The sequence below is a fragment of the Melopsittacus undulatus genome, chromosome 1 (assembly GCF_012275295.1).
Source record: "Melopsittacus undulatus isolate bMelUnd1 chromosome 1, bMelUnd1.mat.Z, whole genome shotgun sequence".
NCBI lineage: Eukaryota > Metazoa > Chordata > Aves > Psittaciformes > Psittaculidae > Melopsittacus > Melopsittacus undulatus.
Genome location: NC_047527.1, coordinates 150,001,547 through 150,143,070, shown reverse-complemented (window position 1 = coordinate 150,143,070; position 141,524 = coordinate 150,001,547). Strand labels below are relative to the sequence as shown.

The window sequence follows — 141,524 nt, the reverse complement described above, 5'->3', positions numbered from 1 at the left end:
AGGGAGGACAGAGCTTTGGGAGGCTCGGTGTTTGGGGGTTGTGTGTGGGTGACGGCAGCACTAGGATGGGGCTGTGCTGGGTACTGGGTCTTGCTCACCGGCGGTAGAGGAAAATCCCAGCGGCAGTGGCCAGAGGCCGGTTGGATACAAAGACAACAGGGTAGACACTCTGGCAATCCTCATCCGTCAGCGCCTCCTCCATGTTCCTGTGCAGAAGGAGGGGTGGGAGGTCCCCAAAAGCCTCTCGGGTGTCCCCTCATCCCCTGCAAAACCCCATCCCCATGCTCACTCCAGCATCAGTGTCAACAGCTTCACCACCTCCACGGCCACGCTGAGCTCCTTGTCGAGCACCATGGACACCATGCGTGTCTGGTGAAGGACACATCGGTGTCACCCTACAGCGGGTGGGGGAGACACCCAAGGGACCCTCCCCATGGAGACCCCCTCACCTTGAAGCGCCTGGTGAAGAGTTCCATGTGTGCAGCCGTGTCCCGGTGGCCGTAGAGCCCCTGCAATGCCTTCACGCACTGCAGGCGCACCTCCCACTGCTGCAGGGGCAGCTGTCAATGGGGGCCCCATCCCTGCAGCCCCCCATGCCCCCCATGGGTACCCACCTTGTCATACAGCGTCCACCCAATGTACTTGAGGTAGCTGTCGGTGAGGAAGGAAGCCGCGTAGGTCTTCATCCACGTCCCCAACTCCTCCATGCAGATGGCTCGGATGTCTGGCCACCACATCCCTGCAAGCACGCAGGGGGTCTCCTGCTGCTCACCCCCAAATCTCCCCCCACCCATGGGACCCCCCCAGTTCCACTCCAGAGCCACCAACCTGTAGCGATGCACAAAGACGCCCTTGAAGATGGCGTTCATCAAGTTCTCGATCTCCTCTTGCTGCTCTCTGAGCTGCAGTGGGGACGTGCTGCGGTTCAACCGGGGCCATGGCACCATCACCGTGCCGGCAGCACCACCACTCACCTCCTGGCGCTTCACCATCAATGCCTCCAGCCTCTCGGTGCCGCGGCGGCCGGGCCCCTTGCTCTGCTCGGCCTCGTACTGCCGCAGGTTGTTCTCCTGCTGCACGCTCACACCCAATGCCACCTTCACCAGCGCCGACATCACCTTCATGGCTACAACCGCAACGCTTGTGGGTACCGGGACCCTTCCATGGGTGCCCGAGGGGAGCACCCGTGGGTGCTGTTACCTGCCAGGGTGCTGGTGTGACGGAAAGCCCGTACTTGGGAATCGGTGAGGCTGATGAGGAAGCTGATGAGGGAACCCATCAGGAATTCATCATAGATGATGCTGTACTGGCACTGCTGCACCACTGCTGTCAGCAACTCGCAAAACCCGGCCCGGGAAACGGCGCCAGGGTCGGGTGTTGAGTAAAGGGGATACTCGATGAATCCTACGGGAGATACGGATGGGGTGAGCTGGATCCCCCCCCTCTCCATCACCCACTCCTGTGCCAATCCAGCACCTCCTTGAACTGCTCCGTCAGTCTGCTGGATGATGTCGAGTTCTGCAGGTCCCTGAACATGTTCGGTGTCACCACACCTGTGGGGCAGTGGGAAAGGGGTGAAATGGGGGTCCTGACAGCAGCACTGAGGGGACCCCTCCACCCTGGGACCCCGACCTTGGCAACCGCAGGAAGCAGACAATAAAGTTGATGAGCTCCAAGAACCCTGTCTCACGGTCTTGCTTGTAGGTCTCCAACCAGTCGTCCACCACTGTCTGTGGGCACAAAAAACAGGTTGGGAGCCCCCCAAACCCCCCATTCTCACCCCAAATCCTCCCCCATGAGGTCCTGCATCCCCAGAGAGTGCTTGCACCAGTTTACCTGTATGGCGAATTTTGGCTGATTTAATGCTTCAAATAGGGTGTTTGGCTCCGGGTTGACCTGTGGATGTGCTGCTGGCATCCACCGTTTGGCTCCATCACCCGGGGACGCTTCCTGACCTGGGGGCAGCCCCATTGCACAGGGGTTGGGGATGCCGTGGGGCAGCACCCACGTGTGGAATGGGGAGAAGGGGGGGTCAGGACATACATGGCTGTGGTTCGGCCCCTGCTGTGGTCCCCGTTTGCCGTGTGGCTGCAGTGTGGCCTCAAAGTCGCTGCCAGAGTCATCACCGCTGGTGGGATCCCTATGGGGATGGGGGGGGGGTGTGAAGGGGTCGCTGTGGGTGCCCCCCACCCACCCTAAACCCCCCCCCCGTCACTCACGAGGCGTCAGAGGGGGGCGATGATGCCCCCACAGACCCCGGTGTGAGCCGGATCCAGATCCCTGGATGCGGGATGAGCGCCATGGAACCATGGTGACAGGCAAGGCCTTGGGGGGAGAGGGGGGCACAATGGGTGGCAGGCAATGGGGGACCCTCATCCCTGACACCCCATGGCCTACAGGGTCCCCCTGGCACCCAGAACCACCCCTAAAGCCCAGCTTGGGAACACCAAAGAGCCCAAAATGGCTCTTGGTGGGGCATGGGAGGAAGGTGACAACCCCCATGGGGTAAAATGATGGGAACAGGCCCCACAAATCCCCCCAATTCACTGTGTGGGGAGATCAGGCCTGCCCCAAACACCACAGGGGCACACCTGAGGTGAGGAACCCCACTTAGGTCACACCGTAGGGGCTTAAGACCCACCCAAACCCTCCCAAGGCCACTTCAGGGGGTCAGGTCCCCCAGCTCCCCTCGGGTCACTGTGCGTTGGGCTCAGGCCTCCCCATGTCCCCCCGGCTCCCTCGGGGGGTCAGCCCACCACCCATAGCCCCCATGGGCACATCTGGGGGTCAGGCCTCCCCAACCCGGGTTCGTTCCGGCCCCCCAGCCCCCGTCCTGCCTCGCCTCCCGCCGCCGGGTGACCGACGTCCGGCCCAGCACACCCCGCGGCCACCCCTATGGCCTCCCAGTGACCCCCGGCTTCCTGCCCCGTGCCTCCCAGTACCGCCCAGTGCGCAGCCGGACACCGAGGCCCCTCCGGACAGCAGGACCCCTAAGCCCTCCCACGGCCCTCTTCGGTGGGGCTGAGAGAGCGGCTCCGATCCCGCGGTGGATGCGAAGGGTGCACCGGGACCCGGGGGGGCCATGACCGAGGGCACAGGGTCCTGCCGGCATTCAGGGGGGTGGAGGGCGGTGTGGATATGAGGGGATGGGGGGACGCAGCCGTGCTCCCCCCACCCCGAGGGGGATGCGGCTGGTTGGGGGGACAGGGGGCCCTAATAAAGGTGCCCTCATCCCCTGCTGTAGCCCGCAGACTATGGGGGGTCTGCGACACCATAGCTTCACCCTGCAGCACACCTGACCCCTGCCCCCCAGAACACCCTGGGGGTGCCCCACGGACGCCTCGGGTGGGATGAAGGTCCCCATCCCATCGCTATGAGGGTGGCGGGATCCCTACTTGCACCCTGTACCCGCTCGCACTGTTCCCCCCCCAGCCTGGGGCAGGAATGGAGCAGCCCCAGCGAAGAGTCGAGCTCCTCACGGGCATCGAATGATGCCGCTGGGACATCCCAAACTGCTGGGGGGGGGGGGGGGGGGGAAGGGGCGGGGCCTATGGGATTGGGGGCGGGGCTGGGGATGGCGCCTTATATCTATAAAAGGAAGGGGAGGGAGGGGCCTGATTGGTCCAGGGATCGACCACCCGCTCAAGTCCCGCCTAGCCGGAAGCTGCGCATGCGCCACTGGCGGTGTGGAGGCGCTGCATAGGTGGTAGCGGCTGCCTGCCCCTTACAACGGCATCAAGATGGCGGCGCCCAGAGGGAAGGGAGGCAGCTGAGGGAGAGGGCTGCAGCGCACAGGTAACCCGTCCCGTCAGGCCAAAGGTTCTGCTAAGGATGCTGCCTGCAGCCGCTCATCTTCATCACCCTCTGGTGCTTCCCCTGCTGTGCTGCTGCTGGCTCCGCCAGCGGCCCTGTATCCCGCAGCATTCCCGTCGAGTCTCCCGCTGTGACTGCTCTTTCCCCCGCCGGCTCCCAGTCCCACAGAGCCTTTGTTAATAAACGGCAGGGAAGAGGGGAGGAATGTAGGGAGATATGTGATTTGTCTTGTAGGTCAGGTTTGAGGCGTAGGGGAACGAAAGGAACTTGGCTGGCTGTGTTAGAGTGAAGGGAATGTGCTGGTCCTTACCAGACAATTTTCAGTATCTTAATTCAATAAAGGCCTCCTCTTCTGTGTGCTTATTGTATCTTGCCAAAGCAGGGGCTCGCCTTTCTCTTTGTCAGTTCAGCTCCTTTCTCCCTTCTTTGTACACCTGCTGAGTTTGCATGATCCCAGACTGGTTTGTGTTGGAAGGGACCTTAAAGCTTAGCCAGTTCCAATCCCCTGCCACGGGCAGGGACACCTCACACCAGACCAGGTTGCTCCAAGCCCCTGTGTCCAAACCTGGCCTTGAACACTGCCAGGGATGGGGCAGCCACAGCTTCTCTGGGCACCCTGTGCCAGCGCCTCAGTACCCTCACAGGGAAGAGCTTCTGCCTTAGATCTAATTTAAATCTGTGCTCTTCCAGTGTAAAGCCATTCCCTCTTGTCCGTGTCGATACTTGCTCTTAGTTTTGGCTTGTAACTTGGTGCTTTGAAGACCCCTTGAAGTGCTGGCTGGGATGCCTTCAGCTGTGGTGGGAAGGTGGACTCTTGTCCATCAGAATGACATTTAAGTGGAAAAAAATGTTTTGAAAGTGCCTGTTTGGTATCTAAAGAGAGGAAATGTGCAATTCCATAGGTACGTAATGAGAGGGGAATGAGGGCTTCTGTATGCATATGTGGTGGATTTAAGGAAGTATAACTCTCACTAGCTTACTGGGAACCTAATTTAGGTGCTGTAGCAGTTATTTCTACTGATAATGTTGCTATCATATGGGAAATACATAAATGAAACCATTTATTGTATGGAGCTTCTCTACACAGAAATTTTGCTGATGTAACTCTGCAAGAAAAATGATGAGCTGCCTGAAATAGAAGGCTTGGTACAACAGTGAAGTGTGCAGACCAAAAATGGAAAAGACCCCCCAGCCATAGAGGATAGAAAACACTGATACAAAAAGAAACTATTAATTTGTTTTGTGTTTTGCTTTTTGTTTGTTTTTTTTTTAAGGAATTAGGGGTGAAGATGAGGAAGAGATCTCAGAGTAGGAGTTGGGATTTGTTTAATGCTGTATTTCCTAATGTAGTAAGTAAAATCAGCAAGTATCTTACTGAGACAGATCCTGAACATGTGCACTATTTGATCTTTCTCACATTGAGTAGTTTTATTTCAGAAGACTCACTCTAAAGCATTTGAGGAGTTCTTTTAGCTGTTTTTTTGGTTTAGTTGAAAGAGGAAGCCTTAGCAAAAGCCAGTGTAGAATATCTAGTTGAAATCTACTAATTACAGTTATCCTCCCGTCTCTTTTCAGTGATGACAAATACAATAGTTTTTCAGTATAATTTCATACAACTTCCCCTTCTCCCTGTTTGATTCTGAATTTTTACTACCATCAGTCATCTTCTGTTCAGGCAGCTCAGCACCTTCAACTTAACTGATCCCACTCTTAGGGGAGATTGAATGCAAGGTTAGTCTCGTATTAGGGAAGACATCTAATGGAACGGTTTAGTTCCATTCAAGGGGCACTGTAATTCTCTTGGCTAAAAGAATAAATGCTTTTATTATTCAAACATACAGTGATAAAATGCACATACCATAAAAAGCAGCCAAGCAATCTAAATCAAGCTAAAGTGTTTCACAGCTACCAAATTTCTTGTAACTGTGATAACCACTGAATTCCTGTTATATATTGTAGACTGAAATGTGTATTTTTGTCTTTTTCAGAAGTCATAACCTTAAGAATGCAGCCGCTTTGTCAGACATTTGGTGCTTGTTCCTCGTGTTTGAAGAGACAACTAAACGGCTTCATGGGATTAATTAAATGGCAGAGAAGACTATTTCCTGCTTGTGTCAGAGCTATTTACAGTGAGACGGGGAAATGGGAAAAAAAACTATGGGTTGGAGACAAGGAAAGAGTTGAAAATTGGTGGCTCCCAAGAATAAAGGATCAGTTCTGCAGAATTTCAGAAACTGATGTAAGCATTATGGGATATTTGGAAATTACATGTTTGGTGTTTTTTGTTTTCTCAGAGTGAAGTTAATTGAAACTTATTTATTACAGTCAGTTTCTGATGCTAAGATGTAGGTTATGTTTCAGGGGAAAATACTTTCATGTAATAGATTATTTATAAACAGTTGACTTAAATAGGTGGAGAAATAATAACTAAAAAAGCTTGGGGAAAACCATGATGATAAGCAAAGTATGAAGCTGTAAATTAGAAAGTGTTCAAATAATTCTTCCTTCATTAAGTATACCACATTTAGGAATTATTTAGAGTATTAAATGGAACACCTATATTTTTAACTTCTATAAACAGTTTTCTCAAGATGCTGTTCCTGATGGCTATGCCAACTCTATTACACTGCACCCTGACATTCATTAAAATCCATGTTAAGAGAAGATGATTTTTTAAGGATATTTTGTGTTTTATAGTATTTTAGGAATAGTAAGTGACTTGCAGGAAAGAAGAGCTTTCCCATGCAATAAAAGATCTTGAAAACAATGGTAATCCTGGTCTCTGACTCTTCTTGCCTTTGCAATTGCACTCACTCACATAGGTATTACAGCATTTTTGTGCCTCCCTTCATCTTTGTTTATTCTTTCTTGAGGTATGCTCCCTCTCCAACAAAAACCCAACGTGTCGAAGTGTCAGAGACAGAAAAGGGGTTTGCTTTTTCTGCAGAGGAAAACAGATGAAAATAGTGTGTCCACATAAGGAGTAGTGGGGGAAAGCATTAAGTTAGGCTTCTGTCTGTAATATCTGACAATATGCAAATGCATAGGTATCATATATCGTACATCTGACAAGTTTAAATTGCATTTTAATTATACTTTTATCCTTGCAGTTGAAGTAGATTTAATAACATCTTGAGTTAAGAGGCAGGCAGATAGTGTATAGTGCTGCAGTGAAGTTTTCTCATTATTTCTGATTTTGCTAGAATTGGAGAAAAGCGATAAAGAAGAAACATTTGATACATATAAATAGACTTTTCAAAATACTAAAACCTGCTTTTTTCCTCATTATTAACATAAGAAAAATACTGTAGGAACTTTTCAAGCATATATTTGATGATAAATTCAATGTAATCCAGGAATAACTTATGTGAGAGACATAATATTTGATTTCTGGTGTAACTCAAACCAAAACTAAATGAAATTTTTTACTTTTTCACTATGTAAGACAGTGCTTGTAATACTTTGGAGCTGAGCATATGTAGTGGTTCTGAATGATTTCACTTCTGTGGATGTCATGATTTACTCAGTGAGTTACTGTAGTTCAGCTGATGAAAAGCAACTGGCCGGGAGCAAGCTCCATGTTTGTTGTAAATACAAAGTAAAAACACTTATTTAAACTATATTTAAGAATATAATCTGTCATGTTTTCCTATTTTGGTGGGACAGACTAAGAAGCACATAGATAACCAATTACAGATGCTACAGTAGGGAATGGTGATTTTTTTTAAGCTGCAGTTCTGTTAATCTTTTTGTTGAGTAAAAATGATTAAAAACATAATTTTCAAGTGCCATATGGATATGAGGTGACAAGCAAAGTCTGTGTGAAACATCTCCATCTCCCATCCCTAAAGAACTTGATCTGTTGAAGGGTTCAGCAGACACCTTGTTTCTATTCACAGTACCTTGTAGTTTATAATGTGCACTTGTATTTAGTTAAGTGAAAGCAAATTCATGTGCTTACAACTTTGTAAACTTTCTTTGTAGAATCAAGACCAAAATTTTATGTGCTTTCTATGTTCCCGTATCCTTCTGGAAGCTTCACATGGGCCACGTTCGTGTCTTACACCATCAGTGATGCAATAGCTCGATTCCAGAAAATGAGAGGGATGCAGGTAAGAAAAGATCATTTTGTAGGACTTGGGTGGGTTTTTGACGTTTCAGTTTCATAATTGGTCAGGAAATTGGTATTTTCAAAATCCATGAATGTGAAGGTTTAGTTGGAATTTGTGCTACAGATGCATCAATAATGACCTGTGGAGCTTTGAATACTGACATTTCAGATTTTTTAAGAGCGGGTGGTGTTCATAACTCACTATTGCTAACGCTTTGTTTAGGAGCTATCTCTGATGATTAGAACTGATGCTGTATCAGCTATCTGAGTCTATTCATCTTCAGCACAGTGTTGAGACTGAAGATCCTGCTGCTGTCTGGGTGGGACCATGGTGGGGGAAATGTGTAGCTGGCAAGAGAAAACTGAGGCACCACAGAAGGCAACTTCTTTCACCTCTTCTGATCCTGAGAGCTGGTTGATGTCCTTTGCCAGACTCAGGGATGTCCTGCACCTCTATGCCAGCTGGAAGGGAAACCTTTTGTCATGATTGCTAGAAGTCAAATCATAGAATTGTAGAATCACAAAATGGTTTGGGATGGAAGGGATGTTAAAGCTCATCCAGTTCCACCTGCCATGAGCAGGGACGCCTTCCACTAGACCAGGTTGCTCCAAGCCTTGTCCAAGCTCCATCCAACCTGACCTGAACACTGCCAGGGATGGGGCAGCCACAGGTTCTCGTAGGCAACCAGTGTCTCAACACCCTCATAGAGAAGAATTTCTTCCTAACATCTGATCTAAATCTTCTTTTTTCAGTTTAAAAGGTTGTGGCAAAGAAGAATAAAAATAATTCAAACCAGTGACAAAAGGAGCTCTTGTGCTTCTGAAATGGACAGGATTTTCACATGGAGGTGGCCTTAGAGATTAGTACTGCCGGCCTTGCTTGGTTAGCGCTTGCTTGCTTACATGCAACCAAAGAACAAGTGGTTTATGTAAATACATTTTTAAGGGTTAAAAAATCTTATTCTAGCAACCTGTAAAATGTTACTCAGTCACCTTTTGCTGTTGTTAAACTTGGGTAACTTTTAAAGGTGAGTACTAAGGTTATAGCACATTTGTAGGTGTAAGAAATGCAATAGTTTTTTATCACGTATCAAATATATATGTATTTAAAAACAGCATCTTAAGTACTGGCCTTTCTTTGCCAATTAAACAGGTTTTTTTGAATACTTACTGAATTGCTAGATTATTTTTCTATATAATATGCACTTACATAGGAAAGAGGGTATATCTCTCTCAGCACCATTTATTTGGCTGCATACCACTGCTCATTCTTTGGAGGCCTGTATGATTGTGTATTTCCTTTTTGCTGACAGGTGATAAATCCAATGGGATGGGATGCCTTCGGTTTACCAGCAGAAAATGCTGCAGTTGAACATGGGCTTCACCCTGCAAGCTGGACACAAAGGTAGTTTATAATGAATTTTAGTAATACAACATTTCCACTGAATACCTATACTATGGCCCCCATAAACCAACAAAACCAGTGTAGGAGTAGAAGAAATCCAGTACAGAAAGAAGCAGGATTGTTTACCAGTGTTTTATGGGACTTTGCGAGAGAATACATTTTGAGAAATGAATGTATCATGATGATTTTTAAGGTTATCATCTCAATGTATTTTAAATTGTAAAAACGTAGAATACTGAAAGAGTAACGTTTCCCAACACCCAAATCAGCAAGTAAGAAATAAATCAGAGTTTCATTATGGTAAGGTAAATCTTAGTATGGAATACGTAGTTGAAAATTGAGCTATGTGGTTAGATTTATTAGCAGTTTCAGTACCATGCAAAAGTGAAAAAGGATAGTTTGCATTTGAGACTGAGTTTTGGAAAACGATAAGCAGGATTCAGTGTTATGTTCCCCTAATATTGATTTTAAATTAATAGTTTCTATAAATTACTCAGAAACCAATCTTAAGGGAAGCCCTTTGTTGTGCTCTGGATGCAGTAATGGTAGTGCTTCTGGTTCCCACATCAAGATACTTGATACTTTTCCAACTAAAATAGGACGGCAACTGACTTAATTTAGGGAGAAACACATATGTGCATCATACACTAGGGACTTTGAGAAGTATTATTTGAGTAGTCTGGCAGTTCCTTGAGTGTGACTTCTAGTAAGAAATAGTGTTGTTTAGAGGTTAATCAGTGCTTTTGATTTCTCAGAACTTTTATAAGCACCTGATGATAAATATAACCATAGCAGAAGTATTTTAACTTAATTTTGTATTATTATTTTGCAGTAATATCCAACACATGAGAGAGCAGTTTGATGCGCTGGGTCTGTCTTTTTACATGGGAAAGGGTAAGATTTTCTTTTCTAAGGGATTCTGCTTTATTTTATTGTGTGATGGAACATTGAAAAGCGTTCAGTTTCACTATTTTACATATGACAATATAGAAGCCTTTGAAAGTGACAGTTTAAGTTGTTAAGCTGTAAATAGGTCTTATCTCAAGCTTTTTTACAGCTTCGGACACACTGGTATCTATCAGGAGCCTGTGTTCTTCAGAGCTATCTGCTATCCTTCTGTATGTACTGCCTCAACTGTAGGTCTGCTTGCTCTCTGCAGCCTGCTCCCAGCTGCTGTCTGCTTTTCACTGCTGAGCAGCAGAGGCAACCTGGCTAAGGTGTCTTCTTTCTAGTTTTAGAATCATAGAATAGTTTGGGTTGGAAAGGACCTTCAAAGGTCCAACCCCCCCAAACAGATTTGCTATATCCTAGGCAAGGCAGCTGTGATTATTTCCATTCATCTTCTGTTCTTATATCTGTATCCACGTTGATTTTGTAGAAGTTTTAGATTCCATGTTAACAGGTAAACTTCTCTTTGCACATCAAAACCCACACAAAGCCCATGTTCTCTGATTTTGTGTGCAGGTGAGTATCAGTCGTTCTAAACATTAAATAGTTGCTGTATATAAATACATACCCAAACAAATACTTATGTGTTCTCTGTGTAGAGGTTGTGCACTCCTGAATTAACTGTATAAGTTAAAGTGCTGTAATAAAATAATAAGAATAAGTTCGCAGGGAATTTTATTTTACTTCATTTTTACAGGAAGTGACTACTTGTTTACCAGAGTACTACAAATGGACACAATATCTCTTTCTTAAGCTTTTTGAAGCTGGGATGGTGTATCAAAAAGAGGTAGGTACAAACTTTGACCATACTTTACAGGTACACTAATTCAAATCACTCATCGTCAGTGGCTTGCTTCTGTATCATCCATTCACAGTCATTAATTGAATTGTCTACTGGTTTTAAATCTCTGCAAAATAGGATGAATTTTATATATAACTGAATTATATATGTAGCTAAATTTTATATGTAACTAACATGAATGGGTGTTGTAGCAAGTCAAATCAGAAGTATTTATTGTTGGTGATTTATATGGAAGTGTGGGATCCAAATATAGCTCTGTTAGTTTATTTCATGGCTTCAACACAGATTTTACTAGATCTTAACTTCCCTCCCGTGAAAGCCTATAGGATAATGTGATCATTAGGGGTCTCTTCAGCAGTTAGGTTGTTTACCTGTATAACATTAGTGTGATACAGTCTCCAAAATTGATAGGATTGGATAGGATAACTGGAGACTATGTGCCTAACTACCCAATTCCTGGAACCTATTTGTGATTTCTAAAATATTATGGAACTGTTAGAAGTTCCAGACCATCACAGCTGTTTATTTGTTAGCTGTACATGAAGAAATTATTTACCTTGTAATATTTTCTAAGTAACATATCAGGCTATCTGAAAAGGGAAGGATGCAGTTAACTTCTTAAGGAGGAGATGAAACAAAGACATTAAATGATCATTCCAGAGAACTCTCTGCACAGCCAAGGCAATGCAGTTCCAAAATACCTGAACACCTGTGCCTAAATTAAGCTGAAATTTAGTGAATGTTTCCAACTTAAATGGAAACTAAAATTTCTTAAATATGCCTTGACATTTAATTTGTATTCTGTAGAAACCAGGAAACCTGATAAGATATAATCAGGAATGTACTGTAATTATTCCCTGAACCCAGCAAATGAAGCTGATGGTGAAAGGTGGCATTTGGAATAGAAGGGTGTTACTGAGCTACTTCTGTTTTCATAGGCAGGGTGGATTGAGAGATTGTAAGTAGGCAGAGTAAGTGGATTCAGTATTTAATGTCCTAACATGCTGGAGAGCCAATTTTGTAATGTCTTGTAGCATTACTGAAGAAGCTGTGTTTTCTGAAATTGTAGAAAATAATCAAGAAAATAGTAATAGTGGAATATATTGATTGCTTGTAATTTCCCAATGAATTTTCAGAAGCCTTTTATAAAAGGTAGGGTGAGATATTACTGATAGGTCACAGATAAAAGGGAGGCAAAGTGTAAGAAGTTTAAATGGATGTTACGAAAGTGTAGAAACATTCAGTGGCCCAAGGACTGTTTCTGGATAATTCTTTGGTATCTAAGTTTGAAATAGCTGCTGAAAATACTATTTCTTCCTGCAACATTTCTTTAGGCCTTGGTAATTGGGATCCAGTGGATCAGACTGTTCTAGCTAATGAGCAGGTGGATGACAACCGGTTGTCTCATGGCCTTGTTCAGGAGCAAAAGTGGAACAGAAATACCTCAAACAGGGTTCATCAAAACTACAGCTTATGCAAAGGTATGAGAATACAGTTTGGGGACCTTATGCTATAACTTAAAAGAGAGGTGACTTTTCATCCAAAAGTATTCACCAAGCTGAATGTGGTCTTCAATATATGTATATGTTGTGTAATATGTAGTTAAATAATAATATAGAATCATAGGATAGTTTGTGTTGGAAAGGACCTTAAGATCATCAGGCAGTTGTAGGGAGTGATAAGGTCCTCCCTGAGCCTTCTCCTCTCCAGACCTAAACCCCCAAAGTCCCTCAGCCTCTCCTCACAGGACTTGTTCTCTAAGCCCTTCTGAATACCTCTTGAACTTGCGTCAGCAGCACTATAAGAATACCTCATCCTATGGTTTTTCCAGGACCTTATCATTTTTGCTGTTAGTTACAATTAAAACCCACAGTCTTAATTTGTATGCTTACAAAAGCTGAATGGCCTCATTCTTTCTTTTATTGTGTCAGGCTATGTTTGATGCTTTGTCCGACCTCCCTGAGTGGTATGGTATAAAGAAATGCAAGCAAATTGGATAGGTGATTGTGTGGGATGCTTTCTTGACTTCTTGCTAAAGGTGAGTCAAATTTCAGTGATGCTGTCTTGGTTGGGCTAATCACAGCCCCTGAAACGTGTGATGGAAATGGATTTTCAGGTCTAGAATGCTCTGAAATGTACTAAAAGAGATTAATCTACATTCATGCCCAGACCAACACAGATTCCTGAAGAACATCAGTTGTGGGTTTAAGAGATACTCCCTGCTATCCTCCTTTAGGAAGGGGTGTGTTCAGGTGCAACATTAGATGCAAATTGGCTGTGTGTATTTATGTGAACTAATAATGAAAAGCCAGGACATTTAGGGGAGCAGTGCCAAGAGCAGTATCAAATGGCATTGCACCAGATCAGCTGGGTTCTAGCTGAGCTTTCACTCTTCTGCACAGCACCTTCCTGTGTCAGATCCAGACTGACCTCAGGCAAGTCACTTTACTTATATTTGTCCATTATTTCATTTACTACATCATTAAAATAATGAAAACCAGTCAGGTAGTGATGGACCTACAGAGAAGTCTAGATAGAAAGAAAGGAGAGGAAGGAAAAGAAACTTTTAAAAAATTATAATTATCTACAGAAGGACTTCAGATTTTCCCATTTTTCTCAAGAGATGCTAAAGACTTCTTGAATATGATCATGACAGAAGAGATTTTCAGAGACCCTGATGGAATTTCAGCCCTTGTGCTTCAAAGCTTTATTATGCTTATTTTACTCTGCTCTATCATTTTCGAAGTAACTCCTTATTTTAAAACACTGAATTTTGGGGAACTTCAAATTGAGACAGCTTAAATGTTCTTAATACCTCTGAATTGCACACTGCTGGGTGTGTTTTTGTATTTAAGTTGGTTTAACAATTGTTTCCAAAAAGGTGTATAAATGTGTTGTAGAAGAATCTCGAAGACCACAAGAAGCTCCACAGTTAGTTGACATAAAGTATAAAGCCTGTTGATAGTAATTTGCCAGGAGGTAATTCTTAAGCAGTCTTGTAAGTTTATTGCTTATATTTTGTGTCCAGTTGTTTTAATGTTGTGCCACCTTTTATTATTCTTGAATGTAAGTTGCCAGCATTGACTTCATCAGAGAAGTGTAGTGGAAAGCCTGATAACTGGGAACATCTGAAATCCTCTTTAGATTTCAGAGGTAACGTAAGTTCTCTTGGAAACAAGGCATGCATATTTAAAAGTGAATAGGATTTCAGGTTACTTAACTAAGGATTGACTCTAGCTCAGTAGCACAATGTAATATTACATATGATTTTAGAAAGAAAAAATATAGATGTATTTGGATAAATTGAGGCAAGGCTGCAAAGGAACTTTCTCAAGGGTTGATCCTGGAAATTCCTATAGTGGGAATGCATCTGGCTTTGATACTGAGGACTGTCTCTTCTCGTAGAGTGATGTAGATTTTGTAACTGCATTAAAAGGAAGGGGAATCTAAAACCACTGCATTTCCAATGGGAAATTTTCTGCTCTTTTTCAGGTGATGGCAAAGTAACAGAAGAGAAGCTAGCAGCTTACACCTATACACCTGAGGCTACTTTATGGAGCCTCTCATTTATATATCTTACCAACTCACAGACTATTTGCATGGGAATAGCAGTCTCAAGGAAGTCTTCCAGAGGAGTTCATCCCAGGGAAAGGTGATATTTTTCTCCATACTGCATTTTGTTGTAGAACAGCAGTTTTTTTTAAGCAAAAGGGAGAATGCTTTTTGCACTGATTTGAACATAAGCAATTTTCTCTAGAATATGGGTATCTCAAACACCTAAAATTTGAAAGAGTAGTAATCAGAAATAAATATAACATTTATGCTAAGAAGAGTGATGGGATACAGTAGCCCATGTTCTCTACAAAGCTGTTACTATGCTTGAGCGCTTTTATGCATTGCAATACAAGCCTAAGCGTCCTTAGCTCAGCTATGAAGATAAGTGAAAAGAAGCTCTTAGCAGTCTGTATGCTGATTATTTTAATTATCATCAACTTAAAGGCACAGAAAAGGTCAGAAACAAATCAAAATCTGGAGGCTGACTCCTCAAAACTTGGAGTATTCAGATTTTGATTTTCTTCTTGCTGGGCCACCCTAGCTATGCATGGTAAATCAATTCCAGTTTACCCATGGTCTCATCCTTGATTCTTCCTCTTGTCTCTCCCCTTCCCTGGGACATATTCTCATATCTTATATGAATATTCTGTTTGGAAATCAATAGGTTAGTTGAGTTTATTACACTGGTCAGTATTTTCCATGCTTTGTAGTTCTTTCATAACAAGATGGGTGCTCCCTTCGGTTTCATCTGAATAACTGGATTTATCTTTTGCATAATTTTGTAATAATGCATTTTAGTAATATGACTCGGGCTTACTAGAGCAAATTCATGCAGCTTTGCAGCAGGCCTGCATTTGGGCCAAGGGACTCAATCTTTGCATTATAATCCAGATCTTCCTCTGTTTTATTCAGGTATTGTTATAAGCATGATTTTTTTAGAAATGTGATTAGCCTTTTCATTTTCTTTCTTTTCGAAACAAAAAAGTCATTTCAGTTTCATATGTGTTTAATATAAGCTGAGCTCTAACAGTAGCTCATGTTCTTAGCATATCATCTGTTGTATTTTACTTACCACGATCATTCAATTTGTTTTCAGACTCACTCACTTCAGTGGACAGCTGTGAATTTGCTCACCATCAAGAGATTCCTGTGGTCATCTCAGCAAAACCCCAATTTTGAGAATTATCTTGATACTAAAATAGGTTATGTGACAATCTGTAAGTGGAGTAGCAGGTTTTCAGTTGCTGTGTTGGAGTACAGGATACTGTAAATTTTGGGCATGGCAGCTCTATTCTGGACTTTGGAACTCGTTCTTCATTCATGTTCTTCATTAATGAAGAAGGAAGGGAAAAAGTAATTATGTGGAATCTTCTCCAGGGGAGAAGAGTTTACAGGATGGTAAATTTTAATGGAAATATCATAAAATTTAGTACACTTAATGAGCTAAATTTGAGGATCTGCATATCTTAAGAAGATTGATTACCTGCGGGTGTGCATGATTTGGCCATCTCTCACTGTCCTAAATCAAAAGAGAGCTGCATGGTTGTTCATGTAAGTATTTTGCAAGCAACCCAGAATTTTAGCTCAATTGTTTCTTATGCTGACACAAATTCTGTGCATCCTTATTGAGTTTTTCTGACAGTAAATGTACAAAATTCCCCAGTTAGACTTTGATAAATATTGTGTTGAGGTCAGTAGAATAATTTAGAATAATAATTCTGTTCAGGTAGTTATGGACAATTCTGTTGGATCTTTATTTCTAAAAGGAAGAAGTCATTATAGATGACTTCCCCTAATGAAGTGGGACGTGTTGTTTTCCCATTGTAGAGCAAATTGTGAAGTCACTATTGCAGGCTGCAGGGCTCTCTGACAAATGAAGATAGATAAATACATTATTTGTAACAGGACCTTGAAATGACAAGAGCCATTTCGATTATAGTTAAGGAGTTTCACAGGGGAATTTGCCTGGTTTTCCTTAGTTTTCTGCTGTCGTGGTTTAAACCACAAAGTCTGCTTCTAAGCTTCATTTCAGTGCATGAACAAAGATGATTGTTAAACGGTTTTGAATGAAGTGGTTTGTGTGTAATAATTCTAATGGGCTCAGCAAGATTTGACAGGTTTTCACATATGTTTTCACTGGCTTAATGTTGGCATTAGCTTGTTGGAATAAGTATCTGTGCCTTTAAACGGTGGCAGAATTGTGGGGGATTGTTCAAAGTATTTCCCTAAAAGGAAGAAATATGCAGAGGATTTATCTCTGTGGAAAAATAACCATCTGTTAGTAGATCAATGTTGTTTTAGATTAAACATCATAATAAAAGTAAGAAATTTCTTAGCTCACCTGAAAGACAGCCCTCTACAAAGTAGAAACTGTGTATGAGGTCCCAAATAATAAGATGCAAAGGGAAAGATAGCATCAGGGCCTTAAGGACTGTCTTTGTATAACTGACTAGACAGCAGTAAGATGTGCTCTCAATTGTTAGTTCCTAAATAGAAAAATTAACATATTTGAGTTGTTTTCTTGAGTTTATAAACAAATCCTGTCGTCACAGTAGTTAAAAGGGATAGCAAGTTTAGAGACCGTTGTGTTGTGGTACCTCTTAATATAAGAAAATCAGAAGTTAAATTTCCTGTTGAAAACAAGAGGACCATTTCAGCTGGTATGTTTCTTGTAGTAGCAAATAGAATTCAAATTGTATTATTTAAATACATAATGTTATGTAATGTAACTATTGGAAAATGTTATTATTTCTTCAGATTTTGTAGCTATTTTTAGGTTTTTTTGAGCATCAGATTTTCAGCCTTTTGAGTAGTCCATTAATGAACATTTGGATTACAGAGAAACTGAGAAAATGTGTTTGTAATATATGCTTTAATTTCATGCCTTAAAGAACATGAAAACATTTTTATGTTCTTAGACTTTCAAATCTCTGGGCAAACATAAGTCATTATAGAGCGTCATTGAAATCAAATGTTCTGTCATCAAACTGATGATTGATATCCATGTTAGTCAGTCCCAGAAGTGATTTATTTTTCCTCCCCTCCTAGGAATTCCTAGTACTAGTGTGGAAGATGCTGCAGTGCTAAGAATCTGGGGCATTTCTTTTACTGAAGTCATTGAGACATTGCCAGAGGTGGAGAAAGTCATCAATTTGCAGAGGTGGGTATACAAGTATGGAGTTCTTTCCAGCTTGGGCAAACTGAATCTGTTTTCTCAAGTGTGCCAAAACTTGTATTTAATAATAAGGGATTTTTTTTTGTGGTAAGAATCAAGCCAGGGTTATGTACCAAATTTCTAGGAATAATTTAAGGATGAATATGTTTGCCCTTTGTAGCAATGGAGTTCTTCCTTTTGTACAAGAGACGAATGTCGGTATTGGACTGACTTTCATAATGGAAACTGAATGATTAAAACCCATGTTAAAAGTGATTCTTACTTCATTGTTCAATGGGTTTTAAGTTAAACATGTTAGCCCTGTTTCCGTGCATTCACTGAAATGTGGTGTAAGCTTTATGCTAACATATCTGCTTGAAATTACATAAATCTTTTAATCAAGATAATATGGTGGTTATTGCTCTTGAAAAAATGCATTGATAGCACCCACACAAAGATCCATATTCTCTTACATGACAGGGTCTAAGGTTAAGATGTATGCGAAAGCAAGAATATGAAAACCTAAAATGAACACAGGAGAAAGGCAGCTGCTTTACCATTTGCATTTCCTCAGTCTATGCCCTATGCTGGTGATACTCTGGAAGTTTCAGCCACAGAACAGTTGATTACAGGTATCAGCAGTAAATGCACAATATCTGCCAGTAAGGGCTGAAGGGGTCTACGGACCCCCAGCCTTGTTCTGTTCAGACCATCAAGAAACATTATCTCCTGAGCAAATGGGTTTAAATGAGCAGCTGGTATGGTGAATAGTCTCTTTAGTTGGAAGGGGGGGAAATTATCTGAGGCTCATGAAGTTTGACTCTCAGAAACTGCATCTGTGGCCTTGTTCTTGCATGTTCACTGACACTGCTTCTCTGTGGTTTTCATCAGATCACAGGCATGACTCGGCAGGAGGCTCTAAAAGCTATTACCCAGCAGGCCAAAAGAAAAGCATAGGTGGAGACCTAACGAAGTGACAAATTAAGAGACTGGTTAATATCTCGACAGCGGTACTGGGGAAAACCTATTCCTATCATTCACTGCCCCACATGTCGGTTACTGTCCCTGTACCTTATGAAGACTTAACTGTGGTGTTGCCCAATGTCACAACTTCACAGGAAAGGGAGCCTCACCTTTAGAAACAGCTCCAGAATGGGTGAATGTTCCTGCCCAAGGTAAGTTAGTGCTGCATGGAATGACGAGTGGGAGAGATCGCTTTGTACCTGCCTGTTCTTGTACTCACCACTCTGAGACAGGATACCACTCCAGAATGATCTTTGTCTGACCAGCATAGGGTCCTTTTCTATAACAGACACCACTGCTATTTCTTAATAATCCAAGCTGACGCAAAGCTCACTGTTCTTAAGAAAACAGTTGAAAGCAGAATTATTTTCTCCCCTGCCTTCTATTTCTGAACAGTATTTCTCATTTCTTTTACTACAATAATTTACATTATGTCACCAACAGAGTTCATATAAAACTTCATTATAAAAACCATATAAACTACCATCATGTTCATTTTTTAGCAGTAGTCAACAATGAAGTATTTCCTCTTTATATGTTTCTTTTATCATGATTCGCATTCACTGTATAGATGACATGTAATCAGATTGGAGGAGATAATAAATTACATGCATCTTGTCAGTGCGGTAATCTTTGTTTGTAGTCCAGCTGTTTAAGAAATAAAATGGTCTTAAGTTGGGAGAGATCACTTGTCTAATCTTGAAGGCTCCTTAGATACTATGTACACTGGATTTTGCGTACAGGTTCTGCAGAAAGAACTGGTAGAAGTTTCTTGTCCAGAGAAGGTTTTCATCAGCCAGTGCAATGCAGTGCTGCTGCTTTTTAATATTAAAGCCTGCATTCCAGCTGTTTGCATGTCTAAAAGAGTATCTTTTGGATAATGTGCAGGTGGTTGTGCTCTACTTACTTTTGCTAAGTGTTCGGAATAGGAGAGTGATGTGCAGGTAACTGTTTGTAGGGGAGTTGTGCTGTACCTTCTCACAAAGACCTTTGACAAGGATGTGTAGTGACAAGAGGAAGGCTTTAAAACTGACAGAGGGCGTGATTGAGATGAGATCTCAGGAAGAAGTTCTCCCTGTGAGGGTGCTGAGGCGCTAGCACAGGTGCCTAGAGAAGCTGTGGCTGCCCCATCCCTGGCAGGTCAAGGCCAGGTTGGACACAGGGGCTTGGAGCAACCTGGTGTAGTGGAAGGTATCCTGCTGATGGGCAGGGTGTGGAACTGGATGAGCTTTAAGGTCCCTTCCAACCAGAGCCATTCTATGATGGTATTCAGGCTTTTTTGGTTGCATTTTGTTTGATTTGGGAGGGAGAGAGAAGGAGTCCGCCCATGTTTCTGGTGTTGGACTTTCTCTGAGCTTGTGACTTTTCAGACGATCAGACCACTTTTCAAAACTAGATGTCTTCAAACGCACTCTGTACACGTTGTTTGGGTTTTTTCCCCAAGCTGTCACTTATCTAAATATAGCTTTTCTCCTTCTCTCTTGCTCAGGTGTAAGGCAGCAGCACGGCGAGAAGTCGATACCATGGACTACATTTGTGGATTCGGCTTGGTACTACCTGAGGTACAATGACCCTCACAACATGGAGAGGTGAGAGCCCACAGGCACAGGGCTGGTTGGGGCAAGTCACTTTACAGAGTAGAAGGGAAAAGAGAAGCAAGGCACTCTGGTGCTTTGGCTCTAACTGCCTTTGTAGGAGACGATACATAAACCCCTGTGCTGCCCCAGGTTTGTGCCTGCCTCCAGCCTAAAGAACAGCACAGGGGAGACTAGGAGCTGCTCTACAAAAGTGGCCTTTGGTTGCTTCCATGCCAGGGGATCTACAGATCAGAATGTATAGATGCAGCTGTTTAAGCACGGGAGCTACAGGGCAAAGGGGCAGAAGTTTGCATGAGAGGGCACAGAGGAAATGTTCAGCTGAGGAGTAAAGATTGTCCTTCGTGGAGGGTGCCATGAAGAATGAATGCCTACAACGACCTCTCAGGAGATGTAGTTAGTTGTGTGGACTGTGTGCCTACCTGGCAATGCCAGAGTGGTCCAATGTGTGGACAGACAGTGCTTTCACACAGTTAGAAGATACTCACCAGGAGTAGTCTGGTGTTAACACCAGCTGCGTAAGAACAGCACCTTCATTTCTCTTACTCCTTGAACTCTAATAACTTGCTATTACTCATACACAGGCCTAAAGCAAAGTGGCATCACAGCAGGCTCCTCCTGTGTCCGTGCTTCTACTGAAAGCATAAATAATGTTTTTCATATGATGGGTATTAGTAGCTACAGCATAGAAAGTGGTAAGGTAAATGCAGTCATTGGAGCTGGTTTTCTGCTTCATAGTGTGCTTGTAGTAGCATGCTGATTAGTGCTGTTTTCTCCAGAAAGAGTTAGTGGAACAGCTCTACTATGTAGTCTCAGAAGAGAAAGAGGTATTTTGAGATATTGATACATCAGCTAGGGCTGTATGAGGCTATGTTGCTCTATTGTCCAGAACAGTCTTTGGGTACATACCACATACTGAGAGATTTAGTATACCTGGGCCAGTTTATTTTTGCAGCACTGTTTCAGTTAAACTAAAGAAAAATCTTCTGTGAACACTTTTATTCATGTTAATGTTTATTCTTTTCTAGTGATAGTGTGAATTTTATTAAATAAGGTTATTAAGTCAGGTGTATTGCTTCAATGACAGTTGAAATAGTCTCTTATGTATGGACAGAGGAGGGACTCTTCCAAAGTTGAAGAACTAGTTGGATGTAACACCAACTGTCAAAGTAGCAGCTTAGTGTACTAAATCTGGTTTATATTGAAGTAAGAGCACTCGTATGAACTTTGCATTAGATCACAACCTCAACTTGATTATTTGGACTCGTACCTAAGGTGCTTAGATGTAAGCCTTTATTTCATAAGCTGTATTTTGCAGGTCTAGAATTTGGGATAAATTACGGTGTTGATTTTGGAACCCTGGGAACAGGGGGTTTGATTTGTTCGATTAAAAACGTGAATCCCAGATCCACAGTTTTTTCTGGGCTCACCTGTGAGGAAAAAAAGTGTTGCTCTTACAAGATTAGAGGTGGAATAATCAAAAGGACTGGACCAGACATACATACGATGGAACGGGTCACAAAGTATGCATTAAAAAACACATACATATGGTATTTTGTAGGCAGGAGTCCATTACAGAACACATAACAATATTTATGAAGCAGTAAGCAATGCTAGAAAACCATACAGAGTGACCCCATATGACATAGTAAATACACTGAAATGGCACACTCACTGTGAATTGGTTGAGAATCCTTCAGTTGAAGGGCAATGACCCATTCGACTTGGAGTGTTTGCAGCCTTAAACTGCTTCATTGCCCATAATAGCAACAATGCAAACGTGTGATTGAAAAGACCCCCAAACCATAAACCCCCCAAAACCCTACAAAAATACCCCTCTAGTTTTGAGTGTGCATATCTTTGTCTTTCACTCTAATGTATTTTTTATAAACAATTGATAAATACTAAGAAATTCAAAGGCTAACCTCAGGGGGTTATTATTAAAAAGAAAAGCAAGTATTTCCATCAGTTTCTCAGGTAATGTACATGAGATCTTAGTTGCATGTCTAAAATATAGGAAAACACAGTTTTGTGTGGCTCTGCATCTCAGTGGGAATTTAAACTTCTGCCTATCATTTCATAAGCATACCACTTAAAAATGTTAAAGGATCTGATAGCAAACGAAAGCTTATTTAGTACACATGTATTGCCTCTCGTAGTGTCCAGTCAAGTATGATGAGCTACTTTGGGAGAGCTGATATTTCTTTTCCACATTGTATTTTTATTTACCTGTGGGTTTGTTTGTTTTCAGGCCCTTAATAGTGGACTTAGCAGACTACTGGATGGCATGTGGATTTGTACGTCGGAGGAAAGGAGCATGCAGTTATGCATTATTCTAGCAAGGTTTTTAAGCCATTTTTTGCCGATCTAAAGATGACAAAAACACAAGTAAGCCTTATGTAATTCTATAAAACCTTTTCTATTTCATTTGATTAGCAAGAGGGCTAGTGGGAAATGTTACAATGGTAGAACAATCACCATGTGATGGGGAATGGCTTTAAACTGACAGAGAGGTGATTGAGATGAGATCAGGCAGAGAAGTTCTTCCCTGTGAGGTGCTGAGGCCTGGCACAGGGTGCCCAGAGAAGCTGTGGCTGCCCCATTCCTTGCAGTCAAGTGTTCAAGGCCAAGGTTGGAACCGGGATTGGAGCAACCTGGTCTGGTGTGAGGTTGTCCCTGCTGTGTGCGGCAAGGGTTGGAACTGGATGAAATCAAGGTCTTTTCCAACCCAAAACCGTTCTGGATTATAAAACACCAGGCTATGACTGGGTGCTGCATCAGTATTTAGATCAGAATTGCATCAAATTTCCTGTGCTTCAGTGTTTTGGCCAGCTCCATTATGCAGCCAAGAAAACACATCGATCATTCAAAGGGAAAAGTTTCAGATGTCTTATTTTCTCCACCTAAATTAAAGTGTAATATCTGCATGTGACCATGAGATGGAGCACCGCAACACTGGCCAAAATACCTGTGCCCTTAAGGAGAAATTCAGTACCTCTTGTTTTTTTCTGGGAGCCCCTATGTTTATTAGATGGGGCTCTGCCTTTCTCATTTTGGGCACATCTCATTCTCACTGCGGTCTCACACTAGGAACACGTGGGGTATTGTATCCCCATACTTGGTATGTTATTTATATTGCATATTTGGAGCCTCTGTCAGCATAAACAAAAATAGGAAAGCCTCATTCCTGCCTTCAGCTTTAATAACTTGGCGTAGGATCTGAACTAGCTGTTTGTCATTAAAAAGAAGTGTTCTTTGAAAAATCACTTCCAGGGAGAGTCCTATTTGATTTGGAAGTTCTGGATACCTCATTAGCTTTATTTTAGATAGCAGGAAGTGCAGCTATTTCAATAACTGCTTGAGATCTCAAACAGACCAAAGTACTGAATGAGGGGGGGAAATTGGTTTTATTTCTCTTGGTGGTTAAAGTCTTTAGTTTGCAGAAGAAACTCTCTCTGAACAGTTATCTCCTGAAGCACCTGTCCCACCATTTGCTGGTAGGATTTCAAGGGTTTTGCTCTTATTTTCATCTTCTAATTCACTTGGATAATTTGTGATAATTCTTTGAGATTTTTAGGTCATGCTGCCTCCTGTTTTAAAATACTTTTTCTTGTTGTGCTGTTTAAATTGGACTTTCCTGCAGTTCCTTTAATTTATTTCTAAGGAGGATTTGCAGGCAACCTTTGAAATATTGTCTAGAAAATATTCTAGAGGTCCTGAATTTGCTGTTCTTGACATTGATGATAAAACTAGGTGGCATGCAGAGACTTGTACAGCTTCATGGCTGAATGATGCACCACTAGGTGCCAGTACTTGCACAAATATACCTCTAAGTAATAGAAAATATGCAGGGAAGGAAACTCATGTTCAAACATGCATATGTTGGAGATCAAGTATGAAGCCTGTCATGTTTTCTTTCCCAATGAAGGCTTTTCTTCAAATATATACTTAATTTAGGAGTCGTCAAAAGAGCTTGAAGGCTAGTACTTGAAGATATCCACTTCAGTACAGTTAAAACATCCATTAATTGTTATATTATTAAAGAATAACTGTGTTATTAAATAAATTACTATGTTCTAAATCACAAGATAAATTTTCATCAATTTATATTTCCTAATAATGTAAAATATAAAATTAACACCTTAGAAGTGAGTAGTATTTGGATTATGGCTTTTGTGCGTGTTAAGTCAAATGTAGAAGTCTGAATTTTACTGTCTCTTCTTCAGATGGATTTATTTTTCTTTTTAAGAAGCATGTAAATAGGAGTCATGCATCCTTTTTACATGAGTTGCTTTGGTGATATGTGGGGCCTGGTTAGGGAGGTGTGGAGGATTCAGCTTGCTTACAGTTGAGCCACCAACGTGGAGTATTAGGAGGTGTAAGTCAGAAAGTAACCAGTGCCTGATTAGCATGGCCTCCAAAATGATGCTCAGCAATATGGTTGTGCTGGAGGATCCATGAGAGACTCCCAGGACTTTGCATGCCTTCTTGGTCTGGTTCCGCACCTCTTCCATGGGCCCTTGCTCTTCCTGCGGTTGCCATTGGGACCTGCCTTGCTTTCCTGGCTATTGGGTGGGGAGGCAAAACCTCTAGAGAGAATTTTGTTGTCCTTTTCAGTGAAAACAGCACTACACATCTGACTCAATGAATTAGAAATGGAAGATCATTAAAGGAGGTGGCCACAAATAGTCAGATGAGCAGTGTTTAGTGTGTAGTGCACTGCTGCCCTTAGCTTTGGTGCTTTAAGGCTCTCTCTAGCTCTATGATGCACACACTGCAGAAGAGTTTACTCTTCAGATGTAAATTTTGCTCTAGAAAAGGAAAGTTTTAATGTTCAAGATGCTAAAAAAAAGTTGATCCACTGACGTATGAGCTTTCCAAACATTGCCAATTTCTAGTTTACTTTTTCCTTATAGATAGACCTTCGTTGGCTAGTCCTGCAAAGGGACAAGGCATGCAAGGGCTTATGTTAGAGAAACTATCTTCTCTGTTTATAGAAGGAAAATGTGCAGTGAGATAGAACTAAACTATTTGTAAGATAGTGAGGTCAGGTACTGAATGCTTTTAGACAGGGAGATTTAGCTTGAAGCTAGTGAAATTGCACTGTTGGCCAAGAAAGGTTTGTGTATTATGCATATGCTAATTTGAAAGGTGACGTTAGAATAACTCAGTACTAAATCAGGATGCAAGAATGCATGCAGAATAGAAATCAACTCTTACACTTGCCAGCCAGGCACCATGAATAAATGCACAAAGTCTTTTCTAAGGTGACAAGCATTTATGTACAGTCAACTTGAAATTCCTGTTTCATTAAGTAATTGTGCCTGATTGGCTCAACACCTGAGGCTTATCAGAAAGTGTGCTTTTGACAGCTCTTCTCAACAGACAAGGTTCTTTTTCCTTCCATCCTTAGGGAGCCTTTCCATAAGCTCTTGGTTCAAGGTCTTATCAAGAATCAGACGTTCAGACTAACAACAACAGGCCAGTGTCTGAAGAGAGAAGAGGTTGATCTCACTGGTAAGAGAGACTGCATGGGAAAATCTGGAAGAGAAAATGAATCCTTGTAATGTTTAAACTGGAGAGCGGTATCTGTGAGTTTTGGATGCAGATGCACTGCTCAGTGCACACAGACCCTATTAATCCAGCAGCTTTGAATTGCATCCAAACAGAAACACTGCTATGGTATTATTATAGCTCCAGTAGAATCCAAAAAACAGAAGTCAGTTTTGTTAAGCCAGTGATCAGCTGCTTGCTGAATGGAGCTCGTAGTCCCAGCAAACAGACTACCTGTAAAAGCATCATGGCAAAGCTAACACACGTTTGTGTATTTGGTAGCTATTAGGAATGTAAATATGTATAGGAAAGAGTGCAGTTCTCAGGTTCTTTCAGTGCTTTCACTGCATAAACTGGAGCAGCAAGTCCTGGCTTGGGGACATGTAGCAACAAGAGTGGTTTGGCTGTATTTGCCTCCCTTAAGCACTCCTCTGTGCAGCCATGTTTTTGTTGTTTCTCCTGCATACAAAACCCCCTTATCTTTGTCACTGTCTGCTATCCTGTTTTCACCTAGAAAAGCTAGGGCTTTTCTGGAGCAGATGGTTTTGCTTGGTTGCATCTTCATTAGTGTAAATGCCTTTTTGCATCTGTAAATAATGTGTACAGAAGGCATGTTCTTGCCAGGATAACTTACTGCAATTGCAAACAAACACCTATAAATCTGGTGTTTGTAAAAGCTAAGTGCAGGTCAGAATTGTACCAAATCAGTACACCTATCTAGGAGGTTTTTAAATGGCATGGTTATAACAATGCTTAGGTCTCAGAGGCTGTCATGGTAGCACATAAGATGAGTGCCAGATACAGCTTCCAAATGGTAGAAGGATGCTTTTGTCATGGTGTAATGGAAGAATTGGCATGTTAGTGGTGTTAAAACGTAAAAGGGGGAATCCTTGAGAGGGAAGAGGGTGTTTAAAATTGGTGTTTTTTTCTCTTTAAGTTGGTTGGAAACAAATAAAACCCACTAGGAATAGTTGTTTCTTCTTATGTTTAGGGAACAAAATTAATTGCTGTTACAAGTGAGCCAATTTGGTCTAACATTTTGCATACAACTTTAATATTCAGGAACTGAACCAGTTCACCTAAAAACTGGTGAGAAGCTTCAAGTTTGCTTGGGAAAAAATGAGCAAATCTAAGCATAATGGAATAGACCCTGAAGAATTAGTGAAAGAGTATGGCATTGACACCCTGCGTCTTTACATCCTGTTTGCTGCTCCTCCAGAACAAGATATTTTGTGGGATGCTAAAAGTAAGTTGGATTGTTTCTGTTGCTTTGTTGGTTTGTGTTTGGTTTGTTGGGAGGTTTAGTTGTTTTTTTTTTCTAGTGTGTTATATTTTAAGCACAAAATTGATGTGGTTCTTGATGCCCAAGTTTTGGAACAATTGAATCCAAAAAAGTAGGACTTACTGTTTGTGACTCCTTCTCTTTTGAAAGAAACAAAGCTGATACTGAGAGGCAGGCTTCGAAGGTTAATGCAAGCAACTTACCTATTAGGAGCTAAAAGCATGTATGAAAAGTGGTATTTTCTTCTTCAAACTTGGATTTCTTTCTCTTAGCTTGTTATTAGTTCTGATCGATTGACTGAAAATTATTATTTTAATATTTTCTTCATTATAAGCTGCTTTTTAAAATTATATCAGATTACAGGTGACACTTTGCAGTATTTTTATTTCTATTTATTTACCTATGCAGTGATTTTTTTTGTAAGCTGGACTATGAAATACTTCTTGAAAGAATCTCATTAGAAGATAATCAGGATTGCTAGTGACTAATATTTGTACACACATGACAGTTTTTATGAGCTTATTTCTTGAGGAAGTTAAGATTTACCCGCCTGCACATTTATTTACTGCCATCATGCAATTTGTCACACTGACAAATCTTAATTTCTTTTACTATTGTGGTTCATACATTTTCATGTAGTCTTATGCATACCTTTAAATCTACTCCTCTTGTTGCATAAGGCATTTAATCAAATGCTCTGTACTTCATTTAAAGAGGTGTGCTGCTGCTTGTGTTAGTTTCTTGCTAGTTAGTTTAGCCTGCAGTAAGCATTATTTCACTTAGTGTCTGTCACCTTTTACATTTATGTGTGTTCATTTATGTGTTACTGCACTATTGTATGTGCTGGAGGCTTTGTGAGCTTCTCATTTGGCTGTCACAGTCTAATCACAACAGTACAATGCTAGGCATGTGAAAAGGTCTCTTAAAAAATACCACTTGCTTGGAATCAGGGTTTAAATCATGCATCCCTAACAGTACACTGGTGCATAATTCCCTCTGAAGCAGCAAGTTCAGTGATGCACAGTCTCTTTGCTGTATTTTTTCACCTTGAAACTGGAATAATTAAATATGAGAATCATGGGTACAAACTCTTAGTTGTTAAGTGTACTAGAGCTTGGTGTGATTAGACTTTATTGAAGAAAGCTAATAAGCACATGCAGGTATAATGCTAGCAAAAATGCATTTAGTCATTCAAACCAACCCTGTTTCCCACTTGAGAATTACAAAGAAAGATTTCAGAGTCATGTTCTGTTAAAAGAGTTTTGGAAAAATGGGAGCAAAAGATGTTAGCAGCCTGAAGAGTTACTTCTGGGCAGGGGGAGGATGGGAAATGATAAGCAGGTAAAAAGATCTCTTAAATCTTCAAACTTGGGTCTGAATTTTCTTAATGATGAGCTGATTAGTGAATGCTTTAATGAAGAAATCAAGCAAGTTTGATTTCTTGGTGGTGGGTTTGACCTTGGCTGGATGTCCATCAGAACTGCTCTGTCACTCCCTGTCTTCAACTGAACAGGGGGACCTAAAATGCAATGAAAAGTTCATGGGTTGAGATGAGGACAGGGACAGAACATCACCGATTACCATCATGGCCAAACCAGACTCAACTATGGGAAATTAGTTCAATTTATTACTATGAAAATCAGAATAGGATAATGAGAAATAAAACCAAATCTTAACAACACCTTCCCTGAACCCCTTTATTCTTCCTGAGCTCAGCTTCACTCCTGATTTTCTCTACCTCCTTCCCCTGACCAGGGCAGGAGGGACAGAGAATGGAGGTTATGGTTGGTTCATCACATTCCTCACACTCTTCCCCTACTCTGGTGTGAGGTCCCTTCCATAGGAGACAGTTCTCTATGAACTAGTTCCATCCCATGGGCTATATAGAGCAGCTCTATATGAGCTGCTCCAGCATGGGTTCTTTAGAATTAAATAGGTAATGTTTAATTCTAACATTCTGTTCCTTTCCCTTTTCTGTATAGTTTTGTGTTCATTCATTGTGGACTGAAATCTGTTTCTGCCATCTGTCATTAATCTCAGCTGATGCTATGCCGGGGTTCAGAGATGGCAGAGCGCCTCTGGACACTTGTAACCAAACTTATTGAAGCAAGGACATCAGGAACCATGCCAAAATCCTGAGCTTCTGAAAAAGAAAGAGAAGGCTGAAGCCAGAAAGATCTCGGGAGCAGAAGAACCTGGTGATTTCTGAGGTTAGAAGAAAGAAACACTGACATAGTTGGTAAATGAATGAATAAGTTGCTGCTTATGCTAAAACCTGATGCTTGACTTACAGAGCCAAAGGTTTGCACCCACATGAGTAACTAATAAAGTGAATATTCTCTGTATAGTTAATTTGTTTACAAAACAAAAAAATTACTGAAATGTGTGTCCCATCTCTTATGTGTTGTCTTGCTGTGATTAGTGTCAGTTCCATTATCCAAGACTCAAAAGGAAGCATAAGTCTATGCAAAATCAACTTAAATCAGGAAAAGCTTTTATCCATATGAGAAAAATACTTTAAACCCTGTGGTGAGGGAACTCCAGGTTCTTTAACAACATTTAGAATTATGAATCTGCAATCTATGGACAAGCTTTTACTAGCATAACTGGACTTACAAGTATGAGGCCTCTTGTAGAAGCAAAGGGGAAGGTAACGTAATGTCCCTAAGGGATCATAAACGTTAGTCTTCAACATGAGAGAAGGACATGGAGCTGTTGGAGCAAAGTCCAGAGGAGGGCCATGAGGATGATCAGGACCTGGAGCACTCCTGTATGGAGACAGGTGAGAACATTGGGGTGGTTCAGCCTGGAGAAGAAGAAGCTGTGTGGAGACCTCAGAGCAGCTTCCAGTGTCTGAAGGGGGCTACAAGGATGCTGGGAGAGGGGCTCTTCATCAGGGACTGTAGTGATAGGACAAGGGGTGATGGGTTCAAAGTGAAACAGGGGAAGTTCAGGTTAGATCTAAGGCAGAAGCTCTTCCCTGTGAGGGTGCTGAGGCGGCTGGCACAGGGTGCCCAGAGAAGCTGTGGCTGCCCCATCCCTGGCAGTGTTCAAGGCCAGGTTGGATACAGGGGCTTGGAACAAGCTGCTCTAGTGGAATTTTTTGGATGATGATGATTATTTTCCCATACACATGTGTGACTGCATATGTGATATGTTTACATCTTGTATGATTTTTGTGTAAGAGGTAAGATGGGCATATTTCACAAAGTGATTATCAATAATTGTTTTTCATTAAAAACCCCAATATGCCATGTTTGAGAATTTCGTGTAATTAGTGATAGACCTTTTCTTCTAATACAAGGTGACAGAGTACTTCACAAAGGATCATGTATTCAATGCAGCTATTTCCCGATTGATGAGCCTCACCAATGTACTCCAGGTAAGTACATGTTACTAATGAAAGTATTTTTTCTCTCAGACCCTGTTCCTTTAAGTCTTAATACAAAGCAGGAGCTGCCTGAGCTATAAGTCCAGCTTTCCATAAACCATTTACTGTCATAAACTTTGCTACAAAATTGAGAGCCTCTTTTGTTCAAAAGCTGCAAGTTTTGGTGTCGCTATAACCCTGAAATACACAGGTTTGCAGGAAGAGCTTGATGATATTATAGCCTCTAGGTTCTGATGTTTGCATCTGCATCCTGTAATTTCAAAAGGATACATTTTTTTTTAGCTCTGTTCTTTGTTCTCTGTTGGTTTTGACCACGTTGCATATGTAGCTACATATAGTAGTGCATTATAGAGCTACCAAACATTCTGATTTAAGGAAAAGGGTTATTCTTTGCAAGGAAGATCCCACATAATCTTACCTTCCTCAGAGCCAGCCTCCACCACTGGAGCTGCCTGCTAGTAACAGAGTTTGCAGAGTCCCATTTTTAAAACAAATGTCAAAATAACTTAAGTCTTCAGCATTGTTTTGTTTAGATTATGTTGTTTATCAGTCATTGGCAACAGATCAAATCATAGACTTATAGAATGGCTAGGTTTGGTATCAACTATTATTGTGATTTTTGTTACTGTTAAATCTGGTTGGGCAATCCTTCAGGTATAAATCAAATAAAAGTTTGGATGTTTTCACCTTCTTTATTGAAATACCTTTTTATACTTTATGGATTCCAAGGATGTTATTGACAAAGTCAAGGAATTTGAGGGTGTGTACAAGGGCTGTACTGACTAACTTAAGTCTGGGATACTGCATAGTGCTGGGAAGATGACACACATTCTTTATCTCCAGCTCAGAGATTCAGATGCATTTGGGCTGGTGGACACAAACAGCATCCTATAGACAGCCAGGTGTTTGAACACTGACATAGTTCTTAACCGAAGAAGTCAGTGCAGTATCTTTCAAGAACAAGTTTCCGTATAGCACATGGACACTTCCTCTTCTACTCCCATTTGTAAGGAGGAAGGGGGAGGGTGGGTGAGAATTAAATATAGTTACTAAAACTAGTCTCAATGACAAGAAGATGCAATCTGATAACGTTTGTGGTTTGTGTCAAACAAACAGCTGGGTTTGGACAGTTTCCTAGTAGATGACAATGGGTGTTTGTCACACCCCCACATAATTCTCATCAGTTGATATGGTTTTCTGTGCTGTTTCAATAGAGGGGCAAAATTACAAAATAAATGCAGAATCTGAGTTTACAATGAAATGTGATCTCTATCCCTGGCACTGTTCAAGGCCAGGTTGGACCAAGTCTTGGGTGACATGGTTTAGTGAGTGCATCCCTGCCTATGGCAGGGGGTTGGACCTGGATGATCTTAAGGTCCTTTCCAACCCTAACTATTCTATGAAACAGGCAAAGAAAAAAGAAGTTAATCTGGCCACTTTTAGTGTTTATCTTTTCCGTTTAAGACAAAACAAATAGGAGAATGAAAGTTCAGATTTTGCCTATATAGCACCATTTGCAAGAAATTGAAAATGTTCCATACTAAAGAAGGTGAACACTTTACCAAAGCAATCTGAACATCAAATTGTAAAAGGCTGTGCTGCACTTTCCATTCCCAAAGCTTCCTTCAGCTCTAAAACCTCAGTTTGTCACTAAATTCAGCTTTACCTAAGCTACTTTAGGACTGTGTGCACCTGAACCTTATCCCAACAAACCCCATGCTGCATTCTGCACAGTTTGACTCTCTTATACAAGTACTTCACCTCTTCTCAGATAGCTCTGGTTTTATCTCAGTTTGCACTTCTAGAAGTGGCAGCACTCAGATGTTTTTCAGTGGCATATGGGTCTGTGTTCAGACTCCAGGGCTAGAGCAGATCCCTAAGGAACTGCATCAGCCTCTTCAGGATTAGCTTCTAAGTGTTAGAGAACATTCAGTGACTAAGAGTTGTGATTTTAATGCTCCAGAACTTTCCATAAGTTTCCAGTTTGTTGTGAAATTACATTGTCCTAAGCATAGATACTGATTTTGGGTTTTACTACTGTATTTTCTTCTTAATGAAATTACATTGCCCCCACCTCGGAATATTAACAATTCACTTTCTTTTCCTTTTGCTTAGCAAGCTTCCCGGCCTCTTCTTCTCCATAGCACAGAATTTGAAGATGCTTTGGCTTCACTCTGTATTATGGTTGCACCTATGGCTCCACACATCGCATCAGAGATGTGGAAAGGTATTTATAGAAATAAGCTTTATATTGATGTTCCAGGCAAAAGGTTTGCAAAAAACATCTGTAACATAGTACATGTGTCAATTTTTCCCTGAATTCTGCGTCTGTCTTGTCACCTTCTCTCATAATTCCTAAACAAACTTGAAGCTTGTGGTGTTCAGATCTCTCTTTCTGCTTTTAGTTTCTTTTGCATACAAAGGTGGGTTTCTTCAGGCTAGGCAGAGAAAGGGAGAAGGAAGAAAATATCAAGACAGGGCTTGCATAAGGAATTCCTATGTCGGCTGCCAGCTGCTCCTGAGTATGGATGGCAGTGTGAAGAGCTAAGTGTGAGGATAGAAACAGCACTTTTCCAAACAATTGTTTCAGAGTCTTTGGACTACAAATATGTCTTTTAGGAATTCAGGTAAACAGAACCATGGCAGAGGACTGTAAACTAAAAAGTATAAAGGAGCATCCAGTCAAAATCCAGCTCTTGTAGAATTCTCTGGAGCCTGAGGGATGTTGTGCTGCAGATCAGTCCCGTGGAGAGTGGGAATGGCAGGCAGGAAATCTTTTTTAAGGTCTATCACAGTAGTAAACCTTGAGGTCTGAATCCCAAGTGGGCTGAGTTGCTTGGTGCAGTTAAAGCAAGTGAAATAAGATATGTGCATGCTGGAGTTCAGCAACTGCTTTTAAGGTTTATTGGGAGAGTCCCAAGATGTATGTGGGAAGGTAGGAATATATTCTACATCAAGACTAGCCACAAATTGCTATGTGGTTTTGGACCTAATGTTAGCTCTTGGATGCAGTTTTAACAGTTTTATTTTCAACTGTCATCCTAAAACGTTGTGTATTCAAGTGTTTACAGAGCAGAGCTAGTAAATTGCTTCAATTTGAGAGTTGTGCATGGCCCTGGAACAATGTCCACTGCCAAAGAAAGGCTGCTCTTGTTTGCAGCAGTAACACAGGGCAGAGCTCAGGGAATAACAAGATGTATTAGGAAGAATGGGTTTTTTTTCTGTGTTTTTATTTCCAGTGTTCTTAAGGTGTCTTAATGCAAGCTTAAGTGTTTAGAATAAAGAGTGGCATCAGACCTGATCTACCTGGAAAAAGCTGTTTCTGGTCAATATTTGCTTACGTTATGAAGTACTGCCTACTATAATTAGAATTATACTTGAAGTAATTGCCATGACTTTGTTTTCCACACTGCTTGGAATGAAGGCAGAAGAGGTTCAAACTAATTACTTAAACATGAAGTGCCTTGGGAAATTGGAATTCAAATACATGTTAGGGAATACAGAATTATCAAATACATCTGATACAATGACACGGAAGACAAGGATGTCTTAATGTAACTTGTCAAATGTAAAGCTTAACCCTGTAACATTTTAATATTAGAGAAGCAAGTGTTTTCTTAGTACTAAAATCACTGGAGAATGAGAATGATAAACATTTTGTGGATCTCTCACTGATGCAAGCCTGAAAAAGAAGCATATAAGAACTGTGAGTGCATTGTCCTCGGCTTCTGTTTGCATTTAAAGATAACACTTTGCTTGTGTGGTCCAAAGACTGCAGTGTAATTCAGTACAACTGGCATAAAAAAAGCTACTGTGTGGTGGTTATTGTCTGAAGAATTTTAGGACTGAACACAAAAATCACAATCTCTTTAAACACAGTCAAAGTTATTAAGCAATGTTATCAGGAGAACATACGTACATTTGACTACTATGGTAAGGAGGCTATATTATTTTGAAATAGCCAACAATTCTATCCTGGGATTCAGATTTCTGGTGAAAAACACCTATAGTCTAAAGAAAGATTTCCCACATTCATATTCCAAATTGTACTCTGGTTCTACCAAGTCTTGTTTCTCTTCTGATGGAACCAATTTCTTGAACTTTATTATGTATAGGTGATGATGCTTTCTTATTTTAAATACCTTCAATATAAAAAGTAAGCCTTCTAAGTACTCTTTAGTTTTCTTTGTGCTTTAGTTCTCCATATGCACTCAGAGTAAGTCTCTCTTTTGTACCTTGACTTTGCATCTAAAAGTAGGGATAGTGCTGCTTCCTCTCTCATAAACTAGTCAGGAAAAGCTGACTAAGTAATTAGCTCTATAAATAGCACATATAGCAGTGGACCCCCACACTTGGTGGAAGCCTCTGCTGCTATTGTAACACCAGGAATAAGCAACACATAAGCAGTGCATTTCTAATTAAATACTGGTATTTCATTCTCAAGTAACTTGTATGCAGCATTTATATGGTGCTTGGTTTAGTGATTAAAATAAGGAGCATTTCCAGAGGAAAATCAAACAGGGAAATTTGGAAGCCCTGAAGTTAATGTCAAACATAATTTTGCATTTGAGTAGGAATGCTGGTAGGAACCGTGACTTGTGTTAACTCTGAGCCATGTTACACTTCCTTCTGTATTTAAGCATTTTTTTGATGTAAAAGAGCATTCGTACTGATTTTGACTGCATTGTTCACAGAATGAATAATACTTTTACTATTACATTGTAACATTTCCTTTTATGCTTTTCTGATTGCTGGTTATGGTCAAGAAACACTGACGTAGAAAGTACAATAGAATTTAAAATCAATGCGAAATAATGACAGCCTACAATAAGACCCTGACTTCATGTATTGGATTACTTAATTCAAAGATTTGAAAAGACACAACTATAGAATTTTCTGTCTGAGCACCTGGAATGAGGCTTTGTAGAGGTAATAACATTATTTTTGATAAGTGGAAGCTCTTCTGCTGGTGCAAATTGTATTTTTTGCAGTTTAAATTACAGTTCTTATGGAAATTGGGGGGAAAAAAAGATCAACCAACCTTCCTTCTTATTCTAGCTTTGGAATAAAAAGTTAGGCAGAGATTAGCATCTGTAAATATTAAAAACTTGAAGGTTCTTGTGTCCAAAAATATTTAATACTATTGGTTTTATTCGATACTTACATAAAATACTTTTCTTTGCTCAAAAAAATAACATTTTGCTGCAAATGTGATATGATAAATTTTAAGTATCTAACAGATTTTCTCAAGTATTTGCATTCTGAATGCACTTATATTTAAATATTTTTTACTTGATTTACTTGATACTATATTTACTTTATTTCAGACTTATTTGACACAGATCACAACAAAATGTAAAGAAAATAAGCAAATTGTGTTTTCTAATACAATAGCTTGTACAAATTAAAACTTGGACAAGTGTGCAAATGTGTATGTAGGTATTGTCTTGGTTAGCAAAAAAGTTCCTTATAGCTGGGTTTAACTGCAAATCAGTCTGAATGATAACCAGCTAATGAAAGTATTGGACAAATTACAAAGGATATACTAGAGTGTTAAACGTTCTTTGCTTGACATTTAAAGTAATGACTAGCATCAGTGCTATAAGTAGTTTTGATAGTAATACTGATACTCTACTTTGTAAGAGTTGCATCAGGGTTCATTTGAAATCACAGCTTTCCAGTTCACTGTGTTTTGTTTGTTAGTATGTCAATAAACTGCGAAGTCAGAGCTACCATTTGACATGCCAAGGATGCTTCTGATGCAGCATGCAACTTTTAAGTATAGTTGAGGTAAAATTAGATAGAGTCAAGGGACAGCACTTTTTGTTCTCCTGCAGCTAAAGAATTACTCTCCCATGGGCTTTAGTTTATATATGACCATCCTGTTTTCTTGCATCAGGTAGAAACGGAGAGTTTGGTCTCTGTGAGTGGGTTAAAGAGCATACTTCAGTACTGGCAGCGAATGCTTCCAGTTTGAATGAAGGACAAGCTGCCTGAATGCTGTTTGATCAGTGCCTCACCTTTCAGCAGCTGAACAATTGTAACCCAATGCTTTCATATCTTGTGTGTGAAGGAGTTCTTTCTCATGATTAGAGGAGGAGCAGTGTTTTGGTGATTCAACCTAATGGTCTTTAACTGTGTAGTGAATACACTGGTTTATCGCTTAATAACATACAAAGCGACTGTAGCCCCTCAGTGTGGGAAGAGTTCATCCGGCTGATATCTTGGCAGTTTATGAACACTAACAGGATGAGGAAATCTGTTTCCTTCCTGAAACCTTGTATCTGAGGGATATACAGACACCGTTTGAGAGGTTTTTTGTTTTTAGGTTGTAGTAGTACAGGATTTTGCTGTCCAGACAAGGATATGAAACTGCTTATTGTGAGTTGTTAAATTTTTATTAGAGATAGCACATGAAAGATATACCTGATGATAAACATATCTTAAGATATGTTGAAATGAAACATAATTATTGGAATTTGTAATGGTATAGTTCTCTTAGTGGCATTTTAACTTGTATTATAATAGCTCTTTTGCAAGGATGTCTTTGTCTGAAATCAGTCCTTGCTTAAGAAGGCATCTGTAAAGAGCAGAGCTGAGTAGAAGCTAATTAATTTTGAAGGTTTTAATTGAAAAGCTGAATGCAGAAATCCCCTTTCACAAACCCATGTAAAAACACAATTTGGAACTAATGAAAAATGCTGTATATCCTCCAAGAGTAATGACCCACAATGAAGGACAGTAAGTTCATACAAATGGAGGAAGGCAGATCATCTTTCAAAGGTTAAAAGAATTTTGCATGAAGCTTGCTGAATTGGAAACACATTTTAGAGTTAGAATGGTTAGGCTTTTCCCAACCCAGTTCTGTACTACTATACCAGTAGTATAATAGAGTTTTTCTCACAGCTGTCTGGAAACAGTTGTTACTGTTCTTTAAGCCTGCAGACCATTTCACATATGACTGACAGGCTGCAAAAAGACATTTTGGATATGCTACTGACAAATAGGAAGATTCATTAAACAGTAAAAAAGAATATCAAGAACAAAAACACAGTAACAGAGACTGCATAGGCAAGTAAGGTAGTGACCCCAATGCACCTACACTTACCCTTACATTCTCCTGCTCTGTGCTTTATAAAGACTTTACTGCTTGTCTGCTGGCATGGTGGATTTTTACTTTAGCTAAATGCAGAAGTTACCATTAGCATTTGGATAATGTAACCTCATACTCATTTTATGCTGCTGCCTCTGATCTCCTATTAGAAAATCCCTGGTCCTAAACTCTGACACTGCATTGCTTCAGATGCCTTCATTAACTTCTTTTTATCACCCATTGAGACTTCCATCCTCCTTGCCTTTTCTGCTTTGTTAACATCTCTGTGCCACTGCTTACTGAGTTTACTCTATAATCACATCAGAGCTTGCTAGTCAGTAAAAGTGCATTGAAGCAAATCCAATAGCAGGATCAGGGCTTCAGACTGAGCACAACTATTGCCTTTGATCTGTCCTGTATGACTGTATGTGTGTGTATATATAAGTAAATGGGTTACAGGAAGTAAAAATGTACTCGGTTGGCTTTCTGTCCTGTATCTGCAAGAGAATTTCTAGCCACAAAAGCAAAACACATCAAAAAAAGACAAAGCAAGTTGCACATTGCTTCATAACGTGCACTTCACTAGGCACTTTTCCAGTACAATGAGACAGTAAAGCAGGGGTTTAATGTTTTCACAGTAAAAGTCTGGGAAATGGTCAGTTTTTAACTTCTCAAACAGTGCTTTGGTGTAGTGTCTCAGAATCAAGTGGGAAGGCTGGAGGAGGGTTCTGCCTGGGTCCTAACAAGTGGACCGTCACCATTCTGTATCATGGCAGTGAAGTTTCTGGTCTTGTCTGTGCGTTCGTTTTGAAAATACAACCCAAATCGTTATGTTTTGTGTGGTTTACAGCTCACAAAATGTGAATTAAGGCAGGAAGCCAAGGAGGCAACATAACCAACACCTTCATTTTGGTTTCCTGTCAAACTGTTTTCTGAAGCTAATTCTGTTGACTTTTGCACTTTCTTTTTTAACATGGATGAGCTCACTTTGTAGCAAGAAACTGAACCAAAAGATCAACATTGTGCTTAGTCACACTTCATCTGCTTCCGAATACGTTGCAATTTTTTCTATTAGTAGGTTTATTAGGCCTCCACGGGGATTAGAAGTCACCTTGGTTTTGCTGTCACGGCTCGAAGCTCTTCACTTATATCAGAACATGGGGTTTGAAGAGTTAGAAGAATCCACTTCAACAGGAAAGTAAGGAGTGGCCAGTATGTATGCTTCTGCCACAAGGCATGTGACCAGTTGGAAAGAAATGAGCTCATCTGGCTGTTCAAAGCCAAAAAGGGAAGACACTAGCAGCTGTTGTCTTTAAAGTCAATGTGATAATGAAATCACTAATGCTTGGGTTCCTATCATTTGCTCTTTGAGTTCCTGAGCTACTACTGCAGAGGAAAACAAAATACACAAAACCAGATCCATTGAAGTGTTCCACACAGTTATTTACCTAATAAGATTGTGGCTTAGCTGTTATTCTCACAAAATGTGCACGTTCTTGCTTGCCATTGGAAGCAGGTCCCATCGGTGCATCCCACTGCCCCTTTCTGAATCAGTCAGCAAATAGCAAGGTTGTGCATCATCTCCACACAGTGCTTTGTCTGAAAGAGTGCTGACAAAGATCTGGCAGGTTTTTCTGGAGAAAATTACTTTCTCCTTATGTCCCTGATTGCTGTTACTCGCTGTGTTAGTCTAAACAATCCAGCTACGTTTGTGTATGCATTATGCATGGGTTGGTTTTACCCCTCTCTCTGCTATTGTACTGTGTTTCGAACAGTTTCAGGTACCTCAGTCTCAACAGTGAATCTTCTCTTGATGGGTTTTTCTTTACACTCTTGCTGGAGTTCCCTAAATCAGATGAGACTTCATGTACATTTTGCAGTTCTGGATGAAGCATGTGCTTATGAAAGTTTTAGTTGTGTTCTTATTTATACACTGGGAATGGCTTTCATTTTAAAATCCTCTGCCTTTGTGAGAATCACAAGAGTAATCTTCATCAGTATTGATCATATTTGACAGCCTCTTTTTGTTTTGTCCTGCAGCTCGAGTAAACAGGAACATAAACCCCACTTAGAAGCTTTTATTCAGTTAAAGAATGCAGCTTCAGAATTAATTGCATCCTATTCTATCACTTAAACAAATCAGGAGTGAATTGTCTTGGGGAGAGCAAAACCTCTTTAATACAAGGAGATCACTTTTAGCTATTTTAGGAGTTTTACATAAAATCAAAGGATGAGGTGTTTCAGAATGTACATATGGGAAGGGAAAGCAAGCTGAGCAAGGTATTGTTATGTAGCACCTTCATTTTATGAGAAAAGATGCTTCACTTGACTTACAAGTTTAGAAGCTACACAGCATATTACAGATGGGGAAATAATAAGCCATTATTGTTTAGCATTTTGATTGAGGTGTTAATAAGATTCTAAATTGGTGGTGTTATTGGGGAAAGACCTCTCAGTATTATGATTGACTTCTGGAAGGAGAGGTCATCCTGTGTTGTGGTGTTCCAACTTAAAATCACAAACAGTGGTCTGCTGAGCCTTTGGCAAAGTTATGGAGCGCTAATCCACTCCTAAAATGTGCCCACAGCATTCATGTTTAGCATCCCTATGTGTGGTATGAAACAAGTGCTTCCAAAGTAGCTATCTCTCTGTTACAGTGTGCTGTATGCCCATCTAAACAGTGTTATTTCTTCCTCAGGGACTTGCTTCTAAAGTCAACTTTATTCTGATGTTATTTGTCAAGAGATCGAATGTTCTGATTACAGTGCAGCTGAATATTTGGCTGGTTTCATTTTCCAGGTTTGGCACACATGCAGAATAAACTTTGTACTCATCATCGCTGGGATGCTGATGTGCTGCATCAGTCTTGGCCCAAAGTAGACCCAGAATACCTTCAGCCATCAGATGTTGTGAGATGTCTGTTCTGGTAAGAGCATTTTTGTCTGCTTAAGTGGTAGCCAGCTAATTCTTTACAAGCTCTTGTGGAAGTCACTTCCCTTCTAAGGTGATTCCAGAGGGAACTAGAAGCTGCAGTTACCATTATGCTGAGTATCAAAGTGGTTTCCTTAATGAAATGAATGTAGTAAGTCTGGAAGGGAGATGATCTAAATCTAAATCTGTTTCAGTGACTGCATATTGGTACCTGTGGAGATCTGACCAATGAACAACTGTGTGCAAGGACAATACAGTCAAAAGTATGAGCAGAGTACAAGTCCCTCCAGACTTTTTACCTGACAGAGGAAAAATGGCCCTGTACAAAAATGTATACTTAGGTGACATTTCTTATGGTACCTGTAGTGCTATGGTGTCGTAATACAACCTGTCCATAAGCTAGATTAAGTTGCTATCATTTTTGCCACATGATGCTTCCTGTCTGCCTTGGGATGAATTTCTGGCACGTTGCAGCAATGAGGTTGAGGAAAACCAGGTGTCTTTGGTAATATTATAACTGCATTCCAGTTTCTCTTGAGCTCTGAGACTGTTGTGGTCTAGGGAAAAAAAACAGCAGTTCAGTAGAAGAGAAGACATATAACTACCTTTAGTTAACCTGTAATTTTCCAACATGTGTACACACACAATGTAGTTTACTGTCATTTCCCTATGTCTCTGGTTAACTAGTCTGTATTCAGCAAGCTCCCAGGCATCATAAAGCTTTACCATTAGATTGTGCACAGTAGCAGTAAGTGCCACTGCAGGTGTGAGAGGCTGCCTCCAACCAAGCATGTGGGATCCATGAGTAGTGTCTCAGCCCTTCCTTCAGCTGACTCCTGGTCAACTTGCCTTCAGGTTTAGTGACATGGTTTAGCAGTGGCCTTGGCAGTCCTGGGGTAAAGGTTGGACTTGAAGATCTTAAAGGGTCTTTGCCAACATAGTTAATTCTGTAATTCTATACTGGAAGTTCTTTGTGCTCAGGCATATTATGAAAGCCTGTAAATATGTAGTTGCATGCTATTAGATCTGCAGGACTGCTGCCTTTTCCACTGTTCACCAAAGAATAACCTTTAACATACTGTGCAGACATTGACTGAAATGGAGCCTTCACATAGATGTAATTTGGTCCTGTAAAACTACATGTTCTATGTGTGTAAGAGGAACAGAAATAATGCATTTATTCTGTTAGCTCCCTTGAGTAGAGTAAGCCCATTAGGTTATTGTTGTTCAGCTTGGTTTTTTTTGAGGAGGAAAGAGATTGGTTGAATGTAGAAGTCATGTTGCTGTAGATTTCCTTAATCAAAGTATCTTTGCAGATAATTTAGTATCTTGCCACATCTGTCTGTCTGTCCACTTGATCAGAATGAGAAATGCTGCTAACACACTGATTTTTGTCTAACATTCAACATACATCCTTAGCAAAGGCCACAGAAAATGGTGTGTTTTTTTGGAGGAAATTTTAATATCTTTTCCCAAACCAAGGAGATGGACTCAAGTATCTGCTGGGATTAAAAGCAGACTTAGACTAATATTCACTGTGGGTTTGTTGCTTTCCTTCTCTCCTTCCTCCTCCTTCTCTCCTTCCTCCTCCTTCTCTCCTTCCTCCTCCTTCTCTCCTTCCTCCTCCTTCTCTCCTTCCTCCTCTTTCTCTCCTTCCTCCTCCTTCTCTCCTTCCTCCTCCTTCTCTCCTTCCTCCTCCTTCTCTCCTTCCTCCTCCTTCTCTCCTTCCTCCTCCTTCTCTCCTTCCTCTTCCTTCTCTCCTTCCTCCTCCTTCTCTCCTTCCTCCTCCTTCTCTCCTTCCTCCTCCTCCTCTCCTTCCATTCATTTATACCAGTAGAAATCTTCACTGAGGTATATAATTTCCTCAAGCTTAAAAGAAACCTTTGCCTTCAAGCACAGCTAGCAAACATCTTAAAATTCCAGTGCCCAGTTTATAAGGAAGTGATGAATGAGAAATTGTGTCATTACAGGAAACGTTGTTTGCAATTGTGGGTAAAGCAAACCTGGTATTAAATATATCTTTAAAATAAAAGCTTCAGCAGTACAGGGAAAAACGTTAAACTCAAGTGTTTTTAAGACTGTAGGTCCAAACATGAAAATGTCTAAACATTTCACTGCTATTTTTATGCTGACATTGAAACTTCCTTCTCACAAATAGGAACCAGAAAAAATAAAAATGAAATGTGCTTTAAAAGAACCATTATGAAAAATATGTTTTGTTTCTTTTCCTGGTTGACTTTGTCAAAGCCATAACCTTGTGGAGAAGTCTTGGAATAAGGGAAAAAAGCAGTCCCTGTGTTCTAAGTCATACATGATGCAGATAAACATCTTCCGTAGCTCTGAGAAAGCCAAGGACTGGGAGACCAGAGAGACAAGTTCCTGTTTCAAACCGGCAATAATTCTTTAAAACAGTGGCTAGGGAGTATCCCTGGCTTCTACTGTAAGAGGAGGGCAAAAGGGAAATACGGAGGAGCAGGGGGAAATCATAAATGTGAGTATTTGTTGCCACTGTAGGTTTTTGTGTGACTGCAAAACTAAATTGCCCTCATTAAACCAAGAAACACTCGACAAATGGAGGAATTGCTCAGTTGTAAAGAGGCAGTGTCCTCTTCACAAGGCTGCACAGTCAAACTGAGTCTTCGGGCCGCAACCCTATTCTTCTTGAGACATCAAACTGCCTCAGGCTGCCAGGGATTTGCCTGCTGAGACATTCTGGTTTTATTTCTCTTGACACAAAATACTTCATTATTTCCTGTCTGTGCTGGAGTTATGTCCTTTCCATATTTAACCCAAAGCAGCAAAAGCAACCAAGTTACTACATCCTCGACTGATAGGATACAGATTGCTGAGAAGACAGACTTTTCGATTCACTGCATATGCCTGGTATCTGTTACTCTAAATGTTATTGCAAAGTTGAGTATTTTGAATTGTACTGTATATTGTTAATGCTGTGAAAAGCCTGACCTGGATGCAGTGTGCCTTTCAGCTATGAACGAGCACTGGGGTGAAATGACAAGCATTCTTTGCATTTTCTAGGTGGCACAGGACTGTTAGCAGTGTCTGTCTTACAACCTGTGGTCTCAGAACTGATGTTTTTCTAAAGTAGAAAACAGTTGGTGTTACTTTTCTTGCTTTGGTGTCTGAGGAAGGCCTCATAGTGCACAGATAGTTATTTTCCTTTGCACTTCTCAGGTGGATTATGCATCAGTGATAAATACCAGAGTTGAACTAAACACTTTTATTTCCTCTGCAGCCTCCAGGTGCTTATTTTTCAGTCTTCTGTGATTTCATTTCATCCTTGATAACCTCTTGAGCTCCCTCTAGATCCAAAATAGTCTAAAATGTCAATAGTTAAAAAAAAACAGCTTAAAAAGGAAAAAGAAAAGAAAAAGCATCTGTTTCCTTCCTCAGGGGAAGAGCCAAGCATCATTTATTTATCCTCTTGCAGTTTGCCATGTTTTGTCAGAAGAACAAGGCTGCCAGCACCCAAGTTTCTTGTGCTGGCACTGGAGCTGCTGAAGGTTATGCAGAAGAGAGATGAAAGCACAGCCCAAGATATTCATCCTGCTGACAATCTAGCCCCTCAACTAAAACAATATGTGAATAGGAAGCTTGCAACACTCAGTGTGAATTAAATATGCAGATGCTTCTTTTAAGAATGGTGTTAACACATTTACATCACGATACCTACGATACAATGAAAGCCATGCTGCAAACGTGTGCTGAAATCATCACTAGCCTGGCATTTGATAGGATCACAGCATGCTGTGGGAAGGTACTCAGTGTCAGGTCACCCAGTCATTTCTTTACTGAGTTGATTTGAACCTCTTGGCTTTCCTGTTGGGAACAGCACCAAACAGGCTAATGTGGCAAGTTTCCCCCGGCCAACATCCATCCACTGGGACCTGTTAATTTGCATCATGGACAGTGAATGACATTTTAACTCAGCAGGCATAGTTTTGAACTGCAGCCTGTGTGTCCTAGCAGCAAGCTGACAAGTGTGCTTTATATTATCACTAAGCCTCTATCTGTTTGGATTGTACTGTTTTCTTTTTCCTGTGGAATGCATTTCTCCCCTGGAGTGCCCTGTCGAAAAGAACTACTTTGTATTTATTTTTCACAAAAGCTTTTAAAATGAACTCTTCTATGTTTTTCAAAGGGATTTACTTTGCACCAGGTGCTAAAGGCGAAGTTTAAGTCAGACAGCCTTCTATGGTTCCATGTTAGGGATGCATGTAGGAATAGCAAAAAGCCTACCTACGTTATCATCGCAAGTTAGTGCCGAGTCTGGTCAAAACCCAAAAATGACTCATCCAGCTGCATCTGAGACTGCATCTTGTTCCTTAAAAATCTGTCCCAACTTCCTCTGCCAGAGGATTGCCCAAATTATTGTATTTTTCAGTAAAATACAAGCTAGGTAGTGAGGTAGGTCTCTCTCATTCGTGGTATGTTACATACATGTATCCTGGCTAAAATCTAGGTAAAAACCAAGCTGTGTGTATATTTATGTCCAAGCTGTATGAAGGAGCTTATGTGCCTTTTAGATGACTGAAAAGTCATTCAGTGATACTGGAAGTCAAAGATCTGCAGTACTTACAGTGGATTTTCATGCAAGTAATTTGATAGAGCTGGATTTAAAAGTTCGAATTCTTTCATTTGCTCCATCATGGGATGGCTATTCTGTTCATTAATCCTCTGCAAGTACTCCATATAGATGGGAAAGCTTCTGTAATCACGAACTTGATGCCAGTTCCAGAAAGGTACTCAGTAAAGCTCTGCAGTCTCTGTCTACTGTCTGCCCTTACTGGATGACAGAAAGTATTCACGAGACCATTTTATACATTAAGGTGATTCCCACTGAAAGCCTTACTCAGTTTTACTTACGTGATTCTGCCCTACTGATGCAAAACCAATAGGGAAGCTGCTCTGAAAACCAGCCACACAGAGGAAAGTGTTATTTTATGAGTGGTTGTCATCTCTGTGGTCAGTGTTGGCTTAATGAGTCATGCATTTAGTACAAACACAACATAGAGCGAGTTAAAGCCTGGTTTTCTACAAACAAGCAATGATGAATCTTGCTGATACCTTTTCAACCAAATATTTTAATAACACACTTGGATCTCTGTAAGGGAATTGCTCAGCTGAAGGAATCCAGGTTTCAGTCTAGATGTACGTCCAACCAGGATTCCCATTTGATAAACCACTGTGTTCACTCTCATTATTCAGCTTGCATAACTATCACGTTTTTCAGCCTCAAAGATCGCTGCATTGCATAGTCACATGCTCCTTGCTATCTGCAAAACTAAGGCTTCCTATGGCTACTTCTTCAGTTTTCCTTGAGTATCCTGAGTCAGAGTTTCATTCTCTTATGATAGTTGAACAGAGGAGGTATGCAGAATGTTAGCTTCTACTTGGACAGCTTGGTGGTGGAGAAAATAGAGTTTGGTCCACTTTCCATGTAATGAGATGGATTGGGTTCAGGCAATGAAATTGCATAAACCATTCTAGTAACTTCTCTGCTTTTCCTCTCGTTTTCATGTCTCTCTTTTCCAGATCAATAACAAAGCTTGTGGCAAAGTTGTTGTGCCTCAGCAAGCAGCCCGCAATTTTGAAGAAGTCCATGAGCTGGTTCTTCAGAGTGAACTTGGAGCCAAGCATCTCCAGGGGCGAACCATTCAAAAAGCCTTTCTGTCTCCCAGAACTGCCCTTATCAACTTCTTAGTGCAAGAATAGCGAAGCCTCTGCTGGGCTGTAAAAGGGAACTGGAACCTTTCAAGATGAAACCAACTCAAAAATGCCAGTTATGGTTATTTAAATATCATGTAACAGAGGGGAAGAAATGCTGTCACAGTAGGTTGCTGTTAAATCTTCATTTCAACGTGGAGAAATGTGCAGAATTAAAGTTTCTAATGGAGTAATGGTAAGGTGCTCTTTGTCCATATTCTCTGGAGAATGAGAAGGAAGCACCGAATAACTTATTATAACAGAAACTAAATGATATGAAGCACATAGGTTTAGTGTCAGCCTTGGGAATATATCCTCTTGGAAAGTTGGTTTGGCTAAATGCAGAGGCATAAATACGATTCCAGGACTGAAAAACTGTCCTGAGCATGTGCTGCACCAAATGTTGGGTATACTTCAGCCAGTTTTTTGCTCTCTGCCTCTCATGATTGGGTACCCTGCCATTGACTAACATTTAACAGGGACATGGTGTCCCTACCCATGGCAGGGGGAGTGGAACTAAATGATCTTTAAGGTCCCTTCCAACTCGAACCATTCTATGAGTTTAAGCTGTAAGAAAATGTTACTACAGAGTGTTGATTACAAAAGGTTTTCTTTAGCACTGCCCAATGTGCTTGTGCACAGCAGGTAGCCAGAATGGGGCAGTCTGATACATTTCACATACGTTTCAGAGCCAAGCCAAGAAAAAGGTCAGATTGTTTAGCTGAACCTAGCCAGGATCCTCCTTCCTCACTGGCATATTTGTGTTGGCTCGTACATGAGAGGCTCAGCTCCAGCAAAGTGCTGGCAGTTGTTTCTGCATGGAGCAGAATGGAAGTTACTTCCTACGCATGAGCCATCTCAGAGACTTTCTCAGGGGATTCAAGAAAGGGATGAGTTTGCTGCTAGAAATGCAGCAGTGGGGAAAGCAAACAAGACAGGCAGCTGCGTTTTGCCTCCACTCCTTATAGTGTCTGGGTCATAAAACTTGAATTGGGGTTCTTTTTCTGAGGGGTTCATGAGGTGGAAATAGCTGTCATGTTCCTAAAAATCAGTCAGACTTCCCACAAAGCCATTCTCATGCCTCCTTTCACCCATTTCATTTGTACACTGTGCTGCTGTTACATCTACATGGAAATGTTTATTGTATTTAGCAAATACTTGAAAAAGGGGTGTCCAGAGGACACAAGAACATCTTTAATAGCCATTAAACTAAATAGTCCGATAGCCAGCCATTTCTGAGCCATTCTGACAGTTAAGAAGTTGGCAGTAACAACCAGGTAGGCAAATACTGAGGTCTGTTAACCCTCCTGCCCAGCAGTCATCCAGATCCTGTATTAGATTAGAAGGAAACCCACAAAAAATCTCCCACTTAACAATAAATAAGTCTACTAGATCCTAAGAACTAGGATCAAGACAAATCACATTGTGGTGTGAGTGCTAGCTAAGTAATGCTGGTATTCATTTTGGCTTTTAAGCATTTTTGGTACCGAAGATGTAGGTACATAAACAGAGATGCCAGGCTCAGCAAGGCGATTCGGCTCTACACATCCCTACTTCGGCAACAAAGCATTCCAGATTTCTGCTTCCTGCTGGACCACACTCCTGCAGATTCTCTCTGCAGCAGTCCTTTGACACAAGAATGACTAAGAAATGGAATATTTGTAATGAAGAGATGGTCTTTGCAGTTTTAAGACTCCAAAAAGTCTCAGCCACAAAGGAATGCATTCAGACATTCAAACACAGGCCTTTAGTTGGAGTTAAAATAACTTGAATTCCAGTGTCTGCCTGACATGTATGTTGTTATTAATTCACAAACCTCCTGTTCAGAAGCCCCTGAAAGTACTGTGAAAGAGATCCTTTAAAGTAAAATCTGCAACACAGTCCTGCATTTTTTCCCCCCTGTATAAAAGTTGAGCACAGCCTGTGGAGCCATTTTAATGTAGTTTTCCTTTGGGGGAAAGGTGACAGGTTTGGTGTAAATAACAGATTTTAACATTTACATGGATGAAGAGAGATGTTGTAAGACCAGCAGCCCTACGGTGCTTTAACCAAAAGCTGCAGTTGCTCCAGGGCTGAGCAGCAGCCACTGTGTTTATTGCTGTTACCATTGGTATTTGCTCTTGCAGGAGGAAGTGAATTGTAGATGTCACTTGGTGATTCAGGCAAGGATCGAGATAAGGAATGGACTTCTACAGGCTATAAAAGGAAAGGTGGTGAGCAGCAATCCCACCAAGAGTGGATGGTCAGAAGGCACACCAGCGTGTTTACAGTAAGTTGAATTCAGTGTGGGCTAGAGGATGGAAAAAAGGTGGTGGAAAAGTGAGAGAGAGATGGTACAGGAAGTCTGACAGAGCCTAATCCCCTGGGAAGTGTCTGTTTGAAGGATGGCAGAGGTGCCAGATGTGGAGCTGTGAGGTTGCCCTGACAGCTGCTGACATTTCTTACAAGGTTGACCTGCTCTGAAGCACAATTCTCTTTGAAGATAACTGTGGTCTCTTCCTAAATAGGACTGATACTGATACACACAGGCTGCATGTAGCCTGTTGCCAAGGCCTTTTTAAGCTGAATTATCACAGATGCCTCTTACCTTAATAGTTGTTAATTGTGTCATGGTACAGATGCATCTTTATGCTGAAGTTGGTCTAAAACGTTATCGCAGATTGCGTGCCCTTGAAGAGCTAAATAGTGTGGGGGTTTACAGCTGGGGAGGGGATGCTTGAGGAGTGAGAAGCAAAGGAGCTGACAGGCCATCAATCAAATTGCATTGTATCCGTCAGGTGTGGTGCCACTCACCTTATTCTGTGCAAGGCAGGAGGGGCTTTTAACATCACCCTAAGGAGCAGTGTTACACCCTTAGGTAGCTAGCAAAGGCAGTGCTCTAGCTCACTTGTCCTGTCTATGCTTTGAGAAAACCCAGCTTACACAAGTGCCTGTACACACATGTATTTTTCCATGCCTGACACCAGAATCCAAACATGGAGATCCAGAGCAACATAAAATCTGTGTGCTCTCTTGCTGAGCTACCCGTTACAGTAATGCCTCAGAGCTGACATCTGGTTAATGATGGCTTTTTTCTGCTCTGACACTGTAAAAGCCTGCTTGTTTCTTCTGCAGGGAGGAATTCCACTGATAATGCAGGTCATACAGCCTCTTTGTCTCCTTCAAGTGTAAATCCTCCTAGAAAGCTGTTTCTTCTCTAAACCTTTTATAAGCAACATGAACTAGAAGGAATGTTAATTCGCACTTTGCTGGCTGTTCCTTCTTCAGGAGGCTTGCAATACATGAGATTTTTCTGAAAGCTTGGTTATAAATGAGGACAGGGAGAGAAATCACTGGGTTTGGGGTTTTTTTCCCCTTGTTTTGTACTTAAATTACTTAAGTTTTTGGAGGGATTTTTTTTCTTTGTTTTGTACTTAAATTACAGTTTTACAGAGAGGGGATTGTCTTTATGTATATTTATGACTGGAAGAGTACATACACTGGTTTTGCTGGGATGCTCAGTCTGTTTCTTCATTTCTTCAATCCTATTACGATCAGAGCTGATTTTGTATGTCAGGTCTGTGGTGTAAGAGGTGTTGAACATGAAGCCAGGTCTATCACCAGATAGACTGCGTGGCGAATACCCTGTCAGTGCAGGTAACATTGCTGGGACTGCAGCAGTGTGTTATATTTCTTTATGGAAATGGGTTTATGTCTCAAAGAAGAAGTATAAAGCTGATCACAGTACATCAGAGGCATATTTTAGCATCTCCCAACTGTGGCAGGAGAACTGAACTGGAGCACTGTCTCTGTGCAGAAGGGGATGGGATCAGAGCTCTCATCTGCAGCCCAGATGATAAAAGAGATCTTTGCCTGACATGCAGAGGAAAGGTGGGATTTTTTTTCCCTTTCCTGGATAAAATGAGTTTCCGGTACCACAAAGGATTCTGCAAGTCACTAACCCCATCTGTCCCTGGAGGCCCCAGTCACACACAACCGTTGTCTCATGGCACTTCTCTGCCTCAAGCAAGCCCTGGGTTGTTGGATAAGGTTTGGGTCTGGTTTCAGCCCTGGAAAGCTGCAAATTGGCATCATCTTCCATCCAAAGCTGCCTCTAGCGTTATGTGTAGGCAGAGAGTTTGAACAACTGGGGTTGTCAGTTGTTAGTGTCTCTTAATGGGAGTGTTCTTGCTTGGATGTAGTGATGTTGCAAAGTCCTGTTTGTGTTTTTCTATCTGCCAGGCTTCATCTTGGCCATGAGAGATGGAAAACTGAGTCAGGGTCAAGTGAATGCTGTATTTGCAGTCAGCTGAACATGGCCCAAACCTGTGAGTGATTTTGATCACAGGAATCCCATCAGAAAATACCCCCCAGTGCTGGACACCTGGGACGTTCCCATGTATGTTCATCTGCCTGCGCCACACCAGTCTGCTCTCCACTGTAGGCTGCCGAGTTGCTTGTTCAGCAAAGGAACATGTAGACGGGAAAAGCTTAAGTATAGCAAGTTGAATGTTCACGTTCTTTCTGCTTGCACTTGTGACACTCAGCCTGGAGCATTTGGGACATAAGAAGTTCTTGTGTTTGAAGAGCCTGGTCTTTCTTCAGTTTAACACTAAGCAGAACATACACAGTTACATGAAGAGAAACATGTGCCTTTCTGCTTGCTGTCTTAGATGCAAGCACACTCCCTGGGTTGGCTGCAAGGGCAAGGCCCACAGTCACATCTAAGGCTCTGAACTTCCTTATCTACCAGTAGTTTTTTACACTGGCCAAAACCAAGCATAAAAGGTCCAAGGTTCTCCCAATACATCCACCTCCTGCTGCCAGAAGAGCCGCACAAGCTGCCAAAGGGAGTTGCTCTCCAATAAACTGTGCTGGGTGCCAACAATATGTGAAGTGAAATACATAGAGTCATAGCAGCTGTAGGTGATCCAGTGCACTGACCAGGAATAATAAGCACAGGACACATAACTGGGACAGAAAAGAGAGTGATTTAATAAAGGAACATGAGGCATTACTGACAGTGGCAGCTGGGTTTGTTTCTGATGAAGATTAAGAGAACTGGCATAACAGGAAATTGTTTTCTGCTACAAAGGGAAATCAATTGTTTCTAAACACACAGCAGTGTAATTAGCAAACCTCACTAATTGCTGCAAAACAGACATACAAATAAGCGTGTGTTGCTGGGCTGGCTAAGCCAAGGGAGTATTGTGAGCGAAAATGTGGAAGCTTTTAGGAATGAATATTTCTCTGAAGTACGTCTCCATCCCTGGAGATCCGTGTGGCTGGATGAAATGCCAAGGGTGCAATAAAAGGATCTGCTTCCCAATTTTCCCATGTGAAAGAGCATTCAAAACCATCTGTTAGTCAGGCTTCTCCTAGGACAACGCACGGAAGAACGGGGTGGATGCATTGACTGCATCTGGCAAGTCCACTCGAGGTCCACCAAGCCACATGAGGCCGATGATGGATGGCAGGATGTCGTCTGACCTGTGGGGTGCTTCCAGCCCATGATTACTAAAGGCCACGTATGTTGGTTAAACAGGTCATTGTGCTGTTTGTGTTAATGTGCTGATAAAGAGGCAGGGAAACAGAGCTGGAAAATTCTCAGGCAGGCTCTTGTCCACCAGAAGGGTCTTTTCAGTGGAAAATGGAGAAAACCATTCTGTGTTCTTTCAGCCAGGAGTAGGAAAAAACACTGGGGCCAGCTGTGTTATTCTGGTGCATCTCTGCAAGTGTTTGGTCCCATTGAGGGACATTGAAGGAGGACCGGATCTCACACGGGCTGATGGTACCTGGAGAGAGAAGCAAAGGCAGTTCTCCTTGGAGCAGCAGCCGAGCACTTGGTACCAGCTCTGGCCTTCCTCAAGGAGACCAAGCCACTGCAGCTCAGGGATCTGCAGCCTCTTCTCTCTCTGCTGCTTCCTGGGCTCCTGTTTGGGATCTTGTTATTCCCCATGGCTCCCTCAGCTCTCCATGGTTGTGTCCTGGCAGGTTACCCTACCCTGCTCAGTTTACCCTGCACAGCATCCCCCACTGAACTGACACTGCAGATGAAGTTAGTTAAGATCACAACCCTGAAAGCTTTCTGTGATGCATCCATATCGCTCCACAAGGACAGTTTGGAAAGATGTTCCTGTGCTGCCCTGGCCCCTTCTGTGTTAATTAAATGATGCTTGGTGTTAATTCCCTGCAGAGATCCTGCTCTGTAGAGGGCAGTTGCCCTGCAACATCCAAGTCTGGACCCATTTATGCCCTGAACAGATGCATAACCCAGGCTGCCTCTGCAGCTTGGGGGTTAAATGTGCAGGCAGAGCAGGAATGCAGAGGCCCCAAGGGCAGCGGTGGGGAGGAACAACATCTCCCAACCCTGCTCTGTCTCTTCCTGCAAGCTTTTTGAAAGGCAGAGGATGAGGTTTGGCTTCTCCTTGTCCACAATGTCCCACTCAGCAGCCTGGTCCTGGCTTGATCCTGGCTTTCCCACCTACGGCACCCTTCTGGGCTCACCTCCTGTGCCAGCTTACTCCATCCCTCCCTCCACCACCCTCTTATCTACCCTCCAAGCCCTGTGCTTCATCCTCCTGGTGTAAGAACCCAGCTGGTGCAGATAAAACGGTATCCCTATTCGGAAGCCGGAAGAAGCATCCATCATTTCCCTGTGCAATGCACTATTGAGAGATGTGTTTGCTCCTGTAAGGACCAAGCCAGCTTCCATCCTGGAAATACTTCTGCGTTATACATTGTTCACTGTTTATATTCTAGCTCTGAGCTTTTATCACTTTCCTGCTGCAACACCCCAGAGCACATATCTCAGTCCAGATGGCCATGGCACCTCTCTAGCCCTGAAGGGATGTGCCACCCTAGTGTAAGGCTGTGGCCACATGCCAAGTGCTCCCACTGGAGATGGTCCCAAAAGCAGGACCTCAGGGCTGCTTCTCCCCCAGCTGCTGCCTTGCCACGTGGAGCAGGGCTGGGTTACAGGCTGTCAGCATTATTCTGTATGAGTAAATGCAGTGTGTAAGCCTTGCCCACAGGGAGACAGCAGATGAAGTGAGCAGTGCTTTTTTGCTTCAAGGGATAGGGTTTAGAATAAGCTAATTAACTGGCATGTAGATTTGGTCCTGGGCTACAACAGCAGTCATGGACCCTTCATTTATTAACAGGCATGGGCTGTAAAGCCCACAGGAACTATAAAGTTTGGGACCATATCTAATCGCAGCAGAAGGGTCTACAAGTCTGTATAGTATTACAACTCCAGCCTAGTAGGGGGTTTGTCTGCTCGCTTGGCAATACCCGAGTCTCATAGAAAGGATAAATCCGAGCAGGAAACTTCAAAGGTGTTTTGCTGCCTTACGGTGACTGGAAGCGTTGTGAATTCAACACCAAAATGCCTGTGAGTCACTTGGCTGTGATTCCCCTTCAGAGGTGCTTTGCCATCAAAGTGTCTGCTCAGGTGTGCGGAGCCTGGGAGATGGCCAAGCCCAGTGCAGCGGGTCCCTATCCAAAGGGGTTCAGCATCCTTTTCTGTGTCATCCACAGTGTTCTGCCAGACAGCTGATCTGATAGCGGCTCCTCATCAGGGACTGTAGCAATAGGACAAGGGCTGATGGGTTCAAAACTGAAACAGGGGGAAGTTCAGGTTAGATCTAAGGCAGAAGCTCTTCCCTGTGAGGGTGCTGAGGCGCTGGCACAGGGTGCCCAGAGAAGCTGTGGCAGGGCTCAAGGCAGGCTTGGAGCAGCATGGTCTAGTGTGAGGCATCCTTCTCCATGGCAGGGGGCTTGGAGCTGGATGAGCTTTAAGGTCCCTTCCAACCCAAACCTTAGTATAGTATATAGTAGATTCATATATAGTGTATATATATATATGACTATAGTAGGAAACTACAGTTCCCTACTATAAAGACTATGAAAGGATTTAATGCCCGTTTCACGCCTTGGAACCGACTTGCGGCGGGCCGGGGGCGTGGCAGGGGAGGCTGGGAGCGTAGCCAAGGGGGAGGGGGGGGCGTGGTCACGCCCCCTTGGCCCCGCCCCCAGCACCGCCCCCTCCTTGCACGGGCGCGTCAGGCGTGAGGCGGCTCGCGGCGGGAGTAGTTCCCCGGTCCCGTCGGGAAGGAGGAAGAGGAGGAGGAGGAGGAAGGCCGGGGTTATTCCGCTAAACCCCGGTCTAAATCATGGCCAAGTACGACGATCTAGGTCTGGAAGCCAGCAAGTTTATCGAGGACCTCAACATGTACGAGGCCTCCAAGGATGGTCTCTTTCGCGTGGACAAAGCTGCCGGCAACAACCCCGAGTTTGAGGAGACCAGGCGGGGTGTTCGCCACCAAAATGGCCAAGATCCACCTCCAGCAGCAGCAGCAGCAGCAGGAGGAGATGCTGATGGCCGCACTGAACGGAAGGGGTTCCTTTCAACCCCCCCCGGCCCTGCCTGCCTGTGGCAAGGGGGTCGAAGCCACCACCGGCAGCCGCTGAGGGGTCGCGTGTGAGGCCGGACGATGGAGGTGAGGCCCCCGGCAGCCAGGCTGGCGCTGGGGATGGGAAGCGGAGCCCAACAGGATCCCCAGACCCGCTGTGGGGCACAGGGAGCAGCAGGCTGGGACCCCCAGTGACCCTCAGCCCTACCGTGGTGGGCAGGAGAATGGCAGCAAGAGCCATGAGCCGGCGGCAGCTGGGCAGAGGTCCTCCTTATCGCATGCCCGACCACCCTCGGCAGGGACAGAGGATGGGGGTCCCGGGGGCCCTGCCACAGCAGAGGTCCTCCTCCTTCTCAGCCCCCCAGGGCAGGAGGGGACAGCAGCCACCTGTGGTACCAGGGCGTCCCGCTGTCCTTCCCCCCCAGCTCGGCGCCCGCCGCCCCTAGCGTGGACTACCAGCACACCACAGCTTACGCCAGCCCAGCCGGACACTTGGTGGCCCACGGTCAGAACCACCGGGCCAACGGCAGCAGCACAAGCCCCGAGCCGGGCTCCTCACGCCTGGCCTCACGTGGGGTGACGGCTTCGGATGCTCCACAGCCGCTTTTCTCCGAGGGTGTGAGCGGCCCCCGGTCGGACACCGGGCACACCGAGGGCTCCAGCACGGCCAAGGTGAAGCTGCCGTGCCAGACCCTCCTTCCGCAGCCGGAGCAAGGGCCGTCGGCGGCGGAGCTGAAGCTGGAGGCACTGACCCAGCGCCTAGAGCAGGAGATGGATGCGCGGCCGAAGGCTGATTACTTGGTAAGGAGGCAGTCTGCCAGGCGGGGTGGAAAAGGGTTTCGTTGGGAGGTGTCACTGTAGGGTTCGTACCTGCAGGGTTGTGTTTGCCTGTATGCCTGCTTGGTTTTGCTTTCTCAGTTGCCTGGGAGCATGGGGTGTTATATTACTTTATTTATCACAGGGACAGGAGGCTCTTTTTCTTTAAGCCTACCCTCTTACATTTTTAAGCCAATGTAGTTTAGCAGCTTTGGGGAGGACAGAGGTGAGAAGAAGCTGGAGCAGCAGCTCTTGGAAGAACCCTTTGCTCCTTGCAGGGGAAGGGCACAGAGCCCATGGGAGGCTTGGTGGTACTCCCCATGGAGGTGGCTATGGCTGGGTGTGCGTGCAGGATCTGTTGAAGAGGAGGTGTTTGGAGATGGGAAGGGTGGTGGTTTCCCAAACTTGCCAGGATTTCCCCACCAGCCCCAGGTGCTGGTTCCTGACAGCTGTGAAAGGATGAGTGCATCCTGAAGACAGCAGATGAACAGGCACAGTCCTCCCTAAATCTCAAGTAGTCCATGTCTCCCACAGAGGTTATCATTGGTGTTTGGCAGTGAAAAGGGACAGCCTGCATACAAGGATCTCCTAGTGGGAATATTAAATGTCCTGCTGGATTAAACCAGTTTACTGTCCCAGGATGGCAGAAGGTTAGGGGCAAACCAAGTGTTTCCCTGCCTCATCACTTTGCAGTTTTAACAGCAGATGAGATGATCTGGCTTTGGGAGGAGGGAAGACAAAGTTCCTGGGAAGGCTGCGAACTCCACGGTTAATTTAAGGAACGACAGGAGCAGGTCTTAGTGTATGGGATTTTCCTAATGATTTTAGGACCCACGATTAGAGAAATAGAGGCACGGCTGGACTAAACTCTTCAACCTAGTGCAGAGAGAGGGTTGCACTGAGTCCTGTCCGGTGGGGTCGGTGGGTGGCTCAGCAGTGGTCTGTGCACACAGAGCAGCCATGGGCTTCACACTGGGCTTTGGAGGCGTAGCTGGAGGGACCACGTTGCAAACTGTGCGACAGAATGTATTTCTTGGCACCGGGCAGTGGTAGTTGCCGTCCGAGTGCTGTGGTTGTTTATCTTGGTGTCAGAGTCTAGATCCCGCCGTGTGGCAGGGGCAGACACGTCTGCGTTCTGTCGCAGAAAAGTGATGTGTCGATTGCTGCACTCGGAGCGTTTGCGGCTGGAAACGTGTTTCGGCGCTTTCCGTCCTGCGCGGGCAGCACTCGGTTTGAATGAGCCTCGTCTGGGGGGCTGAAGGCTGTGACAAGCAGCTGATAACAGAGATGGGGTTGGGACAACAGTCTCGCTGGCTGCAGTGCTCAAAAATCCTTATATAGCGGCGGGGGGGGGAGGCTTTTGTTCTGAGGGAAATGTGTAGTGAAGCTGGATTGCTTCTGGCAGCACAGCACGGGAGAGAGGTCTGCTGGTCAGGCAGCTGAGTTATAGGTGAGCCCGGGCAGGGAGGGGAGTGGAGGCTGCCTGATCCCTGTGGAATTCCTTTGGCATCCTCCTGGAAGGAGGTTTTACGCCAGGATCTAGTGTCTGAGAAATCTGAGGAGGAGAGGGCAAATCAGAACAATGCAAGAAGTTGTACAGAGCCTCAGCTCTTCGGGGGAAGGCTCAGCAGATCTGCCCTGTAGAGGAAACAAGGAGCAGGAAAAGGCAAGTACCAAGGTACTTGAATGCTGGCCCTCATTCCCCTTTCTCACTTTTATTTTCATTTATTTATAGTCGTCCTACTTCCGTTGGAGGGATAAAGGGACCCAGCTGGTGTTCTGAATCTTTGCTATACCATGCCCTCAAGCTAGCAAACTTTAGGATGAAAAATAATACTTCTGTACAACAGTGGTAAAAAGGATCAAGAGTTTGTTTTGTTTCAGGCTTTCCCCCAGTGAAGGGAAGTCTAATGTAACAGCTTTGCAGTACGGAGACAGGAAGTGAAAGCAGGACTGAAGTGTGAATGACCAAAAGTGTTTTATCTAAAATGCTTACATCTCTCATAACTTTGGGTGCTGCTCTTGTAACAAAGGACTATTTTAAAGGTTCTTCAGCCTTATTTTTTTCTTCACTGAGTGAAAATGAGTGTTTGTAGAGGAAAACCTAGGAAAGGGTAAGCTAGGGACTAGACATAATGTAAGTAGGATGCTCTGCTGAGAAGTACAGACAGTCTGGTTATCTGTCAGCACCAGCTTGCTATACAGAATACCTTTGTGTGCTCCAAGTATGTATAACAAGGAAAGAACCAAACAAAGCCAAGAGTTTTAATTTTTCTGCCTTTTTAATAGTGGCCTGTGTGAACAGCATGGGCTGCACATGTCCCTGGAGGCATCTGGATTCTCCAAGAATGCCTTTGCGGTGCTGACTTGATTTATGTGGGCTGTCGAGGAGGACATAGGCAGTCTCAGGTATCACTCAGGACTTCAGCTTGCAGGGGAGAAGTCCTGAAATTGCTCCCTAGAGAGGCTGGTTCCTATTCAGCAAACAAGGGGCCTCGTGTCCCTTGGACGTGTCGCTGGAAACCAGCTTAGTTTCTGTTCAGGTTTTGGTGTACTGTTTCCAGGGGCTCTCCAGCAGCGAGGCACCTGAATCCCACAGATGTCCCGTTGGCTACACCAGCCTTCATCTAACTTGGTGGAATGGGAAGATCAGTTAACTAGGAGGGACTGGGGAAGTTGCAGCTCCTCTCCTAGCACCATATTTCAGGTTAGGTGAGGTGACACCATAGTGAGGACTGGTACTGGATTGAGTTTCCAGGTAAGACCTGGCTGGTGCACAGCCAAACCGAGGAGCTGCCTGGAGGTGACTTGATAGGGAAGAGTCCTGGCTGAGGGGCAGCAGGATCTGCAGGAGGTCTTACCATTGTTTTAGCTAAGCCTGTGGTACCATGCAGCTCCTTGGTTTGCAGGCAACAGGTGGGTGTTTTTAGAGATGTAACACGTAACATCATCGTTTTATGTGTGCTTATTTCACAGAGCTAGATGAAATCTCCATCTGGTGAGGACTGTCTACACCCTTACCTAGAGCTTTTTTGGGAAACAATTCTTTAAATAGTTTTCTTGTATAAATATTTGTTAGGTGTTGATCAAGTTCTGGCTTCCTTCTTATTTAGATCAGAGCTGGTAAGTTGCAGGTATTTAGGAGGGCCCCAGGCATCTTGTTTTGCAGTGGAATATTGGGATGCTTCCCAGCAGTCAGGCAGAGTAAGATCTGCTAGTGAAGTCTGCAGTCTTCCCTTGGCAGAAGTAGAGCACTAGCTGGATGGCTGAACCCTGTGGAGACCTGGAACCCGAGCACCTCTGAATTGGTGTGATCAGCTTGAAGGCCAGCAGTGCTCTTTTGAGGTCTCATTTACAGTGAAGTTGGTGTTTTACCACTGTCAAAACCACAACTTGTTTAACTTTAAGGCTGTACACAGCTGTGGACTTCACTGAACCATGCTGCTGATGGTACACCCAGGATGCTTTGGTGGTATCAGGGGTAATTTCAGGGCTGCTGGGTGGAGAATTTCTGGTTAAAGTTCTTCCAAGGTTTCTTTTGTATGTGGATGATGATAATGATGTTTCTGCTTGGAATGATCAGAGGCATCCATCACTGCCTGCTTTTAGGTTAGAAGAAAATCATAGAATCATAGACTGGTTTAGGTTGGATCATCCAGTTCCAACCCCCTAACATGAGCAGGGGCACCTTCCACTAAACCAGGTTGCTGCTGGCCTTGAACACTGCCAAGGATGAGGCAGCCACATCTTCTCTGGGCACCCTGTGCCAGTACCTCACCACCCTCAGAAAAAAACTACTTCATTATATCTAACCTCAATTTCCCCTCTGTCAGGTTAAAGCCATTCCCCCTTGTCCTGTCACTACATGCCCTTGTAAAAAGATGATGCCTGCCTGAGCACAGAGGAGGGGGAGGCAGGATGAGGTGGGTCCTGGGTGGAATGAGGAAAGCTGGAAGGATCACAGCATGTGGGCTGGTGGGTGTGTTGCAGATTGCAAAGCTTATCTCACTGCATGGAACCAAACAATATGTATTTGCCTGGGATACAGCTCTTCACGATTACAGCAGTGTGTGTGCTTCTCCTCCCTTCCTCAGGGGACCTCAGCTGGGCTTGTAAGCTGAGGAAAAGTCTACCAAAAGGAAAGACAAAGGAAGGAGTTGAGGCAGTGGAGTAGTATGTCTTTCAGCCAGGATATCGTGGCAGTGGGGGACTGAAAGGAATAGGAGCCTCATTCATGTGGCACTGGAGTTAACATTATCTCTGACATTGCTATAGAGTACTTAAAATGTCACTGACGTGAGTTTGATGGCACTTTCATACTTTGCTGGCAGTGTGTACTTGGTCTGCGGGTAAGTCAGGGGGTCAGGAACATGGTGTGCAGAAATGGTACAGGAAAACTGCATTTACCAGCCCTGTGGTTCTTTGGGCAGGAAGTACCTGCATGTCTTTGCTACTGCTGAGTGACAACCCAGTCACCCAGTGGTGAATGGCACCAAACTGCCGGGTTTTCCAGGCACTGAACCTTACATGGGCCTCCAGATCTCCTTGAAATCCACTCTCCAGCAAGAGCGATTGCACAGGAGTTGGTAAAGCACACAGTGTGTCTGATTTAGAATTGGATGTAGAAATAACTGACTTAAGGTGAGCCATGGGGAAAGTGGCATCAGGTTCTGGAGAAGGTCTGAAGTAAAACCCAAAGAACTGAGCATTGCACTGAGGCTTTTCTCAGCAGAGTCTTTGGAAAATGTAAGTGCAAGTGGGAGGCTTGGTTCTCCCAGAATAAATAGGTAGGTTGCAGAAGCTGTGTCTTCAAAAGGGTCCTCATAAAGGACTACCAGGAGGCATCAGAGTCTGCTTCTGAATTAGCCACGTGTGTGGCTTGGCAGATGGGAAGGATGATACCATAGGTATGAATGTGCAAAGGCTCTGGGGTTTCTTCCGTGTGCGACTGTGCATTGTTTGCTATAAATCCAGCCTCCTGTAAGGAGGGGGCAAAATCCAGTTATGTGTGATGGAGAGGAGTCAGGCTAGTCATGGAGAAGCTGCTTGTATGGACTAAGTGGAAAGGGTAGAACAGACTTAAGTCTTCCAAGTGCTGTTTCTGCATTAGCTACATATGCAGAGGCACACCACCAGGATGGTCCTGCCTGCTGCATTCCTCTTATCTGGAGCTCCACTGACATGCAAGGAAATCTCACCACTGAAGCAGCACACTGTCATGTGTGACCCTCCAAAAATTAAGCAGCAGTTGTAGCAAACCCAACCAGGAGCATGTGTAGCAAAGCTTGGCTCTCCTTGGATGCTGCTGAGAAAGGGGATGCTGCTGAAAAGTTAGTAGTAACTAACTGAGCTCTTTTTGGTGAGCATGAAATAACACTTAGAGTAAAGGCTTTGAATCAGGCAGTAACTGGAAATGCACTTGTTGAGCTTAAAGAGTGGCACTGACATCTGAGGCTGAGCACCAGGTTCGTTTTCATTTCTGACAGCCCTCGAGGTCTGCATTGGACCTGTTTGATCTTGTGTGCTGAGGCTGTTCCCAGTGGCAGCCCTCCTCCTGGTTTGCAGTGCCGAGACACCATATAGCAGGCACTGGGAAGTGGCTTCCAGGGCATGTTTTCGGTCCCAGCTCTGCCCCAAAGGTCCCTTTGTTGAGGCACTCAGCTGCAGTGCAGGCGGTTACTTGCCGCATGATGCAGAAGGGAACAGAGATTCCTTTGTTGTGCGGGGGCCCGGCTGCCCTGCTAGCAGAAATTGAGCTGAAATCAGCAATTCCTATCTCTTTCCCTTTCCAAATCAGGCTCCCATTCTGCCGGTGTGTTCAAGCATGAATTTACCTGTGCCACGCATGTGTTTTGGGCTTGTCATCCTGGTGCCTAAAAGAAACCTTTTATTTCTCCTTAATAATGCCTTAATAGCATTGTCTGAGGTTCCAAGCTGTCATTTCAGAGGGGATATCTGCTCAGGTCACTGCTTCCATAAACCATGGCTCTTGGGATCCCTCTGCTTCCAACTGAGGACAGGAGTTGTTGCTAAGAGCTTCTCTATGCCAAGAATATCACCCGGAGCCGCTGACTGTTGTCAGCGGCATGTGGGGCTGGCCGGCTGCTGCTGGCCAGCATTGTAACTTTCTTCCCTGGCTAGCAAAAAGCATGCTCAGCACTCTGTCAGGAAATCACTGGAGCAGGGCACAGAGCCTGTTCTGCAGCAGGATGGGGCTGGATGTGGCCTGCGCTGTGCTGCACTGCACTGCCTTCCATCAGACTGGCTTCACGCACGTGTTCACCGTCCACCGTCAGCAGCAGGTATTGCATTTTGCTTGCATAGCCTAAGCTGGAAGAACGGGATCATTGTGGCAGCAGGGAGTGAATGGGAAATAAAGTAAAACAAAAAAGTGGAAAGGAAAAATCAATAAAACCCACCTCTTTTTCCCCTTTCAGGCCATGTATGATGAGTGTCAGGGATGAAGGCTCAAGTGTGTTGCTTAAAATACTTCAGAATGCTATATTTTGAGGAAGCAAAGGCTCATTTCTAGAATAATTCCAGTTGCTTTTGAGATTTAATTGGCTTTCAAGTAAGATTTAGCAGATACAAGTGTAAAGATAAACTACACAGAGTTGCCATAATGCCATTTTTCAGTTGTCAGCCTTGCCACAGGACATCTATAAATATTTATAGTAATGCTGGTTCTTACGTAGTTGTGAAATTCAGTACGTTACAGATTTTATAGACAACATTGTCAATTATTTTAAAAGCCCTTTCCTTCTGTGACTTCATTTTCCATGTTTTAAAGGCTGAAATAAATATTTAAATAGGTGGATGAAGGTTCCATCAGGGAATGCAATGGGGCATGTAGTGAAAGCAAGGAGGAAGGATGGTTGGGATGGTCCAGGGGCAGCAGATGGAGGAGGATTTGAGTATGGATGCAGGACCCCAGGCAGCTCCTGCAGGATGTGGCCAGAATATTATCTGCCTTGTTGGCAAAACCACAGGGGTAGTGCCTATGCTCTAAAGCTTAAATGGGATGGACAGTAGACAAAAGAGGCAATTTCTGCACTCCAAGGGATTTGCGTTAAGGTGTTTATATAGCGGCTTTAGATGCCTGCCAGCATCTTTAACGTGTGCTGAGCCTGTCTTCAGCTGCTGCCTTCAGCCTCCTGCTTCGTGGTGCTCATCCATACTGAGAGTCACTCATCTGCTTTCTGGAAAGGAGGAATCAGAGCATGCTGGTAACTTTTTCTGAGGCAGCCACTCCTTGGCACAGAGGAAGGGAAAATGCAGCACTTACAGTGCAGTAAATCCATTGGTTCTGCAGAAAGCTTAGTGAATGTCGTGGAAAGAAGGTTTTGAGCAGCAAAACTGGCAGGTTTCCTGCTCTCCAGACTTTCTGCTTGGCATTGCTGTAGTCAAGAGGGAATTTTGCAGGGTAGCCATTAGCTCTTGTGTAAGATGACTGCACAGCCGTTCAGGCTGCTGCTGAATGCATGCACTCCTGGGACAACACATCCATTTGGAAAGCCACATTTTATCATCCTTGTTTTTGTCTTTTTTGGTATTTTTTTCCCTAATGCCTGCATGATTTATCTTTTGCCTGCTTAAAGTGTTTCTTTCAGTAAATGATATAAATCTGCTTGATTCAGAAAGAACCATCAAGTTTTGTTAACTTGGTGAGAGTCTGCTGCTTGGGCTCACAGTCAAGCTAGCATTTCAGTTCAGGTCAGGTTTGGACAAAGCAGAGGAACTCATTACTCTGTGCAGCCTTCTCCTCCAGGTCTGTGTCAGTTTGGGCTCTGGCTCTGAGTGCAGTAGGGCTTGGAGCAGTGCTAGGATAGCTTTCAGCGTGCTGGTTGAGTGCACGCAGGCAGCTGCAGCACAGAAAGCCAGGGTCTGCTCTGGGAAAATGAAGTATCTGCTTTTCAGCAGCTCTGTGTGTGCGATTGCAAAGGGATCCCAAGTGTTTTATCCCTGTAATATGAAAAACTGACAAGCTGTAGCTATAGGCTGCAGGAAGAGTTTGTTAAGCACCCTGGGAGTGCCAGCGTGGTGCTGCTGGGGTTGGGAGTTACTTTTGAGCACTGTCGTACGTAGGTGGCTGGGTTTCTTCCTGACAGACCTTTCCAATTACTCCAGAGCTTGTGGTGCCCTGAGAGAAGTGAAGTTTTGTTAACCACAACATGACTAAGTATCTCCAGCAAGATGATGCTGTACCTCTTCCTGGGCCAGTAGGAGCAACACGTCACCGACAGTCCCTGCCCCAGGGAGTTTTGGGATCTGGGGAGGTTGGCACTGAGCAGCAGTGGAAAGAGAAACCAGGAGGTGAAGTTACATCCACAGGGTTGTCATAGACCAAAGGCAGAAGCACATCTTCTGTTTGTCCTACCCTGTTTGGGTAGATCCAGGGTTATTTGCTTAAACACAGATTGAAGTTGCTCATTTAGAAGTAGCTAAAGGGTGATGCTGCTTTAAAACTGATCTGTTGCAATCATAGGGTAATGCCTGGAGTAAGTAAACTGCCTTGATGTGTCATTCTCCTTGGACAAGGATTTTCCCTCCATGGCCACTAATAGTGGTTTTGGGCAGCCTTGCTGCATTTCTCCCTGTAAGGTGAAGGGAGCAAGTCCTGCTAGTGAATGCTGTCAAGGGCATGAAACTCAGCTGTCACTTCTAACTGTTATCACAAGAGTGTTATATGGAAAAGTGGTGAGATTTGAGAAGCCCCAGATGAACACACAGCACCCTTTGTGAACCTGCAGTGCTGAAGTCTTCTCCCTGTGCATCCTCCCCACCACCACCACTATGCATCTACCCCATTGCCACTCGGGTTGGGGCCCCATACCAGGGTGGGGTGCTGGTGGAAATGTGCTTGGCTGTGCTGGCAAGACACTGAGCTGAACAGCTGTGTGTGGTCATCTTCTCCTTCCTCTGAAGCTCCAGAGCTGATCCTGGTCTGTAGGTGATGGTAGTGGCAGGAAAGGTGGGGAGCAGCTTGGACTTGCCCTGGCAACAGTGTATAGCCAGAAGTTGACTGTGTGTTCTTCCCCTGCCTCTCCTTTGCCCTATGGGCTGCCTGAGAGTCACCCCCTCAGCTGCCAGCAGCAGCAGCTATTCTCTTCTCAAAACTGGTCTCTTGCTTTGTTCTGCATGAGGGATGTCTGGACGGGATGCATGGTCTGTAGGTAGTGCCTACATGCAGTCTATGTTCAGATGTGATTGGCAGAGGGAAGAGAGGCAAGTGTTGGGTAGTCTAGCTCTGTTTCATTGGGAAGGTCCTTGGGGCCTTCAGCAGATGTGACCAGGGTCTCAAATCATGAAGATTCAAAGGGACTAGGTGGTGTGTTTTCCTTGCAACCAACAAGCTTATTTTATGCAGTAAGTAGCAGGAACACTTGGTCTGTGAACAGCCCTGAGCACCATTTACTACCACCCAGGCTTTTGGGAGGGTCCTTAAGTGGTTTTAAATGTGTATAAAGATTGTAGGGAAGGAAGGAGATGTTACTGTGGCCAGTCAGGGCTGTTCTTAATGACTGTCATGAACACTTGTAACAGCATCTCTCAAGTGGTGACACCAATGTCACCTACATCTTGTGGCTTCAGTGAGCCCCCTGGTCCCAAGCTGCCGAGCCACTATGCTGTATTACAGGTGTGGCCATCCATCAGTGACCCAGCCACCCCCAGGTCCTGCTTCTGACCTCTGTCTCCCTTTTTCTCTTCCAGGCACCTGTGTGAAGTGCAGCAAGGGGGTGTATGGAGCAAACCAGGCTTGCCAGGCATGGGCAACCTCTATCACGATGCCTGCTTCACCTGTGGAGCATGCAGTGAGTATCTCCTGTCTGGACCGCCACTGCTGCTTTGGTTTGACATTTTTCTGGCGTACAGAGGAGGGGGGAAAAAGGATGTTTTTTATATATGTTGTTTGGTTTTGAATGGATGTGAAGGCCAACAGCATCCTGGCCTGTATCAGAAACAGTGTATCCAGCAGGGCTGGGGCAGTGATCATCACCCTATACTGGGCACTGGTGAGGCTTCACCTTGAATCCAGTGTTTAGTTCTGGGCCCCTCACTGCAAGAGAGACATTGAGGTGCTGGAGCAGGGCCAGAGAAGGGCAATGGATCTGGTGCAGGGCCTGGAGCACAAGAGAGATGGGGAACGGCTGAGGGACCTGGGGGGTTCAGATGGAGGATTCTGGGGTTCAGAAGGCTCAGGGGGGACCTGATGGCTCCCTACAAGTGCCTGACAGGAGGATGGAGTGAGGTAGGGTCAGTCTCTGCTCCCAAGGAACAAGGCACAGGACAAGAGGAAACAGCCTCAAGCTGCCCCAGGGCAGGTTTAGATGGAGCTGAGGAACAATTCCTTGCCCAGAGGGTGCTCAGGCATTGGAACAGGCTGCCCAGGGCAGGGCTGCAGGCACGTCCCTGCAAGTGTTCACACAGCGTGGAGACGAGGCCTCAGTGCCATGGGTTAGTGGTGGCCTTGTAGTGCTGGGAATGGTTGGACTGGATGGGCTTAAAGGGCTTTTCCAACCTGGTTGGTTCTGTGATTCCTACAAGGTATGGTAGAAAGGTTACTTTGGATTGTGCCATCCATCCACCTTCTGGTATGGAGAACAGTTGTTTAGGGCTAGTAGGATATTTTTAGAAGTTTAGCTGTGTATGTGGTGTCAGAAAAGGTAATAACAATCTTTGTGGTGCTTGTCTATTTGATTTTCCACATAAGTCTTAGGGTTTTTCTCCTGTGTTGTATTTAGAGTTGTAAGCTCATCAGGACTGCATGTGTTTTATTTGGAGCTGTAAAGTGGGAATAAATATAGAAAGATGTGTATGCTTTTTTAATAATAGCTGAACCTTGAACTCTGGTCATTTCCCAGCTGTCCAGCACCAGCTGCCTTGCCTCACCTATGTTTTCAGTAGAGTGTTTCACTGCCATCCAGCCAAAGATGGGAAAACTAAAAAGGTGGTGTTTGCATGTGGTAGCACTTTCCTAAAGGCTCTGAAGTCAGTCAGCAGCTCACTCTTTTGTCCTCTCATATTTGAATTCAAAACCCTCTCCTGCAGAGAGGATTCCTGACTGCAGCCAGGGCTTTGCTTCAGGGAGCTCTTGCCCTCCATGGCTGGGCAGCCTCTGAACTGCCCTTGCACACAAAGCTCCTGTTAAAAATAATCCAGCAGCAGGTTCAAGCTGACTTAAATGTCTAAAATTACTCCTGTGCAACTGGTGCTTTGGAAGGAAACACTTCAGATCCTCCTTTAGAATGGATTTTACCATCTTTATTTGGAGACCAGCGCTAGAGAGGTACTTGTGGTTGCAGATGTAATCAGTGGTTACTTCTCATGGTCCTTCAGTTAAAAAATAGCTTGACCCCATTTCTAATGAGGTGGGTTGGTGAGGGCTGATAGAATACCTATTTTTGCTTATTCTGAAAGGCAACCCTTTCCAAAGGTTTCCAATGCAAGACAAAAAGGTGTGGGTGCCAGCTGAAGACTTAAAAAAATGGAAATAAGCCAAGTTTAGCAAAGTGAAGCCAATCTCTCTCATACCCGGGCTGTAACTGAGAAATGTGCTGAGATGATGTTGCTGGGGCAAAGGGTTTCAAATGGAAAGAAGAAAAGCAAGCACATAAGGCTAGTGAAAATGCTGCTGTCACCCAGAGAGAGAGCACGCCTCTCTGCAGGCTTTCTGTCATCCCTGGAGCTGCAGTAAATAGGATGAGACCATTTTATCTGCCAGCAGAGCAACATCTGTCCGGGTGGTGGTGTGTGCCTAGCTGCAAAGCATGTCTTGAGCAGTCTGTGTGGAAACACTGGTTTCTAGCTGAAAAGTAAGTAGCACTTTTAAGGTCAAGTGGAGTTCAGCTTGGACACCATCCAGTACAAACTTGTCTTTGAGAAGTCAAGGTTGCTCGTGATTTCAGTCCTAAAATTTCTGCTCTGGTAGGAACGTTGAATATCCCAAATAAGTAAAATAGGCAAAATTACCTATTAAGGTAAAGCATATTGTCCTCCAGATATTTATATCCTCTGTCCTGCTGGTTTCGTTTTAGTGAGGGATTTCTAATGTTGCTCATAGTTGGATTTGTGGCCAAATGTGCATTGGTTTCCCCAGTACAGCAAACTGAGAGGGTCTAAGGAGTGTGTGTGTGAGGGATGATACCTCACAGAGCCAGATTTCCTACACTGATATACATATGTTTGGGTGATAGAGCAGTTTGTTGAGCAGAGCTATGCTAGGTGTACAGGGTTCAGTTGTCAGGGGAAAAAATGTACTGTTTTATCTGAACCACTGGCATGTAATGCAGAAAATTTGGCTTAGAGGTCAGAACAACAGATTTAGAAGGATTACTTTGGCATAAATGTCTCATTTATCTTCTTGTTTGTTACAGGGCAGAGACATAAACAAGGCAGCTTTTTGGAGAGGGAGGGAGGAAAAAAACCTCTTTCTGCAGGATTAGTAATAAATTATATTTGCTTTACAGGAGGGCCATGAAAGTAGGTTAAAAAAGAAACTCCTCGAAAACTCATACAACTGTTTCCTGCATGCTCAAGGTGTTTGTTCTGTCTTGGCTTTCTTTTCTTTTGCTTTTCAGTTTGTTGGACAAACAGTGGTAGTTGTCAAATGGCTTGTTACTCATTAACCGTTGCAGTTAGGGGTCCCTTCCAACCCTAACGATGCTGTAATTCTATTAATAGCTCCTCAGAACACAACAGATGTAGGTGTTTCCTCATGCTGATGTTTGTTACCTGGGAGTAAGGAGATCTTATAAAAGATATAACTAGGTAATCTTACTCTAACCTGTCATGTTTTGTGTATTCAGCCAGTCTTATATCCGACTGCTGCAGGTTGCCTGGAAAACAGACCTTTTAGCTCTGCTAGCAGCATAATTCAAAGCATAATGATCTTGTATTTGAGCCATTTGATCCTCAGAGGAAATCTGAAAGCTAAAAAAGTGCAAGGGAAGTGTCTGAGATGACTGTGAAGGAAATCAGTAGGCGAGGAAGGAAGTCAGAAAGAAAGAACTGCTTGCAAGGTAGTTTGAAGGAGGTTCAATGTTGAGCTACAGCAGAAGGGCCAAAGCGAGGAGCAGATTTTGGACCCATCTTGCAAAGAGGCTGAAAGCTTGCATGCTTGCCAGGCTACAGAACTTAACCTTTGACATGGCAACATCACTGCATTACTTTCTCTTTTCTGGTTTTTGTAAGCTCAGCTGAATGCTGATGTCTGTATAAGGGTAACAAGGCTGCTGTGACAATGACAAGAGCTTGAAATCACATGGCAGTTGGCTGTTCCTTGCCACCCTCTGGGTATATATTTGTATTTTATTTACTATTTCACAACGTAGTTGTGTGACATTTACTAAATGAAGTAACTAAACTACCAAAGCAGTATTATCTGGGAGCATAGCCCCCTGCTTGGGCTAAGTAGTCTGGCTGCAGCGATTATAAGCATGTCTATTTAAAGCAGTGCAGTTCTTGGTGTCTTTGGGCTAATTATGTTGAATAAGCATGTCCCATATTGGTATATAACCCTTGGAACAGCAAAGCCATGGTTTTTATTGGCACCACTCATAACTCTACAAGTAGAAAGTCACGTTTTTCTGTGACCTTAATGCCAGGCTGCAGGACAACCAGCCTTGCCATGTTTATCTTCAGATGAAGAGCTGCCAACTCTTCTAGTGGAGGCAGCATTTACTGCCTGTACTTGGATATAAACCCATAATACAGATGAGAAATGTGCAGATCTTCAAACTGGGAGTGCATAGAATTGCGCTCAGCATCCCTCAATAGAGTTATCATACCAGAGTCTGTGTAGTAAACTATGCGTGTTATTTTTAGCAAAAGTAATGTCAGAAGGGATTCAGATGTGCCTGACTTTACAGTCTGGGAGGCAGGGAAGGCATCAGTTGCATGTTTCTGCTCCAGTCTAAATTGCTGCTTTGTCCTTGCTGACTTTTTGTTTTTCAATCTCTCAGCTTGGTGGTGAGAAATCACTGTTTGGCACAAGTAGTGCTTACCATAGATGAGAAATGCCAGGGCAGCTCTCACAGTAGGATGACAGTACTTGTTCCTCTCCCAGCCAGATTTCAGTGCTTTGGGGTCTGAGCTGGAGGGGCTGTGGCATGGTCCATTTTTCCCAGCTGGAAGGATGCAAGTATTCAGAGCACACTTGAACACTTGTGAAAGAAAGAAAGAAGGAAGGAAAGGAAGGAAAGGAAGGAAAGAAAGGAAAGAAAGAAAGAAAAGATGGATGCAGTCAGGGCTTTATCAGCATTTGAGTGGTTTGAGTTGGTTGCAAGTGTTTCATTACTGGCTGAAAAGTCTGAAATCATGAGGACAATGTAAGAAAAAATGTTGAAACCTTTAATGGAATAGATTTCCAGTCTTTCTGATCTTTTTCTTTCATAATGTCATGTTCAAAATACTGTATTTTGGTAAGAGCAGGCATAGATTAATTGTGCTGTAAAGATTTTAGAGGATTTCTTATCACAGAATCAACCAGGTTGGAAAAGCCCTTTAAGCCCATCCAGTCCAAACCATTCCCAGCCCTGCCAAGGCCACCACTAACCCATGGCACTGAGGGCCTCGTCTCCAGCTGTGTGAACACTTGCAGGGACGGTGCCTGCAGCCCTGCCCTGGGCAGCCTGTTCCAATGCCTGAGCACCCTCTGGGCAAGGAATTGTTCCTCAGCTCCATCTAAACCTGCCCTGGGGCAGCTTGAGGCCGTTTCTTCTTGTCCTGTGCCTTGTTCCTTGGGAGCAGAGACTGACCCCACCTCACTCCATCCTCCTGTCAGGCACTTGTAGGCAGCCATCAGGTCCCCCCCTGAGCCTTCTCTTCTCCAGCTGAATGTGCAAACCATTCTGCATGTGCAGACTGGAGCTGGTTCCTTGACAAACACACTGCCACGTCCTCCACCTGCCGTGCTGCTGAGCCCTGGGCAGGGCACTGAGGGCTGCTGCTGGAATGTTGGTCTGGCTGAATTTACTGGCAAAGCTTTATAGCTCCTCTGGAGCATCTCCATTTCCTGAGGAGCAGTGGGAGCTGTTTCCAGCCTGGGAGTGCCCTCTGGTGTGCACAGGAGACAGTAAAGATTGTAGTTTATGAAGTGGTTTTACTTGGCTTTCTCCTTTTCTTAAAGCTTTGCAACCAGAACGGTTATTTGTCGATGGCTGCCAGGTATGTACATGCCCTAAGGCACCAAGATGTGCCCTCCAGAGCCATCCGGTGTGCCATTAGCATTTATACACCCAGCAGTCAATGATCACTTTATGATACATGCCACGTGTGGCATATCAAGCAGGAAGCTTTTGATGTCTCAGTTCCTGTTTCCTTCCAGCAATGCCTGGCAGGTCCCACAACCAGCCTGCAGCAGGTTCTGCTCCTGCTGTTCTTAGGCACTGCCTCCAGGCATGTGTTTAGGGCTACTTGACCAAGCAGCACAAGCAGAGCCACTCAGTGCTAGGCTGCATTCAAACCCCTGGCTGAATAGGGAAGCTGGGCTGCAAAGAGGTAAGAGCAGCTTTTTATGAGCAAACAAACCCTAGCCCTTCCCTCTAAGAGGAAGCACTCAGAAGAAGTGGTGGCATCGTAAGGAGACGTTGCCATAGTTAGTGAACTGAAAACAGTGAATGTGAGGCATAAACACAAAAGCTGCAGCAAATATGTCTTCCCTATATGTAGAATTCTTTCTTGGAAAAGCTTTGTCATCCTGTCTCTTACAACACTGGTTTGAAAAAAACCCACTCATTTAAATGGTTTCTAGCTTTTGTTGGCAGCTGCAGTGACAAAGGTGCTGGTGGGGAGCAGAGGAGCCTGTTGAGGCACCTGGTGTTGCACTCTGCTGTGTGCAGACTGGGTGGTTGGGTATTCCAGTGGCTTACTTGGCACCTTCTAGAGGAGCAGCCAGGTGTGACATTCTGAGGGACAATGTCATGTATGGATCACACGCTCCATGCCTTCTCATCTTTCCTCTTTGTCTCCTGGGGTGTTTTCCAGCCTGACTACCCCATTTGCTTTTGCCAGGTTATTTTGTGTTATGATCTGCCAGGAGGTGCTCCAGGTTTGCAAAGCAATCTCCTCCTGCCCACAGGTTGGACTGCTGCCTGGAGCCAGCCATCCATGTTCATCAGCCAGTGGAAGAGGAGATGAAGTCAGGCTGGAGGCTGGGAAGAGCGTGCTGGGGTTGGATGCTCTTCTCCAGCTGTGCCATGCTCTAATGTCTTCATCGTTGGTTGCTTCTCAGCAGCCAGTTTTTGCTCACATTTTCTCCCTGTTTCTGCTGACCTTTCTCTTCTCTCTGTGTTGTTTGTTTTTCCTCAGGTCGAAAGCTGAGGGGAAAAGCTTTTTATTTTGTCAATGGGAAGGTGTTCTGTGAAGAAGATTTCCTGGTAAGCACACAGCTGACCCTTGTGCTGGTACATCTCAGCCTCCCCAGCGGACACACAGCCTTTCTGCCTCAGCTTTGCCTGGGTTTCACATGACTTCAGTCCAGCATCCTGCCTGGTCCTTCTGCTCCACCACCTGCCCAGAGCCAGCTCCAGCCATGGTGTCCCTGGAAGTGTCCAAACACTGTGTAGACGAGGCCCTCAGTGACATGGTTTAGTGGTGGCCTTGGCAGTGCTGGGGTAAAGGCTGGACTTGATGATAAAAGCCATATACCCTTCCAGCCCCGAGTCCTGATAGATTAAGCCTTCATTGAGACTTAGAAAAGTCATATTTGCCTACTTATTGGGTAATTGCTCTCGTCAGTCTATGTTACACTGGCTGAAAATTGAAAGATTGGCTAAATGCATCCAAAATACTTTATTTTTCCAGTTTTCATGTCTACTATTGAGGACAGGACCAAAACCTCAGACAGATGATGTGTTGTGTTCAAGGTGCATGTTGTGGACGTGACAGACAGTTCCTCACCATTATACCTTGGCAACAGCAGCAACATGTTGCTCTGAGCCAGACTTGATTGTTACCCTAACAGGGAGCTGGGACAATACCATGGACCTTGGAGAAGCTTCAGTAAACTTATAACAGTGAAACCAGAGGAAGAGTTTGGCTATATATGTAGATATTGTGTTTTGAATACATGATAAACACAAGTAAGTTCTGGGCTTGTAGATTCACGTGGTCAAATAAGCATGTAGGTCTTATTTAGTAAATGTTTTGTTTGCATGTGCGTTTATGGTATTTATTTATACAGTTAATTAAACTTACATTTAGAGCTCGGAAGTTACAGGAACTCCTACTCCTTCTGAACATTGGAAGTCTGATAACTCCATAGGTTATCTTCTGGGGACCCATCCAGAGCTTTTCAGATACTGAAAAAAGCACTAGAAGGTTTAGTTTGTGTATGGAATACAGGAAGACCATGCAAATAACACCCCACAATGTGCTGTTGCTTATGCTCGACTACCCTTGTGAAATTCATTTTGTCCTTGCAGTATTCTGGTTTCCAGCAGTCAGCTGACAGATGCTTCATTTGTGGTCATTTGATAATGGACATGGTAAGTGATAATTGCTCTAGAAGACAAAAATCTAACAGCTTTTTGGAAGAATGCACCAAAACATATTCATAGCCAGTAGTGTCTGTTATCAGCTGGGAGTCTGCTCAGTGGGAGACTGGTAGCAGAAAGAAAATCCACTTACCCTTCTGCTGATCTTTGCAAGGAAGTGAAGCAGTCACCCTGCTGAGACTTTGCTCTGCCTATTTTCAGTGCATGTTAAAAGCAGAGTCTTTGGCTCTTTAATACCCTTTTGGGCTTCCCTGGGCAGTGTATTGCATGATGCTGTTGATGCTTCCTGCTTCAAATTGGTCCCTTGCTGTGGGGCATCAGTGTGGCTCTGATGAGTGTGTCTTTCCTGTAGTCAACCTTTGGCTTCCTGTGTGCCTTCAGGATAAAGCTACTGTCTTCTTGTCTTGGTTTTTGTGGGTGCTGATACTCTGGGGAGCAGGGTTGACCTAGAATATGTGATCCAGACCTCAGTTTAGATCTGCAGGAGTCCTCGCATGCTCTTCAGTAGGTGCATGGACATCCTGGTGAAGCAGGCAGCTCTCGTTATCCTACAACAGGTACCATCCATTCAACATGTACAGAGTGGGTCATGGCTCAGCACTGCTCTTTAGCCAGCACTGGGCAGCATTCAGCCGTGATGTGATTCAGGGGGAGACAAATCCGTGATTGTCTAGCTGGTGTTGTAAAACTACAACTGAGGCAAAGAAAGGAGGAATTCCTGGATGGTCAGCACACCTCCAGGGTTGTCTAATGCTTATCCTTCATTGTCTTTGCTTGCCTGCTTACACTGGAAAGCATTACAATTGGAAAAGCTATTTTATACTCCAAAGGCTCATCACTCAGCTGATGGACCGTAGTATTCCAAGTAGTAATTGCTGCCCCAAAGCCAGCAGGTGGATTGCAGCTGTTGATCTCAACAGTTTCCATAGACTGTGTAAATTGTGAAGCCAGGCAAAGCTCTTTGATAACTAAGGAACCATGAAAACCTAGCAATAGTATTTGTTTCAGTCTCTCATGGAGAACATAAGAGATGTATTTCCTTTTGTTGGCTTGGTATGTCTTGCCTTGTGATCCTGCTATGTATTCTCCACCTGTTAGCTTTGGAAATTATTTTCTTTGCTTTAAATTCTATCACTTCTACCCTTTGCAATGCTAAATGCCTTGACTGAGACTCTAAATTGTTATCTTACCCATGCTAATAATTCATTTCACTGGAACCAGGTGATACATACTGATTCCAGCTGCCCTTTCCGTCCTTCTTAACTCATGTTTCAGATGAGGTGCCTGAAAAGAGACAGCCCCACTGATGAACATGCAACCTGATATAAAGCTGTGTGTTTGTTATTTTCACCTTTACTGGCTGTTCACATGCATTTTTTCCTGTCTCTTGGTTTGTTGCAGATCCTGCAGGCTCTAGGGAAATCATATCATCCAGGCTGCTTCCGATGCGTGGTCTGCAATGAGTGTCTGGATGGTGTGCCGTTCACTGTAGACTCTGAGAACAAAATCTACTGTGTCAGAGATTACCACAAGTAAGGACAAAATAGCAGAGATGCTCCTATCAACAAGCCTCTAATTCAGCTTTTCAGCTAGTTAGGAAGTGTGGATTAGTAAAATAGGGACAGGTTAGAAGGTACAAGTTTGAGGATAGGGCTAGACCCTAGAAATTCCAGGTGTCTCTTCTTGTCATGCCATTGACTGCTGTGTAACTCTGAGGAAGCCATTTAGCCCCTGGCCTTCAGCTGCCCCTTCTGCAAAGCACAGATAGTGAGGATTAGTGGTCAGGAGGTGTTCAGTGATGTCAGATGTTAGTCTGCTCTAAAGTAAGACTGTGAATGCCTGTGGAAATCAACGTGAGTTACTTTGAGTAGTTGAAGGGCTGAGTTTGCATGTAAAGCATCACCACTGAACCTGCAAAGCAGAACTTTCATCCAGCTCCAAATTAAACAGCTGATAAATCCACTTGAAATCACTGTTATTTAGGCAGTAGAATAAAAAGGCAGTGCTGGTAGTTACGATATCAGAGCTGTGCACATTTTGAGTGTCCTTCTGGCTTGCTTTGCTCCTTTGTTCAGTTTTCTGAGCAGGCAGAGTATTAAATCTTGCCCAGGCAGCTCCTGGAACTATTCTGTGTTGTGCCAAGGGGAGAGTTGCCTCCATGTGCCACCGTTTGTTCTGAAATGATACACATTGCAATGTTATTTATTTATCATGATGTTGTGTTCTGATGTGTTTTCTCTGGGGATGGGTCCCGCTCGGTTTCTCCTCATTTTCTCTTCCAAATCTCACAGTAGCAGCCAAGAATTTTACAGGGGGGTTGTTGTTTTTCCTGGCACTGAGTGTAAAAGATAAGGTCTCTTTTTGCCTGATTGAGCAACATGTGCCAAGCATTGCTTACAATGAATGCTAACATGAATTTATGATCTTGGATGCAAAGCTTTCCTGTGGATAAGTTTGTTGCAGCTGCAGCTGTTCATCATATCGCTGGACAACACACAAGCCTCTCTTTTTATGTTGGTCCATAACTTGCCTTCAATTTCTCGTTACTTTTCCAGAGTTTTAGCTCCAAAATGTGCAGCATGTGGACTTCCCATTCTGCCCTCTGAGGGTGAGAGTCTTTTATTGCCTGTCCCCTCAAGGGAGGAAGCATCATGTCTCAGGTCTTGCTCTCTTTCACACTTGACCCTGTGTCAAGGCAAATACACTTGCGGATAGGGAGAGATGATCGCTTCCCCCAGAGTGAAACCTTTTGACCTGAGCTATTATGCTGTTGTTGAGATGTGACCTTTCTTTTGCTCTTGCTGGGCCAGGCTGCTTTTTTCATCCCCTGCAGGATTATACTGCTGCTAGTTTTATGTCCAGGATACCCTTCCTTCATGCCAATAAATGCTGGTGGCACTCATGAATGACATGTGTGACCTCTCGGGGACTAACTCATTTAATACTTGGAGGAGATGAATCTTGGGCAAAACTAATTGAAAATGCTGAGAAATGTGATATATTGAAATTACCAAGTCAATATGCATAGATTCATAGGAAATTTTGGGTTAGGATGGATCTTAAAGCTCATCCAGTTCCAACCCCCTGCCATAGGCAGGGACACCTTCCAGTAGACCAGATTTCTCCATCCCTGTCCAACCTGGCCTTGAACACTGCCAGGGATGAGGCATCCATAATGTTGATTTGAGAGAGATGTGACTGTTAAACAGAGATAATTTTACATTTCTGGTGCTGCATTTTAGAAGATATCTGCAGTCAGTTGGTGATGGAGCTCTACTGTAGAAATAACTGCAGGTGGCAGGATTTATCTGGGGTGTCCAACCAGCAGCCCACATTCATTTCCTCAACATTCCCATTGTTGCAGGAAGCAGCCAACAGAGCACATGTGTCAGATCCTGCTGCAATCCTTTGTAATTACTCTTTCATTTGAATGCTTGCAGGGATCTGATGAAACCATTCGGGTTGTGTCCATGGACAAGGATTACCATGTGGAATGTTATCACTGCGAGGTAGGTCAGCAGCTTTCTCAGGAAGTGAGCACTTAACAGTGGTAACTACTTTTATTTTTAAGATAGAAATAAATCTCCTGCCTTCCAATGGCCATAGATGAGCAATTCAAACCTTGCATTATGTGCCCTTCCTATCAGTGGCTGAGAAATATCCCGTTGAGTACAGAAGTTTTTGCAGCAATGTGTCTCAGCTGCAATTTCAGTTGCTATCCATAAAGTTATGGGCAGCTTATTTGTTAATGAAGGAAATGTAGTGACTTAATAAGGTTTATTGCTGGCTTTCAGAAGCCTTGAGCTCCAGATCACATTAGTGTATCTGATTTCCAAGTCAGATTGTTCAGAAGTGCTAAAGTGATGACTGATCCTGTGTGGTATAAGTTACCTTTAGTCTCCTGGGAAATGAATGTGTCATTGGGGCTGGAGAAAGGATATGGCTGCACAAAAAGTCCTAAGAGATGCCAGCTCTTAAGCACCATTTGGTCTCTGTGCAGAGCTTCCCAGAGAGCCTTCATACTCTGCTGTCAATTAAAATAAAGAGATGTCTTCTTCCCTGTGCTCATAATGCAGTGAAGAGGCTGGGTCTCAGCAGGCTGGTTTCACATCACTACTGCTGCAATTACTGTAATGTGAAGAGGTGAATCCTACCCCAGAGTGTAAGGAGACACGAGCATGTTTAAAATACATAGGGTTGCACCTCCCCACAAGATAAAGCTTATTCAATAAAGCTACTTAATACAAATGTGTACATGGTTGCCCCTCAGAATGCCTGTGTCAGATGCTTTCCTTCTCATGGCGCATGTTGGACTCACTTAGAAGGAGCTGTTGGGTGGGTGTCTTCTGCCCTTGTCACAGAATCACCTTCCTGGAAGCCAGACCCCAGCTGACATGGGAGATGAACACATGCTCTCATAATTTGAGTTTCTCTTTGCAGGACTGTGGACTGGAACTGAACGACGAGGACGGGCATCGCTGTTACCCACTAGATGAACACTTGCTTTGTCACTCCTGTCATCTGAAACACATAGAGAATGGCACAATGCCTGCAGCTGCATACCAGCACCACTACTAGCCTGCATGGCTGACATCAGAAGGCCAGGACAGAAGATGGTTACATGATCTCCCCTTCTCCCTACTCTCAGTTGGTTTCCTGTGCATGCTTTTCACCAGTCAGCGATGTTCCTGTAAAAGGATATGAGAGATTTTTGCTGGATTCCCAGGGGTTTTATGCTTGTGAGTTCCAGCTGTTATCAAACCAGGTCTATTTGACCAAGACTGTGGTGTGTTACCTAAACTGGTTTACTTCTACGTGCCTTTTTCTGCTGTCTGGAGATTCCTCTTAGCTCCTTGTGGAACATTCTTCAGTGAAAGCACAATTTGCTGTCGTGCCTATAAATTCAAATGGTGCCATGCACAATTGAAAAGCCAGAGGCTGGCTTGTCTGTGCCTGCCTGATGGGGACATCACATCAGTCTTACATTAAGAGTTTCCTGAGAAGCACATTTCATCAGATTCCCCAAAGGACATCAACCTTTTAATACCAGTTTTTAGACACTCTCTTTTATCAATTTTTTAGGAAAAGACAAGAAAAGGGTCTGTGCAAAATGGCACACTTAGACCTTTCAGTTAATTCCCAGGTATCGAGCCTGGCTGTAAAAGCACCAACTCTCCAAGCACAAACCAGGCATGCTGGCTGGCAGCTGGAGGCCAACATCCCATTTCAAACAGAACAGAAGACTGGATCAAACTAGGCTGAGCTGCCATGATGACTTGGGGTTCTGGGCTTGAATGTCACTATGATATACAGGGGCCAGCCTGCTGCGTCTAAGTGAAGAGTGGATCGTGTTTGGAAAGGAAAGGTTGGGATGCTGAAAGTGTGGACATGGGGAAGTCCATCCTCACTCCTGTTTGCAGAGCAGAAGCTCTCTGTACACAGACACATGCCAGAGTTTCCCCGTTGGTCCCCACAGCTCAGCCCCTGGGCTGGCCACTCCTTTCCATGGTGTTTACTGAGCACAAAGCTATTTCATAATGGTGCTTACTTAGAGCTCGAGGTCCTTATGAAGGCTTTGTTTCACAGGGATTTAGAGCCCGGCTCCACAAGCTGTACTCAGATGAGTATGTTGGTATAAACAAATGTGCTCCCATGAATAACAACAGCTTGTATGAGAGAGGGATTAGAGTTTGGCCCTTAGGTCTCTAAAGCAGAAAGGCAAATTGTTTCTCTTTTTGACCCCTGCTCAAAGGAATATGCTCCCCCAGTTTGTGTTACCTAGATGCTAGGTGTGCCTGCAGGGCATGTTCTGTAGGTACCAAAGCTGTGCAGTCCCTCATGTATAGGTACAAAGCTTTTCTTTAAGAAAAAGCTCTTAATTTAAAGCCTCAGGTTCATTTGGGGTTCTTCGTTAGCCTTTCTAGTATATTGTGTTGAGTTAAATCATCATCTGTCTATGCTGAAGATGCAGATTTGATACTGACTGGCAAGAGTATGACATTCTTGAAGATCTTTTTAGTGAGGAAACTACAATAGATTAGCTGAGCAGTGGCACTGAGACTCCAAAAATGAGCCTGTGCTGAGAACCCACCGTGGTTCAAACAACCTCTTTATCAGTAGCATACATTAGGTGCTTGAACATCACACCACATAGTCAGACTGACTCCCTCATGTGCCCATCAGGATCAGCTCAGGTGCTGGTAGCCACAAGCTGCCTGTCTCTGCTAATACACACCACGGGCCTTCAATTTGTGTGGTACAAAATGCTGTGCAAAAGTATTAAATGGTAAAACAAATGGAGACCAGTGACCTGTTAGCACCCACCAACATGTCTGTATGGCTTGTCTTGGCTGAAATGTGAACATCCCAAACTACCCACGGCTCAGGAAGCTTTAGCATGGAGTTTGATGGGGCCAACAGACTATCCAGCCTTCTGCCCCATCCAGCTGTAAGCACCTCTGCTGCTGTTACTGCTCTTGGGGATGGCAGCACATATCTGGAGGTCAGTCCTGTGCTAGGAACCACCAGGAGCTCTAGCTTTGGTGTAGTTTGGGCTCTGCAGCCCATCAGTGAGAGACTGAAAGCCCGAGAGAGGAAACTTTCCCAATGCAGTGTATGTGGCTCTGGGGCATATTCATCTTTGGAGAGTTGTACATGTGATTTAAGAGGGGGTAAAATTGACCCCACATAGGGCCTTAAATTTAGACTCCAAATGCTGGGTAGTGAGGGATGGGAGCAGGTTTCAAGGTGTGACTGCTCTTAGGACTGTCAGAAGGGACTGAGGTGGGACATAACACTGGTAAATACTCATTCCCAAGCAGGTGGGTCCTGTCCCTGAGCTTCCTTTGGCAGTAAGGTATCAAAGTGGCTTCTGGAAGTGAGCTGGAAACAGGAGCCGTGGTCGCCTGTTACTGTCTGGGCGAGATCAGCTATTCTGTGGCTCATGCTTTTGCTCTTGGGTTTTAGAGCATTTCCTGCCTTTGTTTTGGGAAAGATCTGAAAACACCAATGGGACTGATGCTTTCTTTTTAGCTGCAGTTTAAACTGCAGCCTCACTCTTGCACAACCCCAAAACTGCAGAAAGAAGGGAGGATGGAGAAGAGCCATTTTCCTTCACAGAAAGCCTCGAGCAACCTGTTGTGGTGAGCTGTCCGAGGGAGCCCCCTTTGATCACTGGGAAGCTGCACCCACACAGTGTCTCCTTACTCCTGCCAGCCATAGTCACAGACTGGTTTGGGTTGGAAAAGGACCTTAAGCTCATCCAGTTCCAAACCCCCTGCCATGGGCAAGGACACCCCATGCTAGACCTTGGGTGACATCAAGGCCCTGGCCAACCTGGCCTTGATCCATCCTCTATCCCTCAGTGCTGGGGAAATGAGGGCTGCCCTACTTTCAGTTTTGAGGTCCTGTGTAAATTATTAAGTGGCAATGCTCTCTTTTCCTGTGTTTACAGAGCTAGAAACAACAGTGTGAAGCTACTGAAAATGGAGCATGTGAGCTTGTGGGTTTGAAGCTGAAGCATCTACTGCATTGTCCTGTGTGGTGCTTACTTGCTCCACTTTATCTTTGGCAGTTAGAATTCACTGAAGCTCATTTCTCCAAGGCTGTGGGTGTCTTGAGTCCCTGTTGATTGTCCCCAGCTTGTTTCTGGCTCTGTGGCTGCTTGACAGTGGGTCTGGATGTGGGAATCATAGAATCGGACTGGTTTGTATTGGAAGGGACCTTAAGATCATCCAGTTCCAGCCCCCTGCAGGGGCAGGGCACCTTCCGTTAGATCAGGTTGATCCAAGCCTCATCCAACCTGGCCTTGAACACTGCCTAGGGATGGGGCAGCCACAGGCTTCTCTGGGCTGCCTCTTCTAGTGCCTGTCTTCAGGCAGCTCTCCCAAAGGGAAAAGCAGGCAGGCAGGTAGCTCTGAGCTGCATGGCTTTGTGGTTCTCTGCAGAGGAATTGACAGGAACGGTGTTCAATTCAGCCTGTCTCCTGCTCATACACATTGGGTTCTGCAATTGGTTTCCTATGAACCCTGCTGTCTATTTATTGAGGTGCTGAAGCATGGCATGAAAAGTTAGGGCCTATCTCCTCCCCCCAGAGTGCTTTTCTGGCTGGTTTTAAGGGGCAAGGGACCCCGTGAAATTCCCATTGTGCTGGTAATGAGCAATTCACATGCAAATAGTTACTCAAGTGAATTCCCTGGAACCTTGCTTTCAGGAACCAGAGCTTAATAGATTTTTTTCCCCCATTCAGCTCATGCTGTTAACACAAAACCTCATTTGAATAGGGATTTTTTTTGCATAAAAGCTGGTGAAAAAGGCCTAGCTATAGACATTTGTGTGTGATTTAAGACGTAAGAAACACGTGTTCTAGTGCTTTAGGAAGCCGGTGTTAAACACTGTTTTTAAACACGGAGCAGCAGTTGCAGGCAGGCTGGAGGAGCATCTGATGAGGTCTGTGCCTCTCAGTTTTCCTTTGGGGCTTTAAAATGTTTTCCCAGTCTTCCAGGGTTTAAATGATTTTTATTTGTAGATCTTTTGACTACAAAGTGAACGGCTCCTTGGGCTGGAAATGGGGAATTTCATCAGCATTGGGCCTTGAAAGGGGAAAATGACTTTGAAAGAGTGGGTATGGGTCTGGCTGGCCCTTCGAAAGACAGGGTTGTCTTTGGCTGCCAGAGAGGAAGATGTGATTATCTTCCTTGCTTCTCCCTTGCACTGATGTTAGGCAGGTATTTGACATCCCTGAATTTCGGTGTTTGGGTCTGTCCATAAGTGCTGCTGGGACCTCCATGTCTGTCCCATGAGTTGGCAGCCCTGAGGGGAATCACAGGCACATTTTTCCTGATGAATTCAGCTCCGTATTTTGTGCTTCCCTGGAAATTTTGACCACCTTCTGATTTTCAGCAACAGCAAACTGGGGCTTGCTTAAAGGGAACTGATACAACTTTGACCTCCACATCACCTGAGTATCATCATACATACAGTGACTCTGTACTTCGCTGCTGTTGCTAAGAGAATCACATGAAGAACTCCATCTGCACTGACTTCCACTTTTAACCAGTAAGGCTGCACATGTACATGAAGATCTATGTGTGTGCATGGATCAGTGTTGGATCATGGGCAGAGTGGTGTTTTACTACAGATGAGACATCCCTTGAGGATGAAATCTGCAGCAGTGTAAGAGTGACCTTGAAATGATCACTGGAATGGACTGCCATCTTTTCTGTTTTGATAACAGTATGGTCTGCAGCTCTGGGGTGCACAGAGAAGAAGGATGTGAAAGGACTTGCTTTTGGTTACCATATTCCTGGACGTTTATTAGAGAGGGATTTAAGGGGAAGTGCTTGCATACACTGGTCTGGACTGTTTTATTCTCCCATGCCAGCCTTAGCTACATGCTCTATGTTCACTTTTGGGGTGGTGTGTGCTGTTGTGTCTGTGCACATGGAAGTGAGAGCCTGCATTTTCACGCTTCTGTGCCCATGCCAAGTGCCTGTACATGCATTTTGAGCAACTTTCTCTGTATGAGCATAAGGGACAAGTTGACCCAGGCTGCATCAACTGGGGAAACATCTCTGGAGTCAGTACCTGCAGGCAGGGAAGGGCTATGACCGATCCACATCCGTTTTCCCCCCCCCCATCCTCTGAGGCCTGTGTGTCGCTGGAGAAGCCTGGGAGGGTGTTTGTGTTTCTCATCACATAACATTTGTGTTGTTCATTCTTCTTTCCATTTCCTGCATCCTGCCGTGAGCCCAGACAGGGACTGACCTGCTCACCTACCCTTTTCCTAAGAAGTGAGCAAACAAAACCCCTCACCCTGCTTTCTTCCAGGGCAGCCAGAAGCTCACATAGCAATATGCAAGTTGAGAGATGGGAAGAAACTATCTCCACGTGAACATACATGGCATAGAGCCCATGAAGGCAGACCACAGGGATGCCCTGTGGAGCAACCACACGGTGGAGGGATGGTGGCCAGGCTGCAGTTTCCACCCTGGTGGCACCAACCCTTGTCCCCCACGCAGCAGGTCTGCGGAGCACAGCCAGACCTTGGGCATGCTCCCACAGGCTGTGGCTTTCTGTATCCGGGAAGCAAATCCAGAGCCCTGGCTTAATGATTCCTCAACGGTACTAATGATTTCCATTTGTTTCCTTCAAAGCTCAGCTCCGGAAGGGATGTTTGAGGATTTGTGGTGTGTAAACTACCCTCAGCCACCTCTGAACACAGCCTCTTCTGTGCTGTTACATATTTATAAAGGAATGAAGGCCGGCGGCAGCGGAGCTGTTGTGATTTTTGGTGATTAAAGGCAATACGGTAAAGCAATGCTCAGTGTCAAGTCTTACCTAGAATGATGACTGTCATCGCCCAAGTCCGCAGGAGGGAGTTATGCTGTGGAATGATGGTTTCCCAGCCTCTGCCTTCCTCCTGTCCCCCCCATTGGTAGCTGGAGCAGGGGCTGTGGGGAAAACCTCCTCAGTGGGCATTTTCCAGTCCTTCACAGTGCCACTGGCTTTGCTGCAGCCCCATCAGAGGCTGTCTGCTCCTGCTCCCTATGGGGATACCTGATGTGGGGAGCTGGGGAGGTATGTGGGAGCAAGTTCCAGTCACAAATGGGGGGACTCCTTTGTGGGCATTGGTGGGGAATGGTTCCATAGGGGATTTTGGGGAAGAGTTCCTGTGGCTCTGGAGGATGTGGCCACATGGTGCCCCATGGGCTTTTCACTGCCTACCAGTGACTGTGAGACCTCATAGAATCCCAGACTGGTTTGTATTGGAAAGGACCTTAAGATCATCCAGTTCCAGCCCTATGTCTGAAGATGGGATGCTTAAGTGCTGGTGGTCGAGCAAGCACCAAGGAGCATGGAGCCTATCAGCTAAAATGAAGCAAATATACAGGAGTGAGGGTAATCATACTTCAGGCTTCCCCCTTCTCAAGGCACCTTCCCAAAACAAGGGGATCCTAAGGGTTGAGAGACCTCTGGAGATCACCCGTCCAATCCCCTGCCAGGGCAAGGCCACCCAGAATGCGTTACACAGGAACATATCCAGGCAGGCTTGGAATGTCCTCCAGAGAGGGAATGATGCCCAGATCTGGATGATACACAGAGCTGGATCCAGTGGGAAACTGGCCAGGAAGGCCCTGCCCCATGCGAGACCCCCGGACCTGGTGGTGTCTGCCTGGGCCCGAGTGTTACACCAGCCCCTCCTGCAGCAGCTCTGTATTCTCAACAGGTACCCAAAAGTACCCAAGCTGCAAGTACCACAAACCTCTCTAATGCACAACCAACCCCGAGATGCTTCGTAGGGATCTCCAGAGCACCCCCGATGCACCCCAGTGGGATCTATACAGGAGTGCAGAGGCTGTCCAAAAAGCAGAGGGGGTGCAGGCAGCACCTCGGGGATGGAGTTCAGCAGAGAGAGTGACACAAAAAGAGCAGCCGAGCCAGCCAGGAGTCGAACCTAGAATCTTCTGATCCGTAGTCAGACGCGTTATCCATTGCGCCACTGGCCCTGCTCTGTAGTGCACCCCTCTCCACACACACTTCAACATAGGCCAGCAGGGGGCAGCCAATTCACTGCGGCCTCCTCTAAACCCCACCTTTGTGGGCGTGGCTTACCGCCCCACTCGCACACTGACCAATCCGCACCGCTTCCCGCAGCGCGTCACCACTTCCGGGGCGGGGTCAGAGCGCGGCGGCTCAGCCAATCGTGGTGCGCATCAGTCAGCTCAGTCCCGCCCCCTTCCCCTACGGCGGTGGCGGTGCTCGGTAACGCTCCTGCGGCCGTTTGTCCTGCGCGGGGCCCCGTCCCTCAAGGCCGGGGACGCCTCAGTGTGGGGCGGAGGGAGCGGCCGGGACAGACGCGGAGCCGGGGGCAGTAGGAGGGGCACCGAATGGCGGCGGCGGCAGCGGCGGCAGCGGCGGCCTACGCCAACCTGAAGCTGTGAGTGACCAGCCGGGAGCGGGGGGGGGCGGTCTGTCACCGAGCGGAACCGGCCGTTGGGACAACGGTCACCCGTCCCTTCCCCTCACGGACCCGGTGTCCCCGGGAGCCCAACGGCGGCTCGTTGCCCGGCCTGGCCCTCGTTAAGCGGGTGCCCCGGCCTGGCCCACCCCGCCTCGGGGCCTCCCCGGGGTGGGGTGGGGACAGGCCGGGACAGCCGGGTCAGCGCGAAGGGCTTGGCCCGAGGCAGCGGCTGCGTGCGGGCGGCCCGGAGCGGGAGGAGGAGGACTTTGGCCGCGGGTACAGCTCCACTCCGCTTTGGCTGTCCATCTGATAGCACCGCAGCAGCTCGGGTGTCGGTCTCCGCTTTCCTCTGGAAGGCTAATGCTTGTGGGTGCTCAGTGTGCTGGGCGCGGTGCGCTGCCCTGGGCACCGCTGGGCTCACTGAGGAGGAGGTGGTGGTGGGGCTGCCGCCTGCTTCCTTCATAGGTGGTTTCTGTAGGCACCCGAGCGCTGGTGCGGATGGAAAGCTTTGTATATGCAGTGTTTCCTGCCCGCAGAAGGTTCTTTCGGTGCAGTCGTCAGTCTCTTACAGCACAGCTTTATTTTGGTGCCAGTTGATGATTTTGAACTTAGAGGCATCTCCCGTCTAGTGCCTTCTGTGACTGCCCAAATAAATCCGTGTAAGCTCCTGGTGTAGTTTATTTTTCTGTTAAAACAAGGGGTTTAGGGTACAACATAACCCTTTGGGCTTGTACTTTTGCTTCCTGCCTTTTACACAGTGAAAGAAGTTGCATAACCAAAGCAATTCAAAGTTAAATCTGAAGAGATGTTTCCATTCCAAGTCCCCATGCTGGCTGGATGGACCTTGTGAAAAGATGACTCTGGTTGCAACTGGATGGTCTTAAGGTCCATCTGTAACTGTTCTGTGATTCTGTGAAGCTCTTCATGACTGTCTGAAGCCAACAGTGAAATGTCCTTGTGTGTCCTAAAGGCGTTCCCAGGCTTCTGACCTCTAAATATTAGCTTGAAAGTGTGTAATCGTGTTACTGATGCCATTTTTGGGCAGCAGGATCTGAAAGTGATTTTTAAGCCTGATTTAACTGTACTTACTGCTCTGTTAAATTTCATTTGACAGTCACGTTTTGGATTCAGAGCAAACATCTGTAGGTCTTCCTTAGAGATCTGTATAAACAGTTTGTCATAATGCTTTTATGTGTTTAAAAATCACCGGGCTTCTTTCTTATTTTGATTAGATAGCTAAGTGAGGATGTGCAGACACTGGAGATGATTTGAGGAGGAAGATCCTCAGTGATGGTTGAAAGACTTGCTTATTTGGCAGAAAGCTCTTTTTTCCTCTTGTCACCTAAACAGCGTTTGTCTTTCTTTAAGCTGAATTTGTGGTTTTTTTGCCTGCAGAGGAGAAAAGGTGAGATGTATGAGTAGCAGTTGTGTGACTTGCAGTGCAGTCATTCTTACTAACAGTCTCTTTAAGTAAAAGCACTTCTCTGGATACAGGCTGGTAAAGAATTGTCTCATTTAAAGTTTAATCCTCACTAAAAGTAAGCTTTGATCTGTTTAGAATGAGGCTGTCTCAAATGTAGTGTAACGTGAGGTTTTTTGCTTTATAAACTTGAAAATAGAATTGTTTTGCTTTCTGCAAAATGGGCTTTTCTCCCTGTTATTACACCAACCATGGTAATGCCTGTAGGCTTTCTACCAAGTGTTTAAGATACAGGACCATGACTTGGGTGATGGATCACCCTTACCAGTTGGCAAGGTCAAAGGAGAATGTTGTTCTGAGAGATCCAGGCTAGACTCCAGTGTGGGGGTTTAGTGATGACAGTGTTGTGGGGTTTTAACTGACTTCTTTTTCTCTCTATGAAAAGGTCAGATTCTGCAGCTCACCCCTTCTGGGTAGTCTGGTGGCCCTGTGTGGAGCTTTACTGCTTGTAACGCCCCACAGGGTCCCATTCTATACATTCAGTACCAGATCTTAGCTCTCAATGCAAACCTTGTGTTTTCCATGTCATCGAAAGTAGTGACTCAAGCCTTGACCAGTGTCATCACAGAAGTTCAAGTGATACCAGTAAAAATGCTGATGTCTAATGTCTGCCTGACTGTTGGCGCTAGTTGAGTTACACCAGCAATTACTGGGGAGAACCGCTAACCTAAAACCTGCCACCCATAGATGTCATCTGTGTCACTGCTATACTTACTGAGCTTCATCTCATAGCCTCAGGAACAAGTTGTAGCTTCAGACAGCTGTTGCAGGTAGCAAGCTAGTGGATGGTAGTAAAGCTACCAGTCCAATTCACCAGTAATTTGGGGAGAAGTCCAAAAGTACAACTTGTCTTTGTCTTCTTTTGTTTCTTGTTCTCTAAACTGAGTTTGGGTAATACTTCTAGAAACAGCAGTATACATCCTTTTTTTCTTGCTGAACTAAGTGGCTTTCACAGTGAAGCTCAGGGATGTTGTTTGAGGAGTGCACTAACTTATGCAGTAAATTGTCATCTTAAGCAAAACCTAACTCGGAATAGCTATTATAAAGCTATGCCTTTAATCCATGACTTTTCCTGGTATTTCCATTACTGTTTTTCTTTGATCCTGGCATTGTCCTCCCTTTCTTCTCCCTGCAACAACTACTGCTCCATGGGAGATGCTCCAGTTCCTTGAGCTGTTTCTGCTTGAGAAGTAATATTTATGGTAGATGTATAATTAGCACACCCGCTCACCTAGAAAATCTGGAATCTCTGGGGTGTTGAAACCATCAGTGTGTTGGCACTGTTACTTAACACGCTGTTGGGACTCTGCTTATACTAATGTCTTTCCTATTATCTTGCTGCAGACCACTTTGGTATCTTGAGTACAGCAAAGGCATTGCTGCACAGTACAGGGTGTGCTTTTGGCTTGCTTTGTATAGTATTTAGAGGTTGACATCGAAGAGGTTCCTGCATTAAAGCAATGTTAAGTATTTATGGTGAAATAATCAATTACTGAAGTAAGGGTTTGGCTGTTGAGGCCTAGAAGGCTTAAGTGATATTGAGTGAAGAACTATCTTTAGTTGCCATTAGAGCACAATGGGTCTTCTTTCATGAAGTACCTGAACACAGGAGTATTCTTGTTTGTAAGATCAACCCAATTAACATGTGGGATGCAGTTCTGCATCACCTTCATGGTATACAACACTGCTTTGTAATCCAACTAATGAAGTGAAACTTCACAACAAATACACAAAGTACCACTATCTCACTTAACTGTAAATTAAGCTGACTTTTACACTTGGTGTAAGCAAGCAGTGGTTGTTGCTTTTCCTCTCTTTTGCCTCTATCTTAGGAATCGCACTTTTTTCTTTCTCACCTTTGTATTGTAGGAATTAAACCTATTGAGGAAGTTGCTTTACCTCTTGGCAGCAGTCCACACAATTCAGTTAGAGAAGATTTCAAAATGAGATTCGAGTCACCTTCAGTAATATTTGAAACATGAATTTAGTGATTGCAGTTCTTTAATACCTTCCCTCTTCTAGAGTATCAGGAATTACATTATCAGTGTCAAGTATTTCAATTTATCACTCTCTGTTCTTTAGCAACACTGAGAAATAGGCTGTGGTAATGGTGGTCAGGGGCTTTTTGTATTTAAAATAAAAGTGAGTGAAAGGAACTCAAACTCTGTGAAGACTTTATGTGCTGTTAAGCTGTAATGGAAGCAAGATATTGCTGTTAAGAGTTCTTGATGTTTTGGATGCTTACAGACAGCAGTGACGACGTAGCCAAGGAGCAGGTAGGTTCCAGTATCAAATATGAAGGTTATACAAAAGCAGAATATGGCCTCGTATATGAAAACCAGTTTCAGAAGTAACTACAGACATTAAGAGCTTCTGGAAAATACTATTTTATTATTTTTTTATGTAATATTAGCACCTGGACTTTCGTCTTTTCCTTATTTCATTAGAAGAATAGAATTAGCCTGTGATTCCTAGTCATTATAAGTAATCCTTTCAGCACTTAATATCTCCTTCTCAGATCAGTAAAATAAGCATTTGTGTTCTCTTTCTAAGCTTGTGAACAGCATACAGACTTGGTACTGAGGATGGTCTGTGGGAAAATACCATTCTTACATGTAGTGCTCATCAGCTGCTTTCCTGAAAGAGAAGTGCGAGGCAATCATCTCAGTTACCATAGTCTTTATGATTGAAAATAATCTAAACAAGAATGAGGCTACTAGCCTAGCTCTGGTAACTGGTAGGTTTGTATATCCGTGTATGGGCTGAAACCTCTTAGAGATCCCTCTGTTGGGATCACCATGAAGTTATTTCTCTCAACTTCACACACAGCTGTTAGAGCTGCCAGTTTGGTCCATTAAACTGAAACCAGGAATCACTTGACACTTTTGTCACCAAATAAGGTCTTGGAACCGACTGTGCAAAGGAGGATCTTGATTGCAAAGCTTTCTTTCATGTGTGTTGATAGTAAAACATAGTTTAAGCTAAGTTAGAAGTGTACAAGCATTATGTAAGAGGAGATAAAGGTGGTGATAAACTGTTAAAAGGGCAGTCAATGGTAGTGGCAAGAAACAAAATATTGGCTAGGATTTGAAAGAGAGAAAAGCAGGGGACTGGTCTGCTGAAGCAGGACGTATGGCACATTGGGAAACCAGGTATAATTTGCAGTGGCAACCTTAATTCTCTCCTTTTTCTTAACTTATGGTGAGGATAACAGATTTCACATTTATCAGGGAGAAATTATTACTCTGGAGTGTAGTAAATATGAAGTCTGTTTACGTGGCAAATATTCTGTACCTGTAAGCTTTTTCCCAATTGTTTGAAACAGGCTTTAACTAATATGCAAGTAAGTCTCAGTGCTGAGACTGTAGGACAGTCATGGCCAGTTGCACTTTGTAATAAGAAGAGCAGCTTTTAAAACTACTGATCGTGGATAGAAATGCTCTGTATGGTCAGTGCAGGTGTCCTGTCTGTGTTGTCTTCTCGATACAGAGTATTCAAAAACTGAAGCTACTACTTTGGACATTTCAACTTATTTGCTTAATGCAGATGAGGAAGAATGTGTAAGCATCTGTAATAACGGCATGACAGGTCTAATATGAAACTTTGCAGTGCCTTTTCCCCATTTTCAGGTGGATTTTTCTGTATCAACTGATGTAGAAAAAGCTGACTGTTCAGCTAAACCAGTGGAAGTTAAGTAGCTGCAGCTTGCTTTAGGTGGAAAAAATGCCTACTACTGTCTCCTGCCAACAAGCAGGTTTCTGACTGCATCTTAAATAGTATAACCTGATTTTAGATTCTTTAACAAATTGGGGGCTTATAAATGCCCTTAAGCTTGTTCTATCTCTGTAAGCTTGTTCACCATTCACTGCAAAATCAGTTCCCATTATTGCTATGAAACCCCTTTAGAGAGCCAAGGGCACATATGTGCACTTCATCCAAAACAAACAGGGAAAGCCAAGTAGGAGCTTTAAGGCTTCAGTGTACAACAAACTCCATGTTTGTATTTCTTACTCTGATGGCTTTAGTTTTAAAGATCCCTGTCCATAGCAGGGGGGTTGGAACTAGATGATCTTAAAGGTCCTTTCCAACCCAAACCATTCTGAGATAACACATTTTATAAGTATTAATGAAAGGTTAAGAAAGCTGATTTAGAAAGTGTACGTGGTGCATTTCCCACTTTAGGACACATAGACTAATTTCTCTTTGAATAAGTTAAATGATCTGATGAACAGGATTGCTTTATGGTCTGTTGTGGTGTTTGTTTTTTCAGTTCAGTTAAGCATTTGGACTTCTCTGGCTTTCCTTCACTTGTGCAGAGAGGTTGTAGAATCTCTGTCCTTAGGGAGTGCCAAAACATTCCCAAAGAAATAGGGCTTAACTTTAAAGTTGGATTAACTTTGAAGTTGGCCCTGCTTTTAGTGGGTGGAAGGTGGGGTGTTAGACATGTTAAAGGAGGTCTTCCAGATCTCTTACAAAGGAGTTTTATGATCTAAATTAGGATTCTAATTCAGCTTTCTGATGGATTAAAAAAGAAGAGATGTGAAAGAATGCAAGAGCTATTTAGGGAGAAGGAGCCTAAAAATACCTATCCTGTAGAGTAAGTTTCCAGAACAAGATGCTTAAAACTCTGATCTCATGTCTTGTCAAGCCTTAAACTGAGAGAACTGATTATGATAGTTAAGAACACTAGTTCAAGAGTGGGTTTATTGTTTGTTTAGCATTTTCTGTGTGCAACTACAAGTAATTCCTGCATAATTCTTGTGTTGTTTCAGAGTGTAACATGTCTGGCTTGCAGGTATCTCAACAGGTGTATTTTTAAGGAATATTATTGAAAACTATGTTTAATTTTATGGCTAGCATTGTACTGCATCGAGTTTTCCTGAAGAGAATGGTAGCTATGAAGTGTGAACAGGATGTCAGTGTGTCTCCAATAGCGAAGATACAGGTTACTCCATGCGTGTTACACAGACCTGGCTAATAGATCTGCTAACACTGACACACATGCTTCAGTGAACTAGTCTGCCACTTTGGCTTTTCCATTTTTCCTGTGTTGTTTCCAGTGGATTCTTACAATACTTCAAACACACTAATGTGAAACAGGTGTTTTTTATCACTTTGGACATGATTTTTGTGTTTATTAGACTTGTATCAGGGATGTGGTACATTAGTTTCTGATATATCAGAAAGTGCTTGGCTAAGCTTCTGATTTTGAAGTTTGCTTTTGGCTTATCAGACTTCTAAGTGACATAGTTCAAGCTTATATGAGTTGAAATGAACCACTTTGTGCATAAGCTCCCTTTCATGTCTCTAACTTAAAGTAATAAACAAGAATTAAGATTATTGAACAGATGGTGGGTTTTGCAGTGCCTGATTAGCTTGACTTGCTTTTTTGCACTGTCAATATCAGTGCCTGTTGGGAATTAATCCAGTGAGAATTTGGGGGTTTCTTTTTTGCAGCTGAAATGAGGTTTAACATTTCTTACTCTGTCTTCAGGTGATGAAGAATAAATAAAGCCAAAGTAAGTGGTGCTAAATGAATTTCTTCTTCCTATCCATTCTCTTAAAGGCATGTAACACCAGAGAAGTTCTATGTGGAAGCCTGCGATGATGGAGCAGATGATGTGCTTGCTATTGATAGAGTCTCCACAGAAGTCACTCTTACAGGTACTCCCCTCACCAGCATTTCATAATATCCTTTGTTTGTTTTGTTCCAGGCAGTCCCAGAAGATCTTCAGCACCTTGAACTGATACTGGGAGATTTGTTTTTATCTTTAGTTACTGTTTTAAAATAGTACTTCGCATTCCATCCTGCAAATAACTTTGTTTGAAATGGCTTTTTGCTGTGGGATTGATGCTGTGGGTAACCAGGTGATAGTGCTTGCCTCTTTCTTTCTGTAAGACTGCCCATCGTGACAGTAAAATCTGAGTCATTCATGCTAGTTGGGATTGGTGCTACAAGCCCCAAACATGGGAAATGCTGAACACTGGGCTTCTGTAGCTTTTGCCAGATTGTCTTTTAATACTGAAACCTGAATTCTCATAAAGCCTCTACAAATAGCAACAGTAAAAAAAAACCATCACTGTAAATTTAGTTCTGTGTTGGAAATTTGGATTCAAATGTCAGTGCAAGTAATGTTAAGCATACTGATGCTGTGGTCTTCAAAATAGTACTTCATTAAGAATGTGAAATTAATGCACAAATTCAGTCAAAGAACTTGAATTAAATGACAACATGAAATTAAGGCAATGAGTGACTTCTTCCCCAGTGCTTCAAGAGTTTGTACCTTAGCATTGCTAACACCTAAACAGACAGAAATGCTACAGTAATACTAATATAAAAGCAGTCAGTCTCTTATTACGTGTCTTGTGTACTTCATGTAAGAGCAGTGTGCCCATCGCACTGGTAATTTTTGTTGTAGTATAGTATTTCAGTTTCTACTTCAAAACTCTCTAATATAGACATCCTGTCTTTTGTGAGTACACATCTGTTCTCATGACTGGTGTTTTATCAGATGAGCCTGCAAGGTGTTTAAAACAAAGGCAAATACAAGTGCTGTCTTTCTCTGTTCTCTAGGCTCTGAGAAAATACCTAACTCTGATTTGGGTGTTTTGTGTTAAGATCTTAAGCTCCTCTAATATCCTTTCTGTTACTCTAGAAATGTGAGTAGAGGAAGGTTTAACAGGCTAAGACTTCTAATTGATATTTGGATACCTCCTGGTATGTTGTTTGGAGTATTGTAGTCTATACTGTTCTTGGTAGTTTTGCAGAGATAGACCAAAAAGTAAACTGGGTCTCTGAGCTGGAAATAGACTGAGGCTCAGAAGAAGCAGTCAGAAGAGGGAGGTACAAGCAGTTATGGTTTGTGTGTCCTTGATGTCTAGATGGCTTCAAAACAAAAAGCTTCTGGAAGCTGGCAGGACAATACATTATTGAGGAGTTTATTTGCTGTATTGTCATGTGAACAAGCTTGAATTTATTCAATTGAATGACTATTTTGATTAAACATAGAAATTGGGTTAGAATGCTTCCATGTCTTTCCCTCCCAACCCCCATCAGGCTTTGGAAATCTGATGTATTGCTGCTTAAATGTAAGACTATGAAAACCTGAGATTTGACCAAGAAGCTTTGACAAACCCACTTCAATAGTTTTTCCAGTATAGGCATGAAAGAAGCAGTCTGAAATTCTGATGATGCTTTTTTCTTTTGCTTTTCAGTCAAGAAAGATGTTCCCCCCTCAGCTGTTACAAGGCCTATATATGGTATTTTGGGAACAATCCGTTTGGTAGCAGGTAAGGAAAAGAGAATTGTGCTCCTTAAAAATACTTAGGCAATATATATTGTTGAAGAAGCTTTAAAGGCAAAAATAGTATCTCGGATACTTACCTGAGGTTACACTTTCCTCAGTATGATGGCCTTTCCTTGTGGCTGCTTGTGGATGGAGGTATCCAAATACAGTTGATCACAAACGTTCATGTACCTCTTAAACCAATAGCTGCTCTAAAGGAAGGGTTAACTCATGTCTGGTTGAGTTTTAAGGCACAGATTTCAAATGTGTGCAAAGATCATAATTTACTTTCCATAACTGTTTTAGTTGCAGGATTTGATGCAACAGTCAAATACTGAGTTGTGAAGTTTGACTTTAAGTCAATAATCCTGGTACAGAACTGAGTGACAGGGTGATAGATTAGTAGATGCAGCAGTTCAAGTAATGGTTGTGTTCCAACTATCCTACATATATAAAGAAAACTCAGCATTAACAGTAAAAGGACAGACTAGAGCGATTCTAAATTCTAGGCAGTTGTTGGATAAGGGAAGAATAAGCTGTCTGCTTTTTCTAAGCATCTCAGTGGTGTTCAGCTCTAAACAGTCACTGCCCCAAATAAACCTGATGTGTAAAGTCTGGGCTTCCAGGCATTACATCTGGAGACTTTTATTCAGTATGTATGCTCCTTGTTACATCATTTTTCAGACTACTTTAGTCTCAAACTCTAATAAAGTCTATATAAGAGGTCTTTTGAATAGTAATTCATAAATTGCTATTCAGAAGTTACTATTCAAAAGACCTTTTGTATAGACTTTATTAGAATTTGAGACTAAAGTAGTCTGAAAAATGATGTAATAAGGAGCATGCATACTGAATAAATGTCTCTATACATAGAAAGGATTTAAGCTCACTCATTGCAGTATTCTCAACCAAAGCAAAGTATCATTGTGTTAAATGCAGTAAACTTCTGACAGGGTCTTAAACTACTGAACTTTATATGCTCATATTCTAAAGAATTGTGTGGTTTGTAGAGTAAGAGTGATATAATGGACACCTGTATCTTAGGTGCTTGACAAGATCTGACTGTTTTAAAACTGAATTACCCCAAAGGGGAATGTTCACAAGTTGCAGGCTTGGTAATGACTGAATATTATATAAAATATAGAAGTATGTATCTTATTAAAATAGCCTTTTTCTTTGCATCCCCAAAGCTTTGCAGTGATTGTTTATATACAGCTGTTAAACTAAAGATAATATCAGTTAAAAGGAAATGATTTTGTGTTGTTCGTAAATGATATTGTCATGTTAGGTGGTTTGTTATTGTCTGTAAAACTGGTTCCATATCTAGCAATGCAGCATCTTTAGCAAACATAAATATTCTTCACCTATTTACAGTGTTAAGGGGGAGGGGGAAAATAACTGAATTAATATCTGAAGCTCTGAAGTCTCAAGCAGAAGGTTGCATACGCAAATAGGAAAAGGCATTGAAAATTCATATCAGAGGTATCTATTTGTGCAGCATCTTTGTGGCATAGCTGTGGATGGAATGTGCTGCTTTTATAAGGTATCTGGATGTGTCTGACAAAAGCAATACTTATAACTTGAGATGCAAACACGCTAGAGCATTTCTGAAGTGCTTAAATAGTCCAAATAAAAGGTATAGCATCAGTACAAAAGTGTACTAGAGTTGGGGTTCTGTGCTTCTGCATGGAGAAAAATAACCCTTGCTGCTTTGCTCTGTGGAAGTTGTAAGTAGGCCTTTAATGGTTATGAGATGTAGATCATGAGACATTTTCATCCATCAATATCCAATTTGATAAAGTATTCTTTTTCTTCAAAACCAAGCTGGCACTGAAATATGATAGGTAGAAATAAGTGTATGTTGTGTTTAAGATCAAGTGTAAATCAGTTGCTTTGAGTGACCTGTCTTTATTATGGTTTTTTTGCTTTGTTACTTATTCAACCAGGAAAGCACTGAACTTCCTGTCAAATTATTAAAAGGAACCCCCTTTCTCTTTACTCCATTTTGAACCTGTTAGGATAAATACTTTTTTGGGATAAGATGAATAGGGGTTTTGGTTTCTGAAGCATGCTTCTTTTCATGCATTTCAGACTTGCTCAGTGCTTTCTAGGTGTAAGTCCTATGTGTAAGTTGAAGAAACCTCACCCTTTCCTATTGGTTTCAGTTTTCTGGTTATAGTTCTGTAGTTGTATGGTTATAGGCTCCTTTTCTCAATATGTGCATCTCTTTGTGGGTTTTTTAACTTAATTCTTTCTGATTTACAGGCACATATCTTATTGTAATAACAAAAAAGAAAAAAGTAGGTGAGATTTTCAGTCATGCAATCTGGAAAGCAACAGACTTTGACATCCTCTCCTACAAAAAGACCATGCTGCACTTAACTGATATTCAGGTAGGTGGACTCATGAGGGGATTGTGAGGGGGATTATCTTATTAATGTCCATTACCATAGAACCTAATTTGATGAAACTATAAAAGTTTCTTTTTTAGAAGCTCATTGAGCTACGCCTTTTTTCTGCTTTATTCAGGCTGCTATAATTGATGCAGTAGTTGGATATAGGTGAATATAAAGCTGTGTCATTCAAGATAACAAGCTCACATTGTGTGATTTTGAATATCATCCCCAGAGTTTGTTCTGCATATTGTGCATTTTTTCCCCCTGCAAAGGTGGTACACTCTTCTCTATGCTCTAACCATTAAGTCTTTCTCACAGCTTTGCTATTCTGATAGCCCCTATGATAAGCTGCCTTGCTGTCATCTAACTATCTGTCTTGCTTAATTTATGGAATTGTTCCATTACATAATTACCCAGCAGGGAAGAATTGATTTTTCCTCTTTTTGAGAGGGAGGGAAAGGATGGAGGTTGTATAAAATAGATGTGTTGGGGCTTGATAGAGAGTAGATAAGGTGTCTAACCAATGGAGCTGAAAGGGAATCTGATGCTCTTCTGGGAAAAGAATGAGGTTAATCAAAACTTGAACCAGACACAGTTAGTGGGGTAATCCTGAAGGAGTTGTAGCCTTTGTTTTGCATTGCCATTTCATTTGGCTTTTTGAATGGTTTTCAGGCAAATTAATGGCTTCCTTTTTGCTTGGCAGTTGCTAATATTAGTTTAATATCAGTAGCTGTTTACCTCATAGGAGACTGTTCTCTCCTCTCCACTGTTCTTGTAGAATTGGGTTGCAGTGTGCTAGCTGTCAGTTATTAGTGAACTGTTACCAAAATTGCAGTCCCAGGGTTTTCTTCTATGGTAATCTCTGAATGATCTGCGCACTAGCAAAGTTCATCTCGTCACTTCAGAAAGTAGCAGGAGCTAGTAAGAATAAGATATTTCAATGGTAATAAATGAGAGCTCTTCTGTCCTTTTTTTCCTCATTCAACAGTTGCAGGACAATAAAGTATTTTTATCAATGCTCAATCACGTCTTGAGCGTGGATGGATTTTACTTCTCAACAACATATGACCTAACGCACACTCTCCAACGGTTAGCCAACACAAGCCCAGAGTTCCAGGAAATGAGCCTCCTAGAGAGGGTAAGGATATACTTTTCCTTTGTGCCTTTGTCTCTGACGTTGTCAGTCAGCTCTGCATGGCTTAAGTTTCATTTATGCAGCTAATGTTTAAATGATGTCAAACAAACTAACACAAACTAAAGGAAACTTTATGTAAAGGTTAGGATGGTCTTGCTGAAATCCACGGTTCTGTTATGCTTGAGCTGAAACCTTTGTTTTTAGCTTTTACAATCAATTAGTATGCTAAGTGGTAGCAGATACTGTTAAAACATTTGTGGTCTTCTGTTATCCTATAAATGGCTTTACTATTTAAATCATTAATTTAAACTAGTGAAACAGATTTACATGTTGCTTGGATGCAAATCCTTATAACTGAACTAGAAAAAAATAGCACTGTTGCTGAACTGTAACTAAACTGTCCCTGTGAGCTGGTTAATTGGGTTGTACTGGAGCAGTTCGCTGGTAAAAAGAAACTGACAGAGACAAAAAAGAAGCAATGAGTCAAGTTACAACTTGAGCTTGCTTTGTACCTTGCTTAAGAACAAGGGTGGAAACTGATGGTCTATAATGCTTCAGTAAGCAAATCTGTTCAGCACTGTAGCGTTTTATCAGAGCTGTTAGGGGTTGTGGCTGAGCCCTAACCCTTTGGCCAAAAGTGGATTAAATGGCACTCGATTTCATACTCTTCTGAGATCATGTGGAACTGAACTGTGGGCTTTATGTCTGTTGGCCTTGGGATATAGTCTGTCTAAACCAGGCCTATTGCTTATGTTTGAAGTGTGAATTTAATGCGCTGCTTTTGCCTTAATGATACCAGCCAAAATGCATTTGAACTTGAAATTTTCTGGTGCTTCCAGAGTTCCAGAATCTTTCATCTGGTAGTATGCTGTATTGCAGCATAAATGGGGTCTAAACTGCCTAGACACTGAATACTGAAACCTTGGAAGTCAATAGCACCTCTTCTCCCTTTGCTGAAGAGGTGGCAATGGAGTCACAAGAAGTTGCCTCTTAGATACTGAAACTATCCAAGCTGGGGCAGCAGCTTTTCAAAGATCAAAAGAATCAATTCAGAAATCAGTTTATACTTGGACTGTTTTGTGTTGTCAGATGCTGTTCTGGCAGCGATCGTGCCAGGGAGAGCGGTTGCTGACATGAAACAATTGCTTTGACTTAAAATTGAGGCATTTCAGAAGGTTGTTTGAAAGGCAGAGCACAGTAGAATAGCATCAGGTTTGAGTAAATTCAGATGTTAGAAGGTTAAAACAATTTTAATGTAATTACACGCTCGTCGTTGCAGTATAATGGCTTAACTTAATGGATGATGGCAATTTTGGGCATCTCCAGTTCAATTCCACAAGAGGAGATTGGCCTGTAGTAGGCTTGAGGGTATTGTTGGTTTCTTACTTGCATGTGTTTTGAGTGTTTTAAAAGAGTACTGGTAGAAGGAAACGGCCCCAGTATAGGAGCACCAAAGCTTTGTATCTTGCTCTTTCACTAGTTCAAAGTACTGTAAATAGGATCTGAACAGTTTCTGGCAGATAGTTGTATTTCTTGTTTTCTATTAGATAAAGGAATATTCCAACACTGAGCTTGAATTAACCCTTGTCCTCAGTGACCTATTGTCTGCCTATCTCATCTTAAAGTTGAGATTTATATCGGAGCCTGCCCTGTGTTCTGCAGCAAATGTCACTTTTGTGACTAATCTGGTAGCTTCCTGGAATGTGCTCAGCAACCTGCTCAAGACCCTTTCGAGGTGAATTAGACATAGGAAATACATGAAGAGGATTATTTATGCTGCAGAATATAAATACTGATGTCTTTTAAACTACAAGTATTGTTTAACTTCCAGTTCTCAGAACTGTTGATCATTGTATACAGAGCTCAATGCATTTTTACCTTCTGCCCACATTGAGTGTTACCTTGCTACTGCAGTTACAATTTCAGAGGACTTTTCAAGGCCTGCCTGCTTAGGGCAGAGAGCAGAATGGTGTTCCGATGCTGCAGCTCAGCTGTTAGAAGTTAAGTATGCCTGGAGTGTCAGGCAGCACCCTGAAAGATTGGAGAGAATTGTGCTTCTCTTAACTGTTTTGATTTTATTTATGCTGTACATGAGGGTATGAAGGATACTGGTGGAAAAAGGACATTCCATCTCCATGTACACCTGTTCCCCTAAACTTTGTAATGCATGCATACTATGATACTGCTTTATGCTGGATTATACAGAACTGTCTCTAAAAACCTGTTGGCTTTTTTTTTGCTGCAGGCAGATCCAAGGTTTGTGTGGAATGGGCATCTTCTTAGAGAATTTGCTGCTCAACCAGAGGTAAACACTTTGTAATGATTGTATTAACAGAGGATGAATATACTTTTGCTCTAAGTAGGCAACAGCTTTCTGTAATTAGGCTTGTTATTTCAGACAGCCAGAATCTAGTATAACATGGCTGTTCGTCTTCTAGTTCAGCACAGTGACAGTCTTGTGCTTTCATACTCCCAACTTTATGTCAATGTTCTCAGTACTACCTGTAGTAAACCTGGCTCTTGGAAATGAGGGACTCTTCATCAGGGACTGTAGTGATAGGACAAGGGCTGATGGGTTCAGAGTGAAACAGAGGAAGTCCAGTTTAGATCTAAGGCAGAAGCTCTGTCCTGTGAGGGTGCTGAGGCGCTGGCACAGGTTGCCCAAGGAAGTTGTGAATGCTGCATCCCTGGCAGTGTTCAAAGCCAGGTTGGACAGGGCTTGGGCGACATGATCTAGTGTGAAGTGTCCCTTCAAATGGCAAGGGGTTGGAACTGAATGATCATAAGGCCTTTTCCAGTCCAAGCCATTCTGCGAAAACATATATCCTTCAGATGTGTGCTGAACTTCTCAAGTTGTCTGCAGTACAGCAACCTTTTCTATCAGTACTTCACATTTATCGAACTGAATGACGCACTGCTTCTATTTCTGTCTCAGTAACCTGTGGAAACGTGCTCTTACGTTAGAGAGCACTGTTCCAAAAGGCAGGATTGTCAGTGCTTCTGGAATGTGAAGATAGGAATTACCAAAGGGCTGTTGTGCATATTTTGGAGGCATGTGACTGGGTTATACTGTTTGAATAGCGCTATGCAGACAAACCTTGGGAAATGAGAGAAAAGCTGTGGTGGGAACAGCAAAGAAAGCCAAGTGTCGCTGGTTTGTGAAAACAGATGCAGAAGGCTAAACACACAAGTAGAGAAGGGAGATAACTGATAACTGAGGGGAAGCATGAACTGCTACTGACTACAGGTGGCTTGCTCTAGCAACAGCTTCAGGTAATGAGTTGTGGCATTTCTGACTTCCAGTATTAGAAAATTGGAATTTTAAATTTCCTGAAAGACCAAGTTATTCAGGAGTAGTAGGGTGGGAAAAACACTGGAACAAGCATTTCAAGTATTAATCACATAGATATAGTCCTGCGTTGTTGACTGTCTCTACTTACATTCTACTGTGGAGGTACAGCAAATATCATATCATAAGGTATTCAGTTTGTAGTGCTTTGTATCTGTCATGTTTGTAGAACAGTGGATGCCATGTGGAGGAGGACAAAAGCAGCTTGATGTTTTCTGTCAAGGTTGCTTAATTAGGATTAGGCTCTCACTTTTTCCCTGCTGCTAATAAGGATTACTTATGTTGCTGTCTTCCTCGAATGTGTCTTGGAAAGAATTACTGCACCCAAACCAAAAATCAAAGGCTATAAATTACATCAAACCATTACAAAACTCCTAGCCAAAGTTACTTAACTCTTTTTGGCTGCTAATGGTTAGTATTTTTAACATGTATTATGTGTGTTTCAGATCCATAGGTTTGCTACGCCAGTGATGCACGGATGTATCCTTTTGTGTTGTAAGGTTGACTATGGGAATCTAACAGCAAAGTAGTTGCTATTGAGGCTGCTCGACTGGCTATGTTAGCAACTATAACAGACCACAATGTCAGAATGAAGTTGTAGTTTGTTCAGATGTGAGCATTAGATATTACTTGATAGCCCACTCAGTTAATATACTTGAATATTCTGCCTTTAAGGCTTAATGTATTTAATTTTACAGGTATGGTTTCCATAAATGTCTTTCTACGAGATTGAAAGTTGAGATGAACATGGCAAATGCTCTTACATCAGCCTTAGTACTTATTATCTTGCTATAAGGATACATTCATGTAGCATTTACTTTGGATATAAAACAAGGGAGAACAGTTCTGACTTGAAGGAATGATTATGGATGTTCCTGTTGATGAATAAAAGGGTAAGTTCTGCTGAAGGCTCCTGGAATGCTTCTCCTAACCAGCTGCTTTTCCTGGACCAACACTTAGGGTAACAGCTATTTTAGCAAAGCAGTCATGAATCTGTTTCTGAGAAGGGATGTATGCTGTGAGTAAGCCTAATGCTTTCTGGAAGCAGTGTTCTTTGTGCAGTGTGTGATCAACAATAAGTCCCAGATTCTTCTGCACTGGCAGCATGAAAAGGACGGGCAAGGCTGGATAGAGCAGCCCATGCTACGTTCTCCTTAGTTCCTTTATTGCAAAGGTCCCTCAGGTATGCACAAGGAACAGCTTCCAGATGGGATCAGTTGTTCTGGTAGGACTGTTAGCAGCTGGCAGATCTCCAGTCCCCTCTCCTGTGACTTCATTTAGTGGAAAATGTCATGAGAGTAGGTGGAATGGCAAGGAAAGATGGCAAAAGGGAACTGTCAAAGCAGCCCAGTCCTTATCCTGCAGGTCCTGGGTGAAGAGTCTGGGTGGATTGCAATTAACACCTTTCTTTGTCCTATTTTCACTGTATAAGTAATTAGCATAAGTCATGTATGTATTGCTGTAATTCTGATACTAACCAAAGACCTTTAGAGAACCCATGAATTCAGAGAAACTGGATTTTTAGGGATGAAAATGCTGGGGAGTGCCCTAAGCAGAATTGATACAGTGCCACTTCCAGTTACTTTAGTAAAATCAAGTATTCTCTCCACCACCACCACCATCCCCAAACTTAAATATATCTTGTTCATCTGGGGTCTTGTAGTGGTGAAAAATAATGGACTGACTTGAGTTAATCAAGACTTTGATCATCAAAAGCCTAAACTACATTTAATATTTCCCTTGCTGCTCAAAAAAACCCCCAACCCTTCTAAAGAACAATAGATCATGCCTTTTCCTTTTATCTGTGTGGGAGCAGCCAACAGCAAGATGCCATTTCAGTTGAGACAGAGACTGCAGGTAGAAAATGAGCTGATCATAGAGGTAACCTTTCTTGCAGGGAACTGATGGCTGTATGTGTGTTGAATTAAAGGGGTAGGACTTGGCAGTAATTTTCCAGGACAGCAGAGAAATAGTTCTTCTTCACACTCCAATTTATGACTTATGAGAAGTTGCTGGATTATGTAGAATGATTTGTATTATTTTTTGAGTTCTTAACAAACAGTTTTAGCACAAATACATAAATCAAGATGTTCTACATATGCAGTCAGTGTGCTTTTTAACCTGTTAGGTGCTCATGTGTGAGATGGCTGCTTTCTGTCCCATTTAAATCATAAATGTAGAGTCTAGATTTCATGGTAGAATGGGCTAGTTGTAAACAAGATGTTCTTTTATTTACCAACCTCAAGACAAAGTACCTAAATTCCTCAAATAATACAAGTCTGCATTATGCTAATACTGTTCAAGACCAGGTTGGACAGGGCGTTGGGTTGTACGTGGTCTAGTGTGAGGTGTCCCTGCCCATGGCAGGGGGTTGGAACTGGATGATCTTAAGGTCCCTTCCAGCTCAAACCTTTCTATGGTCCTATGAATACTGCAGCTTGCAAAAAATGGTCATTTTGATTGTGTGTTTGCTTCAGAGTTGTGAGTTTCAGTTTCTAGGGGCAAAGGATGAAAGCCTGTGGGAAATTATTCATGATAAATGGTGATCTCTTAAGATTTGATTGTTTACTGTAGTCCAAATAAAGGCAATTAGAAGCAGCACAGAACAAGGCTCTCAAACTGAAGCTAGCTGTCAGTGGTCCCTGTTTGTTTGATCAGCCTGAGATTATGGAGTATCTGCCACTTTAGATATCAAGCCTCAGCAGGAAACCATTGCTGTGTAAGAAGCTCCCACTGCAGATGTGTTCATTCTTTTCCTTGGCACAGATTTGAAAGCCAGTCTACATTACTGCTCATTCTGGCAGCTGTAAATGTGCTGTCTGTTGCATGTACAGGTGCAGGGCTTAATAGCCCAAGCTGTTCACTGTTCTAAAAGCCTTTCTGAACTGGTATTGTTTTGTTAAAAGCTATAGGAGGAAGAAACTGTTCAGATAGCTTAATAAAATTGTGGATGAGATGGATGTAACACTGAACAGAACTTCATCAGTCAGTGATATACATAGGACATGACACTAGATTTATCTTCTTTAGAAGCCCATTTTCTCAGTTATAGCAGCTTTAATGTGTTCATCAGTGACATCACCTATGGCCTGTCTTTTTGTGATGTGCATAGTGATCCCAATGCTCTCAACTTTAATATTCAGCTGGTGTTGAACATATTGGTGTGAGAAATGTATACAGATTGTTTTGAATGTAGTCATTTGGTTCCTTGATGTTTCCTACCTCTTGATGTATAAAAATACCCTACTGAACTGTTGGGGTTTTCCTTAATGTTCTTCACTAGTTATCACTATGCACTCTTGTTCTATTAATGGCAAGTGTTTTGACTGGCTGCTGATTTCCAGAAGAAGCTGTTTCAGGGCTGGTGTGCGCTACTATGTGAGAGGTAAAATAGCAAATGGATTTCTTTTTAAAACCAAGCAAATTCCAGCTATATGTGAGTTGCATCTTAAGAGTAATTGTTGTGTAAAGGCTTGCACAAAAAATGCCTATAATAGTTTGTTTCAGGAGGTCCTTACTCCAAAGAAAGTATTAGGAACCTGTATGATATGAAGCGTGTTCTGGTATCGTATTAAAACTGATTCTAGAGATAACTGCAGAGGCCATATAGGGCTTTTAAACACATTACTGGGGAGGAGTTAAATGCAAGTGTATAACAGCCATCTTGGCCTGGCAGTAAGTTCAGTAACAGCATCATTGGTGCTGGCAACAGAGCCCTAAATAATGGTGTGTTCTCTAACTGTTTCAAGTTAAAAGGTGAACAAGGAAAAAATTCAATTACTTTCTCTGTTCTTAGTCCCAGCATACATGCTTTTGTAGAAATTGGTTGGTTTCTGCAGTGCCATTGCTATTGAATTATCAGTATTTCTGTGTCAAAGCACTTGCATCTATTTTGTATTAAACTGGTCCATTTCTATGGCTAGAAATATCAAAATGTGTTCAGCACATCTGTGCTTCTTCAGGTTAAATTGGGTACAGATGATGTTGAATTCTTGCCAGGGGAGTTTAATTTACCATCTTCAGGCAGCTCTGTGGCATTTTCATGCATTCTGTGAGTGCTTAAGGGAGGGTAGGAAGGAAGCCTTTTGCTGGTACACTCACTGTTCTGCAGCCAGACTTGCTTTAATAAGGTCTTTTTCCTACATAGGTATTGATTCAGAAGGACATGCTGCTAACTTCGTTGAAACAGAGCAAATTGTGCATTACAAGGGCAGCAAGGCATCGTTTGTTCAGGTAAAGTCAGTGTAAAGAACTGCTCACTGGCTTAAGATATCTAGATTGCTGTATGTTTCTAAGTATAAATTGTATACAAGATGTGCATGCACACAACCTAACCCAGTCTGCTTCATCTTGAGATGGCAAGTGAGTGTGTGTTTTGTTGTTTTAAACTATTTTCCATTCTTTTGCAGACCCGTGGATCAATTCCTTTTTTCTGGTCTCAAAGACCAAACCTCAAGTATAAACCAAAGCCACAGATCAGCAAGTCAGTAAATCATGTATGTGAGTGTTTGTTGTGTCTTGGGGTTTAAATGTATTTCTGGGCTCATGTTTGTGTGATAAAGTAACAAACTGTAGAGGAATAAAAATCAGCAGTCCTGGATTGAGCTTTACTTTTAAAAAGAAGCAGCAAGAAGCCTTGTACTCAAGGTGAGTTCAGAGGCTGAAGAAAGCCCAAACATCAATGGGGATAGTTTCTCTTTGGTCCTTGTTTGCAGGAGTTCTAACAGCAGCACAATACTTGTTATCTGTGACATGTTTATGCAGGCGAGCTGAATGGACTGGGGGGATGAAAGTAGAAAGGTATTAGCACAATAGAGAACATCAAACGCTTCTTAGCTACTACCTATGTGGTATCATCAAAAAGATGATAATAGAGATCTCTTGTAAATCACAGCTCTTAAATGTGTTGACAGATGTGTGCTACTTTTCCTTTCTCTTCTAGATGGATGGCTTCCAAAGACATTTTGACTCGCAAATAATTAGCTATGGAAAGCAAATGATTGTCAACTTGGTAAGCTTTCACTTGTTCTTCCTGAAAAAGCTGATGTTCTTCTAAGCAGGCTTTTGAGTAATACTCCCTTTTATATATATTTCTTTTTAATTTTCTATTTTCTTTTTTTTCTTCCTCCCAGGTTAACCAAAAAGGTTCAGAAAAGCCTCTTGAGCAAACGTTTGCCAAAATGGTAGCCAACATGGCAAACGGGATGGTCAGGTACGTGTGAAATGAAAGGACACATTCTGTGTTAAAAGCTGAGCATTGACTCCAAGTGATCCGTTCTTTGGAGGCCTTTACTGACTGCCTGATGTGTTTGGAATGTTTCCCAAGCTTTTTCTGCTTCTATGATGCCCTGCTGCTGCCTTCACCAGGGTAGTTAATGTCTGTCCCACTTCTGTATGCTTCTTTTACTACCCTCAGGGGTGTGTTTGTATGTTATTGGAATGTGGGTGTGGATTTTCCTTCTGGTTTTATTAAAAAAGGACCACTTCTAAGGTGAGCTCTTTTCTCACTCTCACACCTAGGTTGGTATTGATACCAACAAGCTGTACAAAGCTTGTGGAATTCTGTGCACCTTTGCTATAAAGTCACCTGCTGGAAACCAAGATGTGAAGTTCTCTCATGGTGTGTTATAGTGATGTTCTGTATGTGTTAAAAAGTAGTGTTTTGCCAGCACATTTTTCTTAATGCTGCCAAAATCCTTTTTCTTTGTTAATCAGTTTTGATGGCATTTACCTTCCAGACTAACACTTGTCTTCAGAGTACATATGCCATCTTTAGTCTTGAAAACTCGGTGAATAGTAACTTTTGGATTATAAAGACTTGGGGAGGAATGTTATGTCCTTTATTTCACAGCATATATATGTGCATGTGTCTGTATATGAAAGTTGAATCAAGCATCACTCATCTAGATCACTTCTCACCAGAAATGAGTTGGCTGTTAAAAACTTGTTCCAAGTCAGTAGCTGTTTAATTCTCTTGTGACAGAGTAGGCTAGCTGTTCAGACAGAACCTGTCTCAGGTTTCTAGAGAGCTGTCAAGGGAGTTACACTGCATGCCAGCAAAGAATGTTGCATTTCAACACCTGAGTCACTTTCAAAAGTGAGCTGAAGTTCCCAGTGCCATTGCTTGGAAGAGAGTAGGGCAAAAAAATTAGAGATGAAGTCGGGTCCATATCCTTTCTGTAATTACTGGAGGAAAAATACTAGCCAGAAGGCAGAGTGAGTAACTTGGAACTCAGTGTGTGCTTCCCCAGACTACTGATGTCCTGTAAAGAAATGTAAATGCTGTCATTGCACACTATGGATGCAGCCTCAGGAAGATTACAGAGTACTGAGAAATCCACAGATACTTGCTGGAAGCTATCTCTAAAGAAAACCAAATCCTCTGTCACTGTCTGTTTTATAGATCAGCCTTTCCCTGGGGGCGGGGGGGCTGAGACCTTCATTGCAGTACATACCTAATCTGAGAAGATGCTTCTCTCTCTGAACAGATATGTAGCATTTGACTTTCATAAAGAGTGCAGCCGGATGAGATGGGATCGACTTCAAATTTTGATGGATCAACTAGCAGAACAGCAGGATGAGTTTAGGTAAGGCTCTGCAGTTTGTTTCTGTACTGTTAAAATGACACCACTTCCTCATAGTTGCTCTTGAGCCAGAGCACAGCAAACCAGACATGTAATCTTCTGTAAAGGTGCTTTCATCTACATTAGTGTTTCTAGATGGAAACACTGTTGCTGACACCATGCAAGGTTAGAGACCTGGTGGTGGGTAAGATGTAAAGAAAGCCTTTTGTATGTCTCAATAAAATGGTTCTGGGAGTTGTAGCAGCCCTGCATTGTGACTCAGGGGTTGCCTTTGTGCCTTAGGTTAGACAAAGAAATGAGCATGCATGCAATAAGCCATTAAACAGAAGTAGTCTCCTTAAGTGTTATGTTTTTCATCCAATAGTAATTCTGTGTGTTGTGGACAGCAAACTGTGCTGCTACTGAGTGTCCAACACTTAGTAGCAACTGTGCTACTGAGTCTCCAACACTTAGTACTCCTTCCACCAGCACCTGCTCTCTCTTTGGCAGTGTTTTCTCTAACACATGTGGTTGTGGCTCCAAACCTTGACACTGGTACTGACTGTTGGCCCTTGCTAACATAAGTAACCCACAAGGAAACAAATTCTCATTTTAGTGAGTCATAATACTAGACTAATTGTCTAAATCAGGTTAAGTTTTATAGTCCCACAAGTGCGTTTTAAGCATTTATTGGTCTTTGCTACTTGTAGACATGTAGATTGATAGCAAAACTGTTTCCTTTGTTCTGCTTTTCTGATTGCTTCGTTGCTGTTCCTGAAGTCTGGTGCCTAAAGCACAAAGTACATCAGCTAAAACATCATAAAACTGGCAGTGGTTTATGCTATCAAAAACCCAAGTGACCTGTAGACTAGAGTAGGAGTCTCAGGAATGAACTCTCTTGCCTGGAATGAAGGCTATGGGAATAGTGTAAATAAACCAGATGGCAGTGAATATTCTCTGCCCACCACCCTGAAAAATACGTGAAGAGCTGACAAATTGGCTTTGAGCACTTTGAATAAGGAGAATTAAGCTTGTAGGTTTCCCATAGAGCAAGGATCCTTTATTCTTAGACTGAATACCGAATCCCATAAAGCTATGTGTCTCTAAAACAAGATACAGAAGTGAAGGTTCTTCCTTAGGATTAGGCTGGCTCTACCATACCTTATTCTGTTTCATTTAGGGTGATGGTTGCTTAAATAGGAACAGAAAAGTCTTGAGTTCTGATATTCTTATTAAACAGTTGTGCAGCCCTGAGAGAGGTGCACAGTTCAATGGAGGGAAACAGCTCTTTTCCACAGGTTAAATCCAGTTGGGAAAGACCTGTCAGAGAGCTGGCTTGCCGGGTTTGAGTTGGTGAGGGTGGGTGAAATGTTTTTAGAGCAACTGTAGAAAATGCAGCACTTAACACTTCTGGTTAATAAAATAGTTTTACTCTTTGACTATACTGTTATCTTAGTATCAGTTCTAGGCAGAGCTTGGTGGGAGAAGGGGAAAATGAGGATTTCACAGGCGTTGGTTTCCTTTAATCATACAACAATGTAAAACATGGTTTAACAAAACTAATTCTTCAGGAAAGACAAAAATGAGTCTTCTTAACACAAAGCTGATCAAAGTAAATGCACAGGCTTCTAAGGCTCTTGATTTTTTTACTTCTGCATGGCTCTAAGACTCTCAAAATACTGTACAGTAACAGTGGATCATATGCTAGTCCACATTCAGAGTCCATAACTACATAACGGAGTAACTTAATCTACAGAATCTGTAAGTCTTTAGGCAACTGTAAGTTTAATGCTGTGGCAGAAGGGCAAGTATAGTTCTGTCCTGTTCACACATCCAGCTGGTAGCTTGATCAGCATATCTGTTTTACCAGCTCAGTATTCAACTCAAGGACACCTAGTTTAGTTAATTAAAAAGACTGAGGTAACAAATAGCATATGCTGTTGCAGGAGAGAACATCTGGCTCCCCCAGATCTTCTCATAATGGGGAGAAGAGTGACAGTAGCAGGTTTTCAAACTTAAGCCTTAAAGATCTGAATACCTTCCTGGAAGAAGTGTGCCTGAGAGTTTATATGGCTCTTCTGTGCAGTGGTGACTGGATTGAACCAGGTGACCATGTATATACAAATCTGGTTACTTCTGGTGTTTTATACTCTGTTAGTTATATTGCTATCCCTGGACCTAGGACCTTGCCATCAGTGAAAAAGTAAAATGTAAGGCTCTGATTTCGTACCTCGATCTGCTCTTCCCAGTGACATAACTCAATATTGCTGGTGGGCTTTCTAAATTAGAAGAGTGCAATTAGAAGGGCAAGAGTGCCCTGAGATTACAAGATGTTCATATACCAATGTTAGTCTCCAGTGTTGGAGGGGAAGAATTCAGGGTGACCTCAAAGTTTGAAGCCACATCTAAGAACTCTTTGTGTGTTCAAGACAACTGTGTTTTGATTGCTAGAATATTCACTTCTGAAAAGGTGTGATTTATATGGACTGTTACCTATAAATACTTAAGTGGATTGTATGTGTTAGTTATTTTCTAGTAGATTCCGATGGTAAAATAGTGACTCAGCAGGAAGGAATATTCCGCAGTAACTGCATGGACTGCCTTGATCGGACTAATGTGATTCAGAGCTTGTTGGCACGCCGATCTCTTCAAGCCCAGCTTCAGGTAAATGCTTGTTCTTGTTTAACACTCAGGAAGAGGAGAGAGGCTGTCTGTTTGGAACTGAAATACAATTTTAACATAGCAATAAGAGCTTGCATATATGAGTCACTGTGCTACTTGAAACACATTAGCCAGACTCTGCTTTGATAAATCCAGCTTTTTCTGATAGCATATCCTGATGTTTCTAGTGAACTCCTAATAAGCCTCAATCTGCTCTTTGTTTTAGAGGCTTGGTATTCTGCATGTTGGACAGAGAATTGAAGAGCAGGCAGACTTTGAGAAAATCTACAAAAATGGTAGGTTTGTTTATAGACTTCAAACAATTGCTTTTTTTTCCCAACCAGAGTAAATAACTTCCTTAATCTTTCTTAATGTTTTCCTATTCACAGCATGGGCTGACAATGCTAATGCTTGTGCCAAACAATATGCTGGAACTGGTGCCTTAAAGACAGACTACACAAGGCAAGTCAGCCTTTCTTGTAAAGGCCTTCTGGGTTGGTTTTGGCATGTTTGGGATTTTCTTTAAGCCTTCATATCTGAGAAGGGGCTTAGGCTATTAACAAGTTTTGCTGTGACTCAACTGGTAAAAGGTCAGACTAAAGTCTACAGAACACTATTCTTCACTGTGTTCATATGAAAGGAAAAAAGGCTACCTGGAAATAAACCCGAGCAAATGTGCTTCTTCAGGGCACACTTATATTGTTGGATGGAGAGAAGTGTAACTTTCAAACCTAGTTACAGGCATTGTGTGGTAGTAATGCAAAGGCAACACCAGATGAATACCTCCATGTAAATACACTTATTAAACATAAACCCATGAAAGAACTGTAAATCTGAAGTTATCCTCCTGAATTGATAAACCTATTTGAAATGTTTTTTCAAAACTGCTTGTTGCAGAACTGGGAAGAGAACTCAGTGGGGCTTAATAATGGATGGATGGAACTCATTAATACGTTACTACAAGAACAACTTCTCTGATGGATTTAGACAGGTAAGTTAGGCTTTTAACTGTGGGGAAGTGCAACAGTGTTGTTGTGCATTTTAGCTCATGCTCTCCCTTACTCTTCCAGGATGCAATTGATCTTTTTCTTGGGAATTATTCTGTGGATGAAGTAGAACCTGCTAGTCCTCTGCACGTCCAGAAAGACTGGAAGTTCTTAGCTGTGAGTATGCAGACTTTATTCATGACTGGAGAAATACATAAAACCTTTTAGTCACTTGCTTCATGTGACTAAGTAGAACTTGTCTATTGAGTGAAGTGTCCTTATAATCTGGTTATGTTTCTATAACACCTGCTTATAGGACTAAACCCAGCTTGTTCCCTTGACAGAAAATGGAGTGTGTTGAGGTACTGTAAAAAAACCTGCTGCTTGCTGCTCTTTAAAAATGTGTTCCGTCAAGTGGAAAGGGAGAAACTCTGTCACCACCAGTGACTCTCTGCTTCTGCAGAAGCAGCTTGTGAAGATCTCATTCTTCGTGCACAGACTAACACAAAACCCCACTTGGTTTTTTTTCCTCACCCTTCTATTCTGTGAAATGGGATTTGGGACATTCTGGGTTTGTTTAACTAGTGGCTGGTGTACTCTTTTCTTAAAACCACAAATCTCCACCTCTCTTTTAATAAACAGAAGGTGCATTTTAAGAATTAACTTAGTTAACTCAACACACTCCTCCAGAATATTTTGTACCTGACAACAGGTGAATCAGGAATTAAAACAACTTCACTGCAAAGTTAGTAAATAGCTTTGTAGTACAACTCATCTTAAAGGAAATGAAGGCATATATGTGCTGCTATATCAAATGATTATTCTTTTTCTCTTTCCCCAGTTGCCTATTATTATGGTGGTTGCTTTCTCCATGTGCATTATTTGTTTGCTCATGGCTGGTAAGTCACTATTTTTAATTGCACAGAATTAGCTTGCTTGTGTGCAGACTTCCTGTGAAAGGTTACTGTAAACTATTAAGTATAAAATTGCTTCTCCATCATACTAAAAGGTGTTGGAGCATGGCTGTGAAGATTGAGAGCTAGCACTGTATCATTAATGCAGAAAAACCTGGGCTACTATAGAAAACTGTGTTCAAACTTTTGTAGAAGTCATTTAAGGGGCAGTTAGTTGCCCCCAGTTTTAGCTGCAACTAAGTAGATATCTATTATTATTACAGCTGGATGAATCCCCAGAATAACACCTGATGTAGGGCAGAAAGACAGTTCAGAAAAGTCAGATACAGGCATAAACCTGTTCTGATGCGTGTGTCTGTAATCTAAATCTGTGTTGGGAGTTGTGAAGATTTGTGCTCTTTTGCCTTGAATTTTTTATCATTAGTGCCCATAGAGTTCTTGGCCTCCAACTTCTGTAGCTGTTTGTTCAAAAGTGTTCTAAGAACCTTGTGGCAAACACAGTTTTCCTAGTTAAGGAAGTAGAGGAAGCAAAGACCCCAGTGTCCATGAAGGACTTCTGACTTCATCTGACTGCAGATCTCTGAAGGGGGGGGGTTGAAATATTTTGGTTTTGTACTAAAAAGCCTCTCTCTGGAGATAATGATCCTAAAATGTTTATCTAACTCTTAACAGGTGATACATGGACTGAGACAATGGCCTATGTCTTTTTCTGGGGAAGTGCAAGCTCTGGAACTTTTGCCATCATCCTTTACAACGGCAAGGATTTTGTAGATGCACCCAAGCTGGTCCAGAAAGAGAAGATGGACTGAATTTGTGTGTGTGGAAAGCGGCTTGGTAGTGAGGATTCCTCGAGCCACACTTGGAGTCTCTACTGACCTGCTTTCCACACCAAATAGTGATATTTTTAGCGTTGGTGGTGTTGGGGGGCAGAGGAGAGAAAATAGTGTCCAATGGTGGTGGGTGGCAGCTTTCAACTGAGACGTGACTCAACAGTCTTTAGTTGCAATGGTCTTTGGAATATTGCATTAGTGGAGTTGGCTCCACTCTTATTGAGGCAGTGCAAAGATGCAAATCAGCATCTTGGTGTCTGGAATGTTTTAGGGCATAAGTGGACTGCTTCAGCTCATGGTCTGCCTGGGCTGTTTCAGCTGAGTATTTGGTCTCTGGCTCGACAGGTGAAAGCTCTGATGCTGTTTGTGCATTAGAATACCCAGATATTGAAGCATTAATAATGGAGCTTCTAGTCTCTGAACAAATACAGCTTCACACCAATAAAATGTCTCGTTCCAAGACGTACAGCCAGATTATATTTGTTGTGATAAAAGTCCACGTTAAGGAGTCCTTTGTGCATATTCGTGTGTGGATTCTTTTCACTAAGTAGAAAAGATGTTTTGAATCCTAGTGCTCTTCTAAAATGAGCTTTTGTCCTGTCTTGTTAATCTAGGACTGATGCAATATTCTACTCATCATTGTTGGGTGAGAGGGCAGTGTAATTGGATGTTCCTGAAGTTGCAGATGTCTTGCACTGTTTCAATATTACAGTCTCCAGATGATACGTTAGTTAGCAAGTTAAAATATAGATTTTTTTCTTTCTAAAGATGTAAATGAAATCAAAGAATGTAAAAATCCTTTGCAGTGTTTCTTGAACCTTCCTTATGCTAAAGGTCCAAAGTATTCCATTACTTCAAGAATGGGTCGCAACGTGAAAGGTGAACTTCATATTGTTTTGCTTGTCAGCTGCTTCTATTCTTGGTTATGTGGAAGTTTATGAAAGAAGGAATAACAGCCGGAGGAGAACGTGTTTAGTCTAAACTCTGTTTGCACTTGGGAGCAGCAGCTTGCTTCTCATGCATGATATTGTAACATACTCTTCAAAAGACAAAAAGCTACAGAATCATTTGTGCTGGTTAATAATAAATGTGTGTCTTTCAACTTAGTGCTTCCAAGCTGTAAAAAAAAAAACATAAGTAAACCTAATTGAGGACCAATTTTAATCTATTTTGTCACTTATTTTATATGGTTTGTTCAAAACCAGCCATGGAACTTGCTTAAGGCACTGTGCTTTATTTAATAGTTCCTGTAAGTACAGCTGTATATTCAGATTGCGAGTGTACCATTTAAAATGGGGGCAAGGGAGGAACATGTAGAACGCTGGGATGAGCACAGTTAAGGCTAGAACACAAAACACTGGACTCTGGGTGTTCCTTTGAGTTACAACTGAAAATATGTACAGATTTTTGCAACTGTTAACTGTTCACTTTAACCTTGAATGTTTCCGGAGCTTCTCCGGCCTCTGTGTAAACATAACCTGTTCATAAGCACTAGTACTTGCAAAGTGTCTGTTTGCTTCTAGATGCTGTAATGGAAATACCAGTTGGCAGTTAACTGGCAAACCCTCTAACTTAAAGTTTTTGAAGGTGAGCTCCATTATGGGCTGGAAGTCCCAGAACACCACAGACTCTGCATTTGGAAAGCACGGTTTTGATGGCTCTCTGGCGTTTGAAACTCGGTGTGGTTGTCTTGCAGTCTAGAGCTAAATCCTTGCATCTTTGGTGAAGAAGCAAAGACTGAACTTGTATCTCTAACATAAAAGGTTTGTAAGATGTGGAATAACGCAGGTTTTGGAAGTTGGAAAGCACCTGCATTTCAGTACTTTGCAAGGAGTCTGTATTTCTAAAATCACAAACGGTGTTCTCATAAATGACAATAAATTGTTCAACTTTTCTAGATAGCGTGTCCATGGTGTGTGTTGTGCTTTGGAGCGGCTGTTCCCAAATTGATCCTTAGGAACTGGATCACTGGAAGGGCGCTTTGCTTCCTTCTCTGCTCTACAGGTGCAGACTCTGCTTGTCTGTGCTTCAGTCCTGGTGACTGTGCCCTGGTGTTGGTGTAGGGCTCACGTTCCAGTCTTCATTACTGTGGCTGCATCTCAGTGTGAGGAGCCCTGTGGCTGAACCTCCCTGACGTTTAGTCCCAAGTGTCTCCTCTGCTCTGCTTCTCCCAGGACAACCTCAGGGTTTTCACTGACCACAGCAGTAGGTGCTGGGGGGGAAAAGGGAAGTTGGCATCTCCCTTTCCCTCCCCTATTGCAGGCACACATCAGCTCTCCCAAGTTTGGGGTTTTTCCACTGTGCCATTGGTCTGTTACAGATTCAACATGAAAGGTGATTGGCCAAACACAGAAGTTCTGAGCTGGGCAAAATAGCATTTGAAAGAGCTTTGTGTGTATGTTTTAGATGGGTAAGCTTTCATCACATGGGTAAATTCACACACACAGATAAAATTACTACTTTTTAAGAAATACGTGAATTTGTACAAAACAATATAAAATATTTGTATAAAATATAAACTTTAAACCTGGGCCGTGGCTTTAAAATTATGTATTTTTCTCTAAAATGTATTTTTTTAACGGGGTAAAGCAGCAAAAGCCGTGAGCTCCTAGGAACCAGCTTGCCTTTCCTGCCCCCGCGGGCGGGACCTCCCGCACGCTAGAGGGCGCTGTTGCACCTCCGTCCGGGCGCGCAGCGCCGCTTCCGCCCATTGATCGCTGCGTCGGGAGGCCGCTTGTCGGCGGCGGCGCGGCCTGCTCCGAGTGACCGGCCCGCAGCTCCGGGCCTGCCCGCCCAGGGTCTCCGCTCTCCCCGCGGTGCGGCCTCCGCCGCCCCGCTGCCCCCGCCCGGCCGTAGCCCCCGTCTGCCGCCGCGATGAAGCTCGTCAGGTGAGCGGATGGAGGCGGATTGCCGGCGCTAGGCCGCTGAGGGAAGCAGGCCCAAGCGTTCAGCCGCCGCCCGGTGGGCCCACATCCCCCGCTCCCGGCCCCCGTTAACGGGCGGTGCGGGGCTCCAATCCCGTACCGGTGCCTCGGCCGTGGGGCTGGGAGCTCAGCAGTCACCCCTCGGGGCGGAACCCCCGCCATGTTAGGTTAGAATTGTCCTCCTGAGGGGTTTGAACGCTCCGGTCCGTGTGTGGTGACGGGCGCCTAACGGTGCGGGGTTGGGCAGTGTCAGTGCCACAGAGCCCGGGGGCTGGAGGGGTTTGTACCTTGCTCTCGCATAACGCTGCACTGACCGTCTGCCGCAGGATGCGGGACCGCTGCCTTCGGGAGCTGGGATGTGGGAATGCTTCGGGCATACCGGTTTTCATAACGGGGTGTTCAACACAAACGGCTTTACATGGGAGTGAGCGATTTGGTTTGATTTGAATTCCTAGGTTTCTAATGAAGCTGAGCCATGAGACTGTGACCATTGAGCTGAAGAACGGGACGCAGGTGCATGGCACTATCACAGGTACGGCGGGCGGGAGGCTGCAGCAGAGCGGTGTCTGTTACCGGTCTGCTAACGGCTGGCTTAGACCGAGCTCTTTTGTTTTGTACTCCCTCTTGCGGGGACCTTCTCTGGGAGAGAGTTCTGGTGCCCTCAACATAAAAAGGACATGGAGCTGTTAGAACGAGTCTAGAGGAGGCCACGAGGATGATCAGAGGGTTGGAGCACCTCACATATGAGGATAGGCTGAGAAAGTTGGGGCTGTTCAGCCTGGAGAAGAGAAGCTGCGTGGAGACCTCAGAGCAGCTTCCAGTATCTGAAGGGGGCCTATAGGGATGCTGGGGAGGGACTATTCATTAGGGACTGTAGTGACAGGACAAGGGGTAACGGGTTGAAAAACAGCAGAGGTTTAGATTGGATATAAGGAAGAAATTCTTTACTGTTACGGTGATGAGGCACTGGAATGGGTTGCCCAGGGAGGTTGTGAATGCTCCATCCCTGGTGGTGTTCAAGACCAGGTTGGATGAAGCTTTGGGTAATACAGTTTAATGTGAGGTGTCCCTGCCCATGGCAGGGGGGTTGGAACTAGATGATCTTTGGGTCCTTTCCAACCCTAACTATTCTATGATTCTATGAGATGCAGGAGGTGTTCTTCCTAATTGACGTCGGGTACAAGCAGGGAGGTGTTTGTAGAAGAGCCCAGACTGGGCGAAGTTGCAGTGCAGAGCAGTGAAAAGCCAACCATGAAAACACTTGGAATTTCAGTCAGCTGCAGATTGTCCTTGACATTCTGGTGGCCAGGTACCCCCGTGGTTGATCTTAGGCTGCTGCTCTATTCTGTGTAAAGTGCTGCTGGGAGGCAGGCTCCAGCCTTCACTTCCAAACAGGCTTGGAAGTGAGGGAAGGAGACATTTCCAAACCATTGGCCAAGCTGTGGGAAGTGTGATACTCTCTTAGGATGATGATGCTGGTGAGGCAGTTTTACTGCCATATCAAGCTGGTGGAGGTACAGGTGAGTTTTGATAAGGTGTCTCAGCACATCTGACTTTCCATTTATGAAGGTGCAGTAACAATAGAAACATTGCAGCCAAATGCCAGAAGAGGGATTTCTTTTTTGATCAGTGAAGTTTTGGGTTTCAGAGGGTTTTATCTAAAAAAATAAATCATTTCTGTTGAGTTCATTTTTACTCTTGTTAAGGTGAACTTCTAAATCATAGAATCCCAGACTGGTTTGGGTTGGAAGGGACCTTAAAGTTATCCAGTTCCAACCCCCTGCCATGCGCAGGGACACCTCACACTAGAGCAGGTTGCTCCAAGCCTCTGGCTCATGTTATTTACATGATTTACAAATGCTGTATTACCATAGTAGGAGTCTTGGTGCTGCAAACCTGGTCTCCTGCTGATGCCAGAGGTCTTTTGCATAAGTTTGTGGAATGTTATTGTCAGAAACTTCTGTGTTGCAGGAAAAGCCTTTATGATTTATTATATTGTTCTCATGTAATGATAAATAAGCAGACTATTCTGTTTGCTTTTAATTGTATCAGTGAGTGATCTTGTTCTGAGAACATTCATGTTAGCATTGCTGTAGAGATGACCAGGAATGTAGATGGTGCATGTTGTATCTGATGACCCTTACAGTGATGCTGATGAACATGCTTGGTCTCCTTTCCCTCACTCATCCCAGGCTGCTTTTAGAAGCCTGTCTGCACAGGCACTGTCAGTAAAACAAAACAGAACTCAAACTTGGCAGAGTTGTATTCCAGGGGATTGCTGAGGTGCTTTTTTGGCCAGTAGCAATCTGCTGAGATTTGGCAGAGTGCAGAACAGACATTATTTTGCTGCCAGATCCATCAGCTTTGAGTAGACGTGAAGGCACCACTCTGGTGTCTGATTGCAGCAAGCTCTGTTGAACCCAGCTGGATAGAAAGCAAACAAACTGCTTGTCTGCTGGCCTCAGTGCTCTAGCAGGCTTAACTGTTGATCGGAATCTCTCATTTCCTGTAACAGCTTCATGCAGTCTGTGTTTCTAACATGAGACTCTTCCCTTTACACAGGTGCATGAACCTATCCATTGTTGCTGGGCCATCTCTTCCTCTTTGGGTTGGTGAAGGAGCAGGTTTCACATCATGTGAACCTTGCACAAATCAAGTGCAGGTGCCAGAGAGCTGTGTAAAACCTGGAAGTAAGGGGGCAGGACAGAAAAATATATGGAATAAGCACAGCACAGTGGTGGTTCTGTTTCTGGCCTGCTCCTCACTCATTTATGGAACGAGACTATCCGGATTTTTAGCACAAAGGGTTGTTTGTGCAGGAGTTAGAACGTGTAGTAACTGCTGGGGTGGGTGTCACTGAATTAGCAGGTGTTTGTGAACTGCAGTTTCCATCTGGTTGGAACTGGGTGATCTTTGAGGTCCCTTCCAAACCAGACCATTCTATGATTTTTCTGAGGCTTACAGAAAACGTTTTTCCTCCTTAAAGGTTTGGTTTGCTTGTCTTTGAAAAGAATATAAAGATTAAGCAGCAGTTTACTACTTGTTCAAAGAAATTGTTTCAACCCTATACAAACTTGCTCTTGCCTAGATCCAGATCTCTAGCAAGAAGATGGCTAAAGGCAGCAATTGCTAAATTAGGGAGCGTAAAACCAGCCAACAAGAGACCAGCTTAAAGCCTTTTATCCCTGAAATCAGACTTGTGTTGTTTCAGGAGTGGATGTCAGTATGAACACACATCTCAAAGCAGTGAAGATGACACTGAAGAACAGAGAACCTGTACAGCTGGAGACGCTGAGTATTCGAGGGAATAACATCCGATACTTCATCCTGCCTGACAGTTTGCCTCTGGATACTTTGCTAGTGGATGTTGAACCAAAAGTCAAATCCAAGAAAAGAGAAGCAGGTTAGTTTGTGCTTTCCTGGTCTGTGTTTGCTTTGCCTTTGTATGCGTTTTAGCGCTCTGAATCTGAAGTCATCGGACTTGCGTGTCTTAATATCTGCATTTGGCAGCTAGCTCTTTCATCTCAGAGGGTTTGACACTGGACTGGCTAAGTCTGCCTTCCCCACCTTAGCATCTGTAGAGCTTTCTTTCATGTGAAATCATAGGTATGGGTTTTTATACATCTGTTTAAAAAAATGTAAGTGTTTTTAAGCTTGAGTAAATCTTAATCTGTCACAGAACTGTTGAACAAAAAGCTCTCTAGAAGCCCAACAGTGTAGAGAGCAATTCAGTGTTAACCCACACTGTTTAAGGTTAATATGCAGTAAACCCCAGAAGGTCTATAGGTTGTCTTCGGCACTGTGTGTTTTGCCCAACAGTTAATCTGTGTACTTTTAAAATAGTAAGTTGTAAGTGAAAGCTAATTGTGCTCTAAATGTGGTACCATTTCTCCTGTAACTAGTGCTTAAATATTTGGATCTGTGGTCTTTGATCCATGTGCATGTTACGAATTGGTGTGCCTACCTCACTGCAGTGGTGTGAGGAACACTGTGGTGTGTGCATCGCAGTGTACAAGGGGTATGGCCACTGCCTTTATAGAGAACAAGGATAAAGCTCCTCGAAGTGTTTTGTTCCTCTCATATCTGTTAAAAACAATCTGGCCACGTGGAGAAGTGAGTGCACTTGGGTTGTGTTTTTCCTGAACCTCACAATGTGAACAAGAACAGCTCTATCTCTTCTTAACTTGGAGAGGGGAAAGGAGCTGTGATAGCACTAGTTACCTCAGTTTCATCCTCCTTGCATCTCTAGTGGACTGAAGCACTCTCAGACCTCTGGTGTGTTGTGCTGTGCTTTGCCTTAACCTGCAGATGCCCTCAGGCTTCATAAGTGTGTAACATAGCGTGTGTCCTTGGCAAAAGAGACTGTCAGTGGAAGGCAAGGTGCTGGCTGAGAGGTGTATGTGGAACGTGTGTCTGCCAGCACTTTGTCAGTGTGGCTGCTGCTGATGCCTGTAGGTGCTGTAATCATTCAGTCAGGTGTTGATGCTTCCATGTATTTCACAGGGTCAGGCTGTTGCCAGCAAAGCCACCAGCCTTCACAGTAATTTGTGCCTCTGCTCTGTCTGTATGGCATTTCTAACCTAGGTAGGGTCAGGTGGAACAGAGTTGTAATCTCCTGGCTAAATGTGAATGCTGGAGTGTGGCTCTTAACCACCCACTTCCATGGAATTTTAAGTACCCTTTTGAGCCCTGCACTGACAGGCTTCTTTGAAATCAACCAGTAATCGCACAAGTTTGGCCTTGAAACCTGGTGGGGCAGGTTGTGTGTCTTTAGGAGAAAGGGGTGAGATCACATTATCATGATTTGGATCCTAAGACCTACAGCAGTTGTTTGTAGCCTCAATTATTCTGTGATTCTGCTTTCCCTTTACCATAAAATAGCAGTTTTTGAAAGCAGGAGCACACAGCTGAGCTCATGGCCTAAGAAGCACATCGGAACTTGGCAGAGGCATCACTGAAAACTGGGGGCTGTTTGGAGGTGGGATCCTTTTAAAATGTGCCTGAGAAAGGCTGAGTTTGGGAATCTCACAGCATGTTAAAACTCGCCATTTTTCTCTAGCAGCATACTTGATGAACCACAGTGCGAGCTGTGGCAAGAAAAAACATCTGTTACACTGTAATGAACAGTAACAAAGTACTCTTGTGTATGCTTTTGTGATGCCTGAAAAACTAGATTATCTCAAAAAGATGAAGAAAAAGAGAAAAAGTTCTCTGTCAGACTTAACTTACGTTTGGGAGCAGCAAACTGTTACATCCCCTTGTTTTCTGCAGTGAAGTTATAGACAGACAGTAGTCTGTGGCACTGGTATACTGAAAAAGCTAACACAGATGATGGAAATACTGCCTGAAACCTACTGAGCATTAACAATACCTCATCACAGGGAAGCAGTATGTGTGTTGTTTATGCTCGATAGAGAATGTTTTAACCAAGGTGAAAGTGGGTCTCACATGATTTATCCTTTCTGTTTCATCTGCTCAGTTGCTGGAAGAGGCCGTGGAAGAGGCCGTGGCAGAGGCCGAGGCCGTGGAAGAGGCCGAGGGGGCCCAAGACGGTAACTTCTCACCAGGCAACTGTTACCAAATCATGGGCAATGTCAGGAATTTTTTGTACAGGTCTTGTTTATGGTATCCATTTTTAATAAACTGGGATGTGAAAAAATGTCTTTCCTTTGTTAGCGAAGCCTGGGCAGGGAGGCATGGCCTGTGACTGGTGCATGGTGTCAGTGGTGGTTGTCAACATCGAGGTTCCACCCACCCCTAAAGGCTGTACAACTGCTTCTTTTGCCCCAGAGCAAGAGACTTCTCTTGGTGTCCATTAACAGTGTTTGTGTGAAATTAATCCCTCTTTAATAAGGCATTTGCCATCCTTTAATGGTTACATCATTAAGACACTCTATTAAGAACCCGCATCCCATGAATGTCTCTAATGTTGTTCTTCAGAGTAACCTCTTTAAAGTTCACAGCTATAATTTTACTGGGTTTTTATTACATGAAGCTTACAATTTAAACATGTTGCTTTCTTTATGAAATGGTCACATAGGGAAATGAACCAAGTCTGTGGAACAGCTGGATTGTTACAGCTCATGATTAAGAGTATACCTGGGCATGAACATTGGCAAAGCTAATCCTATGGCCTGCTTTTGTTTGGTGGGGCTTGTAAAGCAGCTTTAGCACAGATTTCTTCCAGTGTACTTAAAGTGCATCCCTAGAAAATATGAAGTACAGCACAGCGCACAGTTACATACTGGAACTGGAAGTTGACTACTTCTGGAGGTGAGAGAACTGCAGCTCATGAATGTGTATGTATATCTATGTGTATATATGTACATATAAACTGCTTTGCTGGACACAAGTAGCAAAGAAACAGTTTTAGCCACGTTTATCTCCAGTACCATCCTGCTGGCTTCTCCCTTTGGAGGAAAGGGATTGTCACATTCACATTGCAAGACTTCCACAGTTGCATCTGTTGATGAAAAACATGTCATTCCAAATAACATGCATGCTTAGGAGAGGCTTTCTGGAATGGTAAGGGTCTTTGCTGGTACTTTGGTGCAGGAACATGCTTAGTTGGTTGCTCACATTTCCCCATAGGCAGTGTTACAACAGAGGGAAAGAACTACCTAACGTTGTATAGTGGGTCGATGTGCTGGTTAATTTGTGCTAGCATTTTGTGAGCTGCTCTTGTGTTTTCCTCTTTCTCACAGAGGCCTTTTTAAAAGCTTCATCTTGTTACAGAAGAGCTCTTTGTTTTTGCATACCACTGTGGAACCTCCTATGAGCACTTTTTGGTCAATACAGCACCCACAGTTCTCAACTCTAGAAATAGCTGCTACAAATAGTGGTTGCTGCTGTCTTCCAGAAGTGCCCATCCACCAGCGACAGGGGTAAAGGTCTTCCCAAATCCAGCTGTGGGCATTCAGGCAGTGGTTGAAACGCTTTCCCTCTTCAGTCTCTTCCTTATAAACGTTACTAGTGCCCCTAGGGGGATGCACATTATGGATGATGCCACCAGCAGCCCGATCATGGCCAGGGCATAGCCTGGGTAGTCCTTTGTCACCAGCTGCCCCTGCAAGGGAGAGAAGCAGAGTTGGAGTTGGGGCTGTTCTGTCAGTGTCCTGGAGCAGGGCCTGGAGCAAAGCTGTATGTATCAAAACAGGACACCCATAGAGACCAGTGCTGCCCTCAGTATTTTTCTTTGTTCAACCTTACAAGCTTAAAATTAACAAAACCAGAGCTGCTGACAGAAATACTGAGGAAAACTTAACTTACACAAGCTGTGAGAAATCAGATTTGGGCTTGACTGATTTTTCTTAATGAGGAGCCTTGGCCCTGACCTCTGTCAGGTCTCTGTGTTCCTTTCCTGGAGCCTGTGGGCTCATGCTGACACCCAGTCACCAGGCCAGGACTGCCACAAGTCCCAGGAAAACATGTCTTAATTTGTGTGTGCTAGGAACATTACCAGAAAAGATTATGAAAACAGTGATTACTAACCCAGTTGTAATTCACTGTGATGAATACACAGCTCAGCATTCATAGAATCACAGACTGGTTTGGGTTGGAAAGGATCATCCAGTTCCAACCCCTGCCATGGGCAGGGACACCTCACACCAGAGCAGGTTGCTCTGAGCCCCTGTGTCCAACCTGGCCTTGAACACTGCCAGGGATGGGGCAGCCACAGCTTCTCTGGGCACCCTGTGCCAGCGCCTCAGCACCCTCACAGGGAAGAACTTGCACTGAAGTGTTTTGTGAAGAAAAATGTGTATGGTAATTATGGAAACAATAATAATTAGTATGAATAATTACTATTTCTTCCAGCAGCAGCTTGGGTCTGTTAAAACACCACTCATTTTGTTCAAAATACTGCACTTTGAAAATAACTTTTCTGTTTATAGTTTGAAGATTGTATTTGAGTCTTCAACATTACAAAATGTGACTGTTGAAAGAATCAAGAGGGAAATGACTGCATTTTACACAACCCTCGCACTAGGTCACGTTACCTTTCCACACCATTAAGGCATGGCCCTCGCTCCAGCTTCCCCCTTCAGAAGGCAGCTTTGTAGAACAATGTAGTGTTAAGGAAGGCTCAGTTGCCTGCAGGAATTAAGGGAAGTTTAAAAACAACCCCTAACCCAAAACCGTTTACCTTTGTGGCATCCCATGCTTGGTATTGCAGCGTTCCAGTGAGGATATAGTCGGTGAGGTAAAATATAAATAGGCTTATAATGAGCAAAGGGCTGGCAAAAGCCCACATAAGTTTCCAGTACCAGTTGAGTTTGCGTCCAATCATGGTGTAAAGATCCTTCTCAAATCTGTGTGTAAGAAGAAACCAACAATAAGCACATGTTGAGAACAGCTGTACATGTTCAGTCCATGCCTTTATCTGGGTTACTGCAAAGCCACCTACAGAATTAAGTAGGTAGGATGGGAAAGGGGAGGACAGTTGGACAGAAAAGTATGGAGCAGAGAGGTGTTGTTCTTCAAGTGCAATCATAGAGTGAGAAATCAAGTAATAAAGCAATGCTTCTAAGAGGATCCTGAACTGAAGAAGAGTAGCTAGATACAGGTACAGCAGGAAAAGTCCTGGAGTCCAAGTTCAGATTGTTACTGATGTAAGGAGATGGAGAAAAGCAATGATGCTTCAGTACTGTGCAGAAGACACCACTTGTCTTGGTGTGGTTGAGTTGTTCTCATCACTGTTACTTGACTGTCCCTGAGGAAGATTCTGGGGATGGTATCTAAAGCCACACAGCAAGCTTGGATCCACCTCACAGGCGCTGAACTCATCAAGGAATACCAATGTAGGTGCCAGTCTGCAAGCACTGTATGTATGCAAACAATGCAACTGCTACAGCATTTCCCTTGAGGTGCCCTGAGCACAAACACCTCTGCTGCTTAAAACCTTCCTGGTGCTAAATCTTGCTTCTGCTCACAAGGGCTGACCTGGGAAATGTGTGGACCTTTGAAACCAGGCCTGCCAGTACTGTGCTCACACTGAATCACTGTGAAAGGGCAGAAGGTGCCCTTGAGACCAAAGACGAGAGCAGGGAGCCATGTGTATGGCTTGGACACCACACAGCCCTCAACCCAAGGTTCTGGAAGGGGACTGCAGGGCAGGGGAGAGCCCATCACCTTGCAGATATCATACATAGCAGAAACGTCTCACCCAGGAGGTGTTTATTCTGTATTTACTCCCCCAGCTAGCCCACTGTGAAGAAGGGGTTCAAGCTCGCTCTTACCTTCTTATCCCATAGATGTAACACACTGCGATGGTTTCTACCAGCACGATGAGCAGCAGTGAGAGGGTGGCTGCGTAGTCATTGAATATGTCAAACCAGTAATTCCCAGCCTCCATGGTGAAGATGAGGCCAATCACACAGTTAATGAAACACACAGCACCTGTGTGGGGGAAACAGGGACACTGCTGTTACACTTGGAAAACCAAAGGTCATGGGGTTTCTGGTGATTCCTCTTGGGAAGCAGCTTTCTCAGAGGAGAAAGAGATTATTCTTCCCTTTGGAAAGGCCTTTGTGTGTGGCTCTGCTGGTGTGTCCTTAACTGATGCTCCTCAGAGCTGCAGTCACAGCACATCACCACAACAGGGTCAAGACAACAGTCTTGGCTACAGCCTTGCCATGTGAAGAGCAAGTCCAGAGGAGGCCATGAGGATGCTCAGGGGCTGCAGCACCTCCTGTATGGAGCCAGGCTGAGAACACTGGGGCTGTTCAGCCTGGAGAAGAGAAGCTGCGTGGAGACCTCAGAGCAGCTTCCAGTGTCTGAAGGGGCTACAAGGATGCTGGAGAGGGGCTCTTCATCAGGGACTGTAGTGATAGGACAAGGGGTGATGGGTTCAAAGTGAAACAGGGGAAGTTCAGGCTGGATATAAGGAAGAAGTTCTTCCCTGTGAGGTGTGGCAGGGGGTTGGAACTGGATGATCTTAAGGTCATTTCCAACCTAAACCAGTCTGGGATTCTGTGTACGTAAACCATCTGCTGTTACTGCTGGGCATCCAGCTTAAAACAGGTTTTCAGGTGGGACAAATTATTTCCATGCCTGAATGGGTGTGTTTATCACTTTTGGCCAAAGACTGAGGTGCCTCACAGTTGGGATACTGGAGATGTGACTCTCAGTCACTCAATGCATTTGTCTTGACACTTGTTCTGGCCCTTTGGCACTGGTCAGTGGACACCAGTCTGATGGCTGTGCAAACACACAGCCATGATTGCCCTGGGCACTGTGCTTTGAGAGCTCCCACAGGAAGGTGCTGCCCCAGCTGGGCAGCATGTTTGGTGTTCCCTGCTCCACCTGACATCAAAGAGGAGCCCTCAACAGCAGCAGAACAGCAAAGCTGTGCTCTTGCTGGTGGCCTACACTGTGCCATGGTGGGCACTCACCTGAGATGACCTCCTTGGGGAAGCGGGTGGCAATGGCCCTGCTGTCGGTGAGCGGGGTGAGGATAGCAGCCGTGTTTCCCAGCATGCTCCCGATGCCCAGCATCAGCAGCATGGCAAAGTAGAGCACAGAGTACAGCTGTGGCACCTCCATGTTCTTGATGGCTTCAGAATAGACGATAAACGCCAGCCCTGTCCCCTGCACAGCCTGATGGTGAGAAGAGGACAAGAAGTGAGTTATGGGCAGCTCCTCAGCTCCATAAAGGACATAACAATAGGAACATAAGAGACTGACCCTGTGCCACAGCAAAATCCACCCATGGTGGTGTTTTGCACAGCAGAGGCAGATGAGATCTGTGCTGGTTTAATCCCACTGCATGGAAATGGTGTCGTGCTGCTTTCAGCATCCACCCCAAATGTTTGTGTTCTGCCCCATCCCTCAGCCAGAGCCAGCAGGGTAGCATTGACACCCAGCTCCATTGCTAATGATCCAAGTGAGCCTCTTGCTGGGCTGAGCCAGTGCCCCCTTGTCCCCTCCCATCCTGAGGTGTGGGAATGGGCCCCTCCGCAGGTCCTAGCCTCACATGGGGCTGCCTGGGCTGGCTGTGAGGACAGGAGAGGGTGACCTGACTCACTGTGTCTAGTTCAGCTTCCAGGCTGCAGTTCTTAAGCTGTGGTGATAACTGGGCATATTCCTGCGGGTGCGTGGCCATGAGGTAGTCTTTCATCTCACTGAGGTTATCCACTGTCAAAGAGCCTTCCTCCAGGTCAAACGTGTTCAGCAGCAGCAGGATCACCCTGAGAAGGATCACAGGAATTTAATCCTGGCTTCCAGGCCAAGGGATAAAATTGAGGTTGGTTTTACATCCCCTTCTCCATGAGCCCCATCCCCATGGGATGCTCTGCCAGCCCCAGGGCTGCAGTCTCCCTGGGTAGGAGCATTGTGCTGGGACATGGGTGACCTTGTGCTCATCTCCTTCAGAGAGAGCAGCTCCAGCACCCACACTGCTGCTGCCAGGGGGGTATTTTGGGTGCTGATCAGCAGCTCTTCCCCTTTGTTCTCACACAAGCCTTTTGGCAGTGAACAGCCCAGCAGCCCAGCAGATTGGTTTCTGTCTGATCAGCAGATAGATTGAAAGCCATCAAAATAGGAATAAGAGGGTAATTGCTGCTGTGCCAGGCAGTGAGTGAGAGCTTGTTGCTGCAGGGCTTGATCCTGCAGGCTCTGGGCACCTCCAGAGCATCACTGCCAAGGAGGCCAAGCTCCTGGCACAGGGCTTAGCCTGAAAGAAGGGATCTGAGCATCTCCATGTTTCATTAATCAGCCCACAGCCCCCACCAAAGCATATACCAGGACAAGATGAACTGTACCCAGGCAAGCTGTGGTGCTCCATCCCTCCACTCTCTCCTGGACCCCTCTGCTTCCCCAAGAATTCCCATTAGCCTTTACGTATAAGTGCATGGAGTTGGATGTCTGGGCACCCCCTGACCATTAACTCTAATCACTTAACAAAGGCAGGAAGGACCATGCAGATAACAGGAAGGCCTGGACACTCCCTTAGCATATTAGCTCTTTGGAGATGGTAAATCATTCCTAACAAAGACATTACACCAGGATGAAAATATACACTGACTAAAGGCACTCATCTCACCCTCTATAAACTGTGGTGCCAAGAGACCCCTTTGAGCTCTTCTGGACTGTGGGACACCTCTCAGAGCCCCTAAACCCTCAAAGGTTATGACAGAAGGGGATTATCTGCCTGGGCCATTACTGCTGCTCACTGATCCTCAAACCTTTGCCCCTTGAGAGTGCTGAGAAAGCTGACATATTATTAGTAATATAATAATATAGTAATATTACTTGTCACTGCAACCCAAAGGCAATCTTTAACATCTATACATCTATATAGCCACACATCTCCATCTTACTGTGTTGTGTTAGCTTAGATACTTAAGTGTAAGTGCATGAATATTAGCTTCAATACTCAAGTGTTCTAGAAACCTTGTGATTCATTTTGACAACACAGACTTCTATTAAATTACATTTGTCATCCCTTAGATTTAAAACAGTGGCCAAGTCTGATCCTATGTCTAAATCCAGCCAAAGCAAGGGGGTCTCTTCTGAACCTTGTCACTCAACAGGAAGGTCCCCCTTATTCCTTTGTACCTTCAGTTTCTATACACATTACTTCAATCCCACTCTGTGTAAACCACTTCAATCCTATATAAATCATTACCAGTCCAGACATGATCTCATCTTGTATGTAACGGAGTGGACCTTGCCATTGAGTTCTGTTGAATCACACACTCAGAAATATCCATTAAGATCACATCTGTTACTGTCTCTGACTGATTCCTTTAGCCATCCTATGCACTCAGCTCCACAACACAAGCTCACCCTCCTGACCTGGCACAACCAGGTGTCAAAAGTCAAGCTGCCTCTGACCTTTCATCTCAGCCTTCATCACTTTAAGTAGTGCCATTAGCTTTATTGGAGCAGTATTGGGTGTGCTCTTGGGGCAGCGCTGGCAGTGCTCCATGCTGTTATCTATTTACCTCCCCTCTCCCCTTCCACCTGCCCAGCTGGGGTGGAAGACAAGCAGAATGCCAGGACTTACTTGTTCAGGCAGCTCTCGTAGTTAAAGGTTGCCTTGAAGCCGTAGATGGAGAAGGTGACGATGCTGGCGAAGATGGAGGTGGTGCTGTTGATGAGCGAGACGATGATGGCGTGCCGCTCGCAGTTGTTGCTGGGCTCGTTGTAGCTGGCGAAGGCAATGAGGCTGCCAAAGCCCAGCCCCAGAGAGAAGAAGATCTGCGTGGCAGCGCTGATCCATGCCTTGGGGTTCGCCAGCTGCTCCAGCTGCAAAGGCAGATGTGAAGAGCAGGAGTGTGGAGCTGCACATGGATGCCTGGTGCTGCCCCTTCCAGCCTGTGGGGATGGGGATGGGTCCCTTCGTGCACTGGTTTTAGCTCAGAGGTGGGGTTTGGGGCAGGCTTACTGCTCAGTCTGACAGTAACCCACTACAGTTATAGAATCATAGAACCACAGACTGGTTTGGGTTGGAAAGGACCTTAAGATCATCCAGTTCCAACCCCTGCCATGAGCTGGAACCTCACACTAGACCGTGCTGCCCAAGGCTCTGTCCAACCTGGCCTTGAACACTGCCAGGGATGGGGCAGCCACAGCTTCTCTGGGCACCCTGTGCCAGTGCCTCAGCACCCTCACAGGGAAGAACTTCTGCCTTATGTTGATGGGCAGGACTTATTGGGCAGGAGAAAGCAAGCAGCTTATGGGCACTGTGGCAGAACAGCCTCCAGCCATTCCCATTCGGGGTTTCCATCTGCCTGACCTAAACTACTGCTGCGAACATTGAATACAAGCACAAGCAGCAGCACCACCTTTTAAAAACCCTACATGTTTGGGAACAAACAGCATTTCCTGAGGGATTTTGTGTACCTTTGGTGTGAACATGTAGACGAGCCCGTTCACAGCTCCATGAAGGGTTAATCCTCGGATGAGGTATATGATGAGAACGCAGTATGGTAAGGAGGCTGTTACATAGACCACCTGGGGGAAGAAGGAGAAATACCTTGGTCTAAAGAATACATAAGACAGAGCTCATCTGCTATGGTCAGCCTCAGACCTCCTAGAAGGTCAGAATCAAACTTGAATGAAACTATTTTAACTCAGATGTGAAAAGACTCTAACTTCATGTAACCCACATGGGGGTGGAATTAAACCCTTCCATTGACTTCCATAAGCTTCTGATCATCTCCCTGGATTTGAATCTAAGTGTTCAATTTCCATGCTGGAAAAAGCCACTTGCAGAACAAAAAAGGGAGAATCCCATCCCCTTCTCTTCAATGGGATGTGCCCCAATGGCTCACCCAAAACATACCTGAAACCCATTAAAACTAACTGCCCTGACCTGCTGCTCCTGCAGAAGGGAGGCAGGGGTAGTCCCTGCCTTTGTGCTGCTGTTTCAATGCTCCTTGACTGTTTCTTTCTTGCCCCGGGGCTGCAGCAGGTGTCAGAGGTTGCTCTGAGTTTACAGGCTCTTGGTTCCTGTGCTTGGCTAAGACGATTTGGGGATTAGAGCCCTCAGCTCACTGCTTAGTGCAGGCTCAGCCAGGACATTGCTTCCTCCTCCCCTTCCTCATAACCTCTGCTGTGAACAAAAAGTGACTGGAAGTGCCTGATGTCTTCTGGTTGCAAAGACTGAGGAAGAGATGTCTCCTGCCTCTGCAGCAGCACTGCTGTGCTGGGTGGCTTTCTGCAGGGCCAGCAGCCCAGTGGCTGGGTTTGGAGCAGGGGTGGCTGCATCCAAAGGACTTTTATGGGGTATTTTTATCACTATCACTGTTTTGGTTGAAGCTTCTTCAGTTGCAACGTAAGAGAGCAGCAGAGGCAGCAGGGCTGGGGCAGATGCCATAAGCCTGGGTAACAGCCACTCATTTATCCTCCCCGTGTCATAGGATCCCAGACTGGTTTGGGTTGGAAAGGACCTTAAAGCTCCTCCAGTGCCAACCCCTGCCATGGGCAGGGACACCTCACACCAGACCAGGTTGCTCCAAGCCCCTGTGTCCAACCTGGCCTTGAACACTGCCAGGGATGGGGCAGCCACAGCTTCTCTGGGCACCCTGTGCCAGCACCTCAGCACCCTCACAGGGAAGAGCTTCTGCCTTAGATCTAACCTGAACTTCCCTGTTTCACTTTGAACCCATCACCCCTTGTCCTATCCCTGATGCAGAGTCCCTGTGGGCTCGGCAGGGCTGTCCCAGCTCTCACCTTGCCGGTGGACGCGGTGCCACGGAGGATGCAGAGGTAGACCACGAGCCAGGCCAGTGTCAGGCAGAGCGCCTGTTCCCATTGCACACTGCCGCTGGCCTCCAGCGAGGGGGAGATGTTCAGGGTCTGCCGGTACCAGAAGTACTGTGTGGATGATGTCTTCTCACACTCCTCCTCGTAGCCGGTGCGGTTGTGGTTCAGGGGGCAGGTAGCCCATGGCAGGGGGTCCTGGGAGGGAGGGATAGGGACAGGGAGGGAGAGCTCCTGCTGTCAGCACACAGGGAGGACTGGGATGGCAGCAGGGGGTGAAGGGGAATGGGGCTTCCTGGTCTCCACACTGTGCTCGCTGGGGCTGGGGATGGGACTCCCTCTACAAGAGACACTGAGGTGCTGCAGTCTCTGCTCCCAAGCCCTGCCCTGCCCCTCTTCCCTAGGGATGATAACCAGACCCTCTCCCTGAGGACTGAGCCTCTCTGATGCTCTAACATGGGAATGACTCTCCCCCAGGGCCAGCCAACTAACTGCCTTCAGACAGACCCATCCCATGGTGCTGGACACCATGAACACCAAGGCACATGTGAGCCAGCTGTTATGGGGCTGTCCCTGACCTGCATTTTGTGGTGAGGAGAAGACACCCCAATGCCTGCGGGGAGCCCATGGAAGGGGACACCGTGGGCTCGTATTTCCCTCCAGAGAAGCCCTGGGAGGGTTTCTGAAGCTTTTAGGGCCCCATTCCCAGCTGAGAGCGGTGCCATACAACAGCCAGCACCAATGTGAAGACACCATGACCCTCTGTGGCCATGGCAAGGCCAAGCCCTGCTGCCAGGAGCCCACTCACCTGGAAGGAGTGGAAGAGGTACCAGAAGGCCCAGGCATTTATAACATTGTAGTACATGGAGAGGAAGAAGGAGACGACAACGCTGGCGATGCCTGTGGGCATGGAGGAAGGTGCTTGGTCAATGGCAACACCCCATAACACCCATGGCCCCATAACAGTGACCTTGGGGGGATTTCCTGTGCACAGGGCAAGCCCCACTGCTGCAGCTGCCTCCTGCTCCCCTCAGACCCAACCTGCCCTGGATTTCACACTCCAGCCCCTCCGGGGTGAGTATTCAATATAGCCTTAAAATGTGCATTGAAGCAATTAATGATAGTTTGGGTTATCAGGGTAATTTAATAACATAATAATGTAGCTGAGAGTGGGCTACAGGAGAGACATTGAGGGGCTGGAGCAGGGCCAGAGAAGGGCAATGGAGCTGGTGCAGGGCCTGGAGCACAAGAGAGATGGGGAACGGCTGAGGGACCTGGGGGGTTCAGATGGAGAAGAGAAGGCTCAGGGGGGACCTGATGGCTGCCTACAAGTGCCTGACAGGAGGATGGAGTGAGGTGGGGTCGGTCTCTGCTCCCAAGGAACAAGGCACAGGACAAGAGGAAACGGCCTCAAGCTGCCCCAGGGCAGGTTTAGATGGAGCTGAGGAACAATTCCTTGCCCAGAGGGTGCTCAGGCATTGGAACAGGCTGCCCAGGGCAGGGCTGCAGGCACCGTCCCTGCAAGTGTTCACACAGCTGGAGATGAGGCCTCAGTGCCATGGGTTAGTGGTGGCCTTGGCAGTGCTGGGAATGGTTGGACTGGATGAGCTTAAAGGGCTTTTCCAGTCTGGTTGATTCCATGATCAGTACATGATAGGCAAAGGCAGGAACTCAAGGTACACTTTGATCACACAGTGTGAGGCTTACTTGGGAAGAGGTTCCTGTGGTCACAGCCCAGTGCAGGCAGCCCCAGGGGCTGGGTTCTGTGCTGGCCTTGACGCTGTGCCTGAGTTCAGGGGAACCCACACCTCCGAGTGCAGGGACCCTGCACAGTGAGCTGGGGCCTGGCCCAGTGCCCCACAAGGGACAGGGGAAACGTGTGCCAGGAGGTGTGTGGAGAAACCCTTTGCTCAGCCCCAGTAAAACCCCAGCTCCTGACTGGTTTCCCTCTGCAAGGCAAAGCTCTCCTGCACCCAAAACTCACCCGTGTGCCCCATACATTTACAGCTCAAGATGAAACCCAAGCACATACCGACACCGCAGAGGTAAGGACTGATGGTTTTCCAGGCCCCGATGCTGCCCTGCCGCATGCGCTGCCCCACGGCCAGCTCCAGGTAGAGCAGCGGCATCCCCTCGGCCATCAGCATGATGAAATAGGGGATCAGGAAGCCTCCTGCAGGGAAAACCCAAGAGATGACACTGAGGAGATGGGCAGAATAACACCATCACCACCGGTGGTCACATCACACCATCAGGAGCTGGATGGGACGGGTCCTGCCCCACTGTGTATGGAGGGAATGGCTCAGCCCTCAGGGACATGGCACTAGTAGGGTCCCACACGCTGGGCATGGGGAACGTGCCACAGCCCTTGGCAGAGCTGGGGTTTCTGCTGTTAAAGTGTGCATGGTGGCGCTGCCCCAGTGCTTGGCTTTGAGCAATGCTGGGGGCTGGGGCTGTTAAAGGGTAACTGACTGCGGCCAACCCATGGGAAAGAGCACAACGGAAAGAGGCCGAGGGAAAGATTTACTTTGTGCGTGGCCAAAGCACTCAATGGGAAAGCAACAGCGCAGTGCATGTGGAATGGGGAGGTTTGAGTAACACTGATGTCTGTCCTGGCTTAAAAACACCCCAAACCCCCAGAACAAACCCCAAACACTCTCACCCCTTCCCCATGCTGAGCCAGTGGTCACCCCCCCAGAGGTCCTGCCTGCAGCAGCAGGAACACAGCCTTCTCCCTCCCTGTGCCTCTCATCCCTGCTTCACCTGCATTGAGCCATAGGGATGCTCCTGTGGAAGGGAAGCAGCAGGAATGGGCAGACGGGAGGTGAGGGAGCAGAAAGGACCTTCCCCTCCGGCCATCAGGATGTGCTTTAGTTGGCAAGGAAAAGAAACCCTTGTCCTGGCCTCGGGCTCCCTTCAGCCCCAGCTGAGGCGAACCCGGGATTCTCAGGGAGGTTTCCTGCTCCCCTGCTCACAGCCAGAGATATTGACGTAAACATCTCTTATTTAGGGTCTAATCTGCAGCATTAACATTCCTGGCCCTGGGCTCTGCGCAGCGCAGGCAGCGACTGGGGCAAAGAGCTGGAATAAACACTGGGCAATAATCCTGTTTATTGTGGGATTAATTTCCCCCCTCCTGGCTCTCCGGTATTAACAACCCCTTTGTTACTCTGTTAGATAACTTCCTGGGCCGCAAGGGAGCTCTCAGAGGGGTAAGAGCTCGCACAACCCCTCTGGCCCAGGGAGCTTTGCTGTGTACCATGGGGGGGTCAGAGTGAGGCCCTCCCAGCACTGCTGCCACGTGTACAGAGATGGCTTTGCCACATTGCAAGAAGTGGCTTCAGGCTTGTTCTTCACCCCAATGGTCCCCTCATCTAGGAGGGCTCATGCTGAACCTCCTTCCTTTTGCTCTGCACCCTCTTTGCATGCAGATAGAGATTCCCAGACTGGTTTGGGTTGGAAAGGACCTTGGGATCATCCGGTTCCAACCCCCTGCCATGGGCAGGGACACTTCACATTAGACCATGTCACCCAAGGCTCTGTCCAACCTGGCCTTGAACACTGCCAGGGATGGGGCAGCCACAGCTTCTCTGGGCACCCTGTGCCAGCGCCTCAGCACCCTCACAGGGAAGAATTCATTCCTGATGTCTATTCTAATGGTTAGGGTTGGAAGAGACCTTACAGTTCATCCAGTTCCAAGCCCCTCATCTTCTTCCTGTTACTTTTCCTAAAGGGTAGAACTCAAATGCCTCACGGAAGTGCCTCAGGGCAGCCATATGGACCAGCTCTTTACCTGCTGTGACCTCCCTGTTCACTTACACCCAGTGTTGCTCCCTATGGTACCAGCCACCTGAAAAACCAGCCCCAGGCCAGCCCCCTGCAGCTGGCACATGTGGAGTGTGCCCCAGGCCTGGTCAAGGCACTGGGCTCGACCAGAGGCACCTTTGCCTCTGCTCAGCATCCTGCCTGGTCCAGGGGCTTCCTTGCTGAGCACCCACAGTGCTGCAAACCCATCCCATTCCAGCCTGGCCCAGCCTGCTCAGGGATTGACTTCACTGCACCTATGAGGTCTGAACCCCTGCTCTGCTCAGGTCAAGCTCTCTGTAAGGCAGCAGTGAGGAAGAGGTAATCTGCCAGTGAACAGAAAGGCAGGAGGTTGTAAGGTCTGCAAATAGCCTGTTTGGGTATCAGCAGTGATAAGGGGCTTATTGCTCTGCAGGGCAGGACAAGGACTGGCTCTGTGCTTTTCTGCAAGGAAGATGCCAAACAAGCAGTTGCTGGCATCCCCCCTAAGCCCAGTGCCCTATAAAAAGATGCTGTTCAGCAAACCCTTGGGTTAATTTACCCTTTTCTTTCCCCGGGTTGATCAAGTGACCCAGTTTTGGTTACATCACAGACTTCCCACCAGTGCTGATGGCTGCTAAGCCTAAACCATGCAAAGCCTCCAGTGCCTGAGTTTTGCACATCTGCCATGGTGAACCCATGCTGCTGGTGAACCCATCACATGCAGTTTGGTTTTGTACAGAAACACTTGCATTTTAAGCTTTGTGGTGGACTTCACTGTGAGACATGAAGTCTTCACCCTCAAAAGCATCTATGGAGAGGAACTGCATCATGGCAATCATTTCTGCTATCTGAACCATCTAAGAAAGCTTCCCCCACTGTAGCATCGAGCTTCTACTGTAACTTCACCCACTGGTACCTGGCTTTTCCTGACCAGATCCCGCAGAGCAGCTCTGATGCAGTCCCAGTGCTGGCTTTCCCAGACCCAGCATGACCCAACCCCTACCACCACATGTGCATGCAGGAGGAAGATACAAGCTGACAACACAAGCACAAAACAAGCAAAAAGCACTTCAACAACACATGTGCTCCCTCCTGGAAGGAAGAAAAGGCAGAAGCAGACCAAAAGCAAATGAGCAGATGCTCATCCTGTCACTTAACACATAGCTGAGATGGGTCCAACACTGTAGCAACAGATGCAGTGTGAGAAGCAGAAGATAACTGGGCTGTCTCATAGAGAGACGTAGTAGTAGCAGTGGTAGCTGTATGCTAGGTTACTAGCATTGGTGTCTAATTAATCTCATTAACTGACTCTTGGTTACTAAGGAAGGACATCCCTGGCTGCTGTATGATACAGACATCATCTCTCTTCAGTTTGGACCTAGGAGAAAGGTAAACATCCAAAGAGCTTTCCTCTTGGAGCCCCAACAAAATCATCCTTTGTTTTCAATGCTTCCCAGGAGGTGTTAGCTGTGGAGCTCCTGGGGAGCTCCTGTTCATTAAGGAGTTTCAGCCAAGTTGAAGGCAGATTTGCAGCCAAGTTATCACCTCCTAAATGAAGGCTTTGTATAAAAGACAATGCAGTCATGACAGAATCAAAATGGAAACCTGTTCCTTAAGTTAAATTAGTGTAAGCATCTCCCCTTCCCAATATGTTCCAAGTGCCTACACATGAAGCTATAAGGGACTGAATTCATTTCTGTTGCCTTCAGGGTGGTTCAATGGGGCAAGAAAGTAAGAAATTAACACACCACAAAAAAAGATGTGGTCCCACATCTTTCATTCTACATCCATCCTTTTAGAAAACATGGATCTTCCCACTTCATTGCAGCTCTAGGAAACAAGTGTTGCTGTGCTGGGCTGGATCCCTTATGCTAGATAATGGCTAAAACAAAGCAGCAACAGAAGAGACTGCACACCAACAAGAAGCCTGACCTTCTCCTCTGCCCTGGGCCCTACCAGGTGGACAGGATGTTAGCACAGACAGCATCCTTTGGGGTTTAAACCTTGCCACACTGCCTGAAGGGAAGCAAGAAACAAACCACACTCACCTCCTCCGTACATCTGACATAGGTATGGAAACCTCCACACGTTTCCCAGCCCCACAGCATAGGAAATGCAGGCAAAGACAAACTGCAGGGGATTGTCCCATAGCGGCCGGGATTTCTCCATTGCCTGCTTGCAGGCAGAGGTTCCAGCCAAGCCTTGCTGCCTTCACTGCTCCAGGTGCTCTGCCAGCCCTGCCTCAGACTCAATGCCAGCCTGGCTTGGAGGGGAGGGAAAGGCGGAGGAGCTCTGCTTGCCAATTCCTATCAAGCTTTTTAATTACTAATCTTATTAACAGGCACATACTGAAGTAGGAATGCTGGTAAATAGATTATAGACACACAGAGGACTATAAAATTGGTACTTGGGTGAATAGCTGCTTGGGGTTTGACTGGAAGGATGTGAGCCCAGGGGTTTTGATCAGCTCACACACCTACTTGACACTGGGAAGCAATAACACTGGGGTTGCAGACTGCTTGTGGAAATGGGACATTCCTCCCACACAGGGCCCTCTCCCTTAGGAGGGACCTTCACATGTGTGAGGCACCAGCCTGGACTTGATAGCACAGGTAAGGGGTTCCCACACCTTTAGGACTGGATGTAGTGGCTGTCAGAGCTGCCTTTTATTCCCAGTGTCCCTTATCCTGAACAGGTCCCTCAGCATCCCATTGCCTGTGCTCTGACGCTCACCTCAACCAGCCCAGCACACTCCCCAGTTCTGAAAGTGGCCATGAGGCAGCTCCTATCATCAGCTGTGCACATCCTGAGCCTGCTGCAGTCTCAAGAACAGCACTCGAGTTTGATCCCCTGTGAATTTTACCCTCCCTCTACATGCTCTGTGTGTATGAGAGTGCATGAAACAGCCCCGTCCCTTTTCACTCACCTTCATGCTCAAACCCCACTGCTGCACATGGGCTTTTCTGAGGGGTTGCTCTCTTAAAACACTTTCAAGCAGGAAGGACCCAACACATACAAAGACCACTGGGAAAAGGTGTCTGTGGCCCCTGTGGAGGCAGAAGGACCTCGGAGGCCTTTGGGTCATCTGAACACACACTGAGGTGCCAGGTCTAAACATGAACCCTATGTGCTTGGGTCCTTGCCAAGGTACACTTTGAGCTCAACCACTTCACGCAGGTCTCCCAGTGAAGGAGGTAGGAACAAAAAGGGGCTCAACAAGTCCAAGGACTCAGCTTCCTTCCTCCATCTAAATGCATTGATTCAGTCTCAGGGCAGGATTGGGCACCTTTCAGGTGCCAAATAAGACCCACGAAGCCTCTGTCAGCCTCACTCCTCCAGCACCAGGAACTTGCTCCATGTGTGTTGCTTCAGCACCCCACAGGCATCCGGCTGTGGGTGCAAATCCTGCTGTGGGGCATTTGGGCACAAGCCCAAGCTGCTGAGGATGTTGTGCAGGTTGTTGAGACCATCAGAACCTCACTGGGGACTTGTTGACCACCTGTAATAACAGTCACAATGTGGGATGCCACCTTTTTGCATGCTAGAAAGGACTATGAGAGGTTCATGCATCTCTCATAACTGAATCCATTCTCTACAACTGAATCTATTCATGGTGTGTTTTAACACTGCTAGAAATGGATGAAAACATCAGGGTTTGACAAACCCTTCCAGAGCACTGTTTTGAGGGAGATTGTGACAACACCCTAGCAATCGTAGTCTTGCCTGCAGAACTGCAACATGCCAGCAAGGGGATAGCTGGAAACGTCTTATGGCTAACCCCAAAAGGAAGGAAAAACCCAAGGTAGTTTTAGACCCATGAGCTGTACAACTGAAGGACACTCACTGAAAAGCTACAGACATGTCAGCTGTCCCACATCACCAAAGCTATTGCAGATGATTAAGCAGTGAAATGCCCATCACTGCTTGTGGGATTTATTACCAATGATGCTTACAAATAACTTCGAGCATTTAGCAACTCGCAGGCAGGATAGCCTTAAAAATAGCACATCACTAGCCTGGGGATGCTTCTGTGTGAATACATTACTGCTACTGATGAGCATCATCAAGTTAAACATTTCCTTGGCTCTGTACCTCCTTCCCATTACATTTCAAACTAGGTTACTAATGGACTGGGGAGGTTGTGCAGGCAGAGAGGGGTGATGTCCTTGGCTCAGGTCAGGCCAGATCAGGAAGTCCAGGTGCAATGAAATGAATCCTTCCTCTCTCACGGATGTTGTCTCATAAGCAGCTGGGATCACAAACTGCTATGGGGTGTCAGCTCTGGTGTTCTGTATCTGCCATTCCTGGAGGCACTTGCTTCCAAATGGAAACATGCTTCCTGTTAGTGTATTAGATGATTATCAAAGGGAAGTGATGAAGGAGTCTCCGCAGCCCATGCAAATGTTCAGTGATGTTATCAAGGGAAGCAGATTAGAAGCTCCCACATATGTTTTTGCTGTTTGGATTCCCTGTTCACAGTTGCTATCCTAAGCTCCACGTTTCCTTACTTGAGGAGAAAGAAATATTCCAGCTGAATTCCCACATCTTTGACACCTCACAGGCCATGAGAACTGTGGGTGATTGCTCTGTGCAATCAGCAATTACAGTTACTGCTCTAAGCAGTTATTAGGATTGCAATTATTCCTTCTAGCCCATCGCTGCTACTTGCTTCTTGGTTCCAAACTGCAGATGATGCCCTTAAGGCATATACCCTTAAGTCATTCCCAGACTCTTATCTACCTTAAAACTGATTTGCACTACCTCAGCTTCCCATGAAAGGCATGCCTGAGAAGAGGTCCTCTTATGTTCCTTACTTTTCTTTAGCACCACACCTTCTGATGGTGCTGTCATTGAGGGTACTCCCTCCGTGAAGGTGAACTCACCACAGCTCTGATGCACAGAATCACACCGAATTCACGCAGAGCTCAGCTCCCACCTGTGCAACAGGCTCCTCACTAAAACGACAGAGACACCCGTCCTCTTCAGGCAGGTCTCTATCTCCTGCCGGTGCCTGCGGCGTGGGGAGCTCCACGGGCAGCTCTCCCGTTCACCAGCAGGGGTCAGCCGTGAGCTGCCCTGTCCGTCCCGCACCAGTGTCACCAGCACTAACACGGACCGAGGTACTCATCGGGTTCCTAAAGACGACAACTAAAAGTAACGCCTCCAGATAGTAAGTGTGCTGAAACAGAACAGTGTGTGTATCCTCACCTGCATCTGGTGAAGAGCTGGCTCCAAACAGGCTGCCTGACGCTTCAGGATGTGTCTGTGAGGAGGCTCGGGTAAGGAGGGCTGCTGTAGGTACCTTCAGGGAGTGTGACGGCCGCAGAGCAGGGCAGGAATCACCAGGACACTGTCAAAGTTAACAGTCACAGGGTAACCCCAATGGGTGTAGTATCTGCTCAAAGCCGTTTAGAAATACTTACAATAATAATGATGACAACGATCCTTACCTGCTCACATACAATCTTCCCTTCAAATTACATTACATTATTCTTTTAATAGGTTTTAAAAGGCACATCCTCCTACACAGGTTAAACTTGTTAAAGCTTGATCCATTCAGTCACCTGACACCCCAAGGTGATTCATGTTTTCTTCCTGAGGCATGAAGAAACATTTCACGCTGGTCTGACAGCATCTGGGATCACACAAAAGCCAAGAGCCATCCTTGATAGTACCAGAAAAGGGAAATCAAACTGAGGAATCTTAAGAGCATTCTGGCTGGATTGAAATCTAAGTGCCTGCCAGATGACTGTGGCAAAATACTGTACCCAGCTCAATGAAAAGAGGATTGTTATCTGAAGGGGGCTTATAAGGATGCTGGAGAGGGACTCTTCCTTAGGGGCTGTAGTGATAGGACAAGGCGTAATGGGTTAAAACTGAAACAGGGGAAGTTTAGATTGGATATAAAGGAGTTCTTTACTGTTAGGTTGGTGAGGCACTGGAATGGGTTGCCCAGGGAGGTTGTGAATACTCCATCCCTGGCAGTGTTCAAGACCAGGTTGGACAGAGCCTTGGGTGACATGGTTTAGTGTGAGGTGTCCCTGCCCATGGCAGGGGGTTGGGACTGGATGATCTTAAGGTCCTTTCCAACCCAAACCATTCTGTGATTCAAATACTCCAGGTCTTGACAGGTATCTCCTCTTTGACAGATGATCTGGTTTCCATTGAGAGCTCCACACAAGACCTTTATTTAGCCATTGTGCAACACAAACCAATGAGAGCATCACACTGATCTCGTTAAACTGGCAATTAAACAGGTAATCAAGGTCAGGGCTTCAGTTCTGCACTGCTCAGTTCTCTACAAGATTTGCCTCACTCATTTGAGGAGATAACAAGGGCTGTAACCACACTTGCCTGCAGCCAGCTTGAGACCTATTAGTATACTGAGGTTGATAGTGCCCATGTGTTCTTGTTGAGGTGTTTTCTAAGCAGATAATGAAGGCCTATCACAGGGCCAACATCCTGGCTAAGTTGACAGCTAAACCCTTATCAGAAAAGACCAGCAGAAGTCATGAGGGTCTTGGCCTTTCTTCACCCTTTACCTGCCATTTTAGAGAAAGTGATCTCATTAGAATTACTTTTATTATGAAGAAACCCCCCAGTATTCACTGAGACAAGTTCTCTTGTTGGTGTCAGCGTAACTGCTCTGAACACATATGGGCCAGAAAGCTCTCTGGCACATTCCTATTAAGAACTTAACATTTTAGTGACCATACAAGGGGCAAAATAATACCTTCCATGAATTTAATTGATACTGCAGGAGGAGTGTCACCCCATAAACACTTACTATTGTGCTACAGCAACATACCATGCTGCACACAGGCCTTTAGCCCACTCTTGCTTGACCACAGGGGAAGAAGGACAACACAAGAAATTACAGCCTGCAAGTGTATGGCAGATGGGAGTGCAGCATCCCTGCTTGAGCAATTTTAACAGCTTTGCCCACTGAGGAAAAATGATC

The 141,524-nt window shown here is 44.3% G+C and overlaps 5 protein-coding genes and 1 non-coding gene across 7 annotated transcripts in view; 3 read left to right on the top strand and 3 right to left on the bottom strand.

Moving 5' to 3' along the window:
* LOC101873348 (cohesin subunit SA-3-like) overlaps positions 1 to 2,302 on the bottom strand; it is a 7,512-nt gene extending 5,210 nt beyond the window's left edge. The window contains 13 exon segments of the mRNA XM_034060689.1: positions 99 to 206; positions 290 to 369; positions 450 to 548; positions 615 to 728; positions 730 to 739; positions 829 to 902; positions 975 to 1,126; positions 1,201 to 1,393; positions 1,477 to 1,553; positions 1,633 to 1,651; positions 1,653 to 1,730; positions 1,837 to 2,140; positions 2,220 to 2,302. Coding sequence (XP_033916580.1) covers positions 99 to 206; positions 290 to 369; positions 450 to 548; positions 615 to 728; positions 730 to 739; positions 829 to 902; positions 975 to 1,126; positions 1,201 to 1,393; positions 1,477 to 1,553; positions 1,633 to 1,651; positions 1,653 to 1,730; positions 1,837 to 2,140; positions 2,220 to 2,302 — 1,391 coding nt within the window.
* Positions 2,303 to 54,482: 52,180 nt separating this feature from the next.
* Positions 54,483 to 82,707, top strand: LIMD1 (LIM domain containing 1). The gene is given in 14 exon segments (XM_034067309.1): positions 54,483 to 54,671; positions 54,673 to 54,755; positions 54,757 to 54,887; positions 54,890 to 55,108; positions 55,111 to 55,574; position 55,609; positions 65,301 to 65,351; positions 65,354 to 65,401; positions 71,898 to 71,965; positions 73,013 to 73,075; positions 74,486 to 74,616; positions 75,640 to 75,692; positions 76,526 to 76,593; positions 77,525 to 82,707. Coding segments are annotated over 14 exon segments (1,656 nt in total). The 5' UTR covers positions 54,483 to 54,533; the 3' UTR covers positions 77,663 to 82,707.
* A 1,811-nt stretch (positions 82,708 to 84,518) lies between these two features.
* Positions 84,519 to 84,591, bottom strand: TRNAR-ACG (transfer RNA arginine (anticodon ACG)). Its single transcript has one exon. It is a non-coding gene; the product is annotated as a tRNA-Arg (tRNA).
* Positions 84,592 to 84,812: 221 nt separating this feature from the next.
* Positions 84,813 to 114,543, top strand: SACM1L (SAC1 like phosphatidylinositide phosphatase). Its single transcript, XM_034066157.1, has 20 exons — positions 84,813 to 85,022; positions 92,093 to 92,190; positions 93,742 to 93,816; positions 96,078 to 96,205; positions 97,197 to 97,346; positions 99,589 to 99,648; positions 101,139 to 101,172; positions 103,976 to 104,077; positions 104,840 to 104,925; positions 105,102 to 105,188; positions 105,635 to 105,703; positions 105,825 to 105,904; positions 107,181 to 107,279; positions 109,781 to 109,919; positions 110,143 to 110,212; positions 110,306 to 110,378; positions 110,814 to 110,907; positions 110,987 to 111,079; positions 111,744 to 111,801; positions 112,489 to 114,543. Exons 1-20 carry the CDS (start codon positions 84,973 to 84,975, stop codon positions 112,623 to 112,625), a joined length of 1,782 nt encoding a protein of 593 aa, XP_033922048.1. The 5' UTR covers positions 84,813 to 84,972; the 3' UTR covers positions 112,626 to 114,543.
* An 806-nt stretch (positions 114,544 to 115,349) lies between these two features.
* LOC101881862 (small nuclear ribonucleoprotein Sm D1) lies at positions 115,350 to 121,229 on the top strand. Its single transcript, XM_005147995.4, has 4 exons — positions 115,350 to 115,534; positions 116,026 to 116,102; positions 118,782 to 118,973; positions 121,050 to 121,229. Exons 1-4 carry the CDS (start codon positions 115,521 to 115,523, stop codon positions 121,124 to 121,126), a joined length of 360 nt encoding a protein of 119 aa, XP_005148052.1. The 5' UTR covers positions 115,350 to 115,520; the 3' UTR covers positions 121,127 to 121,229.
* A 307-nt stretch (positions 121,230 to 121,536) lies between these two features.
* SLC6A20 (solute carrier family 6 member 20) lies at positions 121,537 to 136,747 on the bottom strand. 2 transcript variants are annotated; one of them, XM_034066129.1, is made up of 11 exons: positions 136,612 to 136,747; positions 132,810 to 132,950; positions 131,586 to 131,677; positions 130,748 to 130,975; positions 129,416 to 129,526; positions 128,577 to 128,818; positions 126,594 to 126,756; positions 125,962 to 126,166; positions 124,807 to 124,966; positions 123,714 to 123,879; positions 121,537 to 122,636 (listed from the first exon to the last, which is right to left on the bottom strand). In XM_034066129.1, exons 1-11 carry the CDS (start codon positions 136,730 to 136,732, stop codon positions 122,487 to 122,489), a joined length of 1,779 nt encoding a protein of 592 aa, XP_033922020.1. In that variant the 5' UTR covers positions 136,733 to 136,747; the 3' UTR covers positions 121,537 to 122,486. The 2 variants fall into 2 exon arrangements, with proteins under 2 accessions (XP_033922020.1, XP_033922027.1); XM_034066136.1 differs by lacking the exon at positions 129,416 to 129,526 and having other exon boundaries at positions 136,612 to 136,732.
* Between the last annotated feature and the right edge of the window lie 4,777 nt (positions 136,748 to 141,524).

Excerpts from the sequence above, each read along its gene's own strand:
- SACM1L (XM_034066157.1), top strand. The coding sequence starts at position 84,973 with ATGGCGGCGGCGGCAGCGGCGGCAGCGGCGGCCTACGCCAACCTGAAG. Across the intron at positions 101,173-103,975 it reads TACGCCAGTGATGCACGGAT|TTATCACTATGCACTCTTGT; the intron begins GTATCCTTTTGT and ends GTTCTTCACTAG. Across the intron at positions 111,802-112,488 it reads TATTTGTTTGCTCATGGCTG|GTGATACATGGACTGAGACA; the intron begins GTAAGTCACTAT and ends AACTCTTAACAG.
- LOC101881862 (XM_005147995.4), top strand. Across the intron at positions 116,103-118,781 it reads GGTGCATGGCACTATCACAG|GAGTGGATGTCAGTATGAAC; the intron begins GTACGGCGGGCG and ends GTGTTGTTTCAG. Across the intron at positions 118,974-121,049 it reads ATCCAAGAAAAGAGAAGCAG|TTGCTGGAAGAGGCCGTGGA; the intron begins GTTAGTTTGTGC and ends TCATCTGCTCAG.
- SLC6A20 (XM_034066129.1), bottom strand. The coding sequence starts at position 136,732 with ATGGAGAAATCCCGGCCGCTATGGGACAATCCCCTGCAGTTTGTCTTT. Across the intron at positions 132,951-136,611 it reads ATGTCAGATGTACGGAGGAG|GAGGCTTCCTGATCCCCTAT; the intron begins GTGAGTGTGGTT and ends TTTTCCCTGCAG. Across the intron at positions 122,637-123,713 it reads AAGCATGGGATGCCACAAAG|GGGCAGCTGGTGACAAAGGA; the intron begins GTAAACGGTTTT and ends TCTCCCTTGCAG.